The sequence below is a fragment of the Pongo abelii genome, chromosome 2 (assembly GCF_028885655.2).
Source record: "Pongo abelii isolate AG06213 chromosome 2, NHGRI_mPonAbe1-v2.0_pri, whole genome shotgun sequence".
Lineage (NCBI taxonomy): Eukaryota > Metazoa > Chordata > Mammalia > Primates > Hominidae > Pongo > Pongo abelii.
The window spans coordinates 35,116,950-35,261,128 of NC_085928.1; positions in this window are offsets into that span (position 1 = coordinate 35,116,950).

The following is a 144,179-nucleotide window of genomic DNA, read 5'->3' on the forward strand; positions in this document are numbered from 1 at the left end:
TCAAATATTGTTTCTTTACTTCCCTAGGCAAAAATAATACTTAGCACATTTCAAATATGTCTAATATGACTCTTATTTTTATAAAACTCTTCTCATCGAAAAATGACAATGCTAAAAGAAGAGAGAACATTTTTATCTGTGCTTATATTTTCATATTACTAGAGTAGATGTTATTTTTAATATGGGGGCTTTGCCTTCTTTCTTTTGAAATCTTCTGTCCAGATGAGTATACCATCCAAAGCTGTGGGGGATATGAAGATAAAATGAAGTAAGCTGGCCAATTTGATCAAGGCTTAGGGACCGTTTAGGTAAGTAGTCAGAGATAAGAGTACATAAGCTGATTGAGAGCATATTTTAAAGTGCTTTAAATGCCTTAATAGTTGAGTATTTTCAATTTGCTAGGCAATAGGAAAGATTTCTAAGCAGGAAATAACATAACCCAGCACCAAGCAGTATTTGGAGTGAGAGCTCTCCTGGCTGAATTCAGGAGAGATAGTGGTTGAATAACTGATTAGGAACTGATTACAGCTAAAAAAAAAAAAAAAAAGTGAGAAGCAACATTGGTCCACTCAAGAATAACAATATTAGAAATGGGAAATAAGAATAAAAAGTCATTGGATAGATACCTGAGGCATTTCATTGGTAAATTATGAAACTGGGTAAGTGAACTAGGTGCTCAAGGAATGGGAGACATCAAAGATGACTTTGGTGTTTCTCAAGGGATTTTCTTGAAATTTAGAACTACCTTGTGATCAAATTAGTAATCTGATTATTTTATTTCATGACACGCAGGAGAAAAATGCCTTGATATGATGAGATAAAAGGAAAAGGAGAGACTTGTGGGTAGTGGAAGTTTATAGCCCCATGTGCACTCTAAGCAGTAGTGAAGAACATCTCATAGAATGACTCTTACAATTTTTCTAGAAATAGCCCTGGCATATCCAGAAATAACATGGAAACTAATGTAAAAGCAGTGATTGTAATTAATACAGTTCTGCTCAAAATTTTACTTTTAATTTATGTATGCTGTTGGATTTTAAATCAATGATTTATATTTGTTTAAACAACATAATTTTAAAATAATTAAAATGACAATAATGAAACAACAAGGCACTAGTTTTGCCCGGTATAAATAATGAGAAATCTTACCATATACCTAATTTAAATTTAGAACATTTCATTTAATTAAGTCTAATTTTAAAATTATAAAAATTCAACCTATTTTTCTACCTTTAAGCACAGAGGCTGTGTGCATATGTATTCTTCAGATCACAAAAGAGAGGAACATATCCTCTACCCACTCTGTCACCAACCCTCAATTCTTCACTGAAAATAGACTGAAACCCAGATGTCATTGGAATCTGTTGGCTATTCTAAAGTAAGCACTCCTGCTCTGCAGCTTTGAAAAGCAGCTGTCAAATGCCCTTGGCCTATATACATGTATGTATAGTGTATACAAGAAGCCATAGGGCATATATATTTAGAGCAGCATGACATTGAATGTGCTGAATATCTCCTTTCCTGCTTTGGCCATGTCTAACGTGAGACATTACAGTATTCATGAAATTTCAGTCAGCTTTGTGAGAAGCACTCTCCCTTGTCACGTGTAGAAAGACTGAGATGGTCCTAAAAGCAAATTCACTCGGAGTATAAAAATCTCTCAGTGCCATCTTGTTTAACACATGTAATGACTCCTGCTAGAGACCTCAAAAAGGAGGGTTCATAGATCAATTTAATTTACCTAATTAATCAAAAGTAAAACTTCTATAATGTACCCAGAGTTCCATTACTGGACTACTATTACTTACATTTTTTGCAAGTTTATAATTCCATGTACATAGTCACAGTTAGTTGTTTTTATTCTATACCTTAAAATATAAATATCATATTTATGTCATAAAATTGGCATACATTAATATCATTATTATTTTTAAATAAACAATAGAAATTTATTTCTCACACTTCTGAAGGCTGGGGAGTCCAAGACCAAAATGCCAATAAGTTTGGTGTCTGGTGAGGGCTGCTGTCTGCCTTGTTGCTACATCCTCTGGAGGGGACAAATGCCATATCCTCACATGGTAGAAAGGACAGAAAGGATTGAACAAACTCCCTTGAGCCCTTCTATAAAGGCCCTAATTCTATCCATGAGAGCTCTGCCCTATGACTTAATCACATCATAAAGGCCCCACCTCTTAATACTATCACATTGACAATTAAGTTTCAACATATAAATTTTGGGGGACACATTCAGACCACAGCAAATGACTTTTATGTGCAGTGTCACCACCTAAGCACCTCCCTATGGACAGCTTCCCTTAACTCCAAAGTCAGTTTACAGTGAATACTATTGGGGCCACCCCTCAGTGACTTCTTCGACATCCAGTGAGACATAGCTGTGCCCTCTCTGATGTGAACTGGATCTCAGCCATGAGTCAGGCATCCTTCTATACCTATCATTTCCTCTATACCTGCCATTCTTATATTCTTTTTTTATATATCTGTATACTTTAAGTTTTAGGGTACATGTGCACAACTTGCAGGTTTGTTACACAGGAATACATGTGCCATGTTGGTTTGCTGCACCCATCAACTTGTCATTTACATTAGGTATTTCTCCTAATGCTATCTCTCCCCCAGCCCCGCATGCCCCGACAGGCCCCAGTGTGTGATGTTCTCTGCCCTGTGTCCATGTGTTCCATTGTTCCGCTCCCACCTATGAGTGAGAACATGTGGTGTTTGTTCTCACTCTGTTGCCCAGGCTGGAGTGCAGTGGCGTGATCTCAGCTCACTGCAATCTTCACCTGCTGGGTTCAAGCAATTCTCCTGCCTCAGCCTCCCGAGTAGCTGGGACTACAGGCATGCAGCACCTTGCCAGCTAATATTTTTGTATTTTTAGTAGAGACAGGGTTTCACCATGCTGGCCAGGCTGGTCTCGAACTCCCGACGTCGTGATCAGCCTGCCTCAGCCTCCCAAAGTGCTGGGATTACAGGGGTGAGCCACTGCGCCCAGCCAATATGATTATTTCTAATTTATATTTTATAAAGAATGTTACAGTGGTTGAAATAAATTCCAAACACAAAATTGACACATGATACTTATTGATACATGTTTTCAGAGCAAATCATAAGACTCTCAAAACCGTGTGAAAATCTGAGTCTATTTCATTCAAAATAAAATATACTAAATTATTTATTTTGTCTTCTAGTTTCTTAGTTACAAAACACATTTTGCCTGAATTTGTTTTCACTTTTGTAGCTACTCTGTCTGCACAGATATACCAGTTACTCCCCAAATCTAGGCCTGGCATCATTTATTTTCTATGAGATTTTTCCCTGTGAACATAGCATTTCCACTAAAAGAACAATAATTATGTCACACATTTGAATTTACTCCTCCAAGTGTCCTCCATCAGGACAAGTGCTCAATTAATGATAAGTTAGTTGATTTTTCTCTCATTCCTCCCACACATTCCTCTTCATATCGTTTATCAAAGCATGACAGTTTTCCTCCATGGGGTTTTACATAACTGTCCTTTACTCCTTGAGGTCCACCCTCTTCTACTTTAATCAAAGCCACCATCAGATCATCCTAAGGCTATTGCAATTATCTGCTAATTGAATTCCCTCCCACTAGAATTTTGGTAATACAACCCATTGCATAATGGACTCCTGATTAATGTTCCTAAAATGGCATTTTGTTCATGTCAGACCCTGCTTGAAAATTAGTACTGCATCTCTATAAAATAAAATTATATTTTTAAATTTTCAAATATCCTTACAAGCTGGCTGCTACCTTCTTTCATTCAAAACCTATTTACCGAGTGCCTAGTATATGCGAGTTACAATTCTTGGTAGTAGAGATTTATGTGGAGAAAACAAGACAAATAACTTACCCTCATGGAGAGAATATTCCAAGGAAGCATTGCTGTTCAAGTTCAAACTTTATTTCTTTGACTCTACACCAATGATCAGGCAGGCTATGCATACTTCAACTTTTTTTCATAGAGCAACTCCAATTCCACCCTGTTGTGATGCCTTCGTTTAAAAAGGTAAATATTCATTCCTTACCTTCCTGTTTATCTGGCAAGGAGGGAAATTCTCTCCTAGAGTAAAGGTTTTGGAGAGGAACTTTATTTCCTCAACCCCTTACTGAGTGCTCGTAAAAGGAAAAATGATTTAACTGATAAATTGGTCATATAGAGATAAGTAGATCTCTGTGGCTCAACTCTTTATAGTTTTTCTTTTTTTTTCTGGAGCAGCTTATTCTCAGGTTACAGTCCTTCTTCTATTCTTTGCAGTAAATAGCCTGTTCCTGAAAGAAACAAAGACCTATGTTTTCTCAACTCTGGCTGTTATGAGCAGATGTACTTAATAAAACTTGTAGGCAGTGTCAGGTAGCCTGCTTGTGTCAGTACATGTTGTCTCCACCTGGTATCAAGTTTACAACTAGAAGTTACATCTCACTCCTGTGTTCATTTCTCTATTGATTTTGGATTTCCCCTTTCTGCTTTCACACACACAATGATTAAAACTTTCTTTTCACAAATTTTTATAGCATAATACAATATAGCCAAGTTACTTGTGTCAATTTTCTCATCACCAAAGGTAAGTAATATTGATATAATTTATTAAGTTATTTTTATGATATGTCATCTACACAATATTACATATAACCATATTCAATCCCTTAGGACTAAATTATACTTTGTACTTGGTATTTATATGTAATGATAAGATATTATAGCTTTATATTTTGTGACTTAAGTGCTATAGAAATCTGTGAAAGGTACACAGGTAAGTCCAAAGTATCTCGAGATGCCTCATAAATGTAATAAAACTGATTGCAGGTTAGGTACATTTCAGATTTAAACAGACCATGGATGGAAGGCAGATAGCTTTGGATAAGAATATTAGTAGCTGGTAAGAATAAAATATGAAATGAGCAAAAGTAGCATAGTGAGTTTATGGGAGAAGTATGGAGACAGAAGAAGAATGAAGACATCTTTCTGGGAATTAATGAAAAATAAGTTTAGTTGGTGGCATTGCTCAAATTATAAATAGAGAAAATTAAGCACATTAATTTTAGACTGTGTGCCATAATACACCAATTTTAAATTGTGTGCAATAAAGACACAGTACTCATCATATATCCCATGCTTTCTCGTGCACGTCTCATTCTCTCATGAAGTTATATGAAGTTTATATGACTAGTTATGATCAATGCACTGTGAACAAAAGCGACATATGCCATTTGTGGCCCAAGGTAGCTTAAGGTCTCTATGTCTGCTGTATTCCTATAGTTTTCTGTGTTGGGAACCAAGTGTTAAGACAGTAACATTAAACTGGAGAGTTATAGGTCCCTGTATGTTCACCACATGGAGGAAAACTCTGGCCACTGACAATGGATAATATGTGAGTGAGAAATAAGCACTTGTTATGTTAAGCCACTGGGATTAGTTGCAATGCCTAATGTCACCTAAATATAACAAATATAAGTTGATTGATAACAAATTGGGAATGATGATAGACCAAATTTGATATTATTCAGATGATTGTCTGATCATAAATTAGCAATAATGAGTAGCATCTAACTTAAATTTAGATTTAGCTACTGTTTGAGTAACTCCCTTCCGGAAGGCTGAGTAAACATACAAGATGGTAATAAATCCTGCAAGCTAATCTTCCAATTAAATAAAGCCTCACGAGGGGTGAGGCACTACCTAATTTCTCTTGTGTGAAATATTTACTGAGCATCTGGCTATGTTCTATCGGGGGTATAGTAGGAATAGCCTACTGGGATGAATTAGATAATTTATCTGTACTTTAAGAGAATATGTGGTATTTGTATCAGTGACACAAAAACCTATACAGAAAAGTTAGTATTAACAAAGTGGTGCTAATGAAACTTTTATTTCTATTTTTCAGAAAAAAAGCATATCAGAGATGATGGGATTTCAGTTAGTTATTAAAGGAGACATAATGGGTTTTTTGAAGAAATGTAGGAAGAGTGGCAAAAACAAAAAAGCAAAAGTAGATATGTGAGATTAATTTCAAAGAATTGTGATTAGAACAATCTGACTGGCATGTATAATATCTATGAAGTAGTAGAGAGATCAATTACTTAAGTGAGATTTTGAGGCCAGAATTTGGGAAATATTAGAAGTTAGAAGTTTTTTTAGATATAAAGATATAAAATATTCTGAAGCAGGGAGCTACATGTGATATTACTGTAGATTCTTTCTTACAAACTGTAAGAAATGTTATTATAAAAAATATTTTATATAGCTCAGAATTGTGTAGGACCCTAAATTATGAATCTCTGGGTAGACTTCTGGGAACAAACCAGAATATGCTGTAGAAGAGGTCTACAAGAAAACCAGCACTACCAGTTTTTGTATGGTTACCCTTTCTGGACCAGGAAATCAGCATAACTGTGACCACTGCTGTTCATACATGTGTTCAAGTTATGTTCCAGAAAATATCCCTGGCTGTCATTGCTGCCCCCTAACCCAAGTGCCTCCATTACCTTCTTAACTGCATTCTTGTCTGAATCAGACTTTTCTTACTTTTGAGTCAAATTGTTATACCTGGAAGTCTTATTAGTGGATTCTGGGTCACCTGTCTATGCCCTGGCTGCACAGGAGTCTGGAAAAGCAATCTCCTGGCTTTATTTTGGGAAGCTGATATTTACAGGTAGAAAAATCCTTAAACATAAGAAATACGTTCAAAAGGCCTTGAGAATTAATTTACAAGTGTCACCTATGTATGTTCTTAGCTGTGCTTTATTTTATTTTATTTTATTTGTTTTTTGAGATGGAATCTCACTCTGTCGCCCAGGCTGGAGCACACCTCCTGGGTTCAAGCGATTCTTCCACCTTAGCCTCCCAAGTAGCTGGGATTACAGGTGCACGCCACCACACCCAGCTGATTTTTGTATTTTTAGTAGAGACGGGGTTTCACCATGTTGGCCAGGCTGGTCTCAAACCCCTGGTCTCAAGTAGACCGCCTGCTCAGCCTCCCAAAGTGTTGGGATTACTGGCGTGAGCAACTGTGCCCAATTAATCTCCTAGAGATGAATGAACAATGAGGAAAAAGAGACAAAAATGTATGTTAGTTAAGAGACTATGGCAATAAAAAGCAACATGATCCTAAAGACAGCCCCTGAGAGAAAGTAATAAATGATGCTAAATAAAGGAAAATATATAAGGCTTAATTAATTATATAATAATATAATAATTAAATATATGAGGCTCTTGCACACTGATTGAACTATAGGATGGGACAAAAAATAATCCAGTGTCCATGTCCATGAAAGTTTGACCCTGTGTATATGAAAGATGATAGTATTATGAAAGTTAATAGGAAATTTAGGAGAGGGAGTTAATTTGGAAGAAGTGATGATGTGAGTTTCAAATACATTGAGAAGAAGATGAACTAACACAGCAAAATTACAAAATAAGAACATTCAAAAAGATTGCAAAAACCTAAAGCCATTGTTTTCCTTCAAAGAATTTCTAAAATATCTAGTTTAAAGAGACTGAAAAAGCAGGATGTTACTTACTTTTAGCTGGGTAAATAGAGGTCTAATTTAATTATTTGAGTTGGAGAAATTCACTATAGTGTTATGTTAATACAGTGTTCTCTAATTCCACTGTAGCAAAACCAGAGGAAATTAATTCCTTAGGAAGATTATGAGGCCTGTTAGGCATTGGGATGGACTCTGGAAGACTGAAATGTCCTCTGAAGATCTCTAAATATGATAGCACTCCTGCCTCTCTAGTTCTATTTAGAAGTAATGCAAGTTGAAGTCAAAGGGTAAGAGACAATGATCTAAGTGAGTTTTTAAAACCATCTGCAGAATTGTAGTTCTATAGTTTTTTTTAAAGATTGCCCAATTTTCATGAAATTGGAGGTGTAGCATATGAAAGCCATTTCCTCCCTTAATGTGTAAGAAGCTCTCATGATTCCTTAGAAAACTCTCCTACAAACCACAGCTTCTTAATGAAAAATGATCTTAAGTAGTCTCCAAGAGTAAGAGAGAAAACTCTGTTTGCTACTATTTTAAATGAAATTTTTTGCAATTATAATGGGTTTCTTAATCATAATGAGCCCAAAGTAACAACAAAAAAAGCCTGCTCTTTTATCGACTGTTAGAAAAATGACCCCTTAAGTTCAATATTATCCTCAATTTAAATTCACCAGTGACCTGCTTAATTACATAAGATGCAGTCATTGTAGTCATTATCCTTGGTTAACCAAGAACAGACAGAGAAGAAAAAAAATATATTCTTTAAAACAGCTGTGTTCTAGTAATTTGGAAATATTTATGTCACTAATTTTGAAGAGTACAAAGATGTAAACAGTTAATAGTGAATTTAAAGATCTGTCATTGCAAAAACTAGGGCAGTAATATACATATTGTATTAAAAGTAAAAAGTAATTAGATGCTTTGTATTTCTGAAAAGACAATAAGTAATTACATATTTGAAGGCTTCTGAGATAAAATTATCCAGGATAAACATGTATTTAAAGAAGACTAACTGACAGACAAGTATTCTCCAAAACCAGCTGAATAAATCAACTCAGTAAAGACTCATAGAAATAGAAACCTTAATTTGTGGAGCTAATGTGTTTATAAGTCCTAAATTGGTCAGGTTAGCTTAATTGAAATGGTGACTGTGCAAGCCTGTTTGTTTTAACAGACTCCAAGTATTAAGATTTGCTGAGTATAAACTTGTAAGTTAAAGGTGAGTTAATAATTAGCTCTTATCCTCTCTAGAATCAGTATCCATAGTTTAAAAATGATTTGGGGGCAAGAAGAGTAGGAAGAAAGTGTTGGTTTGTAAGAAAAAAACTTTTTTCTAACAATGAATTAAATTCAGTTACACATTGACAACATTGATTTTTGTAAAATACCTCAGTGCTTGACTGAATATTATTAATTTGCCATATTTTCAACCCAAATGTCCCCTAAGAGTAAAGCAGGTGCTCAGGACAGCCTCATGTCTTCTGAAGATCACTAGGAACCATTTAATTGGCATCAATAGTAATATAGTCATTCTCTTTGTTGAAATCACAGTGAAATATTTATTGAGCACCAACTAGATGCAAGGCATCCTACCAGAAGGTGAGCAGCTGTAATCTCACTGACACGTGTAGGAGGAATCACCTCCTAAAGATGGCCATACTGCATGTGGCAAGAATTGCATGCCATGAGATTTTTGCACCCAAGCACACCTTTCTCAGTTCATGGGAAAGAATCTCACGCAAAGACAGATTTAATACTAGCTAACAGTTCCTGTTTCTAATATTTGGATGAGCCTATCATCCAAATATTAGATATGGTTCTGATTTGTGTGCAGCTGCGTTCATTGCACAGTTAATGTCAGTGTGAGTCTGGACATTTTTCTTTTAATTGGTCTGATCATTTAGCCTCTGTGGTAGACAGAATAATTCCACATATTTCCCCATCCCCAATCACAAAAATGTCCACATCCTAATCACTAGAACCTATGGATATTTTACCTTGTATGGCAAAAAGATACTTTGTAGATTTAATGAAGCTAGGCGTTTTGAGATAAAGAGATTAATCTAGATTATCTCCTTGTTCCCAATGTATTCACATGGTATTTATAATAGGGTGGAAACAGGGTAAAGGTCAGAAAAAGGAGATGTGAAGATGACTAGAGATTGGAGTGCTGGCTTTGAAGATGAAAGGATCCAGGGGCCAAGAAATATGGGTGGCTTTTAGAAGCTGGGAAGAGAAAAGAAATGAATTATTCTCTAAATCCAAAGGACCATAACCCTGTGAATGCATTCGATGTGTCTTCTGCTCTGCGGAAATGTAAGAAAATAACTTTTCAGTATTTTAAGCCACTAAATTTGTGGTAATACGTTACAACTACAATAGGAAATTAATACAGCCTTCATCAAATAGCAGATGAAGGAATATTTTTTATTTAGTTTTCAAAATAAAAGTTATATATAATAAAATCACAAATATAGGTAACATTGTGAAATGGCTATCAAAATCAAGCTAATTAGCATGTTCATCACCTTACATAGTTAGGTGTGTGTGTGTGTGTGTGTGTGTGTATATGGTGAGAATATTTAAGATCTACTCTCTTAACAAATTTCAAGTATGCAATAACTTCTTATTAACTATTGCCACCATGGTGTACATTAGGTATCTAGAACATATTCATCTTATTGAAAAGTTTTTACCCATTGACCAACACTTTTCATTTCCTCTTTTCTCCTATCCTTGGTAATCATCCTCCTAACTCTCTGTTTCTATGAGCATATATCAAAACACTACTTTGCATAATTTAAATATGTATAATTTTATGTGTCAATTGTTCCTCAATAAATCTGGGAAAATTACAGATGTTAAGTAATATTAGTTTGATAGGTTTTAACAATTTTATATTCCACATAACCACCATGAGAATTAAGGTATAGATTTTTGCCATCATCCCATTTTTCTTTTCTGATCACAGACTCAACACAGTTCTGCAAACCATAGACATGTCTATTAAAACAGGCAGTTACATCAGTAAAGGGAAGTAAAAACAGGACACATATTGAGTTACATAAATATCAATGAATGACTATTAGTATCTGATGACAAAAAATAGTCTTCTTGAGCAGACCCTACTAGTAACCTACCAGATGTTCATTATTGCCTTTCTTTTTTAACAGTTTTGTAATGAGTAACATATTCAGGTTGAAAATTATATTTTCTAGTATTCCATGCAGGTAAGGTTGGCTACCTGATAAAATTTGAGTCCTTGGGATGTAAATAAAAATTTGTTTGAACTTCTTTTCTCTGTATTTTTTCTTCTCTTAATTTGTGCATAATCCTTCTACGGTATTGTTTCTTCTTTTAATTGGCTGGCAGGAAAGCATTATTGCTACAGTTGGAGCAGCCATTTATTTGGGGAAAATAGGTGTAGGGCTGAGACTACCACTGTAACCTCATCCTGTTCATCCTTGAGATGATTACTCTACTACAGGATATCTTTATTTTCAGCTTTCTTGTTAAACAAGAAAAATAAACCCTTTGTTAGTTACTAAGAGTCAAATCCTAGTCTTGGCTAATATACTTGCCTAAAGATATTTATAATCTTTAAACATGTTAGAATCAAAGTCACAAAATGACTAATAATAAAATAAAATATCTCAGGCTGAGTTTAAATTGAGTGGTTCTGGTATTAACTACTACAGATTCATACAGTTCTGGTTATGAAGGAAAATCTCATACAGAATTGAAACTGGAGCTAGGCACCTAACTTGGAAATAAAAGAGTAAAACACGTAAATTGGGAGAAAAAAATGATGGCATTCAGTGCCATGAAGGTGGCATGGACAAGACTGTGGACAAAGGTATTCTATAGCTATGCTTGGAAACACAGCCAATAGGGTTTTTGACTTTGAAAGTGTAGCGTATTAACATTGCCCTGTATACATTTTCTAATCACTAGAAACTTTACTTTTATAACACTACCCTGTAATATTTTTATTTAATATTTATTTTATCCTAGTAACTTAGTACAAGCAATATATTTTGTTCAATATATTTTCTGAGTTCTAGACATATCCTTGAAACATAGATGATAATCAATTTTTGTTGAATAAATTAATATATGTATTTGGAGCAGTGATAAGAGAAAAAATGAAGAAATAACTTGTTATATAATTGTGGAGATCCTCAACACAAGATATTCTAAGGGCAAAAATATTTTTTGAGCTAGAACTTGAAAAAAATGCAGTGGTATTTTTCAAAATTAAATTATCACTGGTTTAATAATACATCAAAGATAAAAGAACGGATCCCTAATTAGAAAATCTATAGAATCTACTAAGATAGAAATGAATGTGCCCTGAATTAGGACAATGAAATAAAGAACCTCAACAAGGAGACAAAGGAAAACATTTAATCCACAAAACAATAAACATATATATGCAGAGAAATATCAGATATTTTTCAATGTTAAAATTAGAGAAACTGAGTAAATAATACCATCCTTTTCAGAAACAAGTAATTTGCTTCGAGTTGAATGAAATATGTGTGGCTTTCTATATACTGAGTTTGTGAGTTTGGAGATGAAGGTATTGAGGGAGAAGTGATCAGCAGGTATACAGATGTGAAAATGAGATTTAGAGAAAGGTAAACTTGAAGATACAATTTTTAGCTAAAGAAGTTTAACTACTGGCCAGGCACGGTGGCTCACGCCTGTAATCCCAGCACTTTGGGAGGCCGAGGCGGGCGGATCAAGAGGTCAGGAGATCGAGACCATCCTGGCTAACACGGTGAAACCCCGTCTCTACTAAAAATACAAAAAATTAGCTGGGCATGGTGGCGGGCACCTGTAGTCCCAGCTACTCAGGAGGCTGAGGCAGGAGAATGGCGTGAACCCTTGAGGCGGAGCTTGCAGTGAGCCGAGATCGCGCCACTGCACTCCAGCCTGGGCGACAGAGCGAGACTCCGTCCCCCCCGCCCCCCGCAAAAAAGAAGTGTGACTACCAATGAACTACTAGAAAAGAACCGATCAAAAACAGAGCTTTACGGTCCTACGACATTGGAATATGATATCTGTAATGAGATGTTAGTAAAAGAGGTCATTTAGAGTGACTGAGAAGGAACTGATAGCTAAAAGGGGAAATGTAATCGAAGAGTTTCAAATAAAAAAGATAACCAACTTAAAAATGCCATAGAGAGATCGAAGAAAATTAGTTGTTCAAAGAATTCTGAATTCAATAAAACAAGAGGATTTTTTTTTTTTTTTTTTTTTTTTTTTGTCGTTAAAGAAATGTCAGTAATGGTGTGGGAGAATAAGTGGTTCTTGAAGAAATGAAAGTGGTGCACATAGGCTATTCTTTGATGATTTGGGTAGTAAAAATAAAGAACCATGTGAGATGGTATCTTGAAGCCATGTTTGTATTGAAAACTAAAAAATGTCTGATAATTTACCATTTTTTCTAGAAAATAATTTAGCCTGCTGCAATTTCATGAATGCTGACAGAAGACACACACTGCTGGGTGAGAAACAGAGAATGTTACTACTCACAGCAATAGCTTTGTATCTGTGGATTATCAATATTGGCACCAGTACCTTGGGTCCTAATGCTAGGCGATATGCATGCATATATATTAAGTTTAATTACTGAGAAAGAGCCAATAGCTTAGGTAACTCATTCATAATTGTCCAAAAGCTTGTCTGAGCTTTGTCATGATTGAAGACATTATCATTATAACACTGCACAGTAAAGAAACTTGCTCCTTGCTCCAAAGGAAGATGCTATCTCTCTCTTTTCAAAGCTGCTTGTTATTAAAAAAAAATCATTGAAAAGATAGTCCAGAAGAAAGTCAATCAATGCCTGGGCTTGCAAGACATGCAGAAATACGAAAGATCCATGAAGAATTCTCTCTCAATAATTAGTTTGGAACACAAATATTTAATACATGAGAAACTTTAGAATATTTGTTAGCAGAAATGCAAAATCTCTAGAGAAAACATTTATTGATATGGGAGGAGGGAGAAATAAAAGTCCTTAAACAAGTGACTTAGATTACCATTAAGCAGATAGGAAAGTAACATTGCCAGAAATCGGTAGATTTGGTGATATTTTAGTTTGAAGAGAAAAAAAAATCAAAGAGCCATGTCAATATTTATAGAAAATTAAGAACTGAAGCAATTTTCTGTGACTAAGTAGATGCGGAGAAGATTTCAATAGGCATATATCACAGCCTATAAAGTATTACATGAACTATGAAACAAAGAAAAAATTAGGTTTGTGGACATGCTGCAAACTCAGCAGCAATAAATCCTGTTTATAGTATATTGTTGAATTTAAGCATAAGGATGTGTATTACTTTCTTGAATTCTCTCAGGCAGGTTTGTGAGTAAACATGGGTTTCACCAGTAGGACATAACTTGAAACTGAGAACTATGTGATGAAATGTATTTAGCTACTGAGTCATAGGAACAGAAGAAAGATACTTAAACATGAAAAGCCACAGTTCGACCTCAGGGAGGTTATAAAGCAGAATTTAATTGTTAACAGCTTTGTGTTTTGACAATAATCTATTTTTAGGTTTATTTAAAGGAGAATATATAAAATGGACTGATCAAGTTATTCTACTCTGGGCACTTATAGCCCAGTAGTTACATAGTTGCATGGTCACTTGGATTAAAGTATCTCTATTTCCTATATTACCTAATTTGTTTGTTTTCTTTAATTAGAAATTCAAGCAAATTGAAATGATTTGGAAAAACTAATCATGCTATATATAAACTTAAAAGGTGATTTACTAAGCCGTTAAGTTAAACTTCTCAACTAATCATTGACACATTCAATTATGAAGTGAGCTTTAACAATTGTGTTCTCATCAGCGTGTTAGGGGGAGATCATTAGTTTCCCATTTCCATTTGTTCTTGGCAATTTAAGCAGTTTATATATCCACAGATCATGACAGAGGGAACCTATAAAAGCCTCCTGCAGCAAATAGCTCCTATATCTATTATTCTCCACGTGGTTTTGGGGGAAATCCCAGCTTACCACCGTATAAGCTGTGTTCTTAGATGCTAGACCCTGTCTCCCCGCCCTATCATAGTCTCAAGACCAAAAGTTCTAACACCAGTACTTTCTTTGAATTACTAGTATCATTCTCATTTGTTCCCTCATTGTTCTGCAATTCAAGATTATTCAGCACTTCCAGTGAAAAAAAATCCATGCTAATTTATCTAGAGTTTGTTCATTATATTCCCAGTTTTTTCCTTGTATTGCATACGTTTGGATGCATATTCAGAAACCTCTACACTTTTTAAATCCTACTGCAAGTAATCATTCGTGTCTTGCATATTTATGATGTAATACTGTAGCACAGTTTCAAAAGCTTTTTAATTTATTCAATAATTCTTTCAAAGGCTTTGCTGCTCTTGCTGCAATTTCTCAAAAATACATTTTGTTTTTGCAAAATAGTCTTCATACTCTATATATTTCAATATTCACATACTTCATTCTTCTGTGCTTTGTGTATTTCTATATATCTATGAATGGGTTTCTCTCTCTCTCCAGCTCTCCCTCTTTCTCCCTTTTTCTTTCACTTGCTCCTTCACTGATTGTCAACTATTAAGCTGCCAGCATTTCTATCACCTGCCTTGAAGGCTCCACACTTTCTTATCTACTGTCCTTCGATTCTTTCATATTATTATCTTTTTTATTGCATTTATTCGGGATGAAAATAACCACTAATTTTACCTTGAAATATGTTTTGAAATTGAAAGAAAAAAGCTAGCTCCCAAGCAAACCAAACCTCTGAAATAATGTGAGCACTCTGTCTCTGTGTTGTTCATTTGTTTCTAGACTTTATTTAGACACTCTAGCAACCACACACAATTTTACTTCAAAGATATTGGACTACCTCTCCATGGATTTACAAAACATGTGCTTTGACCAGGAGGTGACACTATAAACATTTACCAACCAATGTAGCACAGGGAGTGGAACAACACAGAGAAACTGCAGCTGAAGTCTGAAGCTGAGTTTTACGGGCTACTTACTTTGATGCCAACTAGTCCAGCTGTTACTTTGGGTGACAGTAGGAAACAGGACCTTGGTAGTTAGGGATGAGACAAGTTGCTGCCAGGGATGGTTACCGGCAAACTTGGTCAGACTAATTTCTATATTGTAACAGTGAAGGCCATGCCAATGCACTCTGGCTAAAAATTAGCCATACCACAACCCCTTGCTTCTTTTTTTTTTTTTTTCTGAGACAGAGTCTGGCTCTGTCACCCAGGCTGGAGTGCAGTGGCGTGATCTCGGCTCACTGCAACCTCCGCCTTCCAGGTTCAAGTGATTCTCCTGCTTCAGCCTCCCGAGTAGCTGGGACTACAGTCACGCACCTCCATGCTGGGCTAAGTTGTGTATTTTTAGTAGAGACAGGGGTTCACCATGTTGGCCAGGATGGTCTCGATCTCTTGACCCCATGATCTGCCTGCCTCGGCCTCCCAATGTGCTGGGATTACAGGTGTGAGCCGATGCGCCTGGCCACTACTTTTTATCAGTAAAAAATTCCAAAATAAATTCCTTTAGTATTGCCTACAAATTTACAACGTAAAATGCACCTGGAACTTTTGCTAATAGTTTAATATAGGGATCAGAATTATTCCCCTGTAGATCAAAATCTCTAGAGGAGAAGTCTGGACAGTTATAAATTTCACAATTGCAACAGGTGATACTTATTACTAGGGAAGTTCAGAAAAGAGTGACTTCATGTGATCCTCACTACAGCTTTATAAATTGGACAGTACAGAAATTATGACGTCTATTTTCAAAAGAGAAATTGAAACACATCAAGATTTCATAAGTTGCACAATAATAAGAACCAGGTCTTCTGTTTCTAATTACAATAGTCTTCGGATTACTAGATCAGATTATTTCCTTGGACTGAAAATCTATAAAAACTAGTAGCTTTTCTCCTCAAACTTTATTTTTGTGTGTTTGTTTTTTTCTCAATGGCATATTTTTATTATAGAAGATCAACTATTTGAAAATCATTTAGTATTCTTCGTATTTGTGCTCTTTTCAAAAGTAAATATAAAACATGAGTTTCATTAGCAAAATACTAGGAGTAATTTTTATCACTCAAGGTTCTTTTGTAAATGACAATTAATACAAAATAGAAAAGCTTTCATTCATCTAAAATGCACATGAATTTAAAAGTAAAATAAAAATAATATTGAAAAATAATGGCTGTTTACCATCTATCTTTTCATCACTTACTTGTGCTACAGAGTACTGATTTTGATGGTTGGTTTTTGAAAATAATCATGGAGAATTTGTTAGCCTGTTTGTAAATGACTTGTTTTATTTTCTTGCTTGAGTTTATTATATATTGTTTCCAATCAATAGAAGACTAGTAGGTATCAAATACACACAGAAGACAATGGACAACATTAGCTGAATGAGTTCAATTAATGAATAGTTAATGAATTATTGAAACTGGGCAATGCAATACACAATCTGAAAGTTGTGGCATGTCATGCATTGAAAAATCTGAAGGTGGTGGCATGTCACTCATTTCTAAGCCATCTGCTAGAGAATTGAGTCCAAGTCACTTTGCCAATTAAAAAAAAATATTTTCAGGCCCATCAATAACCAACTGGAAAGACAGGCATTGCACTAGACTGTTCTGAACTTTCAGATGAAAAATGTTTTTATATTGACTAGAACATCAATGGAAAACTGGATAAGTAGATATATCAATGTGACTGTTAAACTCAAATGCTGAAAATTAGGAATCCATCATTAGATGGATCATTTTGTCTAAAAAAAAGAATTTAGAATTAGGTCAAATAATATGAGGTTGGTTCTGAGGACTTCATCCTTCACTTAGACATAAAAGGTGTTTGAGTGGCTAAACAAATTGAGCAATTTGCTGAATGTTTCAGAGATCGTTGGAAGATATAGTTATATAAGGTCATGATGTTAGAGCAATTGAGAATTTTACTTGTTTATTTGTCTTATGTGGATATTCAACCCAGTTTTCTTTAAAAAGAGTTCATTGAACCACATATCAAAATTATTACAGTTTGTCATAAATGCATATTCCTGAGCTTAAAAAAAATTGTTAACTAACTGGTATCTCTATATTTATTATGAGCATTCAGGATGATTCCCATGAACACTGAGGTTTTAGAGCCACTGCTTTATATTTATTAAATTAGATGTTTTTCTATAGGACCATGTCCTAAATATTTATAGACAAGGTCCATACTTCTATAAATATTCAAATTTACTATGTGATTTGAAGAGAATTGGAAGAATTTCTACTCAAAAGACAAGGCTACCATAAATTCTCCACCAAACCTGAAACTCATTTTGTAAGATTTATTTCCTCAGATTAAATCAAACTATATTTATACATCTTTTTTTACTGAGGCTTCTCTTAAAGGTAAGTAAATATTAATAAACATGATAGGAATAATTTTAACAGTCTGCTAAAAATTGTTTATTAGAAATCTCTCCTCCATAAGTGCCTGAGAGCAAGGAATCAGGGAGTGAATGTTTTGATGATAAGACAGAACACAGTAGTATATTTTTACCTATACTGTACTTACATTTCACCGTTTATTATAATCAGCTATGTGTACATGTGTAATCTGAACTTCTGGCTCATAATTTCTTAAAAGGCAGGGGATGTTTTCTTCATCTTTCTATCTCCAGGGCTCCGGGGCCTGCTGGAGTGTTTGACACATCATGATTTATTATCTGAATAATAATATCATTATAACTTAATTAAGGGAAAAAAACATGGGTTAACGTTTGGGGAAAACCAAGCTACTGAGATATTATGGTAGGCTACCTTAAAAGAGAACCCAAGACAATCAAAAGGTGAGAGGAAAAATAGAGGAGAACAAAAGATGCATTTAGATGTTTTTGAAATTTTGTCAGAATTAATGATTCATTCAATAATATAAGCTTTACCTCTGTATCTGATTATTTTAAACAAATATACTATATATGTGTGTGTGTATATGTGTGATACACATATATAATATACACATGTGTATGTGTTATTAATAACTGCACAATTCTCCTCTATATTAAATTTAACTAAGTGATTGTTTAGTGGTAGCTTTATAAAACATGCATATATTATATTTTTAACTAAATTAAGAATTTATTGAATAGCTATTCAACAATCCATCTTTGTTTTCAAACACTAAGGTAAATCTGGAGAATTTTGGAATAAAGTTATTTCTTAGGAGGTCACACAGCCTATTTGATTGAGAATTGACTAGAAATCATAAAATGGTTTGGTAGACTAAGATAAATCAACTAGTTACCAACAGTCTATACTGGTAAACAATTTTGTTGACCAGAGGATGAGCATGAAAATAGTAGTTACCTAATTGAACTCAAAGGTGTATTATGATGTTGAAAAAAGCAATATGCATTAAAACATTTTGTATACATTAAAGCATATTCACATTTTATAATCAATGCCAAATACTAAAATTATAGCATTCAGGGTTTTGGGGGGTTCTTGAGAAAAGTTTGTAAGTAGCTTCACAATTCAATATTCAGGTTTCTTATTCAGTAATATTTTATTTGCTGTCTTCTGGATAGGCACACTAGGGGAGCAAAACAAGTGACGTAAGATCCAAACAATTGAAAAGACCAGAGATTGAACTTTAAGATTTTTGTATGTGTGATGCATCTCTGTTCACAGTTATTTGCAATTGCCCTATTCCAATTCTGTTGCTAAATGTCTAAAAATAAATTACTGATTTCTTTTTTCTTTAAGTTCACATCTTTTAATATGCGACTAGTAGGAAAAGAAAAATGTTTAAATACTACAGACTTCAAATGTATTCATAAAATCTAGAAATTCAGATTCTGGTAATGGAAGCATATTATCCTTTTTTTTTTTTTTTTGGCTTTGATTGATGTAGTGATACCGTGACTGCTATTACTAAAAATTTTACTCAATAATTAATTATTGTGGTAGGCTGAAAAATGATATCCCCAAAAGACATTAGTATATCCATATCCTAATTCCTAGAATGTGTGAATGTGTTGTCTTCCATTGCAAAAGAGGCTTTACAGGTATGATTAGTTCAAAAGTTTGAGATGGAGAGATTATTCTGGATTATCCAAGTAAGACCAATGTAATCACAGGGGTCCTTTTAAGAAACAAGTAAGAAAGGCAGCATTAAAGGAAGGGATATGATGACAGAAGCAAAGGTTGAAATGACTCAACTGCTTACTGGGTGCCACAAGCCAAGAAATTTGGGCACTATCTACTTGCTAAGGATGTGGATTATCTCTTAGAGCCTTGAGAAAAAATATACACTGATACCTTAATATTAGGGCTTCTAACTTCTAGAAATGTAAGACAAAAAATGGTTTTTTTAAGCCACTAAATTTTTCACAATTTGTTATAACAATGATAAAAATCTAATACAATCCTCAAATAGCCATAATCATAATTTTCATGGAACAGCAAAAATAGTGGAGAAAGCAAGCTGGTTAATTATGATTTTGGTCTATGGAGCCGTAATGCTGGCATTTAAATCTCCTCTCCATGACTTACTAGATGTGTCATATTGACAAATATGTCCCTGTCTGTACAGTAGAAATAATAATAGTACCTATCTTATAGGATTTTTAAGAAGACTAAATGAGTTAATAAATTTAACGCTGTTAGAATGGGTATGTAGGTTCTCATAAAGTCTAAACTGCCATTAATCATTCTGTTGTCATTGTTATTGTTATGATCATCATTTGCCCAATTTTTATTTATTTTATTTTATTTTTTATTATTATGCTTTAAGTTTTAGGGTACATGTGCACAACGTGCAGGTTAGTTACATATGTATACATGTGCCATGTTGGTGTGCTGCACCCATTAACTCGTCATTTAACATTAGGTGTATCTCCTAATGCTATCCCTCCCCCCTCCCCCCACCCCACAACAGGCCCCAGTGTGTGATGTTCCCCTTCCTGTGTCCATGTGTTCTCATTGTTCAATTCCCACCTATGAGTGAGAACATGCAGAATTTGGTTTTTTGTCCTTGCGATAGTTTGCTGAGCATTTGCCCAATTTTTAAATAAAATATCTGAATTTTACTCTATAGTGGCTATTTGATGGAGAGGATATCAAAATATCTTTTACCAAATCTCTGACTTTGAGGAGATTAAAATCATGAGAGAGAGGTAGAGAATGCATCTCATGTACTACAGGGCAGGATAAAAAATTGTGGATGTCATCGATGTTTTTCTCTCTTCCCATCCTCCTGCTTCTGAATCTAGCAAGTTCAATGGGTGGCATATTGTGTGTCTGTCTTTCATTGTACAAATGTTTCAACTGTAGTGCACTTTTGACCCAGTTATATGAGGAAAATTTCCTTTAAATAGAAATATAAATTGTTTGAGGAGAAACAGGAGTGTTGGACTCTGCTATGTGTTGGATTGCTTTCCATAAATTCCTGCCATTATTACATTGCTTATCTATTGTCACATACATTATCTGATATAGACATAATCTCAGTTTTAGTTCTTAGTAAAAAATAAAAACAAAACAAACAACAACTATAGAAACTATGTTTTATTGTTGTGGTAGACCACCCATTATGGTAGTAGAGCTCATATTTTTTTAGAATTATAAAATAACAACTTAGGACTATAAAGTCCTAGATATGAAATAAGAAAATAATAACAATTTTTGAGTCCATGTAGCAATTTTTCTCCAAAATTAAATTTCACCATCCTATGATGGATTAAATAGGTACCATTTTCAGATGCCATCTAGAGGATAAAGAAGATCGAATGTTGTATGATCCTTCAGAAAAAAAAAAAAAAAAAAAAAAAAAAAAAAAAAAAAGAGAGAGAGAGAGAGAGCCAGAGAAGAAAAGAAAGAAAAAGCATCACCATCACAAAAATATATTTAGCAAATGTTTTTTGTTTTGTTTTGATTTGTTTTATATGCAGGTTGTACTTATTTGGGTACCAACAAAAAATATAGTTTTAAAATTGGACTCAATTTGTATATGTGTGCATGAACAGCTAAATGTGGGCATCTTCACCAAAATAAGATGCTGGGATATGGGCATGTCAGCCATCCTCATGTTGCTGTCTGTTAGCCACCAATCAACAACTTAGGAAGGTCACAAATTCAAATAAGTTAACTTAGCATTGGCTGAAAAAAAATGTTATAAAACTGCTTTTGTTTGAAGTTAATGAATGAGCATGAATTAGAAATAACAAAGTGAGTCAAAATATTAAGATAATCAATGAAAGGGAAAGACCATAAGAATTTTAGAAATTTTAACTTGTGGCCACGTGCAGTGGCTCATGTCTGTAATACCAGCACTTTGGGAGGCTGAGGTGGGCAGATCACGAGGTCAGGAATTCGAAACCAGCCTGACCAACATGGTGAAACTCTCTCTACTAAATACAAAAATTAGCTGGACATGGTGGCGTGCACCTGTAGTCCCAGCTACTCAGGAGGCTGAGGCAGGAGAATTGCTTGATCCCGGGAGGCAGAGGTTGCAGTGAGCCGAGATTGCACCATTGAACTCCAGACTGGGTGACAGAGCGAGACTCCATCTCAAAAAAAAAAAAAGAAAAAAGGAATTTTAACTGTGTTCTTAGCTGTGTAAGGTTCAAAGATAACCATTCAAATAAAGCTTATACTTACTTTTACAGATCTAGACTGAATATGCTGGATGTGTCCCAGAGTTAACTACTTTTTTAAGATTTTTAAGATAACTTTTGTGGGTACATAGAAGGTGGATATATTTACGAAGTATATGAGATATTTTAATACAGCCACGCAATGCATAATAATATTATGGAAAATTGGGTATCCAAGCCCTCAAGCATTTATCTTTTGTATTACAATATATCTAATTATAATCTTATAGTTATTTTAAAATGTACAATTAAATTATAGTTGACTATAGTAACCGTGTTGTGCTTTCAAATACTAGGTATTATTCATTCTTTCCAACATTTTTTGTACCCGTGAAACATCCCCACTCTCCTCTCCTTCCCCCAACTTTCCCTCCCAGCCTCTGGTAACCATCCTTCTATTTTCTGCCTCCACAAGTTAAATCGTTTTGATTTTTAGATCCCACAAATAAGTGAGAATATGCAATGTTTGTCTTTCTGTGGCTGGCTTATTTCACTTAACATAATGATCTCTGGTTCCAACTATGTTGTTGCAAGTGACAGAATCTCATTCTTTTTTTATGGCTGAATAGCAGACCATCGTGTACAACTAAGATATTTTCTTTAACCATTCAACTGTTGATGGACACTTAGGTTGATTTTAAATCTTGGATACTGAGAACAATGCTACAGTGAGCATGAGAGTGCAGATATTTCTTCAATATATTGATTTCCTTTCTTTTAAGCATATAACTAGTAGTGCAATTTCGGAATCATATGAAAGCTCTATTTTTAGATTTTGAGGAACCTACCTCCAAACTGTTTATCATAGCGCCTGTAGTAATTTAGATTACCACCAACAGTGTTTGAGGGTTCCCTGTCTTCCACACATCCTTACCAGCATTTGTTATTGCCTGATTTTTGATAAAAACATTTTAACTTGGATGAGATTACATCACATTGTAGTTATGATTTGCATTTATCAGATGATCAGTGATGCTGGGCAACTTTTCATATGCATGTTTGTCATTTGTGTGTCTTCTTTTGAGAAATACCTATTCAAATCTTTTGCTTATTTTTTGATCAGATTATTAGACATTTTCCTCTAGAGTTGTTTGAGCTCCTTGCATATTCTGATTTTTAGTCCCTTCTCAGAAAGGTAGTTTGCAAATATCTTCTCCTATTCTGTGAGTAACCTTTTCATTGTGTTAATTTCCTTTGCTGCACAGAAGCTTTTTAACTAGATATAATCTCATTTGTCCATTTTTGCTTTGGTTGCCTGTGCTTGTTGGGTATTACTCAATAAATTTTTGCCCAGAACAATGTCCTGGAAAGTTCCCCCAATGTTTACTTCTAGTAGTTTCCTAGTTTGAGGTATTAGATGTAATTCTTTAATCCATTTTGATTTGATTTTTCTATATGGTGAGAGAGAGGGGTCTAGTTTCATTCTGCATATAAATATCCAGTTTCCCCAGGACCACTTATTGAAGCGAATATCTTTTCCTCAGTGTTTATTCTTGGCACTTTTGTCAAAAATGAGTTCATTTTAAGTTTCTGGATCTGTTTTTGGGTTTTCCTGTTCCATTGGTCTATGTGTCTGTTTTTATGCCAGTACCGTGCTGTTTTGGTTACTATAGTTCTGTAGTATAATTTGAAGTCAGGTAATGTAATTCATCCAGTTTTGTTAATTTTGCTCAGGATAGCTTCGTCTATTCTGCATCTTTTTTATTTCATATAAATTTTATTTTTTTTTCTATTTTTGTGAAGAATGTCACTGGTATTTTGATAGGGACTGCATCTAATATATAGATTGTTTTGGGTAGCAAGAATCAACAATATTGATTCTTCCAATCCATGAATATGGCATACCTTTCCACTTTTTTGAATTCTCTTTAATTTCTTCCATTAGTATTTTATAATTTTTACTGTAGAGATCTTTCACTTCTTTGGTTAATTCCTAGGTATTTAATTTTATGTATGGCTATTATAAGTAGGATTATGTTTTTTATTTCTTTTTCAGATCTTTCACTTTGGGCATATAAAAATGCTGCTGATTTTTGTATGTTGATTTTGTATCCTGTAACTTTACTGAATTTGTCAATTTAATATTATATTGGTGGAGTTTTTAGGTTTTTCCAAATATAATATCCTATCATCTGCAAAAAAAGATAATTTGACTTCTTACTTTCCATTTTGGATGTCCTTTATTTTCTTCTCTTGTCTGATTGCTCTAGCTAGGACTTCCAGTACAATGCTAAGTAATAACAGGGAAAGTGGACATCCTTGTCATGTTCCAGATTTAACAGGAAAGGCTTTCAGTTTTTCCCCATTCACTATGATACTAGCTGTGAGTCTGTCATATATAGCTTTTAGTATGTTTCTTCTATACCCAGTTTTTTTTACTCTTTTCATGAAGAAATATTTAGCTTTATCAAATGCTTTTTAAAACATCAATTGAAATGATTATATGGTTTTCATCCTTCATTTATTAATATGATGTATCACATTGATTAATTTGTGTTTGTTGAACTATAGTTACATTCCTGGGATATAACCCACTTGGACATAATCAATGGCCTTTTTAAAGTATTGTCGAATTTGGTCTGCAAGGATTTTGTTGAGGAAATTTGCACCAACATTCACCAATGATATTAGCCTGTAGTTTTCTTTTCTTGATATGTCTTTGTCTGGTTTTGGTATCAGGGTAATAATGGCCTCATAAAATGAGTTTGTAAGTATGCTCTGCTCCGCTATTTTTTGGAAAACTTTGAGTAGGATTGTTATTAGCTCTTTAAATGTTTCATAGAATTCAGTGGTGAAGCCCTCAGGTCTGAGGATTTTTTAAAAACTAGGATAATTTTTATTATGGCTTTGATCTTATTATTTGTTAATGGTCTGTTCAGTTTTTAACTTCTTCATGTTTCAAGCTTGGTAGGTTGTATGTGTCTCAAAATTTATTCATTTCTTCCAGATTTTGAAATGTATTAGGATATAGTTGCTCATAGTAGCCACTAATGGCCCTTTGAATTTCTGCAGCATCAGTTGTAATGTCTTCATTTTTATCTCTAATTTTATTTATTTTGGTCTTCTCTCTTTTCTTGTCAGTCTGTCTAAATGTTTCTCAATTTTGTTTATATTTCCAAATAAACAACTTTTGTTTCATTGATCTTTTGTATTGTTTTTCTCATTTCAAATTTATTTATTTATGCTCTGATCTCTATTATTTCTTTTATTTTACTAAATTTTTATTTGGTTTGCTCTTGCTTTTCCGCTTCCTTCAGATGCATCATTAGGTTATTTTTTGACATTTTTCTCTTTTATTTGATGTAGGCACTTAGCTATAAGTTTCCTTCTTATTACTGCTTTTACTGTTTCCCATATGTTTTGGTATGCTTTGCTTCTATCATCATTTGTTTTAAGAAATGTCTTAATTTCCTTCTTAATTTCTTCATTGACTCACTGGTCATTCAGGAGCATACTGTTTAATTTCTATGTGCTAGTATGGTTTCCAAAATTATTCTTGTTATTGATTTCTAGGTTTTTATTTTTCATCGTGGTAATAGAAGTTGCTTGATATAAGGTCAAATTTTTGAAAGTTTTAAGACTTGTTTTGTGACCTAACATACAGTCTATCCTTGAGAATAGATCCATGTGCTGAGGGGATAGATGTGTATTCTGTAGCCATTGGATAAAACATTTTGTCAATATCTAGTAGGTCTGTTTGTTCTATAGTACAGATTAAGTCCAATATTTCTTTGTTGATTTTCTGCCTGGGAGATCTGTCCAATGCTGAAATTGGGATGTTGAAGTCTCCAGCTATTATTGTATTTGGGTCTGTTTCTCTCTGCATCTCTAATAAGATTTGCTTTATATATCTGGGTACTCCAGTTTGGGGTACAGATATACTTAAAATCGTATCCTCTTGCGGAGTTGACTCCTTTATCATTATATAGTGACCTTCTTTGTCTCTTCTTATAGTTTCTATCTTGAAATTTCTTTTAAGTACTCCTGCTCTTTCTTGGTTTTAATTGAGATGGAATGTCTTTTTTCATGCCCTTAAGTCCATGTGTGTCTCTGTAGGTGAAGTGATTTTCTTGTAGGCAAGAGGTCATTGGGTATTGTATTTATTTTCATCCATTCAGCCAGTCTATGTATTTGATTGGAGAGTTTAATCCATGTATATTCGATAATGTTATTGATAAGTAGGGACTTATTTCTACCATTTTAGTTATTTGTTTTCTGCTTCCTTTGCAGTCTTCTCTTCCTTTGTGTCTTCTTTTTAGAAAAGATTTTCTCTGGCAATATATTTTATTTTCTCTCTTATTTTTTGTGTTTTTGTTGATTTGAGGTTACCATGAATCCTGTAAATACAGTCTTATAACCCATTATTTTAAACTGATGACAATTTAACACTCATTGGATAAACAAACAAACATGCAAAAAGAAAACTAATAAAAACTTTACACTTGAATTCTTCTCCTTGTTTTTTAACGTTAGGTTGCTTCTCTTCATATCTTATTGTACTGTCTATGTCTTGAAAAGTTTTGTAGTTATTATTTTTTATAGGTTCATCATTTAGTCTTTCTGTTTAAATAAAGAGAAGTTTATACACCACAGTTACGATGTTATAATATTCTGTGACTTTCTGTGTGGTTACTATTATCAATGAGTTTTTTTACCTTCAGATTATTTCTTCTTGCTCATTAATATCCTTTTCTTTCTGATTGAAGAACTCCTTTTAGCAATTCTTGTAGGACAGGTCTGGTGTTGATTAATTCCTTAGGTTTTGTTTGTCTGGGAATGTCTTTATTTCTCCTTCATTGTTGAAAGATACTTTTGTTGTATATACTATTCTAAGGTAAGAGTTTTCATCTTTCAGCAACTTAAATATGCCATGCCATTCTCTCTTGGCCTATAAGGATTCTACTGAAAAATATGCTGTCAGGTGCACTGGAGCTGCATTGTATATTATCTGTTTCCTTTCTATTGCTACTTTTGGGTTATTTTGTTTATTCTTGACATTTTGGGAGTTTCATTATTAAATGCCTTGAAGTAGTCTTCTTTGGGTTAAATCTGCTTGGTGTTCTACAGCCTTCTTGTACTTGAATATTGATACCTTTCTCTAGGTTTGGGAAGTTCTCTGATACTATCCTTTTGAATAAACTTTCTAACCTTATATATTTCTATATCTCCTCTTAATGGCCAATAACTCTTAGATTTGCCATTTTGAGGCAATTTTCTAAATCTTGTAGGTATGCTGTATTCTTTTGTATTTTATCCCCTCTGACTGTATTTTCAAAAAGCCTGTCTTCAATCACACTAATTCTTTCTTCTGCTTGATCTCTATTAAGAGACGTCGATACTTTCTTCGGCATGTTACTTGCATTTTTCAACTCTAGAATTTCTGTGAGGTTATTTTTAAATATTTGAACCTCTGTATGTTTAATTTATCTAACAGAATTCTGACTTCTTTCTCTGTGTTATCTTAAAATTTATTTGAGCTTTCTCAAAACAGTTACTTGGAATTCTCTGTCTGAAGAGTCATATATCTTTATTCTCCAGAATTACTTCCTGGTGCCTTATATATTACATTTGCCAAAATCATGTTTTCCTGGATGGTCTTGATGCTTGTGGATGTTCTCTGGTGTCTGGACATTGAAGAGTGAGGTATTTATTGTAGTCCTTACAGTCTGGGCTTGTTAGTGTCTGTCCTTCTTGGGAAGGATTTCTAGGTATTCAAAGGAATTTGGGTTCCAAGCCCAACAATGCATTGTTTTTTTGCAGACTCATGGAGGTACCACCTTGGTGGTCTTGAATAAGATCTGGAAGAATTATCTAGATTACCAAGCAGATACTCTTATTATTTTACTTTCTCCCAAACACATCTTTGTGCTGAGCCACCTGGAACTGGGGGTATGATAAAGCAAGCACCCCTGCGGCCACCACCACTGGGAATGTGCTGGCTCAGATCTGAAGCCAGCACAGCACTGGGTCTTGCCCAAGGCTCTTTCCTTTCAGGATAGTGAGTTAACTCAGGCCCCAAGTGTGTGCAGAGATACTAACTGGGAGCCAGGGATTTGAATTAAAAACCTTAGTAATTTACCTTATTTCTATTTTACTGTGCCTAAGCTGGTACTCAAACCACAATACAAAGTTCGTCCTGCTCTTCCTCCCACTACCACAGGCAAAGAGACCTCTCCTTGTGGCCACCACAATCACTATTCCACTGCTGGAGATCACTGGGGTTCTGCTAATCCACTGCCAATGTTCATTTAAAGCCCAAAAGCTCCTCAGTCAGTTTTTGGTGAACGCTGCCAGGACTCAGATTTACCTTTCAAGGCAGGGCTCCCCTCTGTCCCAGGGTGGGTCCAGAAATGCTGTCCAAAAGCTTATGGCTGGATTTGGGGATCCCAAGAGCCTGTTGTTGCTTGACACCACTCTGATGAGCTGGTTTCTAGGGTACAAGACAAAGTCTCTTCTACTTTTCCTCATGATTTTCTCAAACAGAAGTCTTTCACCACAGTCACCACAGCTGGAAATTTGCTCGGTCTCCTTTGAAGCTAGCACATCTCAGAGCCCAAGACTCACAGTATACTCCCTGGGTATTACTGGTGGTTATTCAGGGCTCACAGGCTCTTTAGTCAACAGGTGATGAATCTTTTTTCTTTTTATTATTATTATTATTATTATACTTTAAGTTTTAGGATACATGTGCACAATGTGCAGGTTAGTTACATATGTATACATGTGCCATGCTGGTATGCTGCACCCATTAACTCACCATTTAGCATTACGTATATCTCCTAATGCTATCCCTCCCCCCTCCCCCCACCCCACAACATTCCCCAGAGTGTGATGTTCCCCTTCCTGTGTCCATGTGTTCTCATTGTTCAATTCCCATCTATAAGTGAGAACATGCAGTGTTTGGTTTTTTGTCCTTGCGATAGTTTACTGAGAATGATGATTTCCAATTTCATCCATGTCCCTACAAAGGACATGAACTCATCCTTTTTTATGGCTGCATAGTATTCCATGGTGTATATGTGCCACATTTGCTTAATCCAGTCTATCATTGTTGGACATTTGGGTTGGTTCCAAGTCTTTGCTATTGTGAATAGTGCCGCAATAAACATACACGTGCATGTGTCTTTATAGCAGCATGATGTATAGTCCTTTGGGTATACACCCAGTAATGGGATGGCTAGGTCAAATGGTATTTCTAGTTCTAGATCCCTGAGGAATTGCCACACTGACTTCCACAATGGTTGAACTAGTTTACAGTCCCACCAACAGTGTAAAAGTGTTCCTATTTCTCCACATCCTCTCCAGCACCTGTTGTTTCCTGACTTTTTAATGATTGCCATTCTAACTGGTGTGAGATGGTATCTCATTGTGGTTTTGATTTGCATTTCTCTGATGGCCAGTGATGATGAGCATTTTTTCATGTGTCTTTTGGCTGCATAAATGTCTTCTTTTGAGAAGTGTCTGTTCATATCCTTTGCCCACTTTTTGATGGGGTTGTTTGTTTTTTTCTTGTAAATTTGTTTGAGTTCATTGTAGATTCTGGATATTAGCCCTTTGTCAGATGAGTAGGTTGTGAAAATTTTCTCCCATTTTGTAGGTTGCCTGTTCACTCTGATGGTAGTTTCTTTTGCTGTGCAGAAGCTCTTTAGTTTAATTAGATCTCATTTGTCAATTTTGGCTTTTGTTGCCATTGCTTTTGGTGTTTTAGACATGAAGTCCTTGCCCATGCCTATGTCCTGAATGGTAATGCTTAGGTTTTCTTCTAGGGTTTTTATGGTTTTAGGTCTAACGTTTAAATCTTTAATCCATCTTGAATTAATTTTTGTATAAGGTGTAAGGAAAGGATCCAGTTTCAGCTTTTTACATATGGCTAGCCAGTTTTCCCAGCAGAATTTATTAAATAGGGAATCCTTTCCCCATTGCTTGTTTTTCTCAGGTTTGTCAAAGGTCAGATAGTTGTAGATATGCGGCGTTATTTCTGAGGGCTCTGTTCTGTTCCATTGATCTATATCTCTGTTTTGGTACCAGTACCATGCTGTTTTGGTTACTGTAGCCTTGTAGTATAGTTTGAAGTCAGGTCGCGTGATGCCTCCAGCTTTGTTCTTTTGGCTTAGGATTGACTTGGTGTTGAGGGCTCTTTTTTGGAAGCATTCTTATACACCAATAACAGACAAACAGGGAGCCAAATCATGAGTGATCTCCCATTCACAATTGCTTCAAAGAGAATAAAATACTTAGGAATCCAACTTACAAGGGATGTGAAGGACCTCTTCAAGGAGAACTATAAACCACTGCTCAATGAAACAAAAGAGGATACAAACAAATGGAAGAACATTCCATGCTCATGGGTAGGAAGAATCAATATCGTGAAAATGGCCATACTGCCCAAGGTAATTTATAGATTCAATGCCATCCCCATCAAGCTACCAATGACTTTCTTCACAGAATTGGAAATAACTACTTTAAAGTTCATATGGAACAGGTGATGAATCTTACCAGGACTGCATCCTTCTCTTCAAGGCAGAAGATTCCTGTTTGGCTCAGGGTGTGTCTAGAAATGTTGTCTGGTACTTAGGGCCTGGAATGGGGAACTCACAACTCTGCCTCATGCCCAGTTCTACTGTGGCTCAGCTGGTATTTAAGATGCAAGACAATGTCCTCTTTACTCTCCTCTGCTCAAGCAAAAGAAGGAGTACTTTAATTTCTGCAAGACACAGTGCTTGGGGTTGGGAGAGGGATAGTGCAAGCACACCCTTAACTGTGCCAGCTGGTCTCTCCCCTAGCTCATGTGCCACCCTAGATCATTAGCTCTAAGCCCAGTTTAGCACTAGGAGTTGCCTGGGAATTACAGCCCTTGTGTCCTAAACTGCGTTTCAAGCTTACTGCCTTTCAAGACCACTTCAGCTTGTGGTAGTGAGGCTTGCTAAGAAACTCAAGTTCTGACTGCTGGGATGGGCAATTACACTCTAGCTAGGGCTACTGCAAATGCTTCTCTTGTGTGAAAGTGCTGGCTGAACTCAGCATGGGCTGAACCCAGCATGGTTTTATTCTCCGCAGGGCAGCACTGAGTTCAATGTAAAGTCCCCCAGTCACTGGAGTCTCCCTCCTTAAAGTGCAGAGATTTTCTCTCTGCACCACATGGCCACTGCAAGGAGACAGAAAAAGGGTGGCATTGGCGATTCAAGCCTCTGTCTCCTGCCCTCCTCAATGCTGGTTTCCATTATATGAAGTGAAATCCAGGTACTGTGATTGCTTACCTTATTTTTGGTCTTCTGACTGTGTTTTTCTGTGTGGGGGTAGTTGTTAAAATTTGGTGTCCCGGCAGGAAGGCGTAGCAGGATGAATGGTGTAGGCTTCTATTCTGCCACCTTCCTCCTCCTTCAGAGTCAACCATTTTGGTGTGCATTTGGGGAGCAGATTTTGACAACTGAATGTTGCCAAGTAATTAAAAATCTCAAATATTTCTTTCAGTATTTGTTAAAGTGTCATTGATGTCAGTAGCAGAAAATGCACCATCTGGAGGAGAGGGTGCAGAAGAAACATTTTGAGAATGAGTTTATCTGGATACATACCATTTTAAATATCTTTTTGGGATAAATTGAAAATTCATTCTCAATATTTTAATCAAGAAATAAGCTGGAAATACGTATTGGCACCTACGTTATACCTCAGACACCTGCCATCCTCTATTATAATTGATGCACAGACTAAATTGTCTGAATTTTTATTGAAATGTAGCATAATACAGAATTTAAAAAATAAAAATGGCTTTAATTGCATAATGTATTATCTTAGCAAATAAATAATATATGAACCATTGAATCTATAAATGCCACCCTAGAACTGTAATAAATTTAATTGTATTACTCTCACCCATCTGTAATTTCATATCATTTAAATCTGTCTTCGTGAAGTAAAATTAGTTTAAACTTTTAATATGCTGACAAACAAAAACCTTTTTACCTTTTTATTCTCCATTTACAAAATGACATCTGCTCTATTTCCATTTAATTTTTTCAAAATGAGGTTATTTCAATATTTTATTTTTTATTTTGTCAAATATCTTTGCCAAAGATATTGAAAATGTAGTCTCCATAGACCAAAAATTAGAGAAATGTAAACACTTCACATATGGCAGTTATGTTCTTAACATTTTATATTAAAGTATTTTAGAGACCTATTTCTTTATATATTTTTTAATTCAACCAAACACAGGAAAAGTTTAAGTAGTAAAAATCATGTTATTTAGCAAGTTGGATATTGGCTAATATTATGAATGAGGGTATAATATAGTATTAATAATATAAATCAACCTTCCCATTTGGTCATCTAACTACACACAGTCTGTTGCTTTCTATTCAATAACATCAAAAAAGGAAAACTTTGACCAGAGATATGCTGTTCTGTCACTTGCTAATCTCATCATCCTCTCCCTCACATTGTCTCCCCTCTTCTACACAGAAACACGTGAACACCCATATACTTACACATACACACACACACATACACACACACACACACGAGTGTGGGGCTTAATGCTGTGGATTCTGACATCAAACTTACATCGGTTTTTAGCCAACTGTATAATTTAAGTGTGCAACTTCAGGTAAGTTAATAACCCCTCTAAGACTTGTTTCTTCATTTGAAAAACAAAGATAGGAATCATATGTATTCTCAGTAAGTGGAAAGTCCTTGTGTTGCAGTTATTGCTTTTATTATTACAGTGCTTTTAGGCAAAACAGTAGTTTTGGTATTTTTAAGTGCTCATAATTTATCCTCAGTAATCAAAAACGTTATTCCCAGTCACAATCAGATAAAAATGCCTTGTTAAAAGAACACTGCTGTAACAGAAGACATATGAGGAAGGATAATGTTGAAGTCTAGGATGAAACATTACTCTGATAAATCCTGAGGCCATCCTGCCATCAGAGATACAATTTTTTTTTATTTAAATCTTCTCTTACTTGTTTATTTATTACAGAAATCAAAATATGATGAGAGACTCAACAGTATTGGCTACTGATGAACTTTAAATAAATAGGTTTAGATGAATCAAAGTCTAGAGCAATTTATTATATTATTAATACATACATTATTTTATTTTTATATCATTTATCATTACAATCAATCTAGGATCAAAACTGAGTTTTATTAATGTTTTAACCAATAGGATCCCAGAAAGATAGGATACTGTAAATAAGAAATCACATAACTTTAAAACTTTGCACTTGCTTACAGTTTCTATACCTTTACTAAAATGCCTGATGTCTAACATCACAAAAAGGATATTTAAATAACAGATGTCAGCCCCTTCTATGCCTGGCTTGAAAGAATATTCTCTGCAGAACACAGAACTTAGCAAAGCTTATCTGAACTAAAGATGCCAAAGTTTTTCTCTGTTCTGGTCTTGTTCCTTGAGTTCTAGGCTTCAGGCTACCCCATTTATAATTCAGAAATTTGACTCTTCTTGATGAAAATAAAAAAATAATCTTGAGTCAGAGTAGGATAGAGAAAGAAACATCTAACTAGAAATCAGGAAGTCTGGCGTAGTCCTGAATCATCTTTTGTGTATCTCGGTGACCTCGAGCAAATAAAACTTAGGCTCCCTGTAAAATAAGAAAGTTTGGTTAAATTATACCTAGTATTAATACAGCACTAATGTTTCTTGGGGGAATAAAAACCCATCTTCATGTTTCATTATAAAGTAATCAGTGTCTTCATCTCACACATACATATGGGATACTGTACTTACTTCAGGCACACACACACAAACACACATGCACACACACACACTTCCATAGACAATTGTGGAAATCCAATATTCTTATCCTATTAAACAAAAAAAAATCTATAAGGATTTTCATCAGATAAGGGGAATTCTGTGGCAGATTTATTTCTCTGGGTAAATACATATGCCTGTGATAGAATTCTAGGTCTGACTTTGGCTTAGTGATAAAATGTCTATTTGTTTTTTACTAGTAAAAGAAAGAGGGAGGAGGGGTCATTTGTTACCCAGTGGAATGAAAAGTTCTCAACCAATGCTTAAGTGAAATTCCCCTCCCCATCGAAGATACAAGTTCTCCTAAACGCACATATACTTTTATTATTGACTTTTATCTTCTATGCCCTCAAGACATAGCAGGAATCATGTTCAATTCTAGCTGGAGGGAAAACAGAAGGAAAAAAAAAGGTAACATCAGTAATCTATCCCACTCTGCTGAAAAAATCGACTTGATGACCTAATAGGCCCTTCCTGACTCTTATTTGTATGACTGACAGTTAAAACACCTTGTGCTACGTGAAAACCAAATTGAGCACCATAGTACAAGAAGAGAAGCAACAGCCAAATCAAAAGGTAAATTAGATGTGCTTGTCTGAGTCTGAATTTGCTAGGCTGTTCTATTTTAACTCTATCCAAAGTGTAATTCTTTCTACACACAAGTAAATCGGGAGGAGAGCTATCAAGAAAGGAAATCAGTAAATTCGTAATTACCATCAAAGGAAACAAATATTCTTGTGAGTCTACCCCTTAGTTTTTAAACTTTGAGGTATCTATTACATCGGTAGACCAAGGCATATTTTCATAATATTTTTTAGAAATCTAGGATTGCAGTAACAAACTGATAATAACCTATGAATATTTCTTAGTTATAGTAACTGCATTCATTTGACTGCTCAAACTCTTCCCTCTTATTCTTCAACAGACACATGGAGAGTTGCATAAAATGGCAATTATTGGTTCAAAATGATGCATGTGAGGAGAAATTCTTTCTGATGATCACCTTATTTTGGGTTAAATCGGCTTGGTGTTCTACAACCTTCTTGTACTTGAATATTGATATCTTTCTCTAGGCTTGGGAAGTTCTCTGATATTATCCGGCTCTCCCAGCCACAATAGTGAGAGAAGTTTAACTGGAGAATGATCTTGACCCATCTGCCCCTATTTATTTAACCACCTTTCTACCAAATTAATATCAGAAATTTATTAAATAGTGTGATGGATCTTACATATCCACCCTAGCCAGCAAAGCTAAAAGATGCCTATTCACATGCCTGATAGCTAGAAACCTATATATTGTATTAAAAATGCCAACGCCACAAGAAAAACTATAGCAGCAAACTTTTATTCTAATTATGGATTATATAGCAAGAGTCTGAAGCCTGGGTTTCCCTTTTCTTTAATTCTCCAGATTCCAAGGAGTATGAGAAGGTTGAATATACTACGCCATTATTTCAAATGCATAAAAACTTGTAATAAAAATAATATCTAATATTGTTTGTATGCTTACTGCTATAAATTTACATATATTTTCTTATTTTATTTTATAATAACCTTTAAAAGGAGGTACAATTAGTATCTTTATTTTACCATCAGGAGACAGATAATTTTAAAAATTGTGAATATTCAATTAATAAATTGTTTCAGAATACTGAATTAAACAATTTTTTAGAAAATACTCAGCTTATGCTTTCATTGACAGATTGTGAAGTCAGAATTCCTGGGCTTGGTACACTGTCTTAGTCAAGACACTGTGACTACAGAATCTGTCATTTAAAATAGTCTATCATTTTGGCATACCTAGGTAGCAAAGCATTGTCATTTACATCATGGATTGTGTATTAATTTTCTGAATTGAAGAATATTTTGGTCAATATGCTGTTGAGAAGCTTTTGGCATCTTAATTGGATTTTCATTAATTACAATTTTGTTTCTGCAGATTACCAGCACTGTTATAACACACTTACAATTTCTGTTGAGATTAAAAATTAGTCAGGTTAACTAATATTTTATTGATAAGAACAAGAAATTTGCCATAAACCACTAGCAGATGAGACTATTAAATAAAACAAACAAACAACAACAACAATGCCCCCATCACCAGCAAATTAATAAAATAAAAATACCTTTTCTGTGGTATGTAAGAATCAACAGGCGTAGAGCGTAAAGAAAAGTCAGGTTTGTTCATTTAGATTGATATTATCTGTTGTTTAGCAATGTGATACAGAAAGAAACTGAAGAAGCGCTTATCAAATTGAGGCTGAACCTGTTTTGATTCCCTCCTGAGTAAACTATTTTGTTATTATTTTCTTTGTTTTGCACTTTAAATATGAATAATATGGAATTGTCTGCATTGATTTTTCTTTCTAGTAGGAAAATAAAGAAGTCACTATTTTAAAAATTCTCCTCTTAGAAAAGTAAAATCCTAGGCACCCAAAATGGCAAGTAGATAATCACCCTTAGAATATATCATCTTAGAGAATACACTGAAATTCAACAAAAATTGACAAGGAATACCTAAAGCAAGGAAAGAGAGGGAAGGAAGGAAACTTGATCAGCTGGGATTGGCTAAGACCTGGAGAAGTTCCCAGTGTGAGAAATGGGTAAGTGAGAGAGATCCCTGTAATTTTACATTCCCACCATGGACTTCCACAACATTAGCCATGGGAGAGCTCATCAACCCACATGGGTCCTGAGACAAACACAAGGAGTTCCCTGGAATCTGCACAACGTCATTGCTCCAGAGAGGGAGTTCATGCTGGATCCCACACATCCTCCAGGTCCTAAGCAGCTACAGAAATGTACCATTTTGAGAGTCCAGGCCTACCAGATTGCACCCTGGCTTGCGACCCAACAGCCCCATCATCCCCATATCCCTTAAGCCCTATTGACATCCCCATCGGTGGCTTTTACCACAGCTGTCCACTGTCACCAGAGCCAAAGTGCAACCCATATGCAGTGACCCTGCTGTCCCCAGTAATGGAGCTGCTGTGGATGTTCATTTTTCCTGAGGACACTCTCCTACCCACAGCTGCCACTGCTGGATGCTACATCCAGGGCTAAAGCAAAAGCCACTAGGAGCAACACCACTGCCCCCAACAGCACAGTGGCCACACATTTACAAGCACCCTGAAGATAGGTTGTTAGTCTAAAGCTACCATCTGAGGCTGAAGTGCTAGTTACCCAGTCACCTGCCTACAGCTGCTGCTGTTAAAAGCAAACCTGACATAATAGCAGGGCAGAAGCATAGCCAGTACTACTCATACCCAACCATTCCACTGGGAGCCTGGGGTCACTACCACAACCAGATCCTGCATTTACCACTGGAAGCCCTCAGGATAGGTCCACCTGACCCAGCTCCACCCTCCTCCCCAATGCCTGAATATGTTGTCCAGAAGTCTAAAGATCACCCAGCCACATCCACCATCATTGGCATGTGAACACTCCTCCTGGGGGCCTGAGTTCAAGCCCATTCAACCTGCCACTACCAGCACAGCTCGTACGCATTTAATTGTGACACTTGCAGGCCTGGAAACTAGCCCACTCACCCCATCATATCTAATATTCACACCAGCATTGACCAGAAGCCAGAAGGTGGTCATACCACTGCTACTGCCATCACCCCCAACACCTGCTAGCCAAATGACCTATCCACCCACATGGCGCATTGTTGCTACTACCAGCACTCAAGAAATTTGCCTGGAGGCCCAAGAATAAATCAGGCCTGGATCTGCTAACACTAGTGTAGGTGTATAATGCCCTGGGGCCCAGGGGACTGCACACTCAGTCTGCCGCTGCCACCACTGGGGTCTAAGGATTGGTCCACCTGGCATTGCTGTCCACAGTATAACTTCACCACAGCCTTCACTGAAAACCTTGCCCTAAAACTCTGAGGAAATTACAGACATCACTGACACAGTTACAGCCAAAGAAATAAGATGAAGAATCCATTAATGCACCCACCTAGTCAAAGCCAAAGTGCCGTGCCCAACCAACACCATAGATAAGTCTTCAGGAAAAAAGTTATACTCTAAAGCAAATGTTAAAAATTAGAAAAATCAACTGTTACACTAGTCATGCAGATATAAATGTAAAAACACAAGAAACATTTAAAAAAATGACACCACGAAAGAAACACAATAATGCTATGGCAAGACATTCCAATGAAAAAGTAACAGATGAGATCCTGGAAAAAGAATTCAAAATAGTCATATTAAAGGAGTTCGGTGAGATCATGGAGAACACAAATAAATACAAAGAAATCAGAGAAATAATTCAAGATATGAATTAGAAATGTACCAAAACTATTCATATTTATATTGTGTTGGGGGAAAAGTAATTGCTTTTTTAATATTTGTGTTAGGTATTTGTTTTATACTAAAATTATTTGTATTTATATTAATATAAAAAAGAACCAAACAGAAATTCTGGAACTGAAAATTTCTTTGAATGCAATAAGAATGCATTTGAATACTTCAGAAATAGACTACATCAACCAGAAGAAAGAATCTTAGAAATTTGAAGACAGGTCTTTTGAAATAATCCATTCATAAAGAAATAAAAAAGAATGAAAAAGAATGAGCAAAGCTTTTGTGACACGTGGAGCAACATAGTGGAAAACTCAAATTATTGGTACTCCTCAAGGCTAAGGTAGAACAAAAATATTAGAAAACCTATTTAACAAATACTGGATGAAAACTTCCCAAGTCTAGAAAGAGATTTAGTTATCAGACACAGGCAGCTTAGAAATCCCAAAATAGATACAATTAAACAGATTTTTTATGGCATATTAAAGTGTATAGATTAAAAGTCAAAGACAAAAAGAATTCTAAAAAGAGCCAGAGAAAAGAATTAAGCAACTTAAGAAAGCCCTCATCAGATTAACAGTCGATTTCTCAGCAGAAACCTTACCGACCGGGGAGAATGGGATGGTATATTCAAAATGCTGAAAAAAAATAAACAAAAACATAAACCTGCAATTCAAGGATGTCCAGCAAAGTTATTCTTTATAAATAAAGGAGAAATAATGTCTTTCTCAGACAAACAAAAAACTAAGTGAATACATTAGCACTATCTGGTTATATAAGAAATATTCAAGGGAGTATTAATCCTAGAAGTGATATATATTCCATCAGGAAAACACATGAAAGTGTAAAACTCACTTGTAGAGCAAACAGACAATAAGGAAGAGAAAGAATGCAAATGTTACCACTACAGGAACCCAAATCATAAGTAATAAGAGAAAAATAAAGGATATACAACATAACCAGAAATCAATTAATAAAATGACAGCCATACTGGCTGAATGGATTTTTTTAAAAGACAAAACTATATGCTACCTATGAGGAAAGACATATACAGACTGAAAGTAAAGTGATGGAAAAAGATACTTCATGCAATCAGAAACCAAAAGCTCACACGATAGCTATACTTGTATGATAAAACAGACTTTAAGTCAAAAACTATGAAAAGAGAGAAAAAAGTAATTATATGAAGAAAAGGAATCAATTCAGCAAGAGGATATAAACATTCCAAACATGTATGTACCCAGGAATTTTGCAAACTGTACAAATATATGAAAATTATGAAATATTTTTCAATATATGAAATTATGAAATATGAAAATAATACAAATATCTGAAAATATATGAAAATCAAACATGTTCCTGAATGACCAAAGACTCAAAAAATTAAGCAGAAAATAAAAAAATTTATTGACACAAATAAAAAACAAAGCATAGCATATCAAAACCTATACGATACTGTAAAAGCAGTGCTAAGAGGGAAGTTTATTTCAGTAAATGCCTACATCAAAAAAGTAGAAAATTTTCAAATAAATAATCCAATTATGCACCACAAGGAACTAGAAAAGCAACAACAAACGAAATCCAAAATTATAGAAGGAAAGAACCAATGAAAAGGAGCAGAACTAAATGAAACAGACTGAAAAAAATGCAAAGGATTAATTAAATGAAAGGTTGATTTTTTTAAAGATGAAATCAATAAAACACTAGCTAGAGTAACTATAGTAGGTTATTCTTGCATTGCTACAAAGAAACAAATGAAACTAGGTAATTTATGAAGAAAAGAAATTTAATTTATAAAGGAAAAAGGCTCATGGTTCTGCAGGTTTTTTACAAAAACATGATGCTGGCATTTGCTTGGCCTCTAGGGAGACCTCAAGAAACTTAGAATCATGGTAGAGGTAAAGGGGGAGCATGCATGTCACATGGAAAAAACAGGAGCAAACAAGAGTGTGTGTTGGAGGGGGTGCCACACACTTTTAAATGAGCAGCTCTCACAAGATTCACTATCTTGAAAATAGAACCGTGCCATCGGAAATCCACCCCCATGATGTAAACACTTCCAATGGGCCCCACTTGCAGCACTGGGAATTACAATTCAACATAAGATTTGAGTGAAGACAAATATCCAAACTATATCAGTTATCAAGACTAAAAGAGAGAATACCCCCCAAAATAAAACCAGAAACAAAAAAGGAGACATGACAACTGTTACCACAGAAATACAAAGGAGGATCAGAAATTATTGTGAACAATTATTCACTAACAAACTAAAAAATCCAGAGAAAATGGATATATTTATGGACACAAAACCTACCATAATTGAATCATTAAAAATAATAGTAAACCTGAACAGACCAATAGAAAAAATGAGATTGAATCAATAACAAAAAGTCTCCCAACAGAGAAAAGTGCAAAACTGTCTGCATTTACTGCCAAATTCCACAAAATGTACAAAAAAAGAACTAGCCCCAGTTCTCCAGCAATTCCAAAAAATTGAAGAGAAAAAAATTTTCCCAAACTCAATCTCTGAGGCCAACATTGCCCTGATACCAACACCAGATAAAAAAGTAAGATAGAAAGCAAAAAAAAGGAAAGTGAAGAAAGAAGGAAAGAAACAAAGAAGGAAAAAGAAAAAGAAAGAAAGAGAAAGAAAGAAAAAGAAAGACAGAAAGAAAGAAAGATAGGAGGGAGGGAAAGGAAGGAAAGGAAGGGAAGGAAGGAAGGGAAAAAACGAAGGAAACAAGCAAAGAAGCTACAAGTCAATATCCCTGATAAACATAGATGCAAAAATCCTCAAAAAATTATTAGCCAACCAATTCCAATAGCACATGTGTAAAAATATAACACCATGGTCAAGTAGGTTTTATCCTGGGGATTCAATAATAGTTCAACATATGTAAATCAATAAACATGACACATCAATCAACAGAATGAAGGTCAAAAACCATATGATTATCTCAATAGATGCAGAAAAAGCACTTGATAAGATCCAGCATCACTTTAAAATAAAAACTCTTAACAAACTAGGCACTGAAGAAACATAATGTAATGAAGGTCATATATCACACCCACAGCTAACATCATACTGAATGAGGAAAAGCTGAAAGCCTTTCCTCTAAGTCCTGGAATAAGAGAAGGATGTCCCCATTCACCACTTCTATTCAACCCATTACTGGAAGCCTCAACCAAAGCAATGAAGTAAGAGAACAAAATAAAAGGCATTCAAATTGAAAAGGAAGTTAAATTGTTTCTCATTTAAGATAACATAACTTTGTACCTAGAAAAACCTAAACTTCATCAAAAAACTCTTGGATCTGATAAGTTTGGTAAAGTTGTAGGGTAAAAAATCAACATACACCAATCAGTAGTGTTTCTGTACAATAATAATTAAATAGCTTAGAGAGTAATCAAGAAGGCAGTCCCACTTGTAATAGCTCCACAAAATATCTAGGAATAAATTTTAAAAAGGAGGTGAAAGACCTTTACAAATAAAACTATAAAACATTGAAGAAATAAGCTGAAGGCATAAACAAATGAAAAGCAATCACATGATCATGGATTTAAAGAATTAAAATGACCATACTGTCCAAAGCAATCTACAGATTCAGTGCAATCGCTATCAAAATATCAGTGTAATTTTTCTTGGAAGTAGAAAAAGCAATCCTAAAATTGATATAGAACCAAAAAAGAGCCAAAATTACTGAAGCAATCTCAAGCAAAAATAACAAAGAAGGAGGCATCACACTATCTGACATGAAGATATTTTATAAAGTTATAACAATCAAAACAGCATGGCATTGCTATAAAAACGAAGACCAATAAAACAGAATAGATAATTCAGAGGGTGTGGTAACGTGGTGTAATACAAGGCTCCACTGATCATCTCCAACACCAGAACACCAAATTTTAACTATCTGCATAGAAAAAAAGCACCTTCATAAGAACTAAAAGTCAGATAAGCAATCAAAGTACCTGGTTTTAACTTCATGTAGTTTAATGAGACACTGAAGAGTGTAGAAAAGACTGTCTTGGATTGCCAACACCAGCCCTCTTCCCTCCTTTAGCAGCAGCTTCATGGTGTGGAGAGAGAATCTGTGCATTTGGGAAAGGGAGAACACAGTGAATGGGTGACTTTACACTGAACTCAGCACTGACCTGTCACAGCAGACATCCAAACCATGCTGAATTTAGTCAATGCCCACCCACGGTGGGAACATTTGGACCAGACCCAGCCAGAGGAGAAACACCCATCCCAGCAGTCAGAACTTGAGTTTTTTGGCAAGCCTCATCACTTCAATCTAAAGTGCTCTGAAGTTGAAAATAAACTTGAAATGCAGTCTAAGACACCAGGACTAAAATTTCTAGGCAAGTCCTGATGCTGTTTTGGTCTTAAGAGTAAGTGGATTGGGGGAGTGTGTGACCTAGTGGGACGTCAGAAAGACCAGTTGGTGGAGTAGCTGTGCCACCCTTACTCAACCTCAGGCAGTGCAGCTCACAGCAATTAAAGTGATTCCTTCCCTCTGCTTTAGAAGAGGAAAGAGTAAAAAGGACTATGTCTAGCATCTTGGATGCCAGCTCAGCCACAGTAGAATAGGATAGGACCATGGGAAGAGTCGTGAGGCCACCATCTCAGGCTCTTGCTCTCAGACGACATTTCTAGACACATCTTTGGCCACAAGGAAACCCACTGCCTGGGAGGGAAGGACCAATTCCTAGCAGAATTCTTCACCTACTGACTGAAGAGACCTTGTGCCCTGAATAACTGACAGCGATACCCAGGAACTACACTATGGGCTTTGGTTGACATACTGAGACATGCTGGCTTCCAGTACCAGCTCAGCCACAATGGGACAGAGCACCAGGCAGGCTCTTGGGGTCCCTAAGTCCAAGCTTCATTTCTTGGACAGCATTTCTGGACCTTCCCTGGGACAGAGGGGAACCCACTGCCCTGAAGGGTGAGTCCCAGGCCTGGAAGAATGCACCATAACCTGATTGAAGAGCTTTAGGCCTTAAGCAAATATCAGGAGTGGCTTGGCAGAACAGCCTATGAGCTGGTGGTGGTGGCGGCCATGGAGTGACACTCCATTGCCTGTGGAAAGGAGAGGGAATAGCAATAAAAACATTGTCTTGTGGTTTGAGAGCCAGCTTAGCCACAGTAGAATAGAATACTAGGTAGATTTCTAAGGTTATAGACTCCAATCCCTGGCTCCCAGATAGCACCTCCGGACCTGCCTGGGGCCTGGAGGACCTCACTGCCCTGAAGAGAAGTTCACAGACATGGCTGACTTCACCATCTGCTGACTGTAGAACCCTACAGCCTGGAGTGAACATAGGCAGCAGCCAGGTAGTGGTTATAGTGAGCCTTGGGTAAGACTCAGTGCTATGCTGGCTTTAGGTCTCACCCAGGGCAGGTGCCAGAGCAGGTAGCCACACGGGTACTTGCATCTTGCATCACCCCACCCAGAGTACCAGGCACTGTAGGAAAGAGAGAGAGAGAGAGAGAGAGACTGACTCTATTTCTTTGGGAGAAAGTAAGGGGAAAAAAACAAGGGTCTTTGCCTGGTAATCCAGAGAATTCTTTCAGATCTTATGCATGACCACCAAGGTGGTACCTCTATGTGTCTGCAACAATCACAGAATTACTATGTTTGGAGCCCAAGTCCCTTTGAATACCATAGAAGCCTTCCCAAATAGAATGGGCACAAACAAGCCCAGATTATGAAGACCACAATAAATACCTAACTAATCAATGCCCAGACACCAACAATCTATAAGAATCAAGCCCAGCCAGGAAACCATGACCTCATCAAGTGTACAAAATAAGGCATCGGGGAACAATCCTGGAACTTCCCACACCTAGAGAAATATATCAATATCTAAATGGAAAAAAGTTATAGAACACCAAGCACATTTAACCCAAATAATATTACCTCAAGGAATTTAATAATGAAACTCCCAAAGGTCAACCATTAAAAAGGAATCCAAAAAGCAACAAGCGATTGTAAACAAATAACATACAAGGAAGCTCTAATATGTCTGACAGAAGACAGTGGAAACCTTACAGACCAGGAGAGAGTGGCATGACATATTTAAATCGCTGAAAGATAACAACTTTTACCCTAGAATAGTATGTTTAGCAAAAATGTCTTTCAAGAATGGAGAAATAAAGATCTTACAGAAAAACGAAAGCTAAGAAATTTCATCAACACCAACCTGTCCCACAAAAAATGCAAAACGGAGTTCCTCAATCTGAAAGGATGGTAATAAGCAAGAAGAAATTACCTGAAAGAGCAAAACTCACTGGTAATAGTAAACAAACAGAAAAACAGAATATTATAACACTGCAGTGTAAACTACTCTTAAGTAACAAGACCACTAAATAATGAGCCAATCTAAAATAATGACTACAACAACTTTTTAAGACAAAAATATACAATAAGACATGAAGAGAAAGAACAAAAAGTTAAAAAGCAGAAACAAAAAGTTAAAGTGTAGAGTTTTTCTTAGTTTTCCTTTTGCATTTTTGGTTTTTTATGCAATCAGTGTTAAGGTGTCATCATGTTAAAATAATGGGTTACAAGACACTATTTGCAAGTGTCATGGTTAAACAAAAGTACAATGGATAGACCAAAAATAAAAAGCAATGAATTAAATTTTGCCAGCAGAGAAAATCACCCTCAATAAAGGAAGAAAGGAAAAAAGGAAATAAGGAAGAAAAGACTACAAACAAATTAGAAAAAAATAACAAATGGCAGAAATAAGTCCTTACTTAATAATAACATTGAATTTAAATATGTAAGTAAACTAAACTTTCTGATCAAAAGACATGGAGTGGTATAATGGATATAAAAACAAAACCCAATAATCTATTGAATACAAGACACACACTTCATCTATAAACATATCCACAGACTGAAAATAAGGGGTAGAAAAAGATATTTCATTCCAATAAAAAAACAAAAAAGAGAAGGAGTAGTTATAATTAGACAAAGTAGATTTCAAGAGAAGAACTGTAAGAAGAGACAAAGAAGGTCATTACAGAATGATAAAAGCGTCAATTCAGCAAGACAATGTGATGATTGTAAATATGTATGTACCCAACACTGGAGCACCCAGACTTATGAAATAAATATTATTACAGCTAAATATAAAGATAGACCAATACACAATAATAGCTGGAGGCTTCAACAGCCCACTTTCAGCATTCAACAGATCGTCTAGAGAAAAATTCAACAAAGAAACACCAAACTTCATCTACACGATAGAACAAATGGACGTAATAAATACAAACAGAACATTTCATCCTGGCTGCAGAATATACATTCCTTTCCTCAGCACATGGATTATTCTTCAAGATATACCATATTATTAGGTAACAAAATAAGTTAAAACATTCCAAAAAATTGATACTACGTCAAGCATCTTCTCTGACCACAATGAAATAAAACTAGAAAACAATAACAAGAAGAATTCTGAAAACTATAAAAACATATGGAAATTAAACAATATGCTCCTGAATGTCCTGTAGGTCAATGAAGAAATAAAGAAGAAAATTGAGAAATTTTGTGAAACTAATAGCAATGAAAACACATCATACCAAAACCTGGGATACGGCAAAATTGGTACTAAGAGAGCAATTCATAGCTATCAGTGCCCACATCCAAAAAAATAAAAACTTCAAATAACCTAATGATGCACCTTAAAGAACTAGAAAAACAATAGCAAACCAAAGCAATATTAAAGAAAATGATAATAAAGAACCAAGCAAAAATAAATGAAATTTAAATAAAAAAAGGGATTATTAAATATTTTTAAAAGATAAACAAAATTGGCAAACCTGTATCTAGACTAAGAAAAACAGACAAAAGATCCAAATAAATAAAATCCGAGATGAAAAAGGATACATTACAGCTGATACTGCTGATATTCACGGGATTATTAGTGGCTACTTTAAGCAACTATATGTGAATAAATTGGGAAATCTAGAAGAAATTGATAAATTCTTACATATATATGTAAGAATTTAAGCAACTATATGTGAATAAATTGGGAAATCTAGAAGAAATTTATAAATTCATATATATATAATTGTATATATATAATTCTATATACATATATAGATATGTATATAGAATTATATATATACAATTATATATATAATATATATTTATATATAATATATATGTATATATATATATATAAAACCTGACAAGAAATCCAAAACCTGACCAGAGCAATAACAAGTAACAAAATTGAAGCTATACTAAAAGTCTCCCAGTAAATAAAATCCCTGGACTTGATGGCTTCACAGTTGAATTCTACCCATTAAAGGAAGAACTAATACCAATACTACTAAAACTAAAACTAAAATAATTTGGAATACATGGAAGTAATACTTCCAAACTCACTTTATGAAACCAGTATTTCTCTGAGAGCAAAACAAAACAAAGACACACCCAAAAAACAAAACCATCGAACAATATTGCTGATGAATGTTGAAGCAAAATTATCAACAATATCCTAGCAAACAAAATCCTAGCAAACAAAATTTAACAATATATTAAAAAGATTATTCATTATGACCAAGTAAGATTCATCCCAGGTATGCAAGAATGGTTCAACATGAAAATCAAACAATGTAATACATTATATCAACAAAATGAAGCAGAAAACACATGATCATTGCAACTGATGCTTAAAAAGCATTTGATAAAGTTCAACATCCCTTCATGTTAAAAACTCTAAAAAAATCTATACAAGCTATAGAATAGCTTAGAAGATATAGAAGATACATACATTTACATGATAAAAGCCATGTATGACAGACCCACAACTAGTATCATAAATTAAATCTTTTTCTTTTAGATCTGGAATATGACAATGATACCAACTTCACCACTATTCTTCAACATAGTACTAGAAACTAGAGTTTCTAGAGCAATTAGTTGCTAGAGCAATTAGAACAAAGGAAGGAAATAAAGGACACCCAAATTGGAAACCAAGAAGGCAAATTATCCTGTTTGCAGAAGACATGATATTATATTTGAAAAAAACTTAAAGATTCCACTGGCAAATTATTACAACTGATAAAAAAATAAGTAAAGTTGCAGGATACAAAACTAAACTAAAAAATCAGTACCATTTCTGTATGCCAACAATGAACAATCTGAAAAAGAAATCTAAAAGTAATCACATTTGCAATAATCACAAATAAAACTAAATGCCTAGGAATTAAGCAAAGAAATGAAACATCTATACAATGAAATCTATAAAACACTGATGAAAGATATTGATGAGAACACAAAAACACAAGAAGATATTTGATGTTCATAGATTAGAAGAATCAATATTGTTAAAATGTCCACACCCTCAAAGCAATCTACAGATTTAATGTAATCTCTATCAAAATACCAATGACATTCTCCACAGAAATAGAAAAATAATTCCTAAAATTTATATGAAATCACAAAAGACCCAGAATAGCCAAAGCTATCCAAAGGAAAAGGAACAAAACTGGACGAATGACATTACCTGACATCAAATTATACTACAAAGCTATAGGAATCAAAACAGCATGGTACTGTCATAAAAACAGGCACAAAATCCAATGGAACAGAATATTTAACCCGGAAACCCATTCATACATGTACGATAAATTCATTTTTTACAAAGGTGCCAATAGCATACATTGGGGAAAAGACAGTCTCTTCAATAAATGGTGCTGAGAAAACTCAATATCCATGTGTAGAAGAATGAAACTAGACCTATATCTCTCACTATATATAAAAATCAAATCAAAATGAATTAAATACTTAAATCTAATACCTGAAACCAGGAAACTGCTAAAAGAAAACATTCAGGAAACTATCAAGGACATTGGTCTAGGCAAAAATTTCACAGGCAAACAAAGTAAAACTGGACAAATGTGATCACATTGTATTAAAAAGCTTCTGTACATCAAAGAAGAAACCAGTCAATAACATGAAGTGATAACCCACAGAATGGAGAAAATATTTGAAAACTACCAATTTGAAGAGGGATTAATAACCAGAGTATCTGGAAGCTCAAACAGCTCTATAGAAAAAAAAAAACTAATAATCTGATTTAAAAAATGAGCAAAAGCTCTGAGTAGACATTTCTTAAAAGAAGACATACACATGGCAAATAGGAATATGCAAATGTACTCAACATCATTGATCAACAGAGGATGCAAATCCAGACTGCAATGGGAAATCTTCTCACCTCAGTTGAAATGACTTTTATCCAAAAGACAGGCAATAACAAATTCTGGAGATGATGTGGAGAAAAGGGAACCCTCATACACAGTTGGTTGAATGTAAGTTAGTATGGCCACTATGGAAAACAGTTTGGAGGTTCCTCGAAAAATTAAAAGTAGAGCTACCATATGATCACACCATCACACTAATCACACTATTAGGTAATATACTCAAAATAAAGGAAATCAGCATATTTAAAAAATATCTGCACTCCCATGTTTATTGCAGCACTATTTAAAATAAACAAGACTTAGAATCAACCTAATTGTCCACCAACAGATGAACAGATAAAGAAAATGTGGTACTTATACACAATGGAGTACTATTTAACCATTAAAAAAGAAAGAGTTTCTGTCATTCATGACAACATGGATGAAACTGGAGGTCATTATGTTTAGTGAAATAGTCCAGGCACAGAAAGACAAATTTCACATGTTCTTACTAATTTGTGAGAGCTGAAAATTAAAACAATTGAACTGATGGAGACAGAGAGTAGAAGGATGGTTACCAGAGGCTGGGAAGGAAAGTGAGGGGTATGGAGAAGTGGGTATGTTAATTTGGACAAAAAAATTCATAAAATGAATAAGAGCTAGTATTTGATGGCACAACAGTGTAACTATAGTTAACAATAATTTAAATGTACATTTAAAAAAATAAATATTACAATTTGATTTTTTGTAACACAAAGGATAGATGCTTAAGAGGATAGTTACCCTATTTACCATGATGTGATTATTGCACATTGCATGCCTATAATAAAGTATCTCATGTATACCATAAATATATATACCGCTATGTACCCACAAAAATAAAAAATTATGAAAGATAAAACAAAGAATAGAGAATCCATAAATAAATCCACATATATAGCCTATGGATGTTCAACAAAGGCACCAACAACATACATTGAAGAAAGGACATCTTTTTCAAGAAATGATGCTGGGAAAATTGGATATTTATATGCAGAAGAATGAGACTGGACCCTTATTACTCACCACATACAAAAATCAACTCAAGATTGATTAAAGACTTAAACATAAATCTCAAAAGTATAAACCACTAGAAGAAAACATAGGGGAAACACTACAGGACATTGGCCTAGGCAAGAATTTTAAGGCTAGGACCTCCATAGCACAGCACAGGAAACAAAAACAAAAATAGATAAATGGGAGTATATTAATCTAAAAACTTCTGCTTGGCAAATGAAACAATCAACAGAAGGAAAAGATAACCTGTTGAATAGGAGAAAATATTTGCAAAATAGGAACTAATATCCAGAATATACAAGAGACTCAAACAACTCAACATGAATAATAATAGTCAGCATCATCATTCCATTAAAACATGGGCAAAAAATATACGATTAGGCATTTCTCAAACAAAAGACATATAAATGGCCAAGAGGTATATTTAAAAATGCACAACATCACACAAAATCAATGTGCAAAAATCACAAGTATTCTTATACACCAATAACAGACAAACGGAAAGCCAAATCATGAGTGAACTCCCATTCACAATTGCTTCAAAGAGAATAAAATACCTAGGAATCCAACTTACAAAGGATGTGAAGGACCTCTTCAAGGAGAACTACAAACCACTGCTCAATGAAATAAAAGAAGATACAAACAAATGGAAGAACATGCCATGCTCATGGGTAGGAAGAATCAATATCGTGAAAATGGCCATACTGCCCAAGGTAATTTATAGATTCAATGCCATTCCCATCAAGCTACCAATGACTTTCTTCACAGAATTGGAAAAAACTACTTTAAAGTTCATATGGAACCAAAAAAGAGCCCACATTGCCAAGTCAATTCTAAGCCAAAAGAACAAAGCTGGAGGCATCATGCTACCTGACTTCCAACTATACTACAAGGCTACAGTAACCAAAACAGCATGGTACGGGTACCAAAACAGAGATATAGACCAATGGAACAGAACAGAGCCCTCAGAAATAATGCCACACATCTACAACTATCTGATATTTGACAAACCTGACAAAAACCAGAAATGGGGAAAGGATTCCCTATTTAATAAATGGTGCTGGGAAAACTGGCTAGCCATATGTAGAAAGCTGAAACTGGATCCCTTCCTTACACCTTATACAAAAATCAATTCAAGATGGATTAAAGACTTAAACGTTAGACCTGAAACCATAAAAAGCCTAGAAGAAAACCTAGGCAATACCATTCAGGACATAGGCATGGGCAAGGACTTCATGTCTAAAACACCAAAAGCAATGGCAACAAAAGCCAAAATTGACAAATGGGATCTCATTAAACTAAAGAGCTTCTGCACAGCAAAAGAAACTACCATCAGAGTGAACAGGCAACCTACAAAATGGGAGAAAATTTTCGCAACCTACTAATCTGACAAAGGGCTAATATCCAGAATCTACAATGAACTCAAACAAATTTACAAGAAAAAAACAAACAACTCCATCAACAAGTGGGCAAGGGATATGAACAGACACTTCTCAAAAGAAGACATTTATGCAGCCAAAAGACACATGAAAGAATGCCCATCATCACTGGCCATCAGAGAAATGCAAATCAAAACCACAATGAGATATCATCTCACACCAGTTAGAATGGCGATCATTAAAAAGTCAGGAAACAAGAGGTGCTGGAGAGGATGTGGACAAATAGGAACACTTTTACACTGTTGGTGGGACTGTAAACTAGTTCAACCATTGTGGAAGTCAGTATGGCGATTCCTCAGGGATCTAGAACTAGAAATATCATTTGACCCAGCCATCCCATTACAGGGTATATATCCAAAGGATTATAAATCATGCTGCTATAAAGACACATGCACACATATGTTTATTGTGGCACTATTCACAATAGCAAAGACTTGGAACCAACCCAAATGTCCAACAATGATAGACTGGATTAAGAAAATGTGGCACATATACACCATGGAATACTATGCAGCCATAAAAATGATGAATTCATGTCCTTTGTAGGGACATCGATGAAGCTGGAAACCATCATTCTCAGCAAACTATCACAAGGACAAAAAACCAAACACTGTATGTTGTCACTCATAGGTGGGAATTGAACAATGAGAACACTTGGACACAGGAAGGGGAACATCACACACCCGGGCTGGTTGTGGGGTGGGGGAAGGGGAGAGGGATAGCATTAGGAGACATACTTAATGTAAATGATGAGTTAATGGGTGTAGCACACAAACATGGCACATGTATACATATGTAACAAACCTGCACGTTGTGCACATGTACCCCAAAACTTTAAGTACAATAAAAAATAAATAAATAAATAAAAATAAATAAAAAAAATCACTTGTTGTCAGGGAAATACAAATTCAAACCACAGTGAGCTGTCATCCCAGTTATATTAGCTATTACTAAAAAGGTAAAACATTACAGTTTGCAGCAAGGATGTAGAGAAAATGGAACATTTATATACTTGGTAGGAATGTAAATAAGTACAGCACAATTAAAAATAGTATGGCGATTAATCAAAATCTAAAAATAAAACTACCATATGATCCAGCAATCTCATTACTGGGTATTTATCCGAAAGAAAATAAATCAGTATATCAAAAGGTTACCTGCAACACTATTCACAATAGCACCACTATTCACTATAGCAAAGATATGGAATCAACCCAAGTGTCCATCAATGGATGAACGGATAAAGAAAATGTGGTATAATTACACAGTGGAATACAATTTTGCCGTAAAAAGAGAATGAAATCAAGCCATTTGTGGCAATGTGGATGGAGCTAGAGGCTACAGGTCATTATATTAAGTGAAATAAGCCAGGCATAGAAAGACAAGTATCACACATTTCACTTATATGTGAGTTAAAAAGTTGATATTATAAAGTTAGAAAATAGAATGATAGATACCAGATGCTGAAGTGTGTGTGTTTGTGTGTGTGTGTGTGTGTGTGTGTGTTTGTGTATGTGTGTTGCAAGAGAGGAGATGCATAAATAAAGGTTGCTTAATGGGTACAAACATATCATTACATAGAAAGACTAAGTTCTCATGTTTCATAGCAGAGTAGGTTGACTAAATTTAACTAAAATATATTGTTTATGTCAAAATAGCTAGAAGAAAGCATATGAAATGTTCTTGACCCATAGAAATGATAAATACTTGAAGTGACAGTTATCTCAAATACCCTGACTTGATATTATACATTCTACGCATGTAACAAAATATCACATGTACCCCATAAATATGTACATATATTGTATATCAATAAAAAATTATTCATACCTATCCCACAAATACATTCATCCTACCCTAAGGTCACCTGAAGTCTCAACCTACTGGAGTATCAACTTAAATTCAAAATTTCGTATCAGTCTCATCACATAAATCCCAGTTCTCATTATCTTATTCAAATAAATCAGATAAAGATAAGATTGTAGATATAATCCATCCTGGAACCAAGTTTCTCTTCATCTGTAGAGCTGTAAAACGAGTAAACAAGTTATCTGCTAGCAAAATAAAATGGTAGGATAGGAATAGATGAACAGATTCCCATTCAAAAGAAACAAAACGAAAGAACAAAGGAGTCATAAGAGCTAAGTGATTTAAAATTCCAGTGGTAAAACTGGATTACATTTTAAGGCCTCGGAGTTACACTATGTGGTTGAAGGTTCTGCCCTCTGTGTTCACAGATCCAATCTTAGAGTCATTCTTCCTTTTTCATGAAGGGTAGTAGCATTTATTTGAAGCTTGATAATTTTATCATCCTGTTTTCTGCTTGTAAAATTTTGAGTGTCCCACAGCCTTCTTTCATTTTCTCTTTTCTCTGTTCTTTTCCGTAGAAACTGACAGTGTTTCTGCTGGTATAGCATTTTCAAGTATCTTGTGAGTCTTCCGTGTATGTCACACGGATTCATTCCATTAGACAAAAGTTCTTCCACAACGCTTTCCTGGATAATCCTAACTCAATTTCTGGCTTCTGCTGAGATAGCTGTGGGGATCTCCAGGTCTCACATCTAATATCTTCATTCAGCCTTTTGTGTGTCTGAATTATCTGACCTATTAATTCTTCTGATGCATTATAAAATAATTGTCCAGCCACACTTGGCTTGCCCTCCAAAGCCAAAATTAATTTTGATATGCTTTGCAATTTACATGGCCTAAGAATTTCACAGATTATCACTTCCTGTTTTCTTTTGGCTTAAGTTCTTCCGTCAATATATCTCCTTCTTTTCATTTTATTGTCTGTTGCAATAAAAAAATAAGGTTATATGCTCAAATTTTTTCTTGGAAATCATGGGGTTGAAGCCTCACCAGCATAAGGAATTTAAGCAAAACTTCAGAGCAAACAGCAACAAAATAGGTGACTCTATCCCAGTGGCAATGCCCAGATATCCAGGCTTAATAATTATATCATACTCATCCCTACCAATTTGAAATATTGTGTACATGCCATAGCTAAGTCTTTTCAGAAAGAATTAGAGAGGGAAACTCCAAGATACTCTTTCCTGTCTTTGTGTGGGATGAAAAGCCAAGCAAAACACACAAGGGAAGAAAAGTAGTATTTCAAGACTTTGGTGTAAGGGAGGCATCTGAATTTTCCATAACCTCTGTACCCAACTGCAATTGGTCTATAAATATAACGAAAGATCCGGAAATATAATAATAAATACATATAACTAAATTCATTTACCCTCTAAGGTTTTCAAATCAAGAGGTAACAAATATAACTATGGGTAATGGCTTAGGAGAAATGATTAGTAACGTTTATGTTACTCTTCAATACAATTTGAAGTTATTCTAACATATATTTAACTGGTGTACTCAATTCTGGTATCTGAGTCCTCAGTGTCACCTTAGATCACTGATAAAGCAAGTATCATAAACCTCAGACCTTTGGTTTCTTTGACTATTCAACATAATTATCTCATCAGCCATTTTCAAGTTGCTTTTGTGGTTGTACATTTTTCCCTAATTAGTTTTTCTGAATGCTTCATGCTCTTTTTAATCTGGTAATACACTGCAAGTTTTGACACTTTCTGATGGCATTCATCAAAGTGTAAAGGGCTTGATTTTCTCATTAGTCATCTTTCATGTTTTTCTATGTTTTTATTGATTTTGTCTTGAAACATTCCTTTCAACATTGTTTAACCAGAATTATCTTGTTGACAAGAGTGTTGCCTAATAAGTTGTTTTCTTTTTTCTAACAATAAGGTATTAACATCATTAAATCATTACTGACATCACACAGCTCAAACAAAATAACACCTTTTTACTTTACTTTGAAAATGGCATGTGCTGCACCCATTAACTCGTCATTTACATTAGGTATATCTCCTAACGCTCAACATGGCACATGTATACATATGTAACAAACCTGCACGCTGTGCACATGTACCCTAGAACTTAAAGTATAATAAAAAATAAAAATAAAAAAAGAGAGAGAAAAAAACAGAGAAAAAGGCATGTTAAAATGAAACAGGGCTTGTAAAACACTATGATCTGAACTATTTTTATGAAAAATAATATGATCATACTTAAGAGCAGACATAATTCTAACTATTGATATGTATGCTTAGTAATTATGAAAGAATGGTGAGTCCAGGAAAAAAGAAACTTTAAGCTTTTTTTTTGGAATATAGAAGACTGAGGGATGGGAAGGTTGGAGGAGCAAGAAAGTGGTACGAGGGATTTCTGAAAATTTCTGGCTGCAGTGGGTGTACTCAGCTGGGATATAGCCAACACTCACAAAAGGGACACACAACACTTTTAGTGTAAGATCTGGAGATTCTAAACTCCTCCTCCTTTCACTGTCAATTATTCTTCCTGAAAGCGGGCCAAGAGGACATTTATCAGTGAATCCCTTCTTCCTTCTATTTAACTTTCTTAAGTCAAATAGATGTAGGAGGCAATGACATTTGCAAGAAGAATGAGGGTATAACATAGAGTAAGAAACCATTCCAGTTAGCCTCCAACTAAAAAAGTTCCTGGGCTGCAGGACCTTCAGTGCAAAATAGGGAAAAAATCAATTGCCTTAATGCAACAACATAGAAAAGATGGCCTATGGACTGAGGTGATCATGATTGTTGTGTTCCAGATCTCAGCACCTATAGATGAGCACATGTGTCAGAAGGGACGATCTGAAAACTCTTTAGCAGCATCACATTCAAATATCTTAAGAGATAAATGATTGACATAAATGAGTGCAATTCCATTAAAATATTCAGATTTGGCCAAAAAACTCTGTAAGCTCTTGTTAAAAATAGTTGGTAATTTCTGATAAAAAACTTTTACTTCATCACTGGATTAGGGAATCTAGCCCCAGATATGTGCAAAAAGTCCTTATAAGCAAAGTGAAGCATAATAGTCACAAGTAGATGCATGTGGTTCGGATTACACTTTGGAGTGAGAGACTTAGAGTTTGAATGCCAGCTGCAATACATAGTACCTAAGTGGTCATGGGAAGTTCCCTAACTATCCTGTGTCACAGTGTTTTAAGTTTCAGTAGTGCCTGTCTCAATGCAATGTTGCAAGGGCTCAAACTATTAAATATGCAAAGAATGTAGGACACTGCCTGGTTCACAGTAAGTATGAAAAAAGTGTTAGTTATTAACTTCTCCATCCTTGTCACTCATTAACTTCACAAATACCTATCAAATCTAAGTGCTAGTTATTGTTCTTGGCACTTAGGCCAGAAAAATCAGTAATACATGCCACATACCACAAAGAGCCTTCATTCCCTCTCCCAGGGGTGTTGGTTAAATGATAAAATTCAGTCAAGTTTCCTCAGCCAATAACACTCATTACACACAGCCTGAAATGTCAACATGAAGAATAAGCTATCCATAACATACAGTGTTAAAGTGGCTAGCAATACTTTGGCAGAATATTAAGTTATTACACTGGTTTCATGGATAGTGTGAGCCCAAGCTTAGGTGTACCTTTTAGGAATTTAGGATGTATTCCCACAGGTACCCAGTTGTCAAGCTCCTTGGGAGTTGCCTGAGTTGAAGGAAGCTGCCCCCAAATACATTATGCCTCATTTCTAAGACAGCCCTTTTCCAATGACCTTCCTGGCTGTTGAAAGAAGTGTACCAAAGAAGAGAAGAAATAAAAATCGGACAGAAAGAGATCTTGGGCTCTGCATAGTGGCCACAAGGCCTGAGCCAATCCTCTGTAGACTCTGAAGCTGAGATAGCCCCTCAGAGTTATTATAATTTCAGACACTGGGGTCAGGTCTTTATACACCCTTATACACCCATGTTACCTTACTTATCGTACTTTTATCCCTCAAATCTTCACAAGACTAATGAAAAATATTAAAGAGTAAACATTGATGCCATGTTTTGTAGGGCATTTTGTGAAAAAAATGCCCTTTTAACTACTGTTAACTTGTACTTTAAATTCCTGTTATATAAGCTTGCAGGGAACAAGAGCATACACAAAACTCTTAAAGCATGTGCACTCATACTTTTCATAAATGGAACCAAACAACTACTACTTCCCTGGCTGATCAGTTCCAAGATAATATGATGAATTGATACTGTGTTTATCAGAGAAGAGTTGATGTGGGATGTGGGTCTTCCCTGTCTTTGCTGTGATAGCTGGCAGGTGCAGTCCTATTGTTTGATTGCTTAATGGGGTTACTTTATAGTGCAAACAATCTACCTGAGACCAAAGGGAAATCAAATTGAAAACAAAAGATAATGGAGAAAATACTATCATCATTGCTCATTATTTTTCATTTTCTTTGCTTCTTTAAATGGCTGTTTTTACTGGCTCAAAGAATGTGGCAGATGTTGCCTGTGTCTTTGTCACAGGAACTGACAGTTTGCCTAGACGTCAAGAGCACCAAGGCAGAAGTACAGAAAAGGTGATGCTTTATCATTCAGAAATAACAGATAGGAAGTTTACACACATATTTCCAATTGCATATCTCGTATGCATTTTTGGAAATAAATAAATGGTTCATATATTTTTAAATTTGACATTTATTTAATGCTTCCGGCAAATCACATGTTTCTTGAATGTTGCAGTAGCATATCCTGGCATACTGGTACTCAGTAGTGAAACACAGTAAAACAAATTCAAGAAATTCCTGGTCACCAGCATGTGTATACTATCGTAAGTCATATGATCCTATTCTAAGCTGCCCTAAAGCTTTAAGAATATCAAGAACTGTTCTACCATCAGCATCTTTGGTACTGTTGTTTCACTTCCATTTCTGCTTTTTTTATCAACATAGACCCACTGGATGTTGCCACACAGAATAGTCCTACTGAAATACCAATAGTAATAGTAGTAGAGCTTTCTATATAAAAAATGGAAAAATGATGAACTTCTCTATAATCTTTTGTAATACTATTACATATATAAAATAAATATATATAGGATTATATATATATGTCTCCTAAAATATCAAGTTTTCCTTGAAGTCTCCAGCAAATATATATATATACACACATATATATACACACACATATGTGTATGTATGTATATATAATATGTGTGTGTGTGTATATATATATATAATTTGACATCAAAGAAAACTCTAGATATTTTAGGATGACTCTTTCAATCCAACTGGCGACTTGGCCTCCAAAAATATGTTTTATAGAGATTTTCACAGTGCTGAAATTTAAGGCATGAAATGTCAGCTTTATAATTCTTCAGATTTTTGTAGGGGATAAGAAAGGTTGTATGCAAACCACCAAACAACAACAAAAATTTCAAAAGGAAGACCTACAAATATTTCTTTTAAAAAATGATTTAGGGCGGGGCACAGTGGCTCAATCCCAGCACTTTGGGAGGCCGAGGCGGGCGGATCACGAGGTCAGGAAATCAAGACCATCCTGGCTAGCACGGTGAAACTCCGTCTCCACTAAAAATACAAAAAAGTAGCCAGGCGTGGTGGCGGGCGCCTGTAGTCCCAGCTACTTGGGAGGCTGAGGCAGGAGAATGGCGTGAACCCGGGAGGCGGAGCTTGCAGTGAGCCGAGATCGCGCCACTGCATTCCAGCCTGGGTGACAGAGTGAGACTCCGCCTCAAAAAAAAAATGATTTAGGCAAGTATTTGTATAATTACATCAGAGGCAAGTAACATTGCCAGGAAATTCAGATTACTCTACTGAATATTTAGAAAAAATATATAATTTGTTTTGTAAAACCAACAAACAAATAATACCCGTATTCACACCCATGTCTCCATGCCCTTGTGAACAAAATAGCTCGAGAATAATTTCAAACATATTTCTAAAATGACATGTATTGATTAAAGTGTTTGGTTGCAAGCAACAACAAATTCAAGACATATTAACTTGAATCTTTTTGTTAATAACATTATTGGCATACCTAAATGAAAACTCACAGCTGGTTCCAGGGGCTCAAATGATGACATCTGGAGTAGTAATCTTGCCCTCTGGCTCTGATTTATTCTTCTTTGTGTCTTGCTTAAATTTTCAGACAAGCTATTGCAATGTGAACAACCCCCAGTGTTCTAGTCCCACATTCCCACAGTATATAAGTGAGAGACAAATGTTTATCTTCTTTAATTTCAAAGGTACTTGAATTGAGGATAGTCATCCCTGAATGGCCTGCCTCAAGTCATGTATATTAATAAGCAATTCACTAAAGTCAGAGTTTGGGATTTGATTAACGAAGACTGGGTTTTATGCCCAACTCTGGAACTAGGGTTCACATCAGGTTTAAAATAACTACGTAAACTGAAGATGAGAAATGGGGATTCTTGAGAGAGAATGAGAGTCCTGTTATCAGCAAAATAAGAAATGGTTGCACACCCAGCAAAAACAAAGGATTTATTTTAGTTTATTGTTGACTAGTGATAAATAGGATTTAAATGCATATAGTTAGTTTACTAGGAAAGAGCTGTGTGAGTTTGAAAGTGCTACATTAATTCAACTAACATATTTCTCCAGAAATGTAACTGTCTCTCCCTTATCAATATCATCCCAGTTCTGTGGGTTCCTGTCATTTCACAGCTTCCTTTCTAAGTAAGTCCTTTTTTGCATCACTCTAAAGAAATACCTGAGGCTGGATAATTTATAAAGACAATAGATTTAATTGGCTATGATTCTGTAGTCTGTGCAAGCATGGCACTGCCATCTGCTCAGCTTCTGGTGAGGCCTCAGGGAGCTGTCACTCATGGCAGAGGGTGAAGTGGGAGCAAGTATATCACATAATGGGAGAGGGCGCAAGAGAGAAAAAACGGAGGTCCCAGGCTCTTAAGCAACCATATCTTGCATGAACTGAGTGAGGACCCACTTAATTACCAAAAGGATGGTGTTAAGCCATTCATGAGAGATACACTGCCATAATTCAATAACACCCACTTAGACCCCATCTCCAACCTTAAAGGTCACATCTCAACATGAGATTTGGAGGGGACAAACTTCCAAATCATATTGCCTTCTCTCTTGCTTGACAGTTGTATGCTATCTAGATAGGAAAGTACAAATTGGCATCCCTTGTCTAATTCTCTAGATGGAAGATGGGTTTTGTGGTGCTACAATTTAAAAATAAGTAATTTCAATTAAATCCAGAAAACATTCAATAATCTACTTAGAATATTTTAGGCAATAGGCACTGTATTGTGTATTACATTAAGTATAAACATTATTAAGCCCCAGTTCCTGACTTCGATAGTTCAAAAGGTAATGTGAAGAAAAGCAAGAACAATTCTTTGAAATTCTGAAAAATAAGAATAACAGATAGAGTTAAAGAGCTGTACTATCTTTACCTGATTTTTTACTTAAAAACTATATACAGGCATCCATAATTAAAATATACAAAATTCAAAATGCTCTGAAGTCAAAAACTTTTTTAGTATCAACATGACACTCCAGAGAAATGCTTATTGGAGCATTTACGATTTCAAGTTTTCAGATTAGGGATTCTAAGTACAATGCAAATATTTCAAAATCTAAGAGTCAAAAATCTAAGACACTTAGGCTCCAAGCACTTCAGATAAGGGATTCTCAGTCTGTATAAGTTCAATGTATATATCATAAAGTAAACTAATTGATATAGTACAACATAATACATACAGATGTAAATTTTGGAGTAGACAAGGAAACCTGGAAATGCACTGAAATATTGTTGGGAATGTAATATATGATAAATGAATTCAAAATTAAATGTATTTAAAATCAATGTGTGGAATCATCTGGAGAACAGACCAAATAGTTGAAACAATGTCTCCAAAATTATAAATGCACAAAAATTTTGCCTCTGATATTTCATATAAATTTTCTTGCAGATGGATTTCTTAAAAATAATACACATATAAGGTTAATCATTTGGAATTATTTGTAACAACTCAACATTTAAAATAACCTAAAGTCCAAAAAGTAGGAGTAAAATAAATTGTGTCACATTCTTGAAAAGAGCACATCAAAATAAATGTAGCATTTCTTTTAGAAATTACAGCAGCATACTGAACATACAGGAATAGCTACATATACTCAAAAAGCAACTTATTTTGTTTTTCACTATCTGTACAAAATGTATTCATTCATGCCCCCTTCTCTGCTTGAAACTAAGATGGCCCTATCAATTTTCAAATCATGCATTGATTGTAAACATTTCTATGGCAATTTACAGAAGAAAAATCACACTTGAGTACTGTTCAATACTTAGATGTTTAGCCCTATGTAATAACCATCAATTCTCACTTCATACAAAGTTGTTTTAACTCCTAAGAAAAGCTGGCAATGCGCTGCCTGTTCCCTAATTAAGGAGGATTGACTCCTATCTTCTTTTCCTTACCTGCTTTACCATTCAGAGCCTAGGTTGAAGGGTCCGGAAGCAGGAGAAAAGAGACTATCAGGAAAACATTTAGTTAACAGGTACTATCTGAAGCTTGACCTTGCTGATGTTTGTAGCTGGCTTTTCCTCTTATGAAACATTTTTGTGACTTCTTTGGACAGTCACTTTCATGCCATAAATAGTGCACACACAAGTACACACCCATGCATATGCACTCATAATTGGGGGGTTTGCAGTAACCCCCTCACTCACTGCGCTTCATTAAGACTTATAAGTATGTCTTGATTAGCTTTGCTGCATACATATTCATGGTTAAGAAAATTAAAAGACAAATCACAGATCAGGAGAAAGTATTTACAAATCACATTTTTGACAAGAAACTGGTATCTAGATTATATAAAGAATTTTCAAAATTTAACAATTAGAAAAAAAACAATTAAATATTGCAAAAATAAGGCCTGGCACGGTGGCTCACATCCATAATCCCAGCACTTTGGGAGGCCTAGGTGGGTGGATCACTTGAGTTCAGGGATTCAAGACCACCCTGGCCAAGATGGTGAAACTCCGTATCTACTAAAATTGCAAAAATTAGCTGGGCATGGTGGTGCATGCCTGTAATCACAGTTACTCAGGAGGCAGAGGCAGAAGAACTGCTCAAACCCAGGAGGTGGAGGTTGCAGTGAGCCGAGATTGCACCACTGCACTATAGCCTGGGCGACAGAGCAAGACTCATCTAAAAAAAAAAAAAAGTGTATATATATATATATATATATATATATATATATATATACACACGTGTATATATGTGTGCATATGTATATGTGTGTATACATATATATACACACATATGAGATATATATATGTGTCTATATATATATCTCATGAATGGATATATATACACATATATGTGTATATATGTGTGTATATATACATATACATATATGTATATACATATATGTATATGTATATACATATACATATATGTATATACATATACATATATACATATACATATACGTATACATATATACATATACATATATGTATATATATACACATATACGTATATGTGTATATATATACATATATACATATGCATATACGTATACATATATATACATATATACATATACATATATGTGTATATATATACATATATACGTGTGTGTGTGTGTATGTGTGTGTGTGTGTATATATATATATACACACATACATACCTGGCTGAAGATCAACTTCCAACATGGCATTCGAAGGGGTCAAATATTGAAAGCATAGCAATGGATAAACTAATTATTTACATCCATACCATGAAATACTACTAATTAATAATTATAATAAAAACACCATTGATGAATGCAGTAAAAGAGATGAATCTTAAATATATTTTGCAAAGTGAAGGAAGGCAGAATCAAAAGGCTAAATATTGTATCATTCCATTTATACGACAGTCTATAAAAAGCAAAACTATAAGGTCATAAATCAGATTAGTGGTTGCCAGAGGTTAGGGATGAAAGGAGGGGCTAATTACAAATTGGCAGCATGAGGGAATTTTTGGCATGTTGGAACTATTGTCATGAACACAGAACTGTATGCATTTGTCAAAGGCCTGCTTACCACAGTGAGTGAATTTTACTGTGTGTCATTAAAAAAATAATATGAGAATTAGGGAAGTGAACACAAACAATAACTATTAAACCTAACTATATTACCAATAAATTACAGCCACACTATACTCCTTATAGTAAGAAGTAAGATAACTAACCTAGGCAACTTAGAAAGTAGTATTTTACAATAAGGCTAAAGAGTAAAAGAACTTCGCACAAATACTATATTGTAGTTAGTACATTCCTTTCTCACAATGCTATGCATCAGTAATTCTAAAGTACATTATGTGTATGCTAGGTTTAAACAAATAAGTAAATATAAGTAATATGAGCTAGCTGTTTTTCCTATTACAGACAGAAGTTATAAATAAGAAAAGGGGAAGACTAAAGTGAACATTGGAGTGGTATTGAATTGGAATCATAGGTATTATTAAGAACTTGTGGTTTAAAATATATATTTAAATACATACACACACATATAGTTATAAATGTGTATGTGTGTGTACATATGTTAGTAACATACATGTATTTCCTAGCTTTGTTCACTTAAAGGGCCTAGAAGCAATAATACCACAGTGACAATGAGCATGACGAGCACTCAGTTGGTTACTTGGTTACTAAATACCAATATTCTATAAAATTATTTAAGGCTTCTTGAAGAAAATGGTAGATTCTAGAGTCAAGGAAAGGGAAACATAAGATGAGCCTGCAACATGTGTGGTTTCAGGAAATACAGAGGTACTCCAAACTGGATTACAGTATGTCCAAAGGTCATAGAAACCAACCTTAAAGATTTTTCAATGATTAAACTTGAAAGTAAATAAAAATGGTATTGGATAATAGCTCATGTATTAGCTCATTCTTGCATTGCTATTAAGAACTACCTAAGACTGGTTAATTTATAAAGAACAGAGGTTTAATTGGCCATGGTGTTGCAAGCTGGACAGGTTTCTGCTTCTAGGGAGGCCTCAATAAACTTATAATCATAGCAAAATGCTAAAGGGAAGCAAGCAAGTCTTATATACTGGGAGCAAGAGGAAGAGAGAGAAAAGAGGGAAGTGTTACACACTTTTATAAACAACCAGATCTCGTGAGAACTCACTCACTATTATGAGAACAGGAAGATAGAAATCTGCCCCCATGATCCAATCACCTCCAACCAGACCCCTCCTCCAACATTGGGAATTACAATTCGGCATGAGATTTGGGCGGGGACAGAGACCCAGACCATGTCAGATCACAGCACAAAATAGTCATAATTCTATACTTACGTAAATAAGTAATTCAATAAGTAGAGGGATATGATGCCTAAATTCAATGTGGCATTCTGGATTGGATGTTGGAACAGAAAAAAAGGCATTAATCAAAAAAAAAAAAGTGAAATCTGAAAATATTCTGTAGTTTAGTTACTAGTGCTACACAAACCTAATATCCTAGTTTTATCCTGTGCTATGATTATGCCAAAATATGTACAGTAGGAGAAAATAGGTGAATAGTATCTGGGAACTATTTGTATCATTTCTGTAACCGTATTGAAATGCTAAAATGATTTCAAGTTAATAAGTTAAAAAAGCATGGTTCAGAAGAGTGTGCTAGTATGCTAGTATTTTTTTTTTAAGTATTGGGCATCTAATTTTATTAACATTTTATTTACTTTTTTAAGAGATGAGGTCTTTGTTGCCAAGGCTGGACTCAAACTCCTGGGCTTAAGCAATCTTCCTGCCTCAGCATTCTGAGTCCTGAGGTGGGACTGCAGAAGTCATCTTTTAAGTAGCTAATATTAATAGATACAACTAAGAATGTTATTGACAGACTGTAAACAAATGTACTATCAAAAAGTTACTGGAGTCCAAAGAGACATAGATCATAATTAACTGAGATAGTGATTAATTGCATCATGGAAAAAATGGGCATTTATTTAAAAATGAATACAATTCTGAAATGTGAAAACTCTTGGATTAGGTCAAGTAAAAGGGAACATTAGTGGGAAGAGTAGTAACGGTAATAATTTGGAGGTGGGTAAGAGGAGGGCTTATTTAGAAAAGAGTATCTAAAATTATTAGATCAGAACATGTAAAATGATAGTTTTAAAAAAAATCCCATCTCTAGAAAATCGAAAGTGCCCTACATTCAAGAAAACATAAAATATAATTTCTGGAGAAAAATCCATGCTTATAGATGTGGCTTAGAATGTTCCATAGTTAGAAGACTATACAGATAATGGTAAGTAGCAAACAGATTTGAGATTTTAAGATACATTAAAATTTTTATTGAATTAGCAATGAATAGTTTCCTGTTCCAGAAGGCTTTGCTTTCACAGATTTTTTTTTCTTTAAAGCGTCTTCTTTCAACTCTAGCAACAGTACTCTATTATCTATATTTTATAGATGAGAAAGAAAAGTTTAAATGACTTGTTCACCACCCTGCAGCCTTTTGGTAAAGAAGCTGATCCAAAAATCACACATTCATTATACTATACTCTTTTCAATATATTATGCTTCTGTCTGCTTTTTATAGTATCACCTAGTAACAGCCCACGTTTTTAGGGAATAAGAGAAAGAAGTATCATTTTATAATCATGTAATTTAAAAGCTGAAAGGGACCCAAGAGATGAGTTAGTCTAATTCCAAAGTGTTACAGCTCAAAAAGTAAGAACCAGCCTACAGGCATGCAATTAGTTAACATTATTGTTGATCAGACACAAGTTTCTTAGTTTCTGTCTCCTTTTACTATGTCAAATGATTTATTTTTCTGAAATCTGCTGGAAAATAAAACTGGAAACAAAACGAAGATATTTCATTAATGAATTCACTAAGAAATACCTTCAATTTACAAGAAAAAGGATCACTATAAAATTGCAGACACTTTTTTTTTCAGAGACTATTCAATTACATTATTCTGAGCTATCTCATTTTCTAAATCTGTAAATGATTAGTTCAGCTCTTATGATCACATTGCAGTAATTGATATCTACAATTATAAGCATTTGTATCTCGTAGCACAAATTCTGACTTGAAAAAAAGGTTGGAGAAAAGTGGGCATATACTGAAGCATTAAGTGACAGAAGTCATTACAGCAAGAATCTTTTTAGCTTCACTCACTCAGGAAGACAATTTTAACCATTTCTTTCTTGTGAATCAGAAGAAGACAGTCCTGAGCTAACTCTGGCATAGGACAGCTTTAAACTGTCCACAGAGTTCAGAATCAGTGAAATATTTGACAGAGAAGAGACAAGATTGGCCAAGTAACTTGATCTGTGTTTCAAGGCAGAATTGCACTCATGCTGCTTAGTATTGCAGACACAGACAAAGACGGTTGAGGGATATCCCTGTAAACACTGTGATGTGGGATGTCCACCAGGTTCCCTCCATTTTCTCCTTTTTCAGTTCCTTCTCCTTTACTTTCTCCCTCTAGTCATCTGTCATCTCTCTTGCCACAACCCCAGGTCTTGTACAATCTCAAAAGCTGCAGTTAGCGTAATACTGAGAAAGGCATCTCACTAATGGTTTCTGTAACCTTCACAGTGTCATCTCTAATGCCCACTGCTAAGACAGTTGGAAAGCACATTAACCTTAATAAGTAAACTAGTTATTGGACAAAAGGATACACTCATGCAGTTTCTGTCTCAAAGAAACAGCATTTTTCCATATGATTGTTGGCCATGTGTATGTCTTCTTTTGTAAATTGTCTATTTATGTCCTTTGACCACCTTTTAATGAGGTTGTGTTTTTTGTTGTTGTTGTTGATTTGTTTACATCCATTATAGATTTTGGATATTAGACCTTCGTCCGATATGTAGTTTGCAAATATTTTCTCCCATTCTGTCAGTTGTTTACTCTATTGATAGTTTCTTTTGCTGCACAGAAGAAGCTTTTTAATTAGGTGATTAGGCCCCATTTGTCAATTTTTGTTTTTGTTGCGATTGCTTTTGGTGCCTTTGTCATGAAATCTTTGCCAGGTCCTAAGTCCAGAATGGTGTTTTCTAGGTTATTTTCCAGGGTTTTGTAGTTTTAATTTTACATCTATCTTGAGTTGATTTTTGTATATGGTATAAGGAAGGGGTCCAACTTCACATGGCTAGCTAGTTATCCCAGCACCATTTATTGAACATGGAGTTGTTTCCCTTTTGCTTGTTTTTGTCAACTTTGTCAAAGATCAGATAGTTGTTTATGTGTGGCATTATTTCTGGACTCTCTATGCAGTTCCGTAGGTCTCCATGTCCGTTTTTGTGCCAGTACCATGTTCTTTTGGTTATTGTAGCCTTGTAGAATACTCTGAAGTTGGGTAGTGTGATGTCTCCAGTCTTGTTCCTTTTGCTTAGGATTGCCTTGACTGTACAAGCTCTTTTCTGTTTCCATATGAATTTTAAAATAATTTTTTTCTTATTCTGTGAAGAATGTCATAGGAATAGCATTGAATCTGTAAATTGTTTTGGGCAGTATGGCCATTTTAACAATATTGATTCTTCCTATCCATGAGCATGAAATGTTTTTCCATTTGTTTATGTCACCTCTAATTTCTTTGAGCAGTATTTTGTAATTTTCATTGCAGAGATCTTTTACCTCCCCTGGTTAGCTGTATTACTAGCTATTTAATTCTTTTTATGGCTATTGTGAACTGGATTGAATTCTTGATTTGGCTTTCAGATTTGATGTTGTTTGTGTATAGGAATGCTACTAATTTGTAGGCAACCAGCATATGAAAAAATACTCAACATCACTAATCATTAGATGAACACAAATCAAAACCAAGATGAGATACAATCTCACACCAGTCAGTATGACTATTACTGAAAAGTCAAAAATAACAGATGCTAGCAAGGTTTTGAAGAAACGAGAACACTTACACACTGGTGGTGTGAATGTAAATTAATTCAGCCATTGTGGAAAGCAGTTTGGTGATTTCTCAAAGAACTCAATCCAGAATTACTATTCATCCTAGATATTCCATTATGGAGTATATGCTCAAAGGAATATAAATTGTTCTACCATAAAGACAAATGCATACATATGTCCATCACAGCACTATTCACAATAGCAAAGACATGAGATCGAGTGAAATTCCCATCAATGGTAGACTGGATAAAGAAAATGTGGTATCTACATATGATGGAATACTACATATACATAGCTATAAAAAGGAATGATATCATGTCCTTTGCAGCACCATGGATGAAGCTGGAGGCTATTATTCTAAGCAAACTAATATAGGAACAGAAAACTAAATACTGCATGTTCTTACTTATAAGTGGGAGCTAAACATTGAGTACATATGGACAAAAAGAAGAAAATCACAGGCTGGGTGCAATAGCTCATGCCTATAATTCCAGCACTTTGGGAGAGCGAGGCGAGTGGATCACTTGAGGTCAGGAGTTCAAGACCAGCCTGGCCAACATGGTGAAACTCTGTCTCTACTAAAAATACAAAAATTAACTGGGCATGGTTGTGGGCACCTATAATCCCAGCTACACGGGAGGCTGAGGCAAGAGAATTGCTTGAAGCAGGGAGGTGGAGGTTGCAGTGAGCTGAGATTGCGCCACTGCCCTCCAGCCTGGGCAACACAGAGCGAGCCTCGGTCTCCAAAAAAACAAAACAAAACAAAACACAACAAAACAGGAAAAGAGGATCACAGACACTGAGGCCTACTTGAGGGTGGAAGGAGGGTGGAGGGTGAGAATAGAAAAACTACCTATTGGGTACTATGCTTATTACCTGAGTGGTGAAATAATCTGTACCCCAAACCTCTGGGACACACAATTTACCTACATAACAAACGTGCACATGTACCACTGAACGTAAAATAAGAGTTAAAAAAAATTGAAACATAATTGTACTTTGAAGGATGACAGTCTTCCCATGGGTAAAATTCTAACTAAATAAGGAAACTAAAGCAGATTCAGAGAATTGTGCATGTTTTCCTGTCATACTTTATTTTTTAAGTCTTCAAGATTTGTTGAACACAAATATATATAATTTTCAGTTCTTTCTAATAAATACTTTGGTTATAAATTAATTAATTATTGAATATTCTCCAACTCTTATGATTCAAATAATATTTGCCATGTAAAAATAGTTTTAAAAAGCCATTTAAATAGAAAAGCAGAATTTATTTATTTTTATTTTATTATTATTATTTTTTTGAGACAAGGTTATACTCTGTTACCCTGGCTGGAACGCAATGGCACAATCTTGACTCAATGAAGCCTCGCACACCAGGGCTCAAGTGATCCGTGCACCTCAACGTCCCCAGTAGCTGGGAGTACAGGTACATGCCATCACACCTGGATAATTTTTTTTTTTTTTTTTTTTTTTTTTTTTTTTTTTTTTTTGTAGGGACAGGGTTTCTCCACATTGTCCAGGATGGTCTCCAACTCCTGGGCTCAAGTGATCCACCAGCCTCAGCCTCTCAAAGTGCTGGGATTACAGGCATGAGCAACCACATCCAGCCATGATTTCTTATTAGTGAATCCCATTGTAACATTTTCTAAGAGAAGCATAATGTAAAAAAACAAACACCAAGGTTAATCTTCATGTGTATTCTCTACATTGATTTACAATAAACAAGTTCGTTTCTACAAGCCTTGCCTGATAAGTGGCTGAATAACATAGTTAGCTGCCTTATTTTTTATTTACTCTGGTTGGATGTGTTTGACATTGTGAAAAACAACACAAATGCAGTACCATCTAAAGCCAATAATAATAAAATAATTTTTATATTATTGTAGGAAAATATAATGCACACACACACACACACACACACACACACATATAAATAAGAAAAAAACTATATCCATGTTACTATTTTTCTTCCAAGAATTCATTGTGAAAAACTATACATTGTTGGTCAAAACACACAAATTTTATTTGGGGACTAACAAACTACAAAACTAGTAAAACTATGTTGTAGAAAGTGTAGAAACAGACTGGGCTCAACTATAATTATACTAATGATAATGTCAGCCACAAGTTGAGGCTTACAATATGTTTGCCTCCATTCTAAGTATGATTCATGGATTAATTAATTTCATGATCACAACAACTCTATGAAGAAAGCAATACTGCTATCCCCACCAATATAACAGTGCAACCTGATTAAGTTACATAACTTCTCTGAGCATGTTCTTTCACAGAGGATTAAATAAGGGAACATATTTTCAATAATCATTTACGTTCATAGAGAAATATTCTTCATATTGCATTCAAAAAATCATCAGTATAAAATAAGTATATTTTAATATATAAAAGATGTATACATACATATGTGTTGGTATGATATTTTTCCCTTGCCCAACATGTGGGTACTTACAAATCTTTCCAAAGCCTATCAGAGGTCACTGACCCTATGATGCCTTTCCCCTGATCTAGCAGCAGTGACAGATCCACGAAGTTCTAATCAAGATCATTGTGTTGACTGATATGATAGGTCATCCAACTCATACATTAAGATGATTGAAATTACCAAAAATTGGATGGACTTGACCATAAATATATTGATTTAATGCCATACATGTAATAACATGCTGTTTTTCTTTCTGTAATTTTTTTCTTTTGATTGTTATTGCTCCTTTCCATAGCCCAGTGTCTGTGGACTATTTCTTTAAATTGCTTTTCACATAAAGGAAATTGGGGCAATAAGTTTATTAATTCATTTTTCACTGAACGTTAGATTTTTTTATTTAATTCATATGAAATGAGAATTGATGACTGAAAAAAATGTTATTTTGGGTTGAGATTTGCTTTTCACCAATGACCTGTCGTTTTGGTCACATGTAATCCAGAATGCCATTGAATCATCTCTTAATTTCCTTCATCAAATGACAATAATGCTTATTTTGACTTTTTAGAGAGCTACTATGCAGATCACACTGAGATAACGTTGAAATCTTAGCTATTTATCTTAGTCTGGGTATGATTTTCTGAGCACATTAAAATAGGATTAAACATGCAAGGATTTTATTTAAAAAAAATCTATGAGAGAAAATGGGAAGGAAACGGCAGAAGACTGAACAGACATCAGACTGTGATGAACTGGGATCCCGAGGGAAATAGAGAAGAAAAGAAGGTGAATGGGAGCATCCTGGACTACAGGGCGCCAGGGAATGTTTGAACAAAATTTGACCTTGAGAGAAGTACCATGAGTACCAGAGAAAGATCTGCCTAAGCATCGCTACATGCTCAGTCATGGGCTGGGGGCAGCCCAGAGGATATGTGGCCTGACAACAAATGCAGTGATGGATTTCAGAGTTAGTTACTAGGGCCTTTGGCCAATTAAGCTTCTGTAGTTGGAAGTCTGAGAGAAATATTCTCATGGCCACGATACAACTCAATTATTTTTATTTAAAATTATACTCAAAGTAAGCATTCTGTTTGAATGATTAGTATTGCTGGGTTTGGGACAGCTTTCCACTTTTAGCTTAATAGTTTTAGAAGTTTATGGTGTATTTACCCTGCTTTTCATTTAACCTTTAGAAAACAATGTATTTTTCTCAAGTTATTATTGTCCCTAAATTATAATGCAGAGTTGCAATGATATATGATAATGAGGAAAAAAGGGAAAACTACATTTACCAAATTATTTTCTTAAACCTCATATCCGCTATCTTTTGAAGTTGCATATATATTCTACTATATATGTGAAATTACAAATGAAAGAAAATGATGAATATTGTTTATTTACCTTAGCATATTAGTTATTCTATGGCTTCTGGGAAAACATCCAGCTATTATTTTCAAGAGTTTACTCTTCTTTTTTATTCTTTCCCACGATAATTAAAACACAAACGCAAGCAGTAACGTAATTTGAGTTATATCTGTACTTTGTAAGGGATTCTAAAGACTTGTGGTAAAACAAGTCCCTATCTGAAAAAACTACGAACCAAAAAAGGAAGCATACTAGTAGACAATTTTTCTTATTTGTCTTTTGTTGCTGAAATTTTATTCATAATGCTAGTCATTTGTAAATATTTTAATAAATAAAACTAAAAACAGAGAAGAAAGACATTTTTCGTAGTATTCAATCAGAAGCGTTGGAATTATCTTACACTAAAAATTACCTGGCCCATTAGAAAATGCCTTCAGCTAGTTTACAGTCCCACCAAAAATGTAAAAGCATTCCTATTTCTCCACATCCTCTCCAGCACCTGTTGTTTCCTGACTTTTTAATGATTGCCATTCTAACTGGTGTGAGATGGTATCTCATTGTGGTTTTGATTTGCATTTCTCTGATAGCCAGTGATGACGAGCATTTTTTCAGAAGACACTGTGGCAATTCCTCACCGATCTAGAACTAGAAATACCATTTGACCCAGCCATCCCATTACTGGGTATATACCCAAAGGATTATAAATCATGCTGCTATAAAGACACATGCACACATATGTTTATTGCAGCACTACTCACAATAGCAAAGACTTGGAACCAACCCAAATGTCCAACAATCATAGACTGGATTAAGAAAATGTGGCACATATACACCATGGAATACTATGCAGCCATAAAAAATGATGAGTTCATGTCCTTTGTAGGGACATGGATGAAGCTGGAAACTCTCATTCTCAGCAAACTATCACAAGGACAAAAAACCAAACACCGCATGTTCTCACTCATAGGTGGGAATTGAACAATGAGAACACTTGGACACAGGAAGGGGAACATCACACACCGGGGCCTGTTGTGGGGTGGGGGAATGGGGGAGGGATAGCATTAGGAGATATACCTAATGTGAATGACAAGTTAGTGGGTGCAGCACACCAGCATGGCACATGTATACATATGTAACAAACCTGCACGTTGTGCACATGTACCCTAGAACTTAAAAGTATAACAAAAAATATAAATAAATAAATAAATAAAAATACTTCCAGCTTTCTTTAAGGAATTCAGTTATTTTAAAATCAGAATAAGTAAAAGAGTAGATATTAGAATTAATCCTATTACATTATCAATAATAATGTCTACTATAATTGTAAATTAAATGAGATTAGGATAAAACTTTTGGTATCTAAATTGATAATGTTATAATTTGCTGTGAAATCAATTTTTTTGTTAGTTTCTGTGTTAAGAGAGGCAGTAGGAGATTGAAATTATTTCTGTTCATCAGTTGAAAACACATAACCCTTAAAGATCATGACTCCAAGAACCTGCCTGGGAAATCAAATACATTACAGGATGTCACTCTTTGCACCACTACAGAGTGACACTACAGATGTCACGTTACAGTCCTCAGATCCCTAAGGCTATTTGAAAGAGATTCCAAAACCAATAGACTCAACTACTTGAAGAGAGGGTGCCAGTCATGTATATGTTTTGTATCCTTGCTTCACACAAAATTCCTGGCCATTAGTAGGAGTTTGTTAAAACTAAGCTGATTAAATTATAACTCAGAGCCTCTCATTTTTCTGATAAAAAATACCCAATGGTTTTCTGCAGCAATTAGTAGAACAGCAAAATTCCTCAGAATGTTCTACAACTTCCCACATGATATGTCCCTTGATGATTTCTGCAGATTAACATCTACCACATTCTTATTTTCTATATTTGAGCCAAATTATGCATTTCATTGTAAATTAAGTGTTAAGTACACACTTGTTTAGACTTTACAGTACAATATTCATCCAGCAAGCTGATTTTGATCATCATTTAGGTTTCTGCTAAAATACTATTCAAATATCATCTCCTCTGAGATATCTTCTCTGACCAATTTACCTTCTCAGCTCCTGCTCCGAATATATATTTTTCCTTCCTTCCTTCCTTCCATCCTTCCTTCCTTTCTCCCTCCCTTCCTTCTTTCCTTCCTTCCTTCTTTTCTTTCTTTCTCTTTCTTTCTTTCTTTTTTTCTTTCTTTCTTTCCTTTCTTTCTCTTTTCTTTCTTTTTCGTCTTTTCTTTCTTTCCTTCCTTCCTCTCGCCCTCCCTCTCTCTTTCTTTTTTTCTTTCCCTTCCTCCCTTCCTTCCTTCCCCCCTCTCTCTCTCTTTCTTTCTTTCTTTCTTTCCTTCTTTCCTCTCTCTCTCTCTTTTTTTTTTGACAGGGTATCACTCTGTTACCCAGCGTGGAGTGCGGTGGTAGGATCACAGCTCACTGAAGCCTTGACCTCCCAAGCCCAGCTAAAATAAAATCCCTTTTCAGTTTGCCTTTTTACAAGTCAACAGTTTTATTACACAGTTTCTAAGTTATTGGAAATAAAAAAAATAAAAATAAACAATGAACATATACAGGCTCACATTTCAGATCAAGCTACAGGTTGGGTATCTCGAATCTGAAAATCAAAAATTTAAAACTTTATGAGCATCAACATGACGTTGAAAGGAAATATTCATTAGAGAATTTCAGATTTTGAATTTTTGGATTAGGGATGCTCAACTGTTAAGTATAATATATATATATATATATAAAATAAATTTTTTGAAAATTCAAAATCAAACACTTCTGGTCCCAAGTATTTTGGATAAGGGACACTCAACCTATATCTTGATCTAAAATGTGATCACATGTATCAGGCTTTATTTTGCATACCTGGAGCTTTATTGTATTTTATTTTGCAATTCTGCAACTCTTAAAGTGATTGCTTCTTAAGATTGAGGTAGGCATTGAACATATTATCAACCATATTGTCAATTCTAGAAAAAAAATTATCACAAGTTATCACGTTATTGTACATATTTTTTAGAAATATTAGAAACTAAAATTAAATTTCAGTAGGACTTTCCATCTATCTAATGAAGTTCAGAACTCTTTCCTGATATTGTGTAGCTTCCAGAATCTAAAAATGTGGATACTAGCAGAGTAACCTATAATGAGTGTGGTAGATTGTTCATTTCTCCACACCGAATAATCCAGCAAAAACAAACATATTTTCTTAATTTCTCTGCCTAATAGTCATATGATTAGATACTATGTTCCACATTGTAGCATTTACTACAGTGCATTTATTTTCTGCTTACACTTTCTTTTTCCCACTAGACTGACAAGCACAAGTAAAAAACTACCATATCTACCTGTCTACATTATGTTTTCCCTTGTATCTAAGATAGATCTTGGCACAGTAGAGGTGCTTAATAAATATTAGTTGAAAAACTGCATGATGTAGAGAAGTGACAACAAATATTAAGCATATTTTTATTTTAATAACAAACTGTTGACTGCACCTTCTTTAAACCATAATCTGAGAATTACTTAAAATTTATCAAACTTTGCATCATTGAAAATGATAGTTGACTACCATTTACTATAGTGACAAGACTAAGATGATGTTGATAAAAATAATAAATTGGGTGTTTCCTTGAGAGAAAAATATCCTTTAATTTCTAGATGATGAAAATAGAGTGATACCTAAATAGTAATTGAGGCCATTTGGGAACATCATATATTTTGTAACATCCCCTGATAATTTCAAAGTTGAGTTTGTCTCTTAAATAAATGGAGAACTCTCTTACCATTTTCCATTACATATGTTAAGATAAAATTTGGAAATCAGGAGGTACTCATAAAATATTGAAAATTAGAGTTGTGTGTAATTTAAGGAGGGGCTGGAGCAAGTCTGGACTATATTTGATTTAGTTTTAATTGATTTTAGGAATCACTGCCATTTAAGCAATGCTAAGAAAATACTAACACATAAAATGATATGAACTGTATTACATATACACTAAAACATAATTGTTAGTTAGATTATTTGTTAACTCTAAAACAGTAACCCACCGCCTTTAATTTTTCATCAAATGTCTCATATGTCTTAATTCTATTAATGCTGTTTAAAATCAGGGCCTAATTTCTCATCAATACAATATAGAAAATTTCTTACTTCTGTGCACATGCAGACTATTGTAAGTCCAAGGAAAGAATGAATAAAATCCCATAACAAAGTTCTACTTCCCCTAACATGTACGAACCTGTAAAAAAAAGTTGTCCACAATTAAAAAAAAAACAAATATTCTATAAAATCATATTTTTCCTGAGCCCATCAGAGCAAATTTTAAAACCCTGAATTTCAAGGAGTGAAATATTTCCTCCATGGAGAGAAAGAATGTATCACATTCAGAGCATGGGATGAACAAATTAATCATCATAAATATGGGTAAGATAAAATCAGCTGATAGATACTTTCATAATTTTGTGAAGACCAATTGCAGGCTAGCATATCAATTTGGCATAACAGGGAACCCCAGAAACAAAGGCACTTTACAATTAATCTCAAGATGTTTTCAATAGACTTCATTCAGGTGCTCATGAGAAACACTGGGAGTAGGACCTCGATCTGGGGACAGATACTTTGTGGCACAGGCCTGTGGGGTAAAATCAGGTGGTGAAGACAGAGATGAAATTCTGCCTGCTTCCCTGGATACTTCCCTCATAAGATGTAAAGACTGATGGTGCACAGGCAGCAAATCATTTCACTTATAGGACTCATACAAAATTCATTGCTTCTGATGGAATAGAAAAAGAAAACTAATTTGCTCTTGGGAGATAGGTACAAAGCACTTCCATACCCACAACACAGCCATGATTCATTTTTGATGAGGAATGGTAAAAGAAAAAGCCATCTGCCTCTATGCTCAAGATTATATGCCAATACCAAGAGGAGTCTGCTAGTGAAGAGGATCAGGTAGAAATATCTCTCTTATGTAAGACTGATCATAAGTGGATGACAGAGTTTAGCTGCTATAGAGAGGTGAGGCAGGAATGATAAGGAATCTCTACCCTTCAGGACAAAGTACACAGGGCTTGCCTAAGGTTTAGTTAGCCTGATCCAAGAGAATAAAAAAAAAAAAAAAGAAAAAAAAATTGTTGGCCCCACTGTAGGCCTAGTCCTGAAGAACAAGTATCAACAGTCTAACCATAGTGGGACAATAAAATCATGGAGAGAGACCTCCTCTATGGCTCAGGCATGCAGTAACTGCTGAAAACTGAAAGTAGGGCAGAAACTCTAAGAAAAATCCTCTAGCCCTGCAATCTCTATTCTAAGCATAATTAACAGTAGCCTGGAAGCATCTGTCTACATTCAGGCCTGACAGAAGGTGAGGTATGCCCAGGTGCAACTACTGCTTATTTTCTTTTGTTCTCTACACAGTATGTGCTACTGAATCAAAAATTGTAATGTAAACAAAACATAAAAAATAATTTTTTCAAGATAAATTATTTAAAAATCTAGATTAAGAAATCATGGATGTGATGAATATATAAGAAGGAGACTATGAAATAATTATGATTTATATGACAGAGGATCCAATGCACAAGGTAGACAACATGCCTGAAAAGACAGGAATTATAGCAAACAAAGGGAAGCTATACAAACAATCCAAACAAAATGCTGCATTTAGAAATATAATACCAGTGATGAAGAATTATTTGATAAGCTCATGAGGAAATCAGGCACAACTGAGGAAATCAACAGTGAACTTGAAGATATGTCAACAGAAATTATCAAAGCTGAAACATAAAAAGAAAAGGAAACTTTAAAAGCAGTATTCAGGAACTGTGGGAAAACAAACTATGGCCTATCATTTGTGTTAGTGAAATTCCAGAAGGATAAGAGAAGAAGAATGGGGTGTAAAAAATATTTGAGATAACGGCCAAGAATTTTTTCAAAATTAATTAAAAATAAACCAAAGTTCCAAGAAACTAGAGAATCCCAAGAAGGAAAAAAATACTTGACAAATAAAAGCTAACATGCTGATAAATAAGGATGGAGAAAAATATCTGGAAAACAACTAGCGAAAAAAGAAAAATTATATACAGAAAACATAAGAACCAAAACCAAAACCAAAACAAAAACCAGACTTTGTCAAAAACTATGCAAGCTATAAAACAAGATAAATGTTTAAAATAGTCAACTCAAAGTTCCACACCCTCTTAAAATATGTTTTTAAAATGTCTGAAGTTGTTTTATTAATTTTGCTATTGTTTTCCTGTTTTCTATTTCACTGATTTCTACTGTTTTTCATCTTTTCATCTACTTATTTCTGATTTTAGTTAGACATTTACTAGTTTTTTTGAGGGAGTTTTCTTTTTTTTTTTTTTTTTAGGAAGACATGGAACAGTTGATTTGGAAATTTATTCTTTCCTAATATAAACATTTAATGCTACAAGTTAGCCTCTAATTGCTGGTTTGGTGACATTCCAAAAATTTTAATACATTGTGTCCTTATTTTCATGTAATTTAAAGGACTTTCTGATTTTCTGTTCGGTTTCTTTTTTGACCTATATGTTATTTAGAACTGCTTTATTTCAATTCCATATATTTGGGGCTATTCTAGAAATCTTTCTCTTATTTTCTGTATTGATTTATATTTTAATGCTATGCGGTCAGACAACATACTTTGCAAGATTTGAATCCTTGTGAATTTATTATTTTGGAATGTGTTTAGTTTCCAAGTACTTGGATATTTTCCTATTATCCTTCTCTTACTGATTTTTAATTTGATTCCATTGTGGTCAGAGACCACTTTTAATATGATTTAAATTCTTTTAAATCTGTTGCAGTTTGCATTATAATCAGACTATAGTCTATCTTGTTATGTGTTCTATGGGCACTGGAAGATAATGTGTATTCTGCTATTGTTGGATCAAGTGTTCTATAAATGTCTATTAAATCCTGTTCACTGATGGTGTTGTTGAATTCTTCTATATCCTTAATTTTCTGTCCAGTTATTTTATCAGTTATTAAGAAAGGGATGTTGAAGTTTCCAACTATAATTGTATATTTATCTTTTGTCAGTTCTATCAGCTTTTGTTTAACATAAGTGACACTTGGACAAGGCAGAAATTAGAGATTTCAAACCTCAGACAGTCAAAAATCCAGGTATAACATTTAATTCCCTAAAACCTTAATTAGTAATAGCCTACTGTTCACTGGAGGCCTTAAAAATAACATGAATAGTCGACTAACACACATTGTCTATGTTATATATACTATAGATACTGTATTATTACAATAAACTAAGCCATTGAAAAGAAATTGTTATAAAAAATCATAAGGAGGAAAAATATACTTATTATTTATTAAGCAGAGGTGGATAATGAAAATGGTCATCATTGTCATTGTCTTCGTGTGAGCCGGGAGAGGAGAAGAATGAAAAAGAGAGATTGGTTTTGCTATCTCAGGGTGGTAAAGTCAGAAGAGAATCTGCATATAATTAGACCAATGCAGTTCAAACACATATTGTTTAAGGGTAGACTGTATTTTGAAGTTCTGGTTTTTGGAGTATAAACACTTAAGATTGCTATATGTTTATCCTGAATTGACACATAATATTTTATAATGGTCCCATTTGTCTCTAATAACTGTTTTGCTCTATAGATTACTTAATCTGATATTAGTATTGCCATCTCTGCTTTCCTTTTATTAATATTTATAGTATAAATAATTTTCTATCCTTTTACTTTCAACTTATGTATATTATTATATATAAATTGAACCTCTTGTAGACAGCACATGGTTGAATCATGATCTTATTTTACTCACTCTGTCACTTGTGTTTTAATTAATGCATTTAATTTACATCATTTACACATAATGTAATATTGATATATTAGGGCTTACCTCTACTACTTCATTTTTCATTTTTAACTTACTTTTTTGTTTCTCTGGTTTCTTTTTTCTGCTTTTTCTCAGAGTTCCTTGAATATCTTGGGAACATGTACAATATCCATACAATAAGAAACAAACTTGATATAGTCACTCATAGAGGTACCGTATCTGGTCTTCATCATTACTTTCTGTAGATCCATATTTCCATCTTGTATCATTGTATTTCTGCCTGAAGAACATTCCTTAAAACTTATTTTTTTTTTTGCTGTGTGGGTCTGATGGTGACAAATGCTTTTGTCTTTTTCGTGTTTGAAAAAGTATTTATGTCTTATTTTTAATGAAAGAAATTTTTCTGGGTATAACAAATTTTGTTTCATGTTTTTATCATCTCAAGACTTTACAGATATTCTACTCTCTTCTCACTTGCTATCATGCTCATTTTATTCCTCTATTCATTTGTCCTTTTTTCAAGCTACTTAGAAGGTTTTATTTTCATCTGTGGTTGGAAGCAATTTGATAATAATATGCGTTGGTGCAATTTTCTTCATGTATTTTTTGTTTGAAGCACATTGAGATTCTTCTCTTTTAGATTTATGATTTTTATCAAATGTAGAAAAATTTTAATCATAATTTCTTTAATATTTTTCTATTCTCTCCGTTTATCTACTTTAGGAACTCTGATTACATGTAAATTATGCCACTTATGACTTTATCACTGTTAACTGATATTTTGTTCATTATTATTATTCTCTTATTCTGTATTTCTTTTAGTACAATTTCTGTTCCTATTTATTCAAGTTCACTAACTTTTCTGCAATTTCTAATCTGTCATTAATTCTGTCTATTGTATTTTTATCACAGATTTAGTTTCCATCCTTAGAAAGTTAACTTCTAAAACATTTGTTATGTCTCAACTTTTTGAACATATGGAATATAGTTCTAATAATTGTCTTGATTTATTTGTCAGATAATTCTAACAACCTTGTCCCCTATGGATCTGTTTTAATTGATTGCTTCGTCACGTGCCTATTATTTGTATTGAATATCATATATTGTGAATTTTATTTTTTAGGGTGGTAGATTTTTGTACCCTTATAAATATTTTTAGGTTTGTTCTGGGATGAAGTTGGGTTTCTGGAAATAGTTGAATGCTTTCTGCTCTAGCTTTTAGATTTGTTAGGTGGGACTGGAGCAGTGCTCAGATTAGGGCTAATTCTTCCCCTCCACCAAAGCATTACCCTTCTGATACTCAATTTTCCCTGAACTAGGAAGCTTTCCAGTATTCCTAATGGGAACACGCTCTATTCTCATCCCGGTGACAGCATCGGGGACTGTTACTCTAATCCCGTTGGGTATTTCTTTCTTGAGCTCAGGTGGTTTACTCACACAGATGTGTAATAGGGCTTTGGTTGAATACCTGAGGGGGGGCTTTCTATATATCTCTGAAATTCTCTCTCTGTGCAGCTGTTTGATGTACTATATTCTGCTTTTCGAACTTGAATTGTCTTGGAACTCTCAGCTCCATTTCGTCAAGGACATTTTCAGGCTCTGCCTAAGTACCTCCTGTCTGTAACATGGCCTGGAAACATTCTCAACAGGGTAAACCTCAGTCAATCCTGATACTCTCCAGACCATTATTATTATTTTTTTTTCATCTTACTCAGGGATCAGTGTTCTTCATTGACTGTTATCTTTGAAAACAACTATTTTATGTATTTTGTCTGTTTTGCACTGTTTCAAGTGAAAGGGTATGAGCCAATATTACTCAACCTTTGTTAGAAGCATAAATTAATGTTAAGTTTTTAAAGCTGAAAGAAGTATATGTGTGTTTTTTTACAAATTTACATATTTTTTAATGATTTTATGTTACATTTTATTTAAATGCAATTAAAATAACAAATCAGCTTTAATTAGGAGATAGAACTGTGATGCTCAAGTCTGAATTACAGCAATTGGTAGGAATAATAAAACAAGAATAATCAAAACAACATCATGTTGTCATCGCTTAATAAATGATGGACCATGACAGCATCTCAGACAGTAGAAGACATGAATATTCATTCAGATCACACTGTGACATCAGAATGAAGCTTCAAGGGTATGCCCTTTCCAGTCTTCTAACTTCAACGCAGACAGTAGTGTCAAAATATTACCATATTGTGATAAAAAGTTCACCTGCTTCTTTCTCCCTTTGAAATTATTATCAAGTTTTGGAATATGATGTAGTCATCACACTTAAGTTTGGATGCTGAACTTGTGAGCAGAATATTAGCAAACAAGCTAAGAAATCAATAAGCAGTCAGCAAGTTCAAAAGCTGTTATACTGGACTACTTTAAAGTCAACTACTGTTTCATTAACAAAATTTTACACTATGGCGTTAACAATTTTCAGACTCCTATTTTTTAAGTGGATTAGCAGTTCATTTTCATGAGAAATATTAGAAAGCACAGAGGTTCTCTTTCTCCACTCCTTCTTTCTGAATGGCCTAATTCAGTTCTGATTTTTTTTAATTGATAGACCCAAAATTTACCTACATCATTTATAAGATCAATAAATTTTTCATCACATCAAACTAATGTATCTAATAAAAATTATAGGTATATACATAATTAAAATTATAGGATTTTAATTGATAATTGCTACAAAGATATATATCTGTCTGTGTTAGGTAAAATAATGGCCCACCAAACAGATCTACATACTAGAACTCAGAACCAGTTAATATCTTACCCTGTGTGGAAAAAGAGACTTGGTTGATGTGATTAAGTTAAGCAATGTGAGACGGGGGAATTATTCTGGATTATCTGCTTGGGCCCAATATAATCAGATTCAGAGAGGGAAATGAAATCATAGTAGCAAAGGTTGAAGTGAGGCAACTGTTGGAAGAAGAGGTCACAAAACAAAGAATGTAGGCAGCCGCTGAGAGCTGGAAGAGGCAAGAAAAGGGGTTTTCACGTAGAACCACTAGAGTTAAGGCAGTTCTGCCACTACCCTGAGTTTAGCCAAGAGAAACTGTTCTCATAGTTCTGACCTCCAGAACCGTAAGAGAACAAATTTGTGTTTTATTAAGCCTCTATATTGTGATAATTTGTTATAGCAGCAATAGGAAGCTAATGTACTCCCTAAAGTAGCGTTACTTTTTACCCTGCATTACAGTGATTTGTGCAAAGTAGTTTTAATTTAAAAGGCTACAAGTATTTTAAGGTCAGATTCTGTGCCATATTTGTCTTATTCATAGCAATAACTATCATATTTCTTAATGTAGTGCTTTTTACCATGCATTTCAAATAGAAACCTTAATCTCACAAGCAATCCAGTCCATATAATGGAAGGTCCCCAATAAATAGTAATTGTAACAATTAAAAAGGAAAGGTTATGTGATAAATGAAAATCCACTGTCTAATGAGAAAATATTCAGTGTGAGGTATTATACTTTCCAGTATTTTCTGAGCTCATCTTTCTAGCATTTCAACTTTGGATGGGACCTAGTGTCTTAAGAAAAATATATTGAAAATGTTATCTATTTGTGCCAGAATAGCACTATTTAGGTGGCTTTAATGGAAAATGTAAATGCTAATATTTTTTCTCCATGGTTTTGTATTAATAGAAGTTAGAAATAAAAATATCATCAGACAGTGTACAGAATTAGAGAAAATTTTTGTAACCTATCCATCTGACAAAGTTCTAATATCCAGAATCTACAAGGAACTTAAACAAATTAACAAGAAAAAAAAAAACACCAAAAAGTCGGCAAAGGATATGAACAGATGCTTGTCTGTTCAAAAGAAGATATTTATGCGGCCAATAAACATATGAAGAAAAGCTCATCATCACTGGTCATTAGAGAAATGCAAATCAAAACCACAATAATATGCCATCTCATGCCAGTTAGAATGGTGATGATTAAAAAGTCAAGAAACTACAGATGCTGACGAGGCTGTGGATAAATAGGAATGCTTTTACACTGTTGATGGGAGTGTAAATTAGTTCAACCATTGTGGAAGACAGTGTGGCGATTCCTCAAGGATTTAGAACCAGAAATACCATTTGACCCAGCAATCCCATTATTGGGTATAAACCCATAGGATTATAAATCATTCTACCATAAAGACACATGAACACATATGTATATTGCAGCACTATTTACAATAACAGAGACCTGGAACCAAACCAAATGCCCATCAATGATAGACTGGATAAAGAAAATGTGGCACATATATACCATGAAATACAATGCAGCCATAAAAAAGAATGAGTTCATGTCCTTTGCAGGGATATGGATGAAGCCAGAAGCCATCATTCTCAGCAAACTAACACAGGAACAGAAAACCAAACACCACAGGTTCTCACTCATAAGCGGGAGCTGAACAATGAGAACATACGGACACAGGGAGGGGAACATTACACACCAGGGCCTGTTGGGATGGGTGAGGGCCAAGCGGAGGGAGAGCATTAGGACAAATACCTAATGCATGTGGGGCTTAAAAAGTAGATAGATGATGGGCTGATAGGTGCAACAAACCACCATGATACGTGTATACCTATGTAACAAACCTGCATGTTCTGCACATGTATTCCAGAACTTAAAGTCAAATAATTTAAAAAAAGAATATATTGGTGGAGTTTGGGAAATTTAAGTCTTTCAGTTTTAGAGAAGTTAAGAAGAATATTCTAAGAATGTGGTGTATATTTAAGAGTCCTCAATTTCTACTTTATAATTATACTTTGAGGGGCTGAGTTAATTGGATTTGCTTTTTGGGAGATGAAAGAGGTAAACTGACTAGTTTCTGGTTTTGATGTGGTATATAGAAAAAGAACAAAAACCCCTTACTGTAGTAGGGGCTGTAGTTTATTTAATCTCCACCCATTCAGCATCAAAGCCCCAAGATGCTATTAACTACAAGTTACTGCTTTCAGGGTCTAAGGAGCTCCTCGAGGCCCTGCATGCATAGCTAGGCTTAAGTTTTAACTGATGGTGACCTCCTCATTTTAATGCTCAGGACCAGAGGTGGGTATGTAAAATGCTATTACATGCAGTGTATGAAGAGGCATGTAAAGCCCTGTGCAAGTGCTAGAGGAACTTCTGCTACATATGACCTCACGAAACTCCTCCCTGTAGAAAGGCCCTATAAAACTAACCCACATATTACCCTCTGGGAGCGGCCCACCCTTTTCCTTTCACAAACTAAATAAAGTTACGCTGATTTCCCTTGTACACAAACTAAATAAAGCTTTGTCTTTGCTGCCATCTCTGGTCATCTCTCTCGATTTCTATCCTAGGAGATTACAGGAATGCATAGGGGTGCCAGTAATATCTCATGGCACCCCAGATGGGATTCTACTTTTAGCATCCGGTGGGAGTGAAGGAGGCTGGCCAGAGGATGTAGACGACTGACCAGGAGTGAACAAAAGCAGCCACTCCGGACCATTGTTTCAGCATTGACACTTTGGTGAGTCAGATCCAGACTCCAGATCAATACTCATTCCCTTTTCTTTTCCTCTTTCTCTCTTTTCCTTTCCAGCTTCCTCTTCCTTTCCTCATTTTGACACTCTTCCTTTTCAGCTTGTTCTGCTCCTCGGGAGTTTTGTTTCCATTTGAGTTATCTTATTAGGACAGTCGGGGTATTGCCAACTAGCCCCACTGGTTTTGAGCTAGGAACCCAGGTTTTTCTGATTCTTTGTGGGCAACTGGAGTGATTCCAGCTTTCACATCTGGTGTTCAACCAAGAAGTGTTCCCTGTGTCTGTGCCTGCGAGGTATTAGCTGGCAACCTAGAGTTCTCTCGGGTTTTGAACTTTGAAAACTCTCAGTATTTCCCTCGACTCTTATCTTTTTGTGGGGCCTAGAAGTTTGCAGTTTGTTTTGTCAGTTGTCTGAATGAAAATGTGTGCCATTCACTGGTGCCTGTTGCCTGTGTGAACCAACCCACCACAGTCCCTGGAAGAAGACATACTTACTAGACCAGATCACCTCTGCCCCCTTTTCATTTGTCTAGTCTATCATCTCATTTCTTATTACAGAGTCAGTGTTAATGAATGTGGGTGTAGAGTGAACACTACTTGGAACTGGTGCAAAGTAAAGAAATTAGAAGATTTTAAAAACCAAGGGAAAAAGATTTTAGAGCTAAATGGTCTCAGACTCCTCCCTCAGAAAACTCCTCTTTCTATATCCTCTTCAGTCTGTTTAGCCCTTGCCAGAGACCTGAAGGAAGCAGGGTTCCTAGTGGGACCAGGATCATTACTATAAACTTTGTGACAGTTGGAGTTAAGGATTTCACCCTCGCCAGCCGTTTGATTGCAGGCCACCAACTCTACCATGGTAAAGTCTCCATGTCCAAAGAGATTCCTCCATAAGGTATATTCTCGATAACCAGGGTAAATTTAAATTGGATAATCTAAAAGAAAAACAAGCTCATGATCCTCTGTAATGTCACTTGGTCTCAGTATCCCCTGGAAGACCAAGAAAAATGGCCTGAGAATGGGTTTTTGAATTACAATACCATTTTACATTTGAATTTAAACTGTAGAATTTCTAATAAATTGGTTGAAATTCCATATATGCAAAGCCTTTATGAAATTATATCAGGATTCCAAACTTTGGGACACCTGCTGAGTTTGTGTGGCATCTCTTAAACACCAATTGAAAGAGGAGTCCACTTCTGCCTGAGATCTTGACACTCTAGATCACTGGGTACTTTTCCTCTCCTAGGCCCCCCTTCCTCCCATTCTGAGCCTGCTCCATATCAGCTAGGTTAGAGAAGCGTTATTTTTCCACTCCCCAACAACCTCTGCTGATATCCCCAATGGGGCTCCAATCAGGTTTCAAGTTAATGCTCTCCTTCACTGTCCCATCAGACCAGAGCTGCTTTCCCCACTGGGATATGATGGAAAGGACTGGAGGGACAGCTCAGCTACCCTTTTCAATGTCAGACATAAGCAAATGCAAGAATCAGTTCAGCCAGTTCTCAGAAAATTCAGATAAGCTTAGAGATGAATTTATGAAGTTGGGTCTAACATTTTTTTTTGACTTGACAAGATATTACAATAGTTTAACTCATTGTTGTATTCCTGATGAAAAGGCTCAGATCTTGGGAAAGGCTAGAGAATATGCAGATGAGACAGCCAGATCTAATCCTGGCCATGTCATTTGCCAGGCATCTGGTGTGGCAGTCCCTGAACAAAACTCCCAGTAAGTTTATAAGGATAGAAGGGATCAGCTAAAGATGAACCGTATGCTTAATTGCATACTAGAGGGAATGAGGAAATACCAGACAAAGCCGGTAAATTATAACAAAGTGAAGGAAATTACTCAGGAAGGGAATGACAATTCAGCTGTGTACCTTAACAGGCTCCCTGAGGCTTTCAGAAAGTAAAGTAACATAGACCCGGAGCATGCAGAGGGTCATACACTTCTAGCCATGCATTTCATTACCCAAGTGGCACCAGACATTCAGAGAAAGCTCCAAAAGCTGGGAACTAGCCCCCAGATCCCTCAGGCAGCATTTGTAGCACAGGCCTTTAAGGTCTTTAATAATTATGACTAGTCAGAGGAGGATGAGAAAAATAAGATAATGAAAAAAAAAAAAGGGCACAAATTTGAGTTGCCATAATTACAAGTCTGCCTCAAGATAACCCTATGCAACAGAGAAACCCTGGATGAGACATACTTAAACCACTCCTGGCATCAGCAAGCTGGGATGAAACCAGTGTGCTAGCTGCAAGAAGGAAGAACACTAGAGAAAGCATTGTCCACTCCATTCTGGGAAGTGGAGATGAAGTGAGCCTCCACAGCCTACTCCTTTTACAGCATCTTGGATGAGAAGGCTATCCCCTCTGACTGAGGGGCCCCAAGAGGGGCCCCAAGAGGCTGCCCAGCTTCAGTCTTGAAGTCTTGAGAAATTTCATCATCGTCACCTTGGTGGAGCCTCGAGTCACCTTCTATGTGGCAGGTAGGAAAGTTGAGTTATTGGATACTGAACCTGCCTACTCTTTCCTGATCTAACCTATTGACTTCTCTCCAGTGTTGGCTGTATGGTGACAGGGATAAATGGCCAATCAAACATAGCACAATTTATCTTTCCTTTGACTTAGAAAATTGGATCTAAGGCTGTTATTTATTCCTTCCTATATGTCCCTGTGTGTACCCTTCCTTTAATGAGTTATAATTTGCTATCCCAGTTGGAATCTTTGGTTTCCCTGCAAGGGAAAGACATACAAAGTCTCACTACCCCTGAGAAAGGACTCCATTTAGTGGCCTTTTTGGATCCTCAAAGTCAAAAACCACCCCCTGTCCCAGAGGAAACACAGTAACAAAGTTTGTATGGGACATCAGTACTCAGAGAAGAGCCATCAATGCAGAGTTTTTAATGTAAAACTTAAGCCAGGCATACCCCACCCACGCAAGCCCTAATATCCATTAAGATCAGAAGTCCTACAGGGATACCACCTTTCCTGGAAAAATTTCTACAGAATGGGATAATTCAGCCCTGCCAGTCCCCCTGTAATACTCCAATCCTGCCTGTGAAGGATCAGATGGGGAATACTGCATTGTTTAAGACCTTTAGTAGTGCATGACTCAGTTGTTCCCATTTATCCTATAGTTTGCAAGCTGTACACATTCCTCTCCCAATCCCTGGGTGCACTCAGTTTTATACTATGCTGGATCCAAACGATGCTTTCTTTTGTATACTGTTATATCTTGACTCCACCTATATTTTTTCCTTGAGTAGAAAGATCCAGAAGCCAAAGAAACTTTCCAGTATACCTGGACAATGCTATTCCAGGGGTTTCAGGATAGTGTCCCACCTATTTGGGTGATCCCTGGCAAGAGACCTTAGAGACCTTAAACTTGCCAATGGAGCCTTACTACAATATGCAGATGACTTGCTTATAGCTAGTGAGGACTTCCATAGTTTTCAAGAAAATACTGATAAAATCTTAAATTTCTTGACTACACAGGGATATAAGGTCTTCCCCTCAAAGGCCCAGATCTCCCAGACACAGATTCAATACTTGGGATTCATACTTATCACAGGAGTCAGGATGCTCACCCCAGACTGAAAGCAGGCCATTGCTTTACTACCGGTCCCTAGTAGTAAAAAAGAGCTGCAGGGATTTTTGGGGATAGCAAGCTTTTGTAAGATTTGAATCCCAAACTGTTGCCTCAGAGCCAAATCCCCTTATGAGGCACTCAAGGGTGGAGAAAAAGAACAATTCCACTGGGATGAGGCCTGCCAGCAAGCATACGAAACCCTAAATTCTGAGTTAGGGAAGGCCCTGCCCAGGAACTCCCTGATTTGTGAAAGCCTTTCTTCCTGTTTGTACATGAGAGGTCTGGGCAAGTTCTGGGAGTCCTAATTCAGAAGCTAGGGCCCTACCAAAAGCCAGTGGCCTACTTTTAAAAGCAATTATTCCCAGGACCCCAGGGGGGGCCTGGCCTTAGAACAGTGGCAGCCACCAGCCTTCTGGTCAGAGAACTCCAAATACATGCTAGGTCAACCCCTTCAGGTTTATACTTCTCACCAGGTCCAGGATTTATTAGAAATAACACAGCAACACTTTCTGACTGAGGGAAGGTTTACTTAGTATGTAAAAAAATGGAGCTTGGAAGGCAGGATATGTATGCTATTGTCAGCCTAAATCGAATCTTAGAGTCAAAAGCACTTCAGTTCAGGAAGCAGAGCTCAAAGCCCTCGTTAGGGCTCAGGAAAAAGGAAAGACTTAATATATATACTGATTCTAAATATGGACTCCCAGTGCTCACACCCATGCAGCTGTCTGTAAAGAGAGAGGAATGTTGCCTGCTAGGAGCTCTCCCATAAAACACAGGGAAGTGATTCTATCCTTCCTTGAAGCAGTTGGGCTCCCTGCCCAGATAGCAGTCATGCAGTGTAAAGGGCACCAAAAAGATAGTTCCTTAAACAGCCAAGGAAACAAACAGGCAGCATGGATTGGGCAACTTGACCCTTCTGCCCTTGTAATCATGCCCTCCACTTTGCCTTCAAGTCCCCAGCATAGTCAGTTAGAACAAAAATTGGCCAAGGAGGGGAATACTATTTAAATGGTTGTGGGTGGCAAGAAGATCAGCAAGGACACCTCTTCCTACCAGAAGATGACTAATGAAAAATCATCAAAAGCCTTCATGAGGCAACTCATTGTAGGAGGGACTCACTATGGAATTTAATTCAAAATCACCTCATGGACAAGGCTTTAAAAACTACAGTGGATCAGATAATTCAGGCATATGAAATTTGTCTTTGAAATAATTGCTGAGCCTATCCACTGGCTCCACCACTGACTGCTTCAGTACAGGACAGAGGAACATATTCTGGAGAGGATTGGTTAATTGATTTTACACAGATGCCTCCCCAAGGGGTGTTCAAATATCTTCTGGTTTTTGTAGGCAGTTTCACAGGCTAGATGAAAGCTTTCCCCACGTGAACAGAGAGGGCAACTGAAGTTTGTAAATGGATGCTTAAATAAATAATTCCTAGCTTTAGGCTTCCAGCCTCCCTACAAAGTAAGAACAGGACACTTTTATCACTCAGGTTACCCAAAGATTGTCCAGCAGTCTTATCATCCAGGATGAACTTCACTCAGACTTGCAACCTCAGTCCTCTGAGAACGTTGAGAAAATGAATCAAACTCTTAAAAGAGTCTTCTATTAACTATGCCAAGAAACCCCAGAATCATGGATTAAGCTCCTCATTACTGCTTTACTATGAGTAAGAGCTGCCTTAAAGTGAAACTTACAGCTCAGTCCTGACCGGGTGCGGTGGCTCACACCTGTAATCCCAGCACTTTGGGAGGCCGAGGCAGGCAGATCATGAGGTCAGGAGATCGAGACCATCCTGGCTAACACGGTGAAACCCCATCTCTACTAAAAATACAAAAAATTAGCCGGGCGTGTTGGCGGGCACCTGTAGTCCCAGCTATTCCAGAGGCTGAGGCAGGAGAATGGCCTGAACCCGGGAGGTGGATCTTGCAGTGAGCCAAGATGGCACCACTGCACTCCAGCCTGGGTGACAGAGCGAGACGCCATCTCAAAAAAAAAAAATAAGTTCAGTCCCTTTGAAATGACTTATGGGTGGCCTTTCCTCAAAACCAGCTAGATAAAGGTTTAAATCAGTCTTTAAAGTACATTATTAACTTATGACAAGTTCAGTGAGCAATCACCCAATATGGCAATGAAATACTACTCCAGCTCGGTAAAAGGGTTTTATTATCTCCCTATTAGCTCGGGTGCACAAGTCCTACTCAAGACATGGCAAGAAGAAAGCCCAAAGGATGAGTTAACTGAAAAATGGAAGAGTCCTTACCAAGTTATCTTGGCCACTCCAACAGTTGTAAGGTTGGAAGGATATCCTAGTTGGGTACATATCTCTAAAATAAAACCTTTTCCTTCTCTCAACAAACATACCTGCTCAGAAGAGTCAAAAGCAATCTACTCCTGTAAGCCAACAGAGGGCCTCAAATACTTGTTCAAAAACGTGCCTCCGGAGGACAGCAATAAAGCTAAGTGACATTCCTACAAAAATAACTGACACAGATCTACTTAGTCTCCTTTTTCTATTTCCTTTTCTTTTTTCTTTTGTTTTTTTTTTTTTTTTGAGACAGGGTCTTGCTCCATCATTTGAGTTGGAGTGCAGTGGTGCAATTACAGCTTATGGAAGCCTCAACCTCTGAGGCTCAACCAATCCTTCCACCTCAGCCTCCAGAGTAGCTGGGACCACAAATGTGCATCGCCACACCCAGCTATTTATTTATTATTTATTTATTTATTTATTTATTTATTTATTTATTTTTGTAGAGACAGGGGTCTTACTATGCTGCCCAAGCTGGTCTCAAACTCCTAGGCTCAAGGAATCCTCCTACCTCAGCCTCCCAAAGTACTGGGATTACAGGCATGAGTTCACCTCACCTCTCCTCCTTTTCCTTTCTTCCTGTTTTGTTTGTTTGTTTGTTTTGTTTTGTTTTTTGAGATGGAGTTTTGCTCTTGTTGCCCAGACTGAAGTGCAATGGCACGATCTCAGCTCACAGCAACCTCCGCCTCCCAGGTTCAAGCGATTCTCCTGCCTCAGCCTCCTGAGTAGCTGGGATTACAGGCATGTGCCACCACGCCTGCTAATCTCATATTTTTAGTAGAGACGGTGTTTCTCCATATTGGTCAGGCTGGTCTCAAACTCCCTCTGGCCTTCTTTTTCTGTTATTTGCTAATATTTTCTTAATAATCTACTGGTTCAGTTTGCTCTGTCTGCTTCTCCATGGTTGGAATTAGGACTTGCATTTTGCCCTAAACATTAGTCATGCTCTCACTATACTCTCTTTTACGTCTTGCTGTACCCTTTTTCCTTTAATTTGAGTGCAAGGCTTCTGGGGTCAAAATAACTTGATCAACTTCTCTAATGTCATCAGTAAGGGGGAATCTCTTTTTTAGCTTCTTTGTCTGTCCCCGGCATCCCCAGCTTTCTTCCAGTGTCCCTTTTTCAACCTCTTTAAATCTATCTACTCCCAACTAATAGAGGGCAGCTGCTAATACATGACAGCTGCCTCCTTTAACCCTTTAACCCTCAGGCTGCTTCCCGTCCATCAGGATCTTTGCTTCTTCCCAGCTAAAATGTATTCTCTGGCTACAGAAAATGAGGAATTAAACTGAACCTGAGCAGGATGCATTCACCGCAACCTTCTCGTCACAATTTTACTTGGTACCCTGCTTCTGACTTAAAAGTTTGCACAAATAACCCATTGGTTCCCCGTATATAAAATTACTAGGACTATATGGGCCCAAACCTGCTGACAAAACCCTTTCTGATTACGAGGGGTTATGTGAATATTGGCAGGGTAATATCCTGCCACTTTGGGAATACAGCTTCACCCTGTTCCAAGAGTTCATGATAAATTACAAGCTCAGCTATGGGGGCAGATATGCAATGCTACAAGGTATCTCCAAGGTTGTTCATGACCATCTAGTACAGAAAACCATGGAGCAATACATAGACAATGGTTTGCTGTCCCCCATCTACACAGTTCATAACTTACACCTCACAATTCTCAATTACACCAATGAGTAAATTTGTACTTGTGCTTGTCCCAGAATTATTTTTCTTTGTGGATACCCTAATAACTACCTCCCACAGTCCACTGCTCATTATCCTTACACCTTCACCGCATTAGCTTGAGCCTACTCTTGTATACATAATGTACAGAGATAAATTGAGTAATTATCCATAACTCCATCTCCCAACATCAGGCTTCTATTTGAGCAAAGTGAGGCTTCAGCATGGTGGTGGCAGAAATAGGCCTGGCTCTTATTCTAGCAGCTGCTTGGGGAGTGTTCTCTTACCATGAGGTTACTTTGCATAATTTAATGCAACAGATAGGGCATATGGTGGACCAGGCAAGGCCGACCCTGGAGGAGCTAAAAATCTCCCTAAATTCTCTTGATAACATGGTGTTGGACAACGAATTGGCACTACATTATTTATTAGCTGAATAGGGTGGCATTTATGCAGTCACCAGCAGATCCTACTACATTTGGATAAATACTACAGAGCAAGCAGATGTTAACATCCAAGCAATTTATAATCAGGCAAAATTGTTATGCTTTTTTTGCAAAGTGGACTCAACAGCTGACTCAACGTGGAATGCTCTCGGTTCAGCCTTACACCCCATATCTTGGTCCTTTCCTTTCTTAGGGCATCTAGTAGCTATCTTTCTTCTTTTAATTTTAGGACCATGCTTATTTAACCTAATGATAAAATTTGTGTCTTCCAGACTACGACAATTGCATATCAAGTTGATTGTCATGCAAGCCTTCCATCTTGTTCCAGAGACCACCAACCTAGAACAGTATTGGTCCTTCCACTAAGACATGATAGATTTCTACTCCTCCCCAGAATAGATGTAGGAACTACATCCGTGCTCAGCAGGAAATAGCTCCAGAAGAGACCTTTGCCCAAAACCACTTAAGAATAAAGAGGATAAAATCTCTTAAGGGAGGAAAAAGACAAGTGAGCTGACTCATTTTCTGTTTTGATGTGATGTGGAAAAAAAAAAAAAAAGCCTCTTATTCAAGTTGTAGCTCAAAGGCCCAAGAAGCTATTAACCACAAGTTCCTGTGTTAGGAGGGTGAGGACTTCCCTGAAGCCCTGCATGCACAACTAGTCTTTAGTTTCAACTCATAGTGACTTTTCCTTATTTTAATGCTAACAATCAGGCCCAGAGATAGATATTGAAAATGCTAATGTTACATGTGGTGTATGAAGATACATGTAAATAGATGCATGCTAGAGGCACTTGTGCAATGGCTTCACATGCATCTTAATACACCACACATAACATTAGCATTTCACGTGCCCCGACGAAACCCTTCCCTATAGAAAGACCCTATTAAACCAACCCATAGGCTATCCTTGGGAAGCAGCCTGCCCTTTTTCTTTCACAGTGCCAATTTCCCTTGTACACAACTAAATGAAGCTTTCTCTTTGCTGCTACATCTGGTAATCTCTCTTGATTTCTATCCTAGGAGATTACAAGAACCTACAGGGCTGCTAGTAACCGAAAGAAAAAGAAGCTGTGATTTGGAGTAGGAATTTTTAAAGGAGAAGAAACCAGAAAGAGGGCTACCTTTCTAAATAGAGCTTCCAAACATACATTGGAGAGTTATCTGATAGAAGTTGAGTGCATATCAAAGCACAGGCTAGAATGACTCAGCCTCACGCTGCAGAATTGTGGTTTGTCTTTTCCTTATGAAACTGTACTGTGTGGACACCTTATAATACCCAGGAAACTTAGTGAGGTGGTGGTGAGAAGTCTTCATATCTATCTTCGGGAGAGGCAAATGTGAACAAGTCATATTGAGAATGAGATAAGACCATGAGATCCATGTGATTATACTTTTTAAATTATCTAATTAAAAATAAAAAAGTCTATTGTTGGGAGACAATTCTCTATAGGTATTTCATGTTTCTGCATGGTTTTTAACCTTTTATTTCAGTGTGACTTTTCAAGGACATTGAAAAGCCTTGGAATGTAGTGGTAGTGTTTTACTCCAGATAAAGGGCAGGTTTATTTGATGTTTATAATAATAAAGATAGGATCTCCACACAAGGCAAGGTTTGGAGTTGTTTTTGTGCAGCCCCCTTATAAGAAGTCAGGGTTTCCTACACATGCAGCATTCACCTGTGCTGCTCCATGTCACCCCTGTGACATTTGGTGGGATAAGAAGAACTGGCATAAACATGAAACTCATGCTCCTGGCTCTGTAGTGAGTGCTAAAGTTTTCTCTCTTTAACCTAGGAAATCATGTCTTTTGCAAATATCCTTGAAACTATGGCAAGTTAATTTTTATGGTGGAGGAAAATCTCAGATCCTACACATTCAAGCAAGTTATTGACATTCAACTGAGTTGTTTTTTCAATGGTAAATGTAGAATTCTCATATTCATTGATTTCATTTAAATCTATAATTTTATGCTATGTATGATGACACAAATGATATAGCATGATTTAGTAATTCTCAAATTCTCAAAATTTTCATGAAGATCTCAAGAATATCTGTTAGGTATATACATATATACACATATATGTATATATACACATATGTGTGTTATATATGTTATACATATATAACATATATGTGTATATATACATATATACATATGTGGATATATGTGTATATATGTATATATGTATATGCGTATATATATACATATACATATATACACATATATGTATATACGCGTATATATACGCATATACATATACGCGTATATATACGCATATACATATGTGTGTATATATACGTATATACATATGTGTGTATATATACGTATATACATATGTGTGTATATATACGTATATACATGTGTGTATATATACGTATATACATGTGTGTATATATACGTATATACGTATGTGTGTATATATACGTATATACGTATATACATGTGTGTATATATGTGTGTATGTACATATATACATATATACATATATGTGTGTATGTACATATATACATATATACATATATGTGTGTATATACATATATACATATATACATAAATGTGTGTATATACATATATACATATATACATATATACATATATACATATATGTGTATATATACATATATACATATATACATATATACATATATACATATGTGTATATATACATATATACATATATACATATATACATATGTGTATATATACATATATGTGTATATATACATATATACATATATACATATGTGTATATATACATATATACATATATACATATATACATATATACATATATACATATATGTGTATCTATACATATCTACATATATACATATATGTGTATATATACATATATACATATCTACATATATACATATATGTGTATATATACATATATACATATCTACATATATACATATATGTGTATATATACATATATACATATATACACATATACACATATATGTGTATATATGTATATGTATATATACACATATACATATATACATATATACACATATATACACATATATGTGTATATATGTATATGTATATATACACATATACATATATACATATATACACATATATACACATATATACACATATATACACATATATGTGTATATATACACATATATACACATATGTGTACATATATACACATATATACACATATGTGTACATATATACACATATATACACATATGTGTACATATATACACATATATACACATATGTGTACATATATACACATATATACACATATATGTATATATGTATATGTATATATACACATATATGTGTACATATATACACATATATACACATATATGTGTGCATATATACACATATATACACATATATGTGTACATATATACACATATATACACATATATGTGTACATATATACACATATATACACATATATGTGTGTACATATATACACATATATACACATATATATGTGTGTGTGTGTGTATATATATATATGTGTGTGTATATATATATATATATATGCCTGGGTCAAGCACCACAGTTATTGTAATAAAATCTTTAGGAGTGATGTAGAGGAACCTATTGTTTAAAAATATTCTGAGGCAATTATGAAGCACTCTTCTTCCTATTTGTTACATTACTTTGCTTTTTAAAGTTAAAGTTTTGGCTTATTGGGAAGCAGTTCTTGGACAAATAGATTTGCTTAGAAAAAAATAGATTAGAGAGAAGGAAGTGGCTCTTTAGCTCTGTCAAAACAAACACAAGGCTTCACGCTTAAGAAAATTCTTTTGAGTTTCTAAGCAGTCTATGCTAATACTGTCATCACTTTATATTTTTAGGTTTGCAAGTTTAGCTCTTACACGGTTGCTTTTAGTTTTTTTGTTTGTTTGTTTTGCTGTTAAACCATTATTTGCTCCATCTTCTGTTTTTACCAAATCAGTGTTGCTGACTTATCTGTTTTACTTAGAGGCCAAAACAACAACATTTCAGCAAGTAGAGATATATAAGTAATGGACATCAATATTATCTGTAAATAATCAGAAATTATAATTTCATATTCAAAAAAGATTCAAATAAAATTTTTTATTTGTTAACAAAATCAAAATTATAGAGTTAATGCAATAGGCTGAAGAGTGTGGTTATGGATTAAATCCTAGCTCTTTCTCTTGTTGGTTTGAGATTTATCAAGAAATAACAATATTTGAATCCAATATAAAGCAGAAATGTTCGGGTGGGATATAAATCATCAACTACCTTGATAATAACTCTTTCCCTATCACTATAGCTTTTCAAAATTATTGTGTTTAAGTTCCAAAATGGGAGTTATCTTTCTGCTTTGAATTCTCCTACTCTGATTTGAACAAACAGTGCCTACAATTTTTTTGAAACTATTTCAATGTCTCTGCCTCTATAAATATAACTCAGAAATTTTTAAGTTAGATAATACCCCTAAATAATCTATTTTTAAAATTTTGAAGTACTTAAAGAATTGAATTCTGTATGATAATTTCATTAATGGATTTGTAATCTTTTCTATTTCTATGAATATTTTAATTTAGTAAACTGTGTGTCTGTTGAATTTTGCACAAAACATACTAAAAATAACTATTTTTAAGAAAGGTAGTACGTTAGAGATCGGAAATTGATCAAAGAGTTAAAGAATTAAGAACTTCCATGGTCAAGTTCACTTTTACTTTATAAATCTGTCTCAGATATCCAGGAAATGTGCATTATGTGGTCTATAGATAGAAGAATATAGGTACTATATCGATCAGAATTAGTGCTGGCTACATACAGAAGAAAAAACTCAGATTAAGGACTTTAACAAGATTCAGTTTATTTATTCTCCCACATTAAAGAGATACAGAGGTCTCAGGCTCCAGCTGACATGGGTGCTCCATGTGTTCTGACCTAACCTCATTTCTTCCCAGCCTGTGTCTTACACCTCAAGTTGGAAGGATCCATGATCACATATTCCAAGAAGCAGAAAAAAGAAAGAGTTTTAGGAAATATATGCTTCTTCTATTTTTAGAGAGAGAGAGAAAAAAACTTTCCTTAATGCCACTTTATTTTCTTACCTTTTCACCAGAAGAATTTAGTCTCATGGTCACACTTAGCTGCAAAGAAGTATTAGAGCAGAATAGTGGCTTTTATTCAGATGACAATATTACCATGTTACCAGCTAATAATAGGAATTTGTTATACTGAGGAAGGAAATAGTTAGTTTTGGGGGAGTCTATTAAATTTGCCACAAATGTCAAATGAAATTATTTGGAGGAACAAGAAAAGGAGTTGATATATACATGTATCCCTATTGGGAACCTTTTAATATTTTGAGAAATTTCTTTAAGAAGCATCTTTATAACAACTGAAAAGTTGATTTGCCTACTTGAAGAAGCAACTTAATCTCAGTTCAAAAGAAAAGAAAACAAACAACAGCAACAAAAAATCCTCTGAATAGCATCATATCTTCCACTTCTTAGATGTGGAAATGCATGCTGTCAAAAACAGTTTGATATATTATTGACATTATCTGTAATTAAAAATGTTTGTTATTACCTCTGGTATATATTCAGATGTGAAAGCCTAACAGTGTATTATGTAGGATAATAAATTCTGAAATATTAAGTTTCCTGAAATAAAGTTATCTCTGATATAATCCATTCCAACTTGTTTTATAAAGAAAAAAAATCAGTAAGTGGTTTGTTCTGATTCCATTAAAAAAAATCCTAATCTCCCAAATTCAATAACAATATTCTTTCATGTTAAATTTTCAGGAAAATTCTTCATAGCTTATTTTACTCGGTCTCTCTCTGTCTCTGTCTCTTTCTCTCTCCCACCATATATTATATTTTGAAATATTGTGAAAAGTAATAGATAATGCTTTTCTGATATTTAATTTGTATATATTAAGCATATGAGGAATGTAACAGGCTATGGGCTAGGTGACATTTAATTTTAAACAAACTTTGGAAAGCAAAAGTAATATGGAATATGTAATCTACATTTTCTTTTATGAAGTAAAACTCAGTAAAAAAATGTTTATTTTTGAATAACAGAGACATAAATTAGCAAATGATTAAAATATTGACGTTCATGTAAAATGAAGAAAGAACGTAGAGAGACCAAACCTGGTTATGATTCCTCAATGTCAAGTATCCTGGAATCCTTTTATCTTTCCACCCACCAGTTGTAACACATGCATTCATTTACGCAGTAGCCTCATGTTTGCATCAGATGAAGTTCCAACCATCGTATTCTCATTGCAAATAGAGGAAGATAGGGCACAAAAAGGAATTTACTGATTGAATCAACCCAAATTAATAAGTTTTCCTAGAAGCCCTATTGAATGACATCTGACCGTAAAATTGAGCCAAAGCATTGATCACATACCTACTCCATTTCAAAGAGAGGCTTAGAAATTAACTTTTTCAGCTGGCTATATCAATCCTCATGAAAGCAGAGTCCTGTCTTTAAGTGTGAAGAGGACACTGGACGCTGGGTTTATACATAAGAGTCTCAGCTACAGTGTGACCTCACAGAAACTTTCAAAAATACGTGGCCTTTACAGTAGCCCAGGATTTGTGAGGCTAAGATGCCTCCACAACCCTAACTACCTTCTGGGAAATGATCAGACTTCTGGTCCTCAGTGGGGACTTAACCCCATTTCAGCAGTTAGCAGCTCTGTATAGAGAACAGTGAAATAGCACTAAAAAGAAAGCATTTATCAAGAAACTAAAGGATTATTCTGCTGGAGAGTTTCCCTCTTAACTTTTCTAGAGAAACAAATACCAAAACCAATTATCTCCTTTTGGATAAAAAATAGAAGAGAACATTGTTTTTACAGGAAAGAAAATTGCCTAAGACCTTGGGACTACATTTCTCATTTTCTTAAGAAGTGTTTGGTACAACTGAACATTACTGTGAAGTCCTATATCTTCACATCAAACTACTACCTTCTCTAATCATTTTTCTACCTGTAAGTATTAATAGCACTTGTAATTTCTTCACATAAACAATTTTCAGTAAATCTGTAGTCAATTTTCTTTACTGAAATCAGATTCTGATAAATAAATTTGGTATTCAATGTGTCCATGGAAACAAAGTTTTGAAAACAAGTCTTGATAATAATCATGGCTTACTAAAAGTACCCTTGCACATTTTTAAATAGCCTTCCTAATTGTAACAATATTCAGGGAATAAGAAAAGTGTTGATATACATCTGTTTTGGCATTATCCAATATTTCTGTGCTTAAATTCCCGGAAAAAGATACAAAAATTCCCATGTAGATTGTTTCAGAACAAAATTTAAAATCAGTATTTACTTGTTCTTCAAGTACAGATGGCAGAATACGTTTTAAACTTACTTTTAAGACTCAGAACTTCAATATGACATCACCAATGCTTTTTTAAAAGGTAGAACTCCAAATTTACAACTAAGCAGCAAGTTCCTCACCTTCTCTTTTCATAATAGAGGAAGAGAACATACCATGTACTTCAACCTGTGCCATAAGGAAGATAAGGTAAACCCAATTTGGGAAATAGGTAGTTATATTATTACAATCCCTTTATTTATTTACGAATTGCTTATTCACTGGACACACATTTTAATTCAATATCTAATATGCACTGGGTCTCTTATGGGTTGTCCAAAATTCTAGGTTGAGAAAAATATTTTTTGGTCAGCATCTATATTATCTGTTTACTTATCTCTCTTCACAAGAAAATTGATACCTCAGTTACTTCCCCTCCCTCTAGCTGCAATATCAGAGAATACTATGAGATGACACATGGTTCTAAATGGGATATAATCCAATGTCAACATTCATGGCACATCTAATAAGTGGTTTGGAAGGTCAAGACAGGGAAGTCAATATGGACTGGGGTTATTGGAAAGTTGAAAGATTTAAAATGGCTTCAGAGGATTGCAAGGGTTAGGATGGACAGATAAGAGGGGTCACTTTACTGATAAGAATAACCTTAGAAATATGACTAGTTTTCATTTATGAAGAAAACAGATGGCTCAAAAACAAAATATAAGGCTTCTATTATGGGTATGATGGTATAAATGTAAAACACTTATGAAGGAAAAATATAAAATATGGAATTTATTTGTAGCAAAATACTCTTTTTAATAAGCCCTTCAATCCACATTCCATACTTCATTTTAGTGGTGGAGCATAGGGAGGTTGGGTAAGTCTTAGGTTACAAGGAGAGAGGAGGAGGGCAATTATCAAGGTCAGAAAGCTCATGTCAGTTTAAGACCAGGAAGGTATGCAAAGGCTCAAACCAGAGGCAGAATCACGGGTAGTGAGTCTGGTGGACATACCCGTGTGGAGACAAGCCAAAAATATCTGACAACATGGTTGTGATGCTTGGGGTTCCAACTACTAGACATGGGCTTTGTTGTCTAAATGTCTTGGCTACAGTTAATTGCAAAGATATAGAGAAAGAAACTTTAAAATTATCTTCCTTCTAAAATCTGTGATATTCCTACCATATCTCCCCAGTTTCAGAAAGCTAAAAAGGTAAGTGTTTCTACATGACTTAGAGATAATAAAAATGAGTTAGCAAAGCAATTTTAATGAAAATTTTAGTATTATGAAATTCTGCATTTTGAGTAGTTAAAACAGTAGGTATGATATATTGTTTGTTGATAAACATATTTATACATCAGTTGAACTTCAAAAAACTACAGACATGTATAAGGATTGTATACAAATAATTTACCACCTCAGATATCAAAAGGGGATATTCAGACTCCTTTCTGGTATGTCGCATAGTACAAAGAAGCTTGCTGGGGAACATTAGTATGATACACAGTGGGAGAGAGGTTACAGATATTTCTGTTAGACAAGCCAGAGTGTCCATAAAAGGCATATTTTTGTCTCTTTAAGTCCACGAATACTGTTTCTAACTAAATGTGTTGCACTTTCAACAATTACCTTAAAAAGACAATAAATATAAGTGTGTGTATGTGTGTAAAATGAGAACCATAGGGAAAAAGACAACTTTACAGATTCTTTTATGTAACCAAATCCTCTCAATTTTAAAGCAAAAAGCCTGACTCACAAAACAAATGAGAAATTCAGCTCAGCTTGAGTCCAAATGGCGTATTTGTTAAAGAGAATACTTTTGAGTAAAACAAACACAAATATATGGATTTGATCCAATAGATAATGGAGGGTCATGGTACATTCTTGAGCAGGATGGTAATGTGTTGAAATAAATGGTTTTAACATAGTAATTGAGGTGGCAGTCACGGTTATGAAGTTTGAAGAAATGGGGCAATGATATCTTGCACTTTGATGTGAACAGTGAAAAAAGAAAGCAAAGGAAGATCAAAGAGATAGTTCTGAGACTTCAGCCTTGTTGAATCTTTTGGAATAAGTGACATGAAAAGTTAGGTTTGACTTCTTCATCTGGAGTCTAAAAATTAGAATGGTTGTCTCTGCCATTGTAAGATACGAGGGGAAAATGGAGATAAAGCATAGAGGAGGAGGGGAGGAAGAGTTAATTTAAAGACAATCTGAACTTGGGGGTGTGTGGGATGTCATGCAGAAATGCTGCGAATACAATCAGCTTTATCATCTGAAGACTTATTGAGAAACAAAATTAAAATTAGAATTTGAGAGTTTCAATAGACAGGCTAAGAATAAAGGAAGAGACTCAGATTAGTCGTAAGAAGTACATAGGTGAAAAAATCCCATAGTCAAAGATTCACAATTAAGAAGGCTTATAAACAATGGATAATTAGGAAGAGTAGAAAAAGGAAGAGAATAGAAGATAATAAGAGTCCAATGACTATGCCATTTTGTATGCTAATTTTCACATTTTTGTGACATACAAATTTTGTCCCTCTGTTTCCATTAAAGTTTCTTAGAAAAAAAAATGCTGCATCAAATTTAAGTTTTGTTTTCCTGTGTTTATATTTAGTGGGTGCTTGATAAAGTGTTGGAAAGGCAACTGGTCATGGGCCCTGGGTATTCCTGAACATTCTTGGGAAAATTTTTTACTCTATTGTCCTTACCAACTTAGTAGTAGGGTTACTAAATGAGGCTAGAAGTTCTCCAGAAATAGACCTTCTCCCTTTGGCTGTTAACTAGGTAATGATTAGGACAAAATATGGTCATATGGACCTATTTTGAAGATTTGAGATTCCACCCTGACCTTTCTACATGATACATGTGGATGTAAGTAGCGGCTGATTGGGAAATAAAGGTGAAGTTATACCTTCTGAACTGGGACACAGAAATTTGTAGTGATAGAGAAGAAGCAAAAACTTTAGCTTTTGGGAAATGAATATATTAGACCTTAGGAGGTTCAGGATGTGGGTGAGGGCGATTAAGTTTTGCTTTGTTCCTTAAATCTAGGACCACCATCTGAATCAAGGAGCAACTGAGGCTGGCTATCTGATTTGCTGTTAGGTTTGTCATCTCTGAATACAGAAAAACTCATATGGACCTGACTAGCCCTGTGCTGTGCTGCTCTGGTTGATGCCCTCAATGGTAGCCCAAAGTGAGTGTGTTGAGACACACAGACTACCACACTTCTGTTTCTATATAAATGATAAAATTTCATATACTTTTTATGTCTGAGTAGCCTTGTCATAAAAGGTGGTTGAAGGTGCAAATATTCAATAACTGTGCCATGTGATTTATATGGATCGGTGAGATTCATATAAGAGCAGGCTTGCTTTTGCTCACTGACAAAGCAATAAATCCTCCAAGTTCAGTGGTTCCTTCACATAATACAGCAGATTGATATGCAGGCGTCTATGATGAACCCTTTACATCCCATCATGGCTTAAGGGGAGCGTAGGAACCAACACAAACCAATATAAATTTCTGGCTACTGTTCTTTCTGTCAGTTATAAAGTCCTTTGTTATCCACCTAGGAGTCTGTGTCTTCTGCCAGGCTACACAAAACAGTAATAGGATAACTGCTTAACTTGTAAGTAGGGTAAAATCCCAAACTCTTCACAGTTCTTGACAAAATAAAAAAAAAAAATTGTCTTCTCTACTGCTTCGTGATAGAAAAATTCATCATTGTCAGAAAATTCCAGTAATATGTAGCTAGGATTATAAATTGCAGAATATGAATTTTTGTATCTGACTACTGATTTGTTTTAGACTTTTGTAATTTAGATAAATCCCATGACCTCCTGATCCCTTATCTTCCTCCTCATATTTGTTATATGTAGATAATAACAAAGATACATTTGTAAGTTTAGGTTTTCTTAAGTGCTTTGGCATGTTTGGATTTAAAACAGTTTTGTACATGAAAATAGGGAGCAAAGTTTTTCACATGATAGAATTTTTGAAGTCTTTTATTTCTTTATGTCTTCATCCTCCTCTGCACATTTTTATGAACTTTATAGATCTTAGAGTTAACTGGAAGGGAAATATCTTCAAGATCAGCATACTAATTTTCAGAAAAATATTGGTGAAAACTGTAATAATCTACCACATGCATGTTGAATTTTGTAAACCAAGTACCTCCCTGAGGAAAAACACTTTTACACTTAGCTAACTACAGATTCAGTGGTGACATTGCCCATGGCATTCCTTAATATGAGAACAAGAGGTATGGTGGGGATAATTGGCTTCACTTTCTCTCTTTGACCTAACCTACTACTTACCTCTTTCTTTCCTTCCTTCCTCCCTCCCTCCCTCACTCTCTCTTTCTTCCTTTCTTCCTTTTTCCTTCCTTCCTCCTTCCTTCCTTCCTCCCTCCTTCCCTCCCTCTCTCTCTCTCTCCCTTCCTTCCTTCTTTTCTTTTCTTTTTTTACTTTTCTCTTTTCTTTTCTTTCCTTTCCTTTCCTTTTCTTTTTTTTCTTTTTTGCTAAACCTTACCAGTCACATCTTCCAGAGAACCAGCATGCAAACAAATTTGGATGAATGATTTTAATCACTGGGAAGATCTTTGAATTTAAAAAATATTAGTTTTAATTCCATTTAGAAATCACAGGCAGAAGAATCATGTTGGAGTTCTAAGGACAATAATTGGACTTCTTTGGACTGAAGAATGTATATATTTTTATGGTCATTCTTTATCATTTTCATGGTAAACAATCAGATTAATATAGGATTAAGCACTTCATAAAATACAAAATGTTCTATTTCCCTAGAGCATATGTATTTTCTAGACTGATATGAAAAAGTAACACAAACTTGGTTGCTTAAAACAACAGAAATTGATTATCTCACAGTTTTCAGTTCCAAAACTCTAAAATCGAGGTGCTGACTGGGACATGCTCTGCCTGAAGCCTCTTGGGGAGAATCTTTCTTTGCCTTTCTCAGCTTCTGTTACCCCAAATGTCCTTTGGATTGTGGCAGCATAACTCTAATCTCTGCCTCTGTATTCACATTGCATTCACCCGTCATGTCTCTGTCCTCTTCTTATAAGGATACGCATCGTATTGAATTAAGGCACTATCCCACTTTGGTATGACCTAGTGTTAATTTAATTTCATCTGCAATGACTCTATTTACAAAAAAAAAAAAAAAAAATGCCACGTTCTGAAGTACCGGGTGTTAGGATATTAACATATATTTTTGGGCTATACAATTCAACCCATAACAGCACACCTCTGTCCCCACAAAATCCAAGTTATTTGCATATAAAAAATATATTTACTCTATACCAACATGCCCCAAAGTCTTAACCACTCCAGCTGCAATTTTGAGTGAAAACTCTCACTTAAGCAATATCAACTCAAAATCCCAAATGTCATAATTTAAATCAGTTATAGGTGACTCAGGGTATGATTCATTTGGGGACAAAATTTCTCTTAATCTGTAAACTTGTAAAATTAGAAAACTAGTTATCTTCTTCCAAAATACAGTAGTGGGGTGCGCATAGAATAGATAAGAAGGTAAAGTGGTACAGCCACTTTGGAAAACAGTTTGGGAGTTTCACAAAAGGTTAAACATGGAATTATCATATGAAATATCAATTATACTCCTAGATAGATATCTAAAAGAAAAGTTTTGTACACACAAAAGTTTGTATGCAAATATTCATAATGGCATTAATCATAATAGCCAAAGAGTAGAAACAAGCCAAACATCCATTAACTGATAAATGGATAAGGGTGGCACATCCATGCAACAGAAGATTATCCAGAAGTAAAAAGAAACAGAGTGTACATGCTACAACATGAATGACCATAAAATCATTATGCTAAGTAGAAGAAGCTAGTTATGAAAGAACACATATTGTATGATTCTTTTTATATGAAATGTCCAGAAAATGGGACTCTCTGGAGACAGAAAAGAAATGAGTGGTTGCCAGAGGCTAGAGGAAGAGGGATGACTAGGACTGAGTGTTAATGGGTTATGGAGTTTCCCATACTCCATAATGGGTTATGGAGTTTCTTTTGGGGGTGATAAAATTAGGTACTGGTGATGGTTGCACAACTCTGTGTATACACTAAAAAATACTACAGAGGTGAATTTTATGGTATACGAATTATATTTCAATACAGTTATCATATATATTTTTTAAAAGAACCATACACCAAGTGCTTGATTTTCTTTCTTTTAAAGTGTCACCTAATGGAAAGATTGAAGCCTCGAAAAATGTCCTTAAATTTTACAATCCAGTCATTTATTGTTTCTTGGGCTTGGAAATGGGGGTGGAGCAGTGAAGCAAGGGGAAGATAAAGAGAATATTTTTAGTTCATAAACACTGACTTTGTATTCAGAAAAATCTTGGTACTCATTCCAGTTGGCTTTCTAGGTGTATGATGGTATGAATAAATTAACTTCTCTGCACCTCAGTTATTGCATTTATAAAAGTAGAATAGTAACAATTATAATCAAATTATGCCTCCCGGGCTTACTAGCAATGACATTATTTGGGTATTCATTATAAGAACCAAATATGTAGTGAATATTACTTATTTCCTTTTACTTGCAGTACGTAGCACAGAGTTAGGGATAAATACTCCAAAAAAATACAATTTGCTTTTCTGATTGGAGTTCAGTACAGAGTAGACATATGCAAATGCAAGAACACTTATTTCTGAGTTTCCTAAAATGAGTTTTACAGATGCTTCGCCATTATTTTTTTCTAGCATTTCTTTATTTAATTTGCCTTTAATTATGTGTTTTGTTTCTCCTCTTGCTGTGGGTCTATACATTATTTATCCTTGACTATTACCAATTAGCATTACAGAAAGAATGCTTGATTTGCTGTAATGATCATTAATAATTGCAAAGATAAAGTGGGATAAAATCAAGACCATTAGAGTAAAATGGAACAAGATATGTAGCTGGACTCTGAGCTTTTTAAAGAGAGAGAAAACTGATGGCTTAAAAAATTAGCATCAGAAATATTATTCCCCTAATTGAGAATGTGTGACCCTAATTGAGAATGTGTGGGAAACAACCTCCCTAATAATAAAAGCAATTAAACTGATCTAGGCAGATTAGTCATGTATTGCTGCAGAATTATGGTAACATCCACAAAAATCATAATGGGTAGAGGTTATGCAGTGCTGAGTTATGTGCCAAGTGTTGTTATGTGGCTTTTATATATATATTAATATTTACTCATTTGAAAATTCTGAATAGATGTTTATTTTTGCACATATTTGTCATTAATCTAAAAGATGTGCCAGCTCTTCTTTATCCCTTTCTTCTTCGTCCTCATTTTAAACTGGAAATCAAATTCTTACTGATTGAAGAATGTTTTTAAAATGCTTGATAATTGCATGAACTCTGGATTTGCAAAACCAATAGGTTCTTTTTGGCCAAGTTTACTGATTTTTCTCTAGTATATTTTCTCCTACGTAAATGAAATTTCTAAAATTAACTAAGTAGATGGCTACCCAGAAAAAAAAATCTACATTTCTTAGCTTCTCTTATAATTATGCATGACCATGTTATTAACTTTTGGCCAACGAAATGTAAATAGAAAGAATATGCGACAATAATTAACATAACAAATTATAGCAATTATAGTGACGTATAGCAGCATAAATTGATTCTTACAGTTCTGGAAGTCACAAGTCTGGAATGGGTGGCATTGGGTTAAAATCAAGGTGTCACCCAGACTACATGCCTTCTAAAGTTTCTGGGATGGAAACTGTTTCTTTGCCTTTCCTAACTTGTAGAGGTCTCCTACGTTCCTTAACTCAAGGCCCTTTATTCATCTTCAAAGCCATGAAGCAGCATATTGTCTTCAGAACTCTATGCCTCTGACACTGATTCTCCAGGCTCCCACTTTCACTTATATGATCCCTTGAGATTGCGTGAAACTCACGTGGGTAATCCAGAACAATATCCTCAAATTAAGGTCACCTGATCAGCAATCATAATCTGCAACTTTCATTCTCCCTTGTCATATAACATAGCAAAGTCATAGGTTCTGGGGATTCAAATGTGGACATCTTTGAGAGTGGGGCATTATTCTGCCTACTACAGAATTTTCAACATCTATCCTTAAAATAAGTGGATGTTTCTGCCTTCCCCACTGTTGGAATGCAAAATTTGATGGTTGAAACTGGACTGTGGTGTTAACTAACTTGAGAATGAGGCCATTTATGGCACAGCTCAACACCAGCAGCAATCATAAACATAGTGGTAATCAATTGCAAAAATGACTATACATTTTTCATCTCCTCTTGCAATGTGACATTATAACTCTTGCCCTCAGGAACTGGAGTCTTTCTACACTCCTTGAACATGTGCTGAATTGTTCCTTGCTCTGGCCAATGTAAAACTGATGCAAAAATGATGCGAGCATAGATTTGGAAAAATGTTGGTACATCAGAACTTGCTCTGTAAAAAAGCTCACGCCAGCTTGCTAGAGGATGTGAGAACACATCAATAGAAGGCCCAGTTATTCTACCTTTCTCAGGCGAGGGCATGCTAAACAAGCTAGTCCCAGTGGACCTACCAGCTGACCATATATCCCAGCCTAGAGATCAGCCTAGCTTATCCCAAACTGCCCAAACTGCTGAGTCAAAGAAAGTAAACAACATACATGGTTGATATTTTAAGACACTAGTGTTTAGATGGTTGTTGCATAGAAAAAGCTACCTGGTAACAAGCTAACACATATACAGGTTACTCAGTGCTTGGAATTGTTCTGAGTTCATTATATGTATTAGCTTGCTTAATTCTCACAACAATCTTATGAGACATTTATTATCTCAATTGTAGAGGTGAGAAAATTGAAGCACACAGAGATAGAGTTATATTTCTATAGGTTATATAGTAAGCAGTGAAGGGAAACCTGAACTCAGGAAGTATGGCACCAGATACCGTAATCTCATCTTCCCTTTGATAGGAGGACCTTAGATGCAACACTGTGAGGAGTCCAACACTATCCACTGGAATATTATGTTTTAATCACTTTTATTGTGCATATTCTGCTACTCGGCCAAACCTAATCTTGACTAATACAGACTTTGGTACCTGGCTCATAGTGCTATAAATAACAAAACCTAAACCTGTGGCATTCGATTTATAGAATTTGCCATATGTTAGGCAAGAAGGATCAGACATTAAAAGGTAATAACATGTACTATTCAATATCAAAATATTTGGCAGAAATTATTTACTGCTGTTTGTTCAAAGGCAGATCATATACTAAAAGAGGTAATAGCATTAGAGCAAATGATAGGAAATTTCAAAGTGTAGGTATTTATTAAATATTTCTACATGCTTAAGAGAGTGCAATACTTAGCCTAAAATTTGCCAGTCCAAAAGCAGAGTTGACAAAGATTATCATTCTGCCAAGAAAAACAATCTGGGCATTTTTCATTGATTAAAAGCCCAATAATTTGGAGACTCTGTAGATTAAGAAACAAATATACTCATGCTCCAAACCAAAGCCATCATTGATGGTAGCTCTCAGACACGGATTGGAACATAAAACTATTCCCCCAAGCCTATTTCAAACACATTTTACTCTCTGTAGAAAAGATCACATTAAATTGGTTCCTTTTCCACCCAAGGCTATTGTTTCAGATATTTTTAAGTAGTTTAACATAAGCAAGAGGATGATAAATAAAAGACAAGAGTCTTTAAGTCTACAGTAATATATATCATCAAAATATTTGGCTGCAATTGCTTGCACATGGAATGTTCTAGAAGAAATTGACTGGAAACCTATTAAGTTTTGAGGGAAATTGTACTGTCAGAACCACACACTCTGACTGATACAGCTTGTAATTTCTTATATGCTAAAGAAACTACAGGCTCGATCATGGGCCAGCAGAAAGCCTGCTATGAAAGCTGAGACACCATCAGGTGGGTTGCAATCTCCATTGCTAAGCTCAATGATAGAACCTATTGGGCATGATGTGTCATGGAAGGAAGGTTTTTTTCTATCCTTGCATCACACGATTGAATAAAAGTTATGGCCACTGATTGCTGTTTATTTTCTATCATTCATTATCATTTCATTATATTTGTCCTGTTTCCATACCAGTTGGGTGGGAATTCAATATTCAGAAGATTTTAAATTGCGATATGGTTTATAGGTCACTAGACTTATGAGATATATGTAGCATGTCCTTAAGAAATTTTGGACTATAAACTGGAAGTAGTAATTGCATAGTTCTCCGAGGTGTCTCTCATTGAAAGCAATGACTCTGTTTTATATGTGAGAAGAAGAATACGTGAGACTCTTCAGGGTGGAGAATGCTGTTTTATAAAATTAAGTTCCTTCTTGTTTCTAAGCAATAGTTAGTGTTTCGACCACCTAGAGCATTTATTTGAGATTTCCCATCTCTTCTCTTAGAGCTGTATGTGGTCCTTGACATCATTGGTTAATGAAATATAAGAAGAGTATGGGCAATTTTTAAAAGGCATCTTTAAATGGAAAGAACCATATCTTCCTATTTTACACTTCTCTCTCCTGCTGGCAGAACAGAGTTGGAGCTGGAAACATCATCTTCGACTATGAAATGAACTGTGGCCTGGGACCCATGCATGATAGGGCTGCAAGTTACAAGGAGCCTGGGTCCTGGAGTGACAATAGCCCGGCATTGCCCACTATACTTCTACTTTTAAACTACTCATCACATATGGATAAATCTAACCCTGATTAATAAAAAAAAATCATGATTTCTGAAATCATGACATACATACAGACACGTGTGCACACATGCTATATACACCAACACACACACATATTGCCTCCAATAAAGTCTAGTAAGGGCCCTCAATTTGGTATAAATTAATAAATGCTCTTTAAAAAATTCTTGTATTTTGGCCGGGTGTGGTGGCTCACGCCTGTAATCCCAGCACTTTGGGAGGCTGAGGCGGGTGGATCATCTGAGGTCAGGAGTTCAAGACCAGCCTGGCCAACATGGTGAAACCCCGTCTCTACTAAAAATACAAAAATTAATTTGCGTGGTGGCAGGCGCCTGTAATCTCAGCTATTTGAGAGGCTGAGGCAGGAGAATTGCTTGAACTCGAAAGACAGAGGTTGCGGTGAGCCGATACTGTGCCATTGCGCTCCAGCCTGGTGGACATAGAGAGACTCTACCTCAAAAAAAAAAAAAAAAAAAAAAAAAAAAAAAAAAAATCTTGTATTTTTATGTGATGCTGCAGGAGAAGAACGAGATAAAAGATATGGAGATGTGCATAACTCTTATGAATCAGTGAGGGGACAGAATAATCAAAAGTAAACTACCAAAATCTACTAGGTCGGAAATACTGATTGAGCACCTACTATGATGTAACGGGGATAATAGGTACCAAAAATGTGGATAGCAGTGACGGGTGCGGTGGCTCACGCCTGTAATTCCAGCACTTTGGGAGGCAAAGTGGGCGGATCACGAGGTCAGGAGATCGAGACCATCCTGGCTAACACGGTGAAACCCCGTCTCTACTGAAAATACCAAAAATTAGCCGGGCGAGGTGGCAGGCGACTGTAGTCCCAGCTACTCGGGAGGCTGAGGCAGGAGAATGGCGCGAACCCGGGAGGCGGAGCTTGCAGTGAGCGGAGATCGCACCACTGCACTCCAGCCTGGGCAACAGAGCGAGACAACGTCTCAAAAAAAAAAACAAAAACAAAAAAAAAAAATGTGAATAGCAGTAAAGAAAGCATTGAAAAATCTCGACCTTATGAAACTTTCATTCTAGTGAGGAAAGCAGCAATAAACATAATAAATACCCCATTTTAATAATTCTCAATCTATATTTTATATATTCTGAAATCATAATGCATCTATCACCAACGACATGGCATTGTTCAACTGACAGCACGTTTTTCATAGTACTACATAAAATAATGTTACCGCTTACAACTGATAATGCCTTCCGTATAAAATACAGTAATTAAAATACATAATAATAGAAATTTAAAGACTAAACATTCAAACAAAAACTTCATAAAATAGCCAATAATTACATAGTTTTCTATTTGTTATATAGTATTAAGTGCTGTGGAGAAAATATAAAGCAGTGAGGGATCTGTTACATTTGGAGATGTTGCAATTGTATATACAAAAGGAAAAGATCTCCATGATAACATGTGGTTTTCTGTAGATTAAATCAACTGAAAGAGTGAACCATGAGAATTCCTAAGGGAAGATCATTTAAGGATGAAAGAACAGCATACCTAAAGAATCTAGGCTATAACCACAACTGGCTTGTTCAGAAAAAAAAGAAATAAAGTGGCCAGTGTTCCTCAAACAGAAAGAAGAAGGAAAACTGCTAGAAATAGAGGTAGAGCAGTAACTGAGGGCCTCCTTATATAAAGTCTCATAAGCCATAGTAATGACTTTGGGTTTGTTGCCTCTGTTTCTCAGTTGGTCATTTCATAGCTTTAAAATACTCTTGATCAGATTAATTACTGCCTTGAAGAATGGTATGCAGAAATGTATGTGAGAATTTAAAATATCTCAGTTGCTTGTTACTGTTAGGGATAGAGAAAACAGTAACAGTTTCCTCTGTTTTACGAACTGGGATACACAAAAGATTTAATCTTTATATAATTCAGTTTTCACATTGTGAACTTGGGGAATGTCAGAAAGCCTTAATAGCTAAGAATATTATTAATGTTAAGCCTTCGATAGCCTAAGAGATGTTCACTGGAATCTGTTGTCAGGAAGATGCAAAAGGCGTAGATAGATATAAGGACACCTAAGGAAAACAATAAAGAGATATTCAAAGATAACAGCATCATACTCTTGTCTCTGACTTAGCATTGAAATTCAGCTTCCTAATAGAATATTTGGCTAATATGGGTATTTTAAAATTAAATTTGATTTGTGTATCACCTTTCATATTTCTTCCAAGGCAATAAAGAAAATTGAAGAGTATATGACTTCAGCATTAGAAAGTTTCCAGATAAGCCCATTCTCCAAGTTACCTAAGTATAAATTAAGCAGAAGATTTTCACTAAGAAATCCTAGATCATGTCATCTGACTCTTATGAGGGCTATGATTAAGACATTTCTAACTTCATGTTCTAATTTTTCATGTTAGTAAGGAATTTAAGAATAATTATCTGGTCCTTCTGCATTAATACATTTTCAAATATCCCAGCTCTACTATAATAATTAAAACTAATAGTGATAATAATTCTTAATACTATTATTAAGTAAATAACAGAGTCTTTTCCCAATAGAGAAAAGTCAAGCCATACAAGATTCAGACTCTAGTCATTTTTTTTCCTTTGCATGTGAAATTTAGGTTTCCGTTTTTGTGCAAGGAAGTCAGATAAACTATGTGCCATTCATTAGTTTATATTTGTATGGTTTCAGTTTATATAATATAAATCCAAAGACAAAGACATTCATGCTTGTGAAAATTAGCCAAAATGTGAATTCTATCATGAAGTATTAGTATATTCTTCCTCTTATATAAGTTATTGTCTTTTTTCTCTCTAAGCTTGCCTATTCATTCCTTTATCTGACAGAGTCAGAGAATTAGTGTCATGATTCAGTTCTTCAGTTACAAGAAAAATAATTTTTTCATACTAACTTCAAAAGAGGCAAAAAGTCTATCTAAAGAGCATACGATATTGAATTTTCCCCTTTTATATATAATATAATGGGTTGCTTGTTGTTTTTTAGAAAAAAGTCTAGCTTTTTAATCATTCAAACATCAATTGACTTTTGAAGTGAAATGTTGATCAAAGAGGTTGGCCTAACTAAACGCAAGCTGCGTAGCTCAGACTTATTTTTGCCTCATTTTCTTTCCTTCCTTCTTTCTTCACACTTCTATCCATTTACTAACTCATGATCCAATAATCATAATGTAGTATTTAAAAAGAATTAAAAGAACTATAATTTTATGTGATTATATATGCCCAATTACACTTTAAATCCACTGTTGCTTGGTTTCTTACAAGTGCTTATAAGATAATGGTATCAAGAATCCAAGTTTATAATTATTACTGATTCTATCAGTGAGCTACTTTTTAAAATGTAATAAAAGGAATGCCTTTCTACAACTGGAGAGGAGAGCAATCCTTGGTCTAAAATATAAGACAAAAACAAGTAGGAATTCTAAAAACTGTCCATGAAAATGCACACTTTCTACTTAATATTGAAATTAAAATATACTTTAATTTTTTAAAAGAGCAAATATATACATAAGAAATATAAGTTATGGCAATTTGAAAATCATGTTCAATATATGGTTACAAGCAGCATGTGATAGTTTCTATAATTGGTGGCTCCATTTTGTGAGTTTTACTGTTTTGAAATATCAGTTGAATTAACTAAAGACATTTTGATAGTTCCCCATAAAGTCTAAAGTCATAATTGGATTTTATGGAGCATTCTGAATGCTAACAGAAAAACACATGCAAATGGTTTTTAAGCAGATATTAAAAGAAGTATTGATGCAATGCGACTGCATGTATTTTGTAGTATCACACTTAATTGTAAGCAGAAATTATACAGGACTTGTGGGAAAACATCATTGATTACTTGTGCTATTCTAAGACAGCACTTAAAATATTAAGCTCTCAAAATATAACAGCATACTTTAAAAAAATGCATTTTGGATTTCAATTTTTTTTTTTACACATAATGAATTCCTGATACCCAGAAGTTTAAAAAACTGATCCCCTTCCCCTGACCTTCTGATTGTTCCTTATCATTTTCTGATGTTTATTATGTAATAGGCTCTTTCTAAAAAAGGTATGTATTCTCCTATATACATATCAAATAAATGTGCTATGCAGAGCTCTCATGTGCTTCATGTGGAAATCATCACAGGAGTGGTGCAGCAAACATTTTTGTAATTATCAAAAACTTAGATGGCCTAGCCTTTGCTGCATAACAATAGAAGTTTTTGTTCCATGGATCTGAGTTCAGAATGATATATTTTGCATTAATTCACATATACAATATAACTTTATTCTCATCTGAGCTATTATAATTTCAATCTACAAACATCAACCCAAACCACCAGAAAGAAAATGAACAATATAATGGATACCTGCTAATATTTCTATAAAATGGGTGGGACTTGTTAAAAATTAAAATTATGGTAAAACACCAAGTTTATTTTTAACAAAATGGCCAGGTAAACATTAATTTTATATTCATGCAAGTAATATTAATTGTGCATTCACTCTGTATAAAGTACTAGGGTGGCAATTAGGATCAATGAATGGAGAAAGACAAACGACAAAGTTTAATAAATCAAGATGTTTGCTTATGAAATACCTTACAGCAGAGTTGATAAAAAGGACATGTACATTATAGACCAGACAGAGTGGTTAGGAAGTTTGACTTGGGGCTGACAATGTCTAGGAGTGATTTTTAGTTTAACTCTTTTTATTTAGTTGATATTTAGCTGACTTTCACTTGATATTTATTGATATTTAGCTAATTTTTAGTAGATATTTATCATTTACTTTGTGCTTGAAGTTGTGCTAAGTTTTAGGTTAAATATATGAAATTGCCAATATCCAACTGCTTTAGATAAATTAAAATAGAAATTTGTGTCCTGAAAATAGAGCACAGTTATGTCTGACTAAACATTTATTTCATTGTGGTATTAAGATTTACTGAAAGAGATAGTCAGGAACACATTTTTATCTATACACATCTGTGCTTCTTTATATAAAACACATTTTTCTTTGCAGGGACTAAATTTATAAACTTTGTTCCTCAGTATATAAAATTCTGGGCTTAAAACATCTCATTTGTTTCCAATTATCTCAAGGACTATTACAAATTTATCTATAACTAATTAATTTTAATTCATTTTGCTATTAAAAAGCAGGTGATGTGGTACTTTTAGAAAATAGGCACTAGTATCATGAAATGATAGCCATTCAAAAAAGTGAGGAGCCAATTGATAAAGAATGCTTCAGAACAGCACAAGCGAAGGCCAAGTAGGTGGGGGAGAGAATGACAAGTCTAAGGAACTAAAAGTAATTTTAATCAAAATGCCATAAAATTGAAAGGTGAGACTTAATCTCAAATACGTAAGCAAGTGAAGATTATGAAAAGCCTTGAACAACATATTGGAAAATTAACCTCCATATAATGAAACAAACACGAATCTGTTTGGGAGAAAAGAGCACTGGCTGTGTTAGACACCATGGGGCACAAAGAGGAACTGCTCAATTTGACCTCTGTTGTGAAGATTGTCAATGATGTGAGAACAGGAACAAAATCATATTGGTTACAAGTGATAACTATAGTTTAGACACTAAGCATGTGATATTATAGTGTAGGATATTTTAAGTCTTAGCAGTTAACAGGTTGGAATAGCATTCAAATAGCATGAATCTACACATTAAGGAAGATTTTCTCAAATGATTCACTATTATTCTTTCACTATAATTATTCTGCGCCACTGCACTCCAGCCTGGGTGACAGAGCGAGGCTCTGTCTCAAAACAAACAAACAAACAAAAAAGCCTTAGAATATTTAGAAGGGTTAAACACATAGCAGAGCATGAAAAATGTTTGTTGAAAGGAAACGAAACATATTAACTTGCAAATGTACTATGAACTTCGTATGGTGTATCCATGAAGGTAAATGAGGACATGGCATACTTGTAATGTTAGTTCTTCCCTGGATCCATTTCTTTGAATGAATGGATGCATGGGACAGACGACTGTTAGAAAGGGAAACGAAAGAGAAATCACATACTTTAAAGTTTTGATGACTTGGCAAAGTATCAAGTAGTAAAAAGAAGTCATGATGGGGATGTGATTTAGGGAAAATATATTTTATTTTGCAGTTTAGTTTATACACTTACATCTATTGTGCATGGAAGTTACTGGTAACAATTTTAAATGTAATTCCTCCTTCTTTCAACCATCAGATATTAACATCTATCATTTTATGAGGTGTCGTATTTCAGGCAGCATATGAAGAGCTTTATGTAACATCTTATACTTTATAATTTAAAAATGCTGCTAAGCATGTAACATAATACCAATTTTAAAATGTAAAAAAGTCAGTGTAATGTTTCATTTACATAACTGAGTGGAAAGTTCATGACTTCAACCTACATATATCAGATGCCAAAACCCATGATCTCAATAAGCTTATTGTCACTACAAAATTTATTAAGTAATTCTTCTTTGCAGGTATTACACAATTAATCGTAAATGCAAAAACAAAAGATAAAATATGACATCAGTATCTGGCATTGATTAGGAGTAAAGGAACAAGAGAAATATAAGGATAATTCCTGTATATTATAAAATTGTATAAATAAGCCAATAGAAAAATGTTAGAACACTTCACCAAGAGTGTGTACAAATGCCAAACAAACATATGCAAAAGTGTTTGGTCTTATTAGTAGTGAGAGAAATGCAAACTAAAAGCACATTATTTATTTAGATAAAACTACCTAACGAGGGTTGAAAACATAAGTATCATGAAAAATGTGGAGAGAAAGGAACTGTCTTACAGTGCTGATATGAGTGAAAATTTGTAAACTCACTTTGGAAGACTGTTCGGCATTGCTGTCATAAACCAAGTCAGTGTATACTTTATGATCCAGTAATTCAAGGCCAAGAATATATGCAACAGAAATTGGTATCTACTTGCACTAAGAATACTGGATAAGAATATTAATATATGCTTTACTGGTAAGAGCTATAGACTGAAAATAGTCCAGAGTTTCATCAAAAGTAGAATGGGTAAGGAAACACTGATACATTTGTGTAATGAAATAGTATACAGCAACAAATGAACAAACTTTGAAAAATTTAATGCTATTCACCACAAAAAGGAAGAATCTCACAAACATAATATTGACTGAAAGTAACTATTCAATAAGTAAACAAATAAGTTATAGTGCTTAATGTTACATACTTACATACAATTATTTTTTTAAAAAAACAAAGAAGCGATGAAACAAAATAATGCAGAATGGTGTTATATTTGCGGAAGTCATCAGTAGACAGCCAGCAGAGGCTTCTCAGTTACTGGCATTATTCAGCACTTTGCCTTTGTTGGTGGCTATGTTAGTATCTATGAGAAGCACATTGTGTTGTACCCACTTGTGTATGTGTGTTCTAGATCATAAACAAGGATAAAAGTATAGATTTCGAACTGAAGACGACCTAGTTGAGGAAGTAAATGTGAGCTCTCAACCTTAGTGACATAAGAGGCTCAGAAAATTTGTCCATCAATTTGGAGAGACTAGTAAATGTTTTTCAAAAACATTTCTAGCATATTCCCCATAAAGTAAAAAGAAAGAATCAAAAGAACTGAGGCAGCAAACAGGGAACCAGATCAAGTAAGACAACTAGAGAATCTAGTTCACAGCATTTTTTGATGTTCTCTAACTTGACATTTTGTTTTCTCGTAAAAGCATCTATAAAGGCTGTAATAACAAGGGTTTTGTCCATGGGCTTTAGTTTTGTTAATAGTTGAAAATAAATGTACCTCAGATGCTCTTGTTTTATTAGCATATTCTCAGAGATCTGAGGAGTGCACAGGCTGAAAATGGAACGTGGAACCACGGGACAAGCATTCACAGACAAGAACTGGAACTTATCATGACTTCAGAACAAGGTGTTAATTAATTGGCCAAAAAAAAAAAAAAAAAAAGAACACCATTTATAAGCAATCTAAGGTATAAAGGGCACTGTCCATGCAGAGGCTCTGAGGTACATTGATAAAGCTGAAATTTATTTTCTATATGTAAATGAAGCCGTTATCCCTAGGGATAAACTTTATGAAAAAGATACGCTACATTTCAGCCTAAACTTGTTTATTTTTTGTTTGTTGACAGAATTTCTCATACTAATTCATCCTTTTATTCCTGATATAAATCTTGATTAAACACAGTATATTATTTCTCATATCAATTGCTGTATTTTGTTTTCCAATGGTTAATATAATACATTTGATCTATATTCATGAGTGAGATTAATTTACAGTTCCATTTTTATCCTACCAATATCAATTTTTTGAAGAATTATTCTTTATCAGATAATTTGACAAATCTTCACATGTTTCTATGGTTTTACATATTTTAAATATCATTTATATTTCCAATTCAAAAGATTAGATACAATTAACATGTGAAGCTCTCTATGGTTATTGGTGTATTTGAATCTTCCACTAATTCTATTGTCAATTTTGGACATTATTATTGACCATTTTGTCAATTCAGATTATTTGGATAGAAAATTTTTTCATTTACTCTAGGCATGAAATTTTTTTAATTAATAGATTTTTCTAGAAGAGTCTTAGGCTTACAGAAAAATTGAGCAGAATGTACAGTTCCCATGTACCCTATCTGCCGTCCCTGCCTTCCCCTACCCAGAGTTTTCTGTTTCATTAATATCTTGCATTAGTGTGGTGCATTTGTTATAACTAATGAGCCTATATTGTTATATAATTAATCTAAAGGTTGATAGTTTACATGAGTGTTTACTCTTTGTGGTATACAGTCTATGGGCTTTGACAAATGTATAATGACATGAATTCACCATCAAAGTATTATATACAAAAGTTGCACTGTCTTTAAATTCTTCTTTGGTCCACCTATTCATTTCTCTATCCCTTTCCCCACTCTAAATCCATGGTAATCACTGATCTTTTTACTATCTCTATAGTTTTGACTTTTCCAGAATGTCACATACAGTCATACATCACTTACCAATGATGATGTTTCTGAGAAATGCATCATTAGGTGATTTCACCATTGTGTGAACATCATAGAGTGTACTTAAAACAAACCTAGATGGTACAGCGTACCTATCACCTACCTAGGCTGTATGGCATAGCCTGTTTCTTTTAGGCTGCAAACCTGTACAGTTACTATACTACATAATGGAGTCAATTGTAATGCAATGGCGTTTGTGTATCTAAACATATCTAGGCATAGAAAATATACAGTATAAAAGATTAAAAATGGTACACCTGTATAGGGCCCTTACATGAATAGAGCTCAAAGAGCTGGAGGTTCCTCTGGATAATAGTGAGTGAATGTGAAGTCCTAAGACATCATCCTACACTGCTACAGGCTTTATAAACACTGTACGCTTAAGCTACACTAAATTTATTTTTGAAAATTATTTTTGTTTCCTCAATAATAAATTAGCCTTAACTTACTCTGACTTTTTTACTTTATTCACTTTTAAAACTTTTTCACTCTTGTACTAACACTTAGCTTAAGACACACATACAGCTGTACAAATTGTTTTCTTTTTTTTTTTTTTTTTTTTGAGACGGAGTCTTGGTCTGTTGCCAGGCTGGAGTGCAGTGGCATGATCTCAGCTCACTGCAACCTCTGCCTCCCAGGTTCAAGCGATTCTCCTGTCTCAGCCTCCCAAGTAGCTGGGATTACAGGCACACACCACCATGACCAGCTAATTTTTAAAATATTTTTAATAGAGTCGGGGTTTCACCTGTTCACCGGGATGGTCTTGATCTCTTGACCTTGTGATCTGCCTGCCTCGGCCTCCCAAAGTGCTGGGATTACAGTCATGAGCCACTGCACCCGGCCTGTTTTCTTTCTTTATGTCTTTATTCTATACACTATTTACTTTTTAAATTTTTGTGTTAAAAACTAAGACACTAATGCACATAGTAGCCTAAGTCTACACAGGGTCAAGATCATGAATAACACTGTTTTCCACTCATCTTGTCTCACTGGAAGGTCTTCAGGGGCAATAACACATCCCTCATAGAAGCTGTCATCTCCTATGACAATAATAACTCTTCTGGAATACCTCCTGAAGGACTTGCCTGAGGCTGTTTCAGAGTTAACTTTCATACATGTATGTGTGTAGAAGAAATAGCAAAAATAATGTTTAAACTTATAGTATAATAAATATATGAATCAATAGCACAGTCTTTTGTTATCATTATCAAGTATTATGTACTATACATAATTTTATGTGCCACGCTTTCATACAAGTAGCAGCATAGTAGGTTCGTTTATACCAGCATCATCATAAGCGCATGAGCAATATGTTGTGCTGCAACACAACTAAAGTTAGGACAACTAAAACATCACCAGGCAACAGGAATTTTTCAGCTCTGTTATAGTCTATGGGATCACAGTAATACATGCAGACTGTTGTTGACAGAAATGACATTATGCAGCACACGACTGTAGTTAAAATCTATACAGTATGTAGCCTTTTTAGATCGGCCTCTTTCACCTAGTATAATAATAAGCGTTTAAGTTTCCCTTATGTCCTTTTATGACTTGATAGCTCATTTCTTAACACTGAATAATATTTCATTGTGGAGACATACCACAGTTTATCCTTTTACCTTTTGAAGGCATTTTTGTTGCTTCCAAATTTTGGCAATGATGTATGAGGACGCAAGATTTTGTGTGGGTGGAAGTTTTGTACCCATTTGGGTAAACACCAAGGAATGAAATTGCTGGAATGTATGATGAGTATGCTTAATTTTGTGAGAAACTACCAAGCTTTTAGAGTGGTTGTACAATTTTTGCCTTACCACCAGCAATGAATGAGAATTCCTCTTGCTCCACATCCTCGCCAACATTTAACGCTTTTTGTGTTTGGATTTTAGCCACTCTTTAGTGCTTAGTGGCATTTCATTGTTTTAGTTTACACTTTCCTAAGGACATGTGGTGTTGAACATATATACTTATTTGCCATCTGTAGATCTTCTTTTGTGAGGTATCTGTTCAGGTCTTTTGCCCGTTTTTTCATTGAGTTGTCTGGTTTTTTTTTTTTTTTAATTGTTGAATTTTAGGAGTTCATTGTGTTTTTTTGGATAACAATTCTTTATCATATAAGTGTTTTGCAAAGATTTTCAGGTTTGCCCTTTCATTCTCTTAATAGCGTCTTTCACAGAGCAGAAGCTTTAACTTTTAATTAAAATAAATGTCAACTTGTATTTTTAAATTTTGGTTTTTCAATTTAATTTTTTGTTTACATAAAAAACTTTTGTTATTCTACAGTGTATATCTTTGGCATTTCATATTGCTGAAAATTGACCTGTTTTCTAACTCGCCATTCCCTTGATTACTGAAGCATGTCTCTCTCCTTTTTTACCTTTTTCCCTGACTTATTTCGGTTTTATGTATTAATTCACTCAACATATATTTATTAATGATTCTATATACCAGGTGTGGCTCTATGTCCTGAGAATAGAGTGGTAATCTAGGCAAATGAGAAAAATGTCCCTATAGAGATGATGATGATGTAAACTGGTTCAGTAACCCACTGTAAATAGAGATGATGTCCAAGAAACAGATCTCTGAATTATAAAATCTTAAGCTACCACCAGATTCTGAAAAATCAAGAACCGTTCATTTTGTAATTTCAGTTACAAAAATTTCAACTGCTGTAATGTGTATATCTCTGCTTTCTTGATAAAGTTTTCAAAACTAACTAAAGCCAAAAGATAAACTATTCAATAAACTTCTTGTATTGTTGATAAGACAGCAGTTTCTAAGTGTATAAGGTATTCTTGTTCCAAAAATTATTTTTAATTTATGTAACATAGTTTTTCTTGGTCAGTAATACAGAAAACATTATTTGAATGTCTTCAATTAAACTACATGGGTTAATTTTTAAAGAAACATATTTGTAAATTCCTAGGAATATAAATTATTTTTAAAGTAACTGGGAAATAACATAATTGTTAAAAAGAAATCTAAGTTTGATAGACTTTTTTTTTCAGCAACTCATGACAGAGTAGGATTACTAATTATCTGATGAAGACACTCATCAATCTTTAAAATACACTGGCTAATAAAGTAGCTATAACTGCATCATTTCTCATCATTTTTCAAGAGGAACTCACACTTACTGATCTGCTAAAAACTAGCTTATGTGAAGGGTAACTTACATATACCCATTGAAAGTAATAGAGATTTATTGAGCACTTAATCTGTACCAGGACCATGTTAGGCACAGGAGATAAAATGGTTTAATAAGCTAGTGGCCTATACTCATACAATTATAATAAAGTCCGGGACACGAAAACTCTATGTTATAATGCAAAAAATTAGAAAAATGCTACTGGAGATAAATAAGTTTAAAAAGAGCAACTTTCTATGACAGCATTTATTAAGACAACATGCTTTCTTATACCATCCCCCTGTCATATGACAACACTGCATAAACGTGTATACCTGAGCCCAGACATACACTTTATACACACACCACACATGGCAATTCCAAGGCTTTACATAATTAAAAACTAATTCCTTCCCATTATGGGTATGGTATCTATGAATTAGAAGTTATATTTAAATTTATTCAAATATACTGCCCTTTATAAGTTTACACTGCGAATTCTTCATTCTTCGAAGATGAACCAGTGTCCCTGTTCCTAATCTGATGTTTTGGGTCTCAGAACAAGCCAACACATACCATATCTTGGACTACTCCTTATTCAAAAAAGAAATTATTATATAATTTTATACCTGGATTTCTGATTTTATATATATATATAATTTTGTATCACCCTTTTACTAAATTTAAGAATATGAAAAATATCTTGTCATAATTTTTATACTTTTGTTTAATAGCTGTATAGTATTTTATAAGCTAGATGAGCTACAATCTTCACATTTGTTTTATTTTTATAATTGTGCTAAAAAGTTACTGTCAAATTTCCTTGAAGGCACTCCCTGTTTGGGGAATATATTTTGAGAATAGATTAATAAATGAGAATTATGAACATGTTTAAACATCTTTATGCACGTCTTGAAATTGTTTTTTAAATAGATTAGGTCAATCCAAACTCCAGACATGCTTCAGTAATCAAGGTCAATCCAATATCAGTAAAGCGTAAGATTATATAGTGTACCAAGCCTTCCTTAACATTAAGTATATTTTTTATTATACTTTAAGTTTTAGGGTACATGTGCACAATGTGCAGGTTAGTTACACATGTATATATGTGCCATGCTGGTGTGCTGAACCCAGTAACTCGTCATTTAACATTCATCACACTCTGGGGATGGTTATGGGGTGGGGGGAGGGTGGAGGGATAGCATTAGGAGATATACCTAATGCTAAATGACGAGTTAATGGGTGCAGCACACCAGCATGGCACATGTATACATATGTAACTTACCTGCACATTGTGCACATGTACCCTAAAACTTAGAGTATAATAATAATAAAATTTTTTTAAAGTATTATAATACAAAAATACAATCACAATTATTAGATTAAAAATAAACTTTTTTACATTTCCATTTTCTTTGTTATTTGTGAGATATACATATAGTCTTTTTCTTATCTTTTTTTGGTGTATTGCTTCTTATTAGAATTATTCCTTTAAGGAATAATTACATCAAACATTAAAAATTTGTTTTATTTTCTACAACTATTTTATTAATAAGGTTTTTTAGTATGAATTACATTTATAATAAATTTTGGAACATAAAAGTTTGTAAATTTTACCTGTCACCCTAGTAATACTTTTAACAATACTTTTTATGTGGCCATGATTTTTTTAAATTGTTTTATTAAACTAAAATTTATATAAACCAAAATCTGCACACATCTAAATAAGGTCCTCAATTTTTGTTTTGACAAGTTTATAGTCATATTAAATTTTTGATAATTATATGCACCCATAGAAATACCACGCAAACAAGATAGATAGAATGTTTGTATTCTCCTAAGAAGTTTTTTTGTGCCACTCTCCAATGTTTCCTGTTTCTACCTACCTTCCTGAGGCAACTGCTTTTGATTTTTATCACCTTACTCTTGCCAGTTATTAAAACTCATATAAATATAAGACTCATAAAATTATTTTATATCTGGCTCATTTTTCTCAATATAATGTTTTTGAGATTTATTCACTTTTTAGGATGTAAGTTGTCCATTTCTTTTTTCTCTGAGTATTTCATTATACACATATACCACAAATGGTTTAATCTGTTTCTTATTGATAGACATTAGAGTTGTTTCCACTGTTTGTGTCTTATAAACCTATGAACATCCTTGAACATATCCTTTTTGTACTCCTCATGAATACAGAGGAGTACAATTGCTAGGTCATAAGGTAAACAAGTGTTTAAATGTAGAAGAAATTGCCAGACAATTTTACAAAGTAATAATACGATTTTACAATCCCATCAACAATGTGTGGGATGCTCAGTTGCTAATATCTTCACCAACATTTGATATAATCAGACTTCCTTAATTTCAGCCATTCTGTTGCGTGAGAAATACCTCATTCTATTTATAATGTGCATTTCCCTGTTGGCTCATAATGTTGAATACTTTTTCATGTGCTTCTTGGCCATTCTTCTGTCTTTTTAAATAAAATCATTCCCAAATTTATTCAACACATAACTCTAGTTTATTCATTTTGACTATCACATACTTACTAATCATTTACATTAATATAGAAAATTTAACTTTTCCATTTCCTATTTCTGGTCTTTTAGGTCTTTTCTAATTTTTTACTAATGAAAACAAAACTGTCACTACCTTTCTTGTATGTGTTTCATGTAGAAGATACTACAGATTTGATATGTTTATTTTCATCTTTACATTTTCTGAAAAATATATATTAGTTGATAATTATATTAATTAGTAATTCCGATATTCAATTATTCTTGGATTTCTTGCATACGCTCTTCCTGGTGTGTTTCTGCATGTATGTGTGTATGTGCATATTTGTTTGGAATACTAATGGAATCAAATATCTAATTTTACTTAGATTTTTAATGCTATGTTGACAAGTTAGTTTCTGTATATAATTTCTTCCTATCACTGCCCTTGACTCTTGTAACAATATTATATTCAACTTATGCAAATTGTTATATGACACTACTTATTTATTAATTGAATTATTCTACAAGATGTAATTTTTTTCTTCACAATTCAATAAAATTGACCTATAAATATTACCTAAACCCACTGCCTATTGAAGGTGGGAAGTGAACAATGAGAATAAGAGTATACAATCTTTAGCCAGTTTATACTGACGTACAGTTTATACTGACGTACAGTTTATACTGATTAGCCAGTTTAATGAATTTTTCAAATGCTTGAGAAAATTTTTATAATATTTTTACTAAATATATCAGTTTTTAATTCAGCTTTTCAACATTTGGGGCATAAAATTAATCACATTGACTTTAACATTTTGTATATTTTTATAAAAGTGAAACACTTTTTCCATTCCAAATTTTTTTGTTGTTATTCAGTTGGTTAACTGGTTGGTTATGTTTTTGTTTGTTTTTACTTTCTGACAAGACGGGGATAGATTCATGAGAAGTTTAGCTTTGGTTTTGTTTACTTTTTAACTTTTTATTCATTAATTCATTTATCCTATTTTATTAATTTCTTCAATTATCTGTATTTTCTTTTCCTGTGTCTTTGATACTCCACTTTTGTTGCTTTTCTTCTGTTTTTTGGTAAATGCTTTCATGATTATAGCTTTCCTATAAATAATTTATTTGTATTGGTAGGCTTTGAAATAGAGTACTTTGTCTTTAGCCCATGAATTAAAGGTATAATATAGGTTTATAAATTTAAAAAATTTTGATTTCCAAAAAATGTTTTTGAATTATGATTTGCAGTGTTAATATTTTGTCAGAGATGATCTTCCACACTTTACAGATTTAAAAAATTTATAGGAATCTCTTTTGTGAGTAGTACAAATTGATTTTTTATGGACTTTTAAACGCGTATGTGCTTGAATAACTGCTGCAATATTTTTTGTAATAATTATGTTATTTTAATCTACATTATTATTTGCTTTATGATATAAACATTTCTGATAGAGATCTAAACGGATATCACATTTCGACTGTAACTTTATCTCCATTAATTTACTTTATATGTTATAATGCTTTACTGGTAAGTAAGCGTAAGACAACAATCACTATCTTTTGTGAAATTTTACCAGTTATGCCTTGTGTTAGGTAGTATTCTACCAGCTACATACATTTGTTTGTTAGGTTGGTTTTGCTATCATGTTATTTTAATTTACTTTTGTTATTGTAGGTACTTTTTTATATTTCTTTAAAAAAATTTTATTTAATTCCAATAAGAACCCTTAATATGAGACACCCTTTTAACAAATATTTAAGTATTTAATATATTACTGTTGACTATACCTAGGCAAGATGGTTTGTGCTTATAGTTCCAGCTACTTAGAAGGCTGAGGTGGGAGGATCACTTGAGGCCAGGAGTTCTAGACCAGCCTGGGCAACACAATGAGACTCCATCCTAAAAAAAAAATAATAAATAAAATAACATTACCATTGACTGTAGATACAATGCCATACAACAGATCTCAAGAGATCACTCATCCTGCATAACTGAAACTTCAGGTCCATTGATTAGTAACTCTTCATTTTTCCCATCCTCCAGCTCCTGGCAACTACCGTTCAACTCCTGGATTCTAGAAATTTGACTATTTTAGATACCTCATATCAGTGGAATCATGTATTATTTGTCTCTTTGTGACTGGCTTAACATAATATCCTGAAAGTTCATCCATGTCATTGCGTATTCCAGAATTTAGTATTCCACTGTATGTACATACTACATTTCTTTATTTGTTCATCTGCTGATTAAGATTTAGGCTGCTTCCACATCTTGGCTATTGTGAATAGTGTTACGAATAATATTGGAGTGCTAATATCCAGGAGTATGATTTCAATTAATTTGAAGACACACATACAGAGAGAGAGAGAGAGAACTTCAAATACATACATACATACACCATATCACCTTACCGTGTCTCAATCTCCAATCCTACTATTTCAAGTAACCAAGATTATCAAACAGAGAGAGATACTACCCCAACTTCCACCTTCCACCTTCCACCTTCCTTATCTATTATAGGAGAAATAGAACTATAGTGTACATATGACTCTGCATACTTTTGCTTTTCACTTGCACATATTGCATGCATTTCTAGGAGTCAATGTATATAGATCCACCTGTCCTCGTTATAGATTCTTTATTCATAAATACACATATTCAATTAGCATTGAAAAGCTTGTACTACATAAACTCTTTACTGTGCTTTTTTTCTTTTTGAGATGGAGTCTCGCTCTTTCGCCCATGCCAGACTGCAGTGGCGCTATCTCAGCTCACTGCAAGCTCCGCCTCCTGGGTTCACGCCATTCTCCTGCCTCAGCCTCCCGAGTAGCTGGGACTACAGGCGCCCGCCACCGCGCCCGGCTAATTTTTTGTATTTTTAGTGAAGACGAGGTTTCACCGTGTTAGCCAGGATAGTCTCGATCTCCTCACCTCGTGATCCGCCCACCTCAGCCTCCCAAAGTGCTGGGATTACAGGCATGAGCCACCGCGCCCGGCCTATTTTTTTCTTCTCTCTGCAACATTCTTTCTCTTAATTTCTTCCAACATCTACATTTACCCTTTGTAAATTTGTTAACAGTCTGACATGTATCAATCATCTGTATTTTTAATCCATGTTCATGTAATGATGAAAACATACCATTTTCAATGTATTAATAAAAATGAGAAATCATGTACGAGATATGTGCTCTCATGCTTTCATTGAACACATTCCTCCAAGTCCACTTTTACAACATCATACATTATATATACATATAAAATTGTGTGTGTGTGTGTATGTGTATATATATATATAGAGAGAGAGAGAGAGTCTTGCTCTGTCAGCAAGGCTAGTGCAGTGGTGCAATCTCAGCTCACTACTTCCCATTATTTTAATTTAACATATTATTCCATGGTATCTATATAACATAAAATATTCAATAATTCTCCTATTGATATTCATTCAAATTGTTTTTAGTTGTTGTTGGTTTTTTTTTTTTGCCACTATGCGTAGTGCTGCAATAAACACTTTTGCACATATATTCAGAGTGATGTGTTCTTTTATTTCTATGTGATTGATTTCTAGGACCAGGATTTCTGTGTCAAAAATCTGTATGTATCTTTAGTTTTCTGTTTGTTTGTTTTTAATTTTAGTAGATGCCTCCAGATTGACTTCTAAAAATATTCTGAAAATTTATATTATTTAAAATTATATTATTTAAAATTTCCATCTTCCCTCATTCTTACTCAAAAGTGATATTAGTCTTTTGCGTTTTTGCTGTCCAGTGTGTGTTAGTTGACCTTTGTTAATTTAGCTTAGATTTTCCTAACTTCCAGAATTTTTTTACTCTGTTTATTGCTTATTTTGATTTGTTCTTCTCTGAATTATAGTTGTATATTCTTTGCTTATTTTCCTATTAACTTATTTTATTTCTTGATACATGAAGAACACTTTCTATATTAAGATAATTTTTCCCCCAATATTAGTTTTTCTTCTTAATGAATGATTTGCCGGTACATCTTAATTTGTTAAATTTATTCTAATTATTCTCTCTTTCAGTGTTGTCACCTCAAAACAGTTTTGAAGTTGCCTCCACTTGGCCCCTGGTCTCCAACTCATAATCAGTTACCATTATTGGCTTAGGGTGTCCATACTTGGTGCTTTGGATAGTTCATAGATTAGAACATTGAATCATTAAATCAGCTAATAACATTGCTCTAGTTTTTACTCAAAGACTTTCTATTCCCCCCAACCTTTTCTGCATTGTTAAGCAGTTTTGCAGAAACCATAGTTCTATTAAGCATCTGACACAACTTTATTCAAACTTTTTTCACATCAAAAGGTAGAAGTTATTTCCTCTCCTCTTGACTCTTGTCTACCCTTGTCTCTTGCTTTGACCAATGAATGAGGCAAAAGTGATTCTTTGCCAGTTCTGGACCTAGTCTTTAAGAAGACAATGTATTTTCTTTCTCCCTGTTGGAAAATTAGGGAAGTCCAACTATTCTGAGACCATAATCATGTGAAAGATCCCAAGCTAACCTCATGGAGATCCATTGTGAAGGAACACTTTCCTACATGATTGAAGCCTTTTTGGAACTGAATGCTGCCAAACTAGTGATCCAGGCAGGCATCATGTGGAGGAATACAAGAGTCCAACTGTGTCATGTCAATGAGAAAATTGTAAGAAATATCAAAATTTTTTTGTTGAATGGGTCTAGGATTTTTCTTTCTTTTATTTATTTATTTTTTAACTTTTAAGCTCAGGGGTACATGTACAGGGTGTGAAGTTTTGTTGCATAGGTAAAGCTGTGTCATGCGGGTTTTTTATACAGATTATCTCATCACCTAGGTATTAAGCCTAGTATTCACTAGTTATTTTTCCTACTCCTCCCACTTTACACCCTCCAATAGGCCCCAGTGTGTATTGTTCCCCTGTACGTGTCCATGTGTTTTCATCATTTAGTTCCCACTTACGAGAATAGGCCATATTTGGTTTTCTGTTCCTACATTCATTTGATAAGAATAATGATGTTTTTGTTTTAAACCAATGTGTTTTGGGGTGTTGTGCTGTAACAGATAAGTGATAAATCATTTTGATAGTATTCAATAATCACTCTTAGTAAACCTTTTGCTTATAGTAATCTAAACATTTTTATATGTATAATGAGTTTTCCTTTAAAAAAACAATTTATTGTGATGTCCAGATGCCTTCTATTTAACATGAGAAAAACAGGAAACACTCACTGTCACCATGAGTATTTAATGTTATAGTAGACTGTAGTTCACACAAACAGATGCTTAATAGAAAGCAGAGTGGCAGGACTATGAAAGGGAATCATCTATTATTATTAACTACTTCTATGACTCTTTATCAAAAGATAATTTTAAAATTAAACCAAGGAGAAAAGGTCAACAAATTAAAATAAATCCTCAGTTACAAATTAAAAAAATAAATCGTCTCATTCAGAATATACCAAATAAACGAAACCTTAAGGAAATCATTCACTAGCATGAACAAATATGGGATAAAACATGTTGTTGATAAAGACAGAAATACATTTTTATTTTAAATTTACTTTATAAAACTAGTCAATTAAAATATTCACAGTTATTTGTGTTTGCTTGTTTGTCTGTAATGTGGTGGACATAAGGCTCCAGAGAGTGGTTCTAAAATTTTTCTAAGAGGGGAAAAATAAAACATACAAGAGAAACTACTCTTGAAATCATTAAACATTATTGAAAGTAAAACAGTGGGCTCGATCAAATAGTAACTCAACCAGATGACTGTGGTATTGAAATATCAATTAAAAGACAACTCAAATGCCAACAACTAGGTCCTAACTATAAAAATTTGGTATAGAATATATAGCATAAAAACAAAAGACTATATATTCTACTGTGTTGAGATACGAGTTTTAAAACGCTAAAAACTCATTAGAAACTCCAATTATTGTATTCAAAGCTATATTTTATCTTCCATATAGTGTTAAATATAAAAAATTTAAAAAAAAATATTTAAATATAAAAATAAAATAAAATATAAAATATATGTATATATAAATATATATTTTTTATATAAAAATAGAAAAATTATAAAAAAGGAAGAAAGTTTAGGGCCTATTTCTATTGATCTACACACTCAAAAAATGAAAATTCGAATGAGGCATGCATTGAGAAAATAATTAAAGGACTTTCAATCTGGTTATGACATAAAATGTCATTAAAAGTTGTTATTCTCACACTATCCATGAGATCAATCTGAATAATCTACAAAATCTTAGTTTGTTTTACATCCATTAAAGCAGTGCTGTCCAATAAAATTTTCAGTAATAAAGAAACTGTTTTATACCTGCACTGTTCAATAGAATAGTTTCTAGCACAATGGTTGAACTAATTTACGCTCCCACCAACAGTGTAAAAGCGTTCCTATTTCTCCACATCCTCTCCAGCATCTGTTGTTTCCTGACTGAAAAAAAAAAAAAAAAAGAGACAGTGGTCCCGTAAGATTATCATGGAGCACATATAAAAAGATACCTAATGCTAGATGACGAGTTAGTCAGTGCAGCGCACCAGCATGGCACATGTATACATATGTAACTAACCTGAACATTGCGCACATGTACCCTAAAACCTAAAGTATAATAATAAAAAAGAAAAAAACCTGATATATGGAACTTGATACTGGCATTTCAGATCAGGTAGGGGAAATAATTGATACTCAATCTCAGTAATGATGTTGGGACACTTGGTTTTTCAGATAAATATATATATGTATATGTACTAGTATATATACCATCTAGGTTTTCATAAGTATACTCTATGATGTTCATGAAATGACAAAATCACTTAAAGATACATTTCTCATAATGTATCCCTGTGGTTAAGGGATGCATGACTGTACTTGCTAGTCACCATTTTTATTAAAGACTCTTTGGAAAGGAAAAAAAATAGTCTCTAGCCACATATGACTATTTAGCACTACATATGTGGCCTATGCAACTAAGAAACTGAATTTTAACGTCCTTGAAATTCAAGTAATTTAAATTACAATATAGTCACAGGTAGCTAGTAGTTTCAGCACAGCATGGGAGAGCTAAGGATGCAAACAAAGCTAAATGCACTAAAATACAGAAACCAAAGAGCCCTTTAAAGGAGAAAAAAGATCTATGTCTGCTTTCATCTTTGGCAGAATAGCAGACATAGGAGGAATTCTCCAGAAATGGTAGTAAGTAGGAACCAAAGTCTTAAAGCACTTTCAATTTGACAGATTTAAACTTTGAATAACAGGAAAGAGAGAGTCTTCACATATCTATCAAAATACTTCTTCCTCTCCATTCTGCTGTCTTCACCAAAGGCAAGGGGTGGATCAGCCAAGTTTAGGAGCTGGGCAAGAGAGCTGGAAGACATCTCTCCTGATGTAGGTAATGCCTTCCCCAAGTACAGTGTAGCAGTTGCTGAAGGCTGGGGCAAGGCAAGCAGGTGAAGAGAAATAGAAATAGTCCAGACTTGACCATCAAAAGCCTGGAAATAAGGCAATAGGGTAGAGAAAGATCTCCCAAAGTTGAGAAAGGCAAGCACAAGATTGAAGAGCAAAAATAACTCCCTATAACTGTAAAAACAGGAACCTAGGCCCTAAAGTTTGTATCTATGCTACAAACTCTGTAGTGGTTTCAGTCTTTTTGTTACAGAAGGTACTTAGTACATGAGCAGGGCAGGAGAGCCCTCCACCTCCCATCAGGAATTACAGGTGATCATTAGGTGATGGTCAGGCAGTTGTTAAGCTGTCTCAGAAATAATAATTGGTTGCATATGGTGCCATGGAAAGGCAGTCTCCCAATAGATTTTTAAAAAAGAAAACCTGAAATTGGTGATTAGTTTCCCAAAGACCTCAAGAGTTAGGGCAGTTGGCTCAAGCATGTGCACTAGAGGTAAAATAGTGGATTTTAACTAGTATGTAACTGACATGGTTTGGTTCTATGTCCCCATCTAAACATCATGTTGAATTGTAATTGCTAATGTTGAATAGAGTTAACTGGATCAGGGGGCAGATTTCCTCTCTGGTGTTCTTATTATAATGAGTGAGTTCTCACGAGATCTGGTTGTTTGAAAGTGTATAGTACTTCCCACTTTGCTCTCTCGCTCTTTTGCTCCACCATGTGAAGAAGGTGCTAGCTTCCCCGTTGCCCTTCCATCATAATTGTAACCTTCCTGAGGACTCCCAACCACGCTTCCAGTATAGACTGTGGAATTGTGAGTCAAATAAACCTCTTTGCTTCATAAATTACCCAGTCTCAGCTAGTTCTTTACAGCAGTGTGAGAATAGACTAATACAGAAAACTGGTACAGGAAATGTGGTACAGGGCATTGCTATAAAGATACCTGAAAAGGCAGAAACAACTTTGGAACTGGGTAACAGAGGTTGGGCCGTTTGGAGGGCTCAGAAGAAGACAGGAAGATGCAGGAAAGTATAGAACTTTCTAGATACCTGTCGAATGGTTGTGACGAAAATGCCGATAGTGATATAGATAATGAAGTCCAGGCTGAGGTGGTTTCAGATGGAGATGAGGAACTTATTGGGAACTGGAGCAAAGGTCACTTTTGCTATGCTTTAGCAAACAGACTGGTGGCATTGTGCCTCTACTCTAGAGATATGTGGAACTTCTAACTTGAGAGTGATGATTTAGGTAGGGTATCTGGCAGAAAAAATTTCTAAGTAGCAAAGCATTCAAGATGTAACCAGGCTGCTTCTAAAAGCCTAAACTCATTTGCATAAACAGAGAAATAACCTGAAACTAGAATGCATATTTAAAAGGGAAGCAGAATGTAAAAGTTTGAAAAATTTGCAGCCTGACCATGTGGTGGAAAATAAAAGTCATTTTCTGGGGAGGAATTCAAGGCCGCAGAAATCTGTATAAGTAAAGTGGAGCTCAATGTTAATAGCCAAGACAATAGGGAAAATGCCTTCAGGGCATATTAGAGATCCTCACGGGATCTCCTCCCATCACAGTCTTAGAGGCTTAGGAGAGAAAAATTGTTTTGTGGGCCAAGACCAGGGCCCTGCTGCTCTGTGCAGCCTCAAGACATGGTACCTTGTATTCCAGATGCTCCAGTAATAGCCATAGCTAAAAGGGGCCAAGGTACAGCTTGGGCCATGGCTTCAGAGGGTGCAAGCCCCAAGTCTTGGCTGCTTCCATGTTGTATTGGGCCTGCAGGTGTGCAAAAGAAAAAAGTTGAGGCTTGGGAGTTTCCGCCTGTATTTTAGAGGATGCATGGAAATGCCTGGATGTTTAGGCAGAAGTCTCCTGCAGGAGCAAAGCCCTCATGGAGAGCCTCTACTAGGGAAATGCAGAGGGGAGATGTGCAGCTAGAGCCCCCACACAGAGTCCCCACTGGGGCACTATCTAGTGGAGCTGTGAGAAGAGGGCCGCTGTCTTCCAGACCTCAGAATGGCAGATCCACCAAGCAGCTTGCACCATGTGCCTGCAAAAGCCACAGGCACTCAATGCCAGCCTGTGAAAGCAGCTATGGGAGCTGTAGCTTGTAGTGCAAGAGAGATGAAGCTACGTAAGTCCTTGGAAGCCCACCCATTGCACCAATGTGACTTGGATATAAGACATGAAGTCAAAGGAGATTTTTTGAACCTTTAAGAGTTAATGACAGCCCTGCTGAGTTTTGGACTTCCACGGGGCCTGTAGCCCCTTTGCTTTGGCCAATTTCTTTCTTTTGGAATGGGAGCCTGTACCTCCACTGTATCTTCATTGTATCTTGAAAGTAACTAACTTGATTTTGATTTTACAGGCTCATAGGCAGAAGGGACTTGCCTTGTCTCAGATGAGACTTTGGACTTGGACATTTTAGTTAATGCTGGAATGAGTTAAGATTTTAGGGGGTTCTTGGGAAGACGTGATTGTGTTTTGAAATGTGAGAAGGAAACGAGATTTGAGAGGGGCCAGGGGCAAAATGATATGGTTTGGCTCTGTGTGTTCACCCAAATCTTATGTTGAATTGTAATCCCCAGTGTTGAAGGAGGGACCTGGTGGGAGGTGATTAGATTATGGGATCAGATTTCCGCCTTGCTATTCTCATAATAGTGAATGAATTTTCATGAGATCTGGTTGTTTGAACGTGTGTAGAACTTTCCCATTTGCTGTCTCTCTTCTACTCTGCCATGTAAACAAGCTGCTTGCTTCCCCTTTGCCCTTCCATCATGATTCTGTGTTTATTGAGCTCTCCCCAACCATGCTTCCTGAACAGCCTGTGGAACTCCGAGTCCACTAAACCTCTTTTCTACATAAATTACCCAGTCTCAGGAAGTTCTTTATAGCCATGTGAGAATGGATTAATACAATGACCTTATAGAAACACTTGACTAATAAGGGAAAAACTTCAAGTGAGCATTCGTACAACTCTAGTAAATATACTGCATACACAGCCCCTCCCAACCACTAGCAGGCCACTGCACATGCAGACAGCTAATCCCAAGGAAAGAATCAGGGAGAAGTAGTGCAAGACCCTGGAAGCGTGCCAGTGTATAAAACTCCAGTCAAAAGGTCAAACTGTGCACTTGATCTCTCGAGTCCCCTTCTTGGCCTTCTTTCAAGTATACTTTACTTCCTTTTGTTCCTGCTGTAACTCTTTTTAATCAACTTTCAGGTGCTCTAAAACTTGCCTCAGTCTCTCCCTCTACCTTATTCCCCTTGATTGAATTCTTTCTTCAGAGGAGGTGAGAATTGAGGTTGCTGCCAACCAGTATGTATGCACTGCTGCTAACATACTTTGGTGCCGCATGAGTCAGATATGTTCTACTGTTAAAACGTTTATTCCAAGCCCTACCTAAGAGAATGTTCTAATTATTTCTTCAAAATACTTGAAATGGTTGTGAACTGATTCTAACTAGAGCTGCAACAAATCCTAGACCAAGCCCAAATAAAGATTAGATCAACCCAGCCACTGCACTAATAGTCTGAACAGAGAGGAATATTCTAATATTCTATCCTCCTGAGATTGTATATATATATTTATTTATTTATATAACTTACTTCAGTTTCTACATGTTTACTTACAATATTTAGAGTACCAAAAACAAAGAAAGAAAAGTGGGAAAAAAAAGCAAGGCATTCATTGTCCAGATAAGAAATAGTCAATACAGTCAATAGAAGCAAAAACAGAAAAAGGTACAGATATTAAAATTTTCACAGTGAGTCCCTTTCCTGAATTCACATTTTGGTTTCAAACAATTTATCTGGTTCTGAGCAACTGTTTCATACAGGGTATATCATAGGAGTAGACTATGAGCCACCCATGGTCTGTATCTTGATGAAACCCAGTAGGTTTGAGGTTTCAATCCTATTTACTTTTTATGTCTTGTATAAATTTTTTTCTTTTTCAGGACCCCATGTATCTTCAGGACTGGCAAAACTTAGATTTGTATTCCTAAGTTCTAGGGCATTTGAATGGCACATGAGTTCTGTGTTGCCATGATTGCCCCATTTGAAAGTGCAGTAAAATATTCAGGCTCAGTGAGCCAGCTCCCACCTTATATGAAAATCCACATCAGACAAATGCATGGTTTATGTAATTTCTAATTTAGGCAAAGTCCCAATTTTGAGACAGTTAGTAGGAATTTAAGTTACGTAAAGGTACTTAAAATGCATTAATAACATCAACATTTTATTTATCCATAAATGGTCAAGAGCCTTGTCACTTTTACTTTTAGCTAAATCTTCCATCAAAATTGCTGAGAGAAAATACGAGTAATTACATTTCAGAAATTTATATCTATTTTTCTAAACTTCTATTGGATACACTATTGAGCTAATTTGTATCAAAAAAGGAGTTGTATTGCTGTATTTTTTACCACATACAAATTCAGTATACCATAAAACCAAACTATTTATGCCAAACTGCTATATCAAATTAAATCAATAGTTACCCATATTTCTCCAATGGGGCCTGGCTCAAGCAAGAGAACATACACATTTCAGTAAATACGAAATGTCTTTCGAAGAGCTAACAAACAACATTTTTGTGTATCTAGTCATTTATATTTCAAAATCAGTGCACTGGCAATAGAGGTAAAACGTGATGGCACTTGCCAGTCTCAGATCTACTTCACAGTACATTCTTTGCACGAATTCCTCTGCTTTTGTTAGTATCATCCAACTGCCAATTTTGCTCATCCTCCTGTCTTCTAACTAGCTATCAGGAAAAAAGAACACTCCAGCTGCTTCAGCACATTTTTGTGTTTTGTGAGTTCTGAGAATGTATATGCCTGTGTTTAATGTTATAGCTGTGATATTCTGTCCTCCCCCTCATAACCATACATTTCTAAACAATCTGGGAACCAGCAGCTCTGAAAATAAAATTAAATTAACAAGAATTAAATAGAACTGGTTGTGATCTATAGCACTTACTAATGTTCACCCCCATGGAGATGAATAATATCTACATGCCCAAATAAAAAATAAAATACCCACATCTAATTTTTTTATTTTCGTTTAGTAGTTAATTCCATCACATACCGTGATCAACTTAAGAGGAGAAATGTAATGCATAGAAACATTGTATAATAATTTTTAATTCCTATGAAAACTTTAAACTCTACTTGTAATTTTTTTTACCTAATCCATTTCTATATTCATATACATAAGGCACCTTCTGTTCTGCCCACAACTCCCAAAGCAATTGTTACTTAAATTTTAAGCCCCAGATTCAACCCTTCCCTGCCAACTAACTGTTTACTGAATTGATTTATAAAATATACCAATTTATTCTGCCATTCTTAATCTAAACCTTATAAACCTCCTACACCTTAATTGCTGGTGCATGTGATCCAGTTAACTTTAATTTGTAGTTAATGAAATTCACAAAGCAACACCTCAAATCTTAGTAAAATGAATTAAGGGAAGGCATGAGTTTTGTTTTTCATCTTTTTCCTTTCTGAAGATTAGAAAAAAATGCAAGCTTGAGTATTATAGGTGAGAACAAACAGAAAATATAACATAAAAACCCTCGATTTTTCAGGATTCTAAACACTGAGCTTTTAAGAACTATAAACATGACTCACACCTATAATCCAAGCACTTTGGGAAGCGAAGGAGGGAGGATTGCTCGAGCCCAGGAATTTGAGACTAGCTTGGGCAAGATAGTGAGACCAAGTCTCTCCAAAAAAAAATATTAAAAAAAAAAATCAGCCAGGTGTGGCCAGGTGTGGTGGCTCATGCCTGTAACCCCAGGACTTTGAGAGGCCAAGGCAGGCAGATCATGAGTTTAGGAGATCCAGACTATCCTGGCCAACATGGTGAAACCCGTCTCTACTAAAAATACAAAAATTAGCCAGGTATGGTGGTGCACGCCTGTAGTCCCAGCTACTCCGGAGGCTGAGGCAGGAGAATCGCTTGAACCTGGAAGGCGGAGGTTGCAGTGAGCCAAGAACCCACCACTGCACTCCAGCCTGGGTGACAGAGCAAGACTCTGTCTCAAACATATAAATAAATAAAATAAAATTCGCTAGGTGTGGTGGTGCACGCCTGTGGTCATAGCTACTTGGGAGGATGAAGTGGAAGGATAGCTTGAACCCAGGAGGTTAAGGCTGGGAGGTTGAGGCTGAGCAGTCAAGACTGCAGTGAGCTGTGATCATGCTACTACACTCCAGCCTGGGTGACAGAGCAAGACCCTATCTCAAAAACAAAACAAAACAAAATTAAAAAAAAAAAAAACTAGAGAAGCTGATATAGAATTATATACTCAGAGGGTTTTATATTATGCTTTCTCATTACTGTATATTTTATCTCTCAAATAGATAATAAATTCTTAAGGATAGAGAATATATGTAGTGCCAGGTACAACACAATCCCACAATAAATACTGTTGAGAGAATGTATATATGAACATTGTTGACAATAAGTTTTAAACATACAGAAAGGTTTGTAATAATGTGTTAGTGACATGCAATAAAAGGAATACAAAAAGAATGTCTTCATAGAGTCTCTGAATAACTTTTTCATAAGTAACTTCAGATATTGGCAGGAAAATAGCTGATTTCAGTGCATAATTAAAATAATAGCTAACCAGCTGGAATCTCGTTGCTATTCGGATCCCTTCTCTCATAATGACCTTTTCATAAGCCAATGCAAGCAACTAAGAATCCTGACAACAAAACACTCTGACCCAATTATATACCATTTGCAGCTGTTTCAATTTGGGATTATGCTAGACGCAGCAAGTGAAACTTAAAGAAAATATAACCTATTTGAGAAATTGAGAAATTGGGATATTTAACAATGTCCTGTTCTCTCTAAATATGTATCCTCTAAACTATTTTATGAATATGATATAAAAGTCCAGATTTATTTGAATTCAGAACTCTAGGACTTTTGAAGACAGTGCTGTCTTTTGCACTAAGTTTCACAATGTTCATTAGGTCTTCTAACCAGAAATGGTTGACAATCTTTTCATCTCAAATTTCTCAGCGATTCATGCTTACATGACCTGAATAGAGCCAGTAATTTGCATGCCAACTTGCCAAAATGCAGCTGTCACCATTTCCATGACTGTATATAATTATCTTTTGATGTGGGTTCTTCCAGTGAGACATAAGTAAGTACATGGTAGAAAATGGCCACTTCCTTCATGCTCCTGTGCCCACATAATAAATCAGCTTCACTTGCTTCCCTACTCCTTGTTCTCTTAATCCATTTTCAGTGTAACATTCTCTTGCAATAAAAGTGTCTAATTTCCTCTTAAACTTATTTATACCATTTGCTGCAATTGCCATATGTTGTTCCTTCTTATTTTTATATTTATTATCCATTGAGCAAAACCTAACTAAAATCATTCAGAATTAACTAAAATATGCACAGGAATAAGAAGTTGCATGTCGTATTTCATTCCACCAAATATTTCCAAATCACATTGAATACACAATTCTTCCCCTTTTCCTGCCCTGTTAAATAAGAATAACTTTCACAAATAAGGAAAATTAGAAATTCTAGGTGGTTTATAAATCTCCAAGGCCTATTTATGTATTGGTCAACTTGGAAAAAAAGACCAACTCTTTAAATATTCCATTTCTTGTATTTCTATAATGCAGTTTTTTTCTTGAACCTTGGAAAAATTAAATAATTAGAATAGATTTTCATATGTTACTTTAAGAAAATATCCATCAATTCTACTTTTTTTTTTTTTTTGGAAGAACAAAACCTTTGCTTTGTCAGATAGGTAACTATTAATATTTACACTGATCTCAAAACAAACACAATTATGGACTTTCCACCAGCATCTAACGGAAGAACTATTAAGTTAGGTAATGCAAAAGATTATTTTTAGAAAGCATTGAAACCATAACCAAGGATTTTATTTTTTGATAATTATTTAATTGAACATAAAATAGGCCATTTTTCCCTCCATTTTTAAGGATTTAGATCTCAGTTAGCTGCAAGGCAATACATTACAATGATGGAAACAACTTTTTAGAATTTTTCCCTGTACATCCCTCCCCCTGCCTTATATACAGAGGGTTAAAATCCTTCCATTCTCAAATTAGAAAACAGAGAATTTTGCAGTCATAACATTACCGGGGACATCTGGTAAGACGTGTTAATAATGAGTGGGAGTTTTTACTTGGGGGATTGTCAACACTGTTTTTTTATAGACCTAGGAATGATCAAGAAGTTTTGCAAATCAAACAGAACTAATGGCCATCACAGTAATAGAAATCAAGCATTGAGCCAATTTGCTGTGCTTGGGAAGAAATAATTCAACAAGATTTTAAAATATTAAACATGAAGACCAGGGATTCATGCTAATACAAAAATGGGCATATTTACTTAAGTGTGCATGAAAAATATGTCCATATTTAATACAATCTCATAAATATCATCTACACAAATTATCCATCCACTTAGTCTCAGTTTTATCTAAACAATGACTATGAAAGCACAATTCTCTTTCTGCTAAAATCCACACCTAAATTTTTGCCTAAACTTTAACTTCCAGGAAGATATTCAGCTTCCAACAGTGGTGGTGGTATATTAGGGAATCAAACTGAGCTTTCTGCATCAATATATAATTTAGCATTCTAATATTAAATAAGAGTTTAAAATTCATTTTTTTATTTGACTGACAAAATTTGCCTTTGTTATTTTGTTATTTAAATTTGATGCCATAATAATCCAAAGGACAATGATACAGCATATTTGTCTTGTAGTTGTAGAAATTCAACAAAGTGGTTTTTGGTACATACATGTACATCCGTATAAATTATCTGGTTTATACACAAAGTTTATAGTCTTTCAACTATTTTAGCAATTCAGGGATAGAATACTATTTTAAGACTATACATTTTTTGTCTTGACATGGTCAAATAATAAATAGATATTATTTAAGATAGCAGAAGAGGCTGTGCATCATAGAGTCCTTTTCAATTTATCACATAAACACCAAATGTCCTTAATTAACTGGGGTTAATTACAAGACAAAAAGACCTAGATAAACAAAACCGAAATCATCTTAACACTCTAATCTAATATTATATTTTCTTTGTCAAGCATTTTAAGCATATGACAAAATAAACATGTATTTTTAACGTAACTTAAGAAAACTAAGAGAGACAAATTTTAGTTTGAAGACAGCTCTGGGAAGGATGCTGGAGCACAATTGTTTAAGCTAGAATAGTTGGTGAAAACTAGAAAATAAGAAATCACTTATTGTCAGTCGTATTCCACTAGTCAATGTGTATATTCTCAGGAGTAGCTATGACACATTAAAGGATAAATTAATTCTTTGGGTCTTCTATGCTTCTTTTAATAACACAACAATAGTTTATAAAAAGAGATCTCAGGGGACATGAGAGTTTGTTACTTTCAAGGACCTGACTTATTTCTAAAGATTAATTTATGCACAAGGGAAATTTAGATAATTATTAAATTAGCCATTTTTGTCTGTGTCCAATAAATCAATTATTTATGAAAGATAGATGGGTAGTAGAAACTGTTTAAAGTGTTCTCAATTATTTCATTATTATTTTTAAATTCCTCTATTAAAGACACTAAGGGATATTCAAAAACAATAGTGAAATGGGGTTTTGTGTTGTTTTTGTGTCTGCTTTAAATGGACACAGGAAGGGGAACATCACACACTGGGGCCTGTTGTGGGGTGGGGGGAGGGGGTAGGGATAGCATTTGGAGATATACCTAATGTTAAATGACGAGTTACTGGGTTCAGCACACCAACATGGCACATCTATACATATGTAACTAACCTGCACGTTGTGCACATGTACCCTAAAACTTAAAGTATAATAAAAAAAATCCTTATAATGCAGAAGATACTTTTCCTCTTTTCCTTGTAATAATAAAAGAATATTTACAAAAGTCTTTGGTGATGCCAACACTTGGAATTTAAAATTATCTGCTGAACTGCAGCCTCTCCAAAATAAACTGGGTTTTAAATTCTCAATTTAAGAAATCAATTAAGTAGAAGTTATAATCAAAATCAAAATAGTTATTTGTAATCACATGTATGATTCATGTAAAACTATCAGGTATTATACTAATGCATCTAGTTATAAAACTAGATTAGCATGATTATACCATATTTGTTGCAAGAAATCAATATATTGCCAAAAATCATAACTGTGCATGATACTGAGTAGTAAATATGATTTTTTACTTGTATAACTTACTACATCATTGATGTAGCTCTGATAAAATTTGTCTTTTTTTCCTACTGTTCTTCCATTGGTGTTAAATGAGGTCATTGGTTGGGTGCAGTGGCTCATACCTGTAATTCTAGCACTTTGGGAAACCAAGGTAGGAGGACTGCATAAGGCCAAAAGTTCAAGGCCAGACTGGACAACATAGTGAAACCTCATTTCTACAAAGTTTTTTTTATAAATTAGCTGGGCGTGGTGGCATGTGCCTACAGTGCCTGACTACTCAGGAGGCTAAGACAGGAGGATCACTTGAGCCCAGAAGGTTGAGGCTGCAGTGAGTCAAGATTAGGCCACTGCACTCTAGCCTGGGTGGCAGAGTGAGACCATTTCTCAAAATCAAAATCAGATTACCAATGCTCTTGAAAAGCCACAGAGCAGCCTCAGTAACACACAGTTTAATGAGCAGTTTCTTTACATGTTATACATATTACTGGACCTGGCATTCTCCTTGACAAGTGATCAAGCCTAATCTATTGCCTCTACCTGACCACATTTAACACATTCTGGATAAGTGAAACTGTGCTTTTTATTTTTAAGCAGTGAAGAAGGGAATACTTTTAAAATAATTTTAACTTTTATTTTAGATTTAGGGAGTGCACGTGCAGGTTACTTACATGGGTATATTGTGTGATGCTGAGGTTTGGGGTACAATTGAACCCAAGAGCTAGCAAGTGAGCATAGCTCCTAACAGATAGTTCTTCAGCCCTTGATCTCCTCTCTAGTAGTCCCCAGTGTCTACTGTTACCATCTTTATATTCGTGAGTACCCAGTGATTAGCTAACACTTATAAGTGAGAACATTCGATATTTGGTTTTCTGTTCCCGCCTTAATTCACTGAGG